Source organism: Artemia franciscana, unplaced genomic scaffold, assembly GCF_032884065.1.
Source record: "Artemia franciscana unplaced genomic scaffold, ASM3288406v1 PGA_scaffold_97, whole genome shotgun sequence".
Classification (NCBI taxonomy): domain Eukaryota; kingdom Metazoa; phylum Arthropoda; class Branchiopoda; order Anostraca; family Artemiidae; genus Artemia; species Artemia franciscana.
In genome coordinates this window covers 343,906-484,845 of record NW_027062720.1, presented here as the reverse complement: position 1 = coordinate 484,845, position 140,940 = coordinate 343,906, and the positions used below count along the sequence as shown (strand labels likewise).

At 33.6% G+C, this 140,940-nt stretch overlaps 1 protein-coding gene across 2 annotated transcripts; it reads right to left on the bottom strand.

Moving 5' to 3' along the window:
* Positions 1-20,919: 20,919 nt before the first annotated feature.
* LOC136042266 (eukaryotic translation initiation factor 4 gamma 1-like) lies at positions 20,920-80,445 on the bottom strand. Of its 2 annotated transcripts, none has more exons than XM_065727217.1 (9): positions 80,411-80,445; positions 63,350-63,607; positions 54,757-55,101; positions 40,862-40,954; positions 38,277-38,414; positions 34,206-34,489; positions 30,455-30,614; positions 26,185-26,522; positions 20,920-22,951 (listed from the first exon to the last, which is right to left on the bottom strand). In XM_065727217.1, coding segments are annotated over exons 2-9 (1,605 nt in total). In that variant the 5' UTR covers positions 63,596-63,607; positions 80,411-80,445; the 3' UTR covers positions 20,920-22,950. The 2 variants fall into 2 exon arrangements, with proteins under 2 accessions (XP_065583289.1, XP_065583290.1); XM_065727218.1 differs by lacking the exon at positions 80,411-80,445 and adding an exon at positions 80,224-80,360.
* Positions 80,446-140,940: the final 60,495 nt, after the last annotated feature.

The window sequence follows — 140,940 nt, the reverse complement described above, 5'->3', positions numbered from 1 at the left end:
AAATCTATTTATTTAGACAGTGAAAAAACACATTGAAAAGGTAATCGTCATCAGTAGAATTAGTAAAATAATATAGTTGATTCTAGCATAGATAAGATAAGATTTATAGCAAAAAGCCTTTGGGCCATAGCAACACAGAATATATTCTACAAATGAAGCTCAGGAACAAAATACAACCTTAGAAAAAAACACACCAAAGTTCAACATATTAAAGAGCAAACAACAAACACCGAGCTTGCGCAACCAATTAGTTTAACCACTACCGTGTATAGGTGAATTGTTATAGCAGCGACGTCAGAATCTTTTAATTAGAGATTTTAGCAGGAAACGCAGACAAAAAGTGCTAACTGAATTTTCCTGACAAATCTAGAGGTTTTGTTTGAAGTTGGGAGGGGGCGTGCGAATACGAAAAGAAGCTCCCCTTGTGATAATACTTGTTGACTTTGTTTGCCCCAGAGCTATGCAAGTGGGCATTTGCTCAGTTTCAAAACTACTAACTTTAGCCGTGTAAAATAACGCGAGTGATAAGTATTAAAGACGATGGTTGTAATTATGAGGTTACCTGTTGTGGTAGTGACGAAGTTAAGATCGTGACGTCAGAGAATATTTGGCGTTACGCAACAAAGCATGCTGACACTTTAATGGATGGGCAGAAACATGTTCAGAGGGCTATTAAGCTGTGCTTGGAGGATTCGGATGGTTTATCTAATGATTTATCGAACTCAGTTTTTTCACTGCAAAGCGATCTGTTGGCTTTGAGAGAGGGAATTGAACATGAGATCCGAACAGGTAGAAAATGAGTTGGCGAAGTTAGACACTGTGTCTCCACAGAACTTTATAAATGAATTTTTGACAGTATTGCACAGGCTGTGTATAAAGCTATAGAAATGCAGTTCCAGTCTAAGTTCGATCAAATGGAGAAAGGTCTTACCAATTTGAAGTACAAAATCGTTCAGAATGGTGCTAAAATTCAAAAACTGGAGGTAAATTCTATGATCTTGACCAGACTTCTCTTCTTAACAAGATCATTGTTTTTGGTATTGAAAAAAACCGATCGGGACCTACCTACTCTGCGTAACAAAGTCTTAGATCGTCTGAATACACAGATGGGACTCCATTTTAATAATAGTATTTTCAAGACTGTAAGGAGGTTAGGGTCTTTTGACCAGTCTCAGGTGCCAATTGAAATTACTTTTGTATCTGAAGTGACATCTGTTGAAATTCTGCGTAATCGAAAAAAGCTCAAAGGTTTGCTTGTTTTTGTCAACGAGGCCCTCACCAAAGAAAGGCAGGAAGTTTTCAAACTAGCGCGCGACAAATTCGACGAGAAGAATGTGTGGACCACGAGAAGAGTTATTTATGTGAAAAGTGGCTTGTAAAATATTCTGTGTAAATCGATTAGTGATGTAGTTGAAATGCATGATCTCTCTAACGAGCCATCTATAGCATAAATAAATGGTGGTTTCTAGTCTTCCTTGTGACTGTGAAGTATGTACCGCTTCAAGATTTTCGCGGATTCTCGTTTAAAATTAGATGCAATTTTGAATACGTCTATTCGTGGTGATAAAGATGTACCTTATGCTAAAAATTTACCAGACTCTGATTTTCCTTCAGAAGGCACTTTAGAGTGTGAGCCTGACATATGTAAATTACCGGTCAGAGTGTTTCATGTTAATGCTCAAGGTTTAGAGAGTGCTTATAATGAAACTCAAGTTTTTGCTATCATCTAGTCCAAAAGATATTGTGGCCATATGTGAAATATTTTTGTCTCATTCTTCATGTATGTCTATGTTTGAGGTTGCCATGATGGAAAGTGTGTCTTGCAGTAGGAATTTGAATGCACGAGATGGTCAGATGATCTGTATTTGCCAAGATGTTTCTTTTAGTGTAAAAGAGGATATAACAATTTGGATGAGGGTTTATGTGAAACGCTATTTGTGGAAATTTACCCAACGAGTGGTGATTCATTTATATTTAGTTGAGAATATACACCTCCATCGAGTAATCTGAAAAGTTTTTTTCGAGGTTTTTGAGACGGTTCTTTTAGAAATAAGCGAGTCAAATAAACTAGTTATTATACCAGGGGACTTCCATTTTGATTTGCTGAATTTAGATATTAATACTCATAAAGAATTTTTAAATATCATGTTGCGTGCTAGTTTTCTTCCAAGCATTTCTCTCCCAACTAGAGTTACAAATACTACAGCTACACTGATTGATAATATTGTTTTTTTCTGTTAATTCAGTTAAAGCACTGAAAGCCTCTGTAATTTTATCTTATGTGTCGGACCATTTCTCGGTGAGTGTTCTTCTGGATTTAGGGAGAGTTAATACACGTTCTTGTGATGCTAGAGATAATACTAGACATAAACGATATGAGTTGATTGATTTCAAGCTACTACGTGAACTAATTAATAATAATGATTAGAGTCTAGTTTATGGTTCAACCAATGTTAATGATACATTTTCTAAATTTATTTCTGATATGACACGGCTCAGGGAGGAGCCTACTACAACTAAGTTCATATATGGGAAATATTCAAAAAAAAATTGATCCTTGGATTACCGATGGAATTTTGATTTCAATTAAGAATAAGAATATAAAATATAAGAGGTATTTAAAAATTCCAATTTATGCCTCTTTTGAAGAATATATAGGATATAGGAATAAGTTAGATTCAATTGTTAGATATGCAAAGAGAACATATTATAAGGATAAGTTTATTCAGTATAAGTCAGATATGAAAAAAATTTGGCAGTTGATTAATGAAAGAATTTGACCTAGCCATAAATCTAGATGTAATGATGATTGCCTAGAATTTGATGGAAGGAAAGTAACTGTCCGAAAAGAAATCATGGATATTTTGGGAGATTATTTTCATTCTGTAGGAAATAAAGCTTACATCAGATTTTTTATCTCCACTCTTAAATAACCCTACCATTTCTATCGATAATGATCATTGAACTGAAAACCCTCTTGATTTTTCTGAAACAACGCCCCAACATGTGAAAAAAACTATCATGAAGCTTAAAAAAAGTTCTTCAACTGATGAATTTGGTTTTTCTACTCGAACAGTAAAACAGGTAGCTACTGATGTTGCCCTATTACTTGCACACATATATAATTTGTCGTTAGTATAGGGAGTTATTCTCGATTTGTTCAAGAAAGCTAATGTTATTGCACTACATAAAGGCATAATTTCTAGTGATCCTTCAAATTATAGAGGTATATCACTTTTACCAGTGTTTAGTATACTTTTGGAAAAGACAGATAACCATCAGTTCCATAATCATTTAATTAGCGAAAAAATTTTCATCCTTCTCAGTTCGGTTTCATTAAAGGGAAATCAACGGAGTAGGCGATTAATCAGCTTCTGCTTGAGATAATCGATGCAATCGACAGTGATCAGTATGGTTTGGCGGTATTTCTTGATTTTTCCAAAGCCTTTGGCACAGTTGACCATCGTCTGTTGTTAATGAAACTCCAAAAAATAGTTTTGCTTCAAAATCCTTAAATTCCTTAAAACTTATCTTACAGGTAAAAAACTTGAATTTCATGATAGAATTAATGGTATCCGTTCAAAAAGTTTTTTGACATGTTGTGAGGTCCCTCAGGGGTCTGTCCTTGGACCGACCTTATTCCTTCTATTTATAAATGACTTGCAAGAGGTATTACCGCTATATAAAATTGTAATGTTTGCAGATGTTGTTGTTCTCTTGCATCCCATGCTGATTTATCCATACTTTTTCATAATCCTAATAACATGCTTTGATCTGCAGGGGTTAGGAAAGCCAGAAATTTATTTTCGTTGAATGAGAAGAAATGTTAATATGTGCTGTTTTCTCGATCCGGTGCTCGGAAATCAGAAGAGTTTCTCTTTATCTGAATGATAGGGTACTAAAACGTGTTGATCAATTTAAATATCTTGGAATTATTTTGGATAAAAATCCGTCTTTCCATGAACATTTGAAAACAATGTCTCTAAAAATCTCGTGAAATATCGGCATTCTTTCTCTTTTACGCCAATTTTTCCCAGGGGATATTATGAAAACAGTATATTTTTCTTTTGAAATCCATATTTTCTTCATTGTGTCTCAGTTTGGGCATAAAATTTCCCTTCAACGTTTAAACCTCTTCAAATTCTATAAAATAAAGCCCTTACATTAATTTTTAATATTAACAATAGATCCTCAGTTAGCCATCCTTATGGATTTTCTGGTTTCTTCTCCGTTCATCAACATCATTTTATTGCCATTTCTAATATTCATTACAATTATGTTTTAGGACAACTTTCACTAAATTTCCCAAGATTATTCTCGACAAATTCACAATTCCACAATTACCCAGCATTTCATAGTTCTAATTTTTCTTTTCGAATTAGGCGAACAGTGCGAGTGGCATTTAGTTTGCGTCATACTGGTCCAAAAGTTTGGAATTTAAGCCCAATAGCTATGAGAAATAGTAATGATAGAAACCAATTTCTTAAGTTGTTAAGAAATCATGTTGCTGATCTCCCATAATATTTTCCGTTGTGAGTGTTTAAGTTTGGATTCCGTAAGAAGTACACTTTAGTTTTAGCTGAAGTGATGACGCTTTTTATTTGGTGATATACCACGCGCTTAAACATGCCATTAGGCATATGAGCTGTTTGTTTATATGGTTTAATTCTTGTTGTAAATAAACATGCATCTATCTATAAAAACCGTAACAAGCTATCCCCTCAAGCATGATTCTCTGTGTTTAATCCCTAAGCGAAGAAACTTGCACAACTATTTAATAGCACATGTGTTCCTCTCAGCCATCTGCTCAATTAACCAGCATTCACTTCCAAACACTCATCCGAAACATTCATTCCACAACTCAGACAGCTCTTCATACTTGAATACAAAATGAAATAAATTTTTCATTCAAATATCCACATAAAGGGCAAATGTAGGGGTCAGCCGCAAGTTTAAACTTTCTCAAATTTTCCTTCTCTCACCAAAATCCAGACTATCCCCTCTTATCAACAACAAACTCTCCGAATCCTCTTTATTCAACCAAAATTAAAAAAAAAACCTTCCCCAACAGTCTTTTTCTTGGGCGTAAAACCTCAAAAACATAGATTGTTCCTTAAGAACTTGCCATTCTTGGATTTCTTGGTCTTTCGGGGTTCGCTGGACTTCCTTCCATAATGACACGCTTTCACCCGTTGGGCCTTTTCTTTCATTCCACATCTCCGAAAGGCCACAAAGGTCCAGTATTTTCTCGACCGTATTTATGCACACAAAAATAAATAACTTTTTGTGTCTTTCCCAAAATAATGATCTTCCAGATTACTCACTAGATTGTTTTCACTATATTAACTAGATTAGTTTAAGGTGTTATGTCGAAAATACGTCGTATACATGGGGAAATGAGACCATCCAAGTGAACAGCTATAAACTTAACATTTCGTTTGCATTGGGAAGACACAGAAGGCTTTGCCACTTGCATTTGAAATTGTTTTACTTTTGGGCAAGATTGAAGAAGGAAATTTACATCAAGACTTATAATGAGCTTTGCCTATGTACTCCCTCTGAAAATAATCTAGTGAACAATCAGGAAGTTCATTATTTTCTGTATATTCATTATTACTGTCTCTATCAAACATGATCCACAAAGCTATTTATTTCTTGTGTATAAAAATGGTAGTTTCAATAACATTATTTTGGTAATAATACTGATGACGGTCGCTGTATTTGTAATCAAAGTATCTCAACTTTTGTACCTGTTTTTTTTTTTCACTGTCTAAATAAATGGATTTATCTCATTTGAAAATTTATTTGTTTGCGCTATAAGAGAAAACCCGCATTTCAATTAAAATACGAATTGCCCCATGGCATAACTTAAATTTATCCATGGCCAAAAATACAAGGGTTCACGAAAACGATAGGGTAAAGAAAAATCAGGTAAAAATCTGAACGTACTTTCAACCACTTTTTTCTGAATACCATCCCCTGGGATAATGTGTGAAGAACAAACGTCGATGTAAGATGAAACTTGGATATATCCCTCTGGGAATCAGGTTTGGAGAAAATGAGTGTTGATTCCGATACAGGGTACGAATAACGAATGGGCCTACTATGTAAAGATTTTGAGGAAATAAGTGGTGATTGGTAATGGGAGAGAATATCTTACAAGGAATCTAGTTTGGAAAAGCAACACCTCGGGAAAGGGATCACAACTAGCCCAGAATTTGCGAGTTGAGGGATCTGGCAATCCTTCATGACTTCCCACAGAGAGTCCTCCCCTCGATGGTCCTATTCGAGGAGACGCTTTACCCTTAAATGAGGTTGAACTCACTACCACCCGACTTTTCTAAAACCCCTTATAAGGCATTTAATCATTTTTTTGCTATTTCTGACTATTCCCAATCGGTCCAAGAGCTTTTCCTCCCTCCAAAGCTCTTTTGCCTCAGCAAAAAGCTGCAATTTTCCTATTATATTACTTTCCATTATCGCAGACTGAATTTGTAAATCTTATTTATTTTTTGTATCTCCTGTCTCTTTTTTACTTTCCTCCAATTTTTTTGTTTTGTGAAATAAATCATCTTCAACTTTTAATTTGACTCAAGTGTCAGTTAATTATCAGTTTTTTGGGTTGAATCAGACACCATTCAACGCAAAGAATTGTTAATTTTTTCTTCTCATCTTAATCATGTTGCAGGAACATTCAATAAACGGATTAGTTCACAAAGGTTTAAGTTCACAAATAATTTATTAAACAAATTTACTATAAATCACACACCACCTTCGACTGCAGGAAAGCCCAAATGGGCTATGAATTCTGTCATCTAACACCCTTAAAGGATTATAAAATTCCTTTCTCTTTTACTTTACAGTATCAATTTAAAGGTCAAATGTCTTACTGTAGAGCTGTGTTTACAGTCAGTGACTAATATTAGTAAATATTAAGAAAAATAGGGAGAAACAAGAGCTAAGAGCTTATATGGCACTTGTGACGAGGTCGGAAGAGCAAAGAGCCAAGAACTCATATGGTATGAGCTCTGGCAAAATTCTAAGAGTAAATAAATTGTTCTAAAAAGAAAATCAGAAGCTTAATGCCGGTCGGGATGTAAAATAAGAGCTCTGAGTCACGAGGTCCTTCAAAATAACAAATTTCATTAAGATCCGATCACCCACTCGTAAGTTAAAATTACTCGATTTTTCTAATTTTTCCTCTCCCTTCAGTTCCCACATGGTCTAATCGGGGAAAACGACTTTTTCAAGTCAATTTGTGCAGCTCCCTGACACGCCTACCAATTTTCATCGTCCTAGCATGTCCAGAAGCACCAAACTCGCCAAAGCACTTAACCTTACCCCCTTACACCCCCAAAGAGAGCATATCCAGTCCGGTCACTGCAATCACGTATCTACGACATTTATAAGCGTTTTCCAAGATTTCCAGTTTCCCCCTCCAACTCCCTCTAATTTCAACAGATCTGATCGGGATTTGACATAAGAGCTCTGAGACATGAGTTCTTTCTAAATATCAAATTTCATTAAGATATGGTCACCCATTCTTAAGTTAATATACCTCAGTTTTTCTAATGTTTCCAAATTAACAGCCCCCAGCTCCCCTAAAGAGAACAGATCCGTTCCAATAATGTCAATCACATATCTATAACTTGTGCTTATTCTTCCCAATCAAATTTCATCCCGATCTCTCCACTCCCCTCAATGTCACCAGATCCGGTCGGGATTTAAAATGAGAGTTCTAAATCACAAGATCCTTCTAAAGATAAAATTTCATGAAGATCTGATCACCCGTTCGTAAGTTACAAAAACTTTATTTTTTATAAATTATCTGAATTACTCCCCCCGCCCCAACTCCACCAAAGAGAGCGGATCCGGTCCGGTTATTTTTGTCATATATTTTGGACTTGTGCTTATTCTTCCAACCAAGTTTCATCCGGATCTCTCCGCTTTAAGCATTTTCAAAGACTTCCGCCCCCTCCTCCCAAATGTGACTGGATCTGGTCGACATTTAAAGTTTGAGATCTGAGTTACACGGTCCTTCTAAATATGGAATTTCATTAAGATCCGATCACTCCTTCGTAAGTTAAAAATACCTAATTTTTTCTAGATAACTTCGAAGACCACACTGCCCTTCCATGACGAAAGTATAACAGTTCAAAATAGGGATGAAACCTTTCTATTGACAATGAACAGATATAAAATTGAACTGGATATTTCGAACACATATATAGTGTTCATCATCAGCACTGTATATGTGTTCGAAATATCCAGTTAAATTTTATATCTGTTCACTGTCAATAAAAAGGTTAAATTTCAAGTCTCCTTTCGGCCTTCTTTCGGCTTCATAAAAAAATTTTGCTGGTTTATTTCTTTCTAAAGTTCAAATTCTTCTTTCCAATTACATTCTCACTTCACCAAACTGATGCAGGCTCCAGTGTCATCTCAACTATGCTAAACTATGTCATTCCATCTTAGAAAACGAATAGTATCCCGGAATAGTACTCTTTTCTTATGTCCTGGCAGCTTGATGTTAAGTAGCTCACTTGTGACTGGATTTATTTTCAACCTTGAAAAAATACTTCTTATTTTATTTGCCGACTTTGCGATACTATTGCAGCTATAGATGAGGCGTTGTGAGGTCTCAGGGACTAAAGAAGATAATCTGAAAATTAGGAATGTCTAGCAATATCAGCTTATTAGATATGAATAAACTGGAATATAGCATAGAAATGCATTAAACAGCATCTCAGAAAAAAAAACTGGAATTTTTTTTGTTTTGTAGCTAGTTTAGAAAGGAAAAATTGCACCAAGATTACCTCATTTCTGTACCAGGTCTTATCCTTCATCTTATTTTATTCATTTTCTTATTACGAAACTTTGGAAGTGGCAACGATGACAATAGTCAGGCATAGTTCTGAAACGTGGGTACTTTACAAGATCGATGAAGATTTTTCAAATGTTTTTCAGAAGAATCGTCTACCCAAAGTTTCGGACACCCGTTTGATTGACTGAATATATTAAACCAAAAATATAATGCTTTACAAAAATATACTATCGGAGCTCTGTTGGCTTCTGGACGCTAAGCACTGCACTGAGTATCAAGAAGAAGTAAATACATTCGAATTTACACTTTTTATTTATTTTTGGTATCCTTGGAGACGATAGATAGACTTTTGTCACAGTCCTTTTGAGCGGGCACCCTTCACATATAGGCCAACTTCAAAACTTCTTCAAAGAGTCTAAACATGAAAAAAAAGAGCTAAAACCTGAAGCTCATATGCAAGAAAACACACGTTTTAAGCACTTTGAAATTTCTGTGGAATCTGGTCCCAAAGGCTCTCCAGTATGTGTAAAACAAAACAAAAGAAAAACTAAAGAAAAACAAAAGAATGCAATCAAGAATCCTTGATACTCATTAATCCACAGTATCTTGAATCCAACTATCCACTAGAAGTCAAAATCACACATTCTTTTTTAACTCAACCTGATTTTCCGCTCATAGATTACATATTTTTAAAATACAGACCAAAATAGACTGTTTAAAACCAAAAGACTGTTTAGACTGTTTAAAAAAGTACTCCTCAACATCACATAGAAAAAAAAGGTAATTCTTGCTCAGAATCGGCTCTAGCCATGGAAAGGGGTCTTGACTTAGAATCAACATTTACACATTTGATATTAAACGCATTCATCCTTAAAGATATTCCACTATGTAAGTAACTTGTAATATGTAAGTTGTTGGAGGTGCAGAGATGATAAGTAAATTTATAAAAGACAAAAGACATACTTCTAAACAGGAAAGCAAAGAGATTGTCTTGCAAGAGCAAAAAATTGAAAGAGGCAATCAAAAGAAAATAAGGAGATTTTAAATCTAACAAGGGTGTAAATGAAGAGTGGTTAGATTCCCGAATAATAATTTATGTTTAATCATAAAGTCTCAAAAGTGGCTCCAATAAGGAGGGAAATTTTGACATCCAGAATGACAGGACATTCTGAAACAAAGGACTGACTACGACTGAAAGAGAAAATTCTTAGAAACAACCATAGAAATATGCCTTTTAGCTTTCTAAGGATTCTGAGACTCCCGAAAAATTTCATTCTGATCAGTTCAATATGATTCTTAAATCCAAAATTGAAGCAAACAAGATACCGGGAAATAGAGCATAATGTTCCTTACCTTTTGTTGAGCCTCTGGGCATAGTCATCACATAAGTGCCCTTTTAATATTTTATTATTGATTCCCCTCTCAACTTATTTTTTTCAACCCAGGACCTCACTATTGATTAATTATCTTTTATTCCTTTGGTTTTAACTCACTTTAAACATTTTCCTTTATTGGCTGAGGTCTCTGAGAAATCAGCTAATTATTCATTATCTAAAACCCCAAGCTGATGATGAATCACCACACTGGCTAAACAGAGAATTTTCACCTTGGGAGAGGTTGGGGTAGCTGGGAAAAATAGCCTTTGAATAGATTGGCAGAATATCTCGCGCTTACCAAACAGCGTCGGTAAGCAGTCAGAATCCCATGGACAGTCTAATTGTGTAAATATTCAGATATTTTCTGTTTTGTAACCACTTCCAATTCTTTCTTTCAAGAGGAAATATAAAGGTTTTTACAACTTACAGGCACCTATATTTTATATTCTAGCCTAGTTCTAATATTTGGAAAGTTTGGTACAATTTTATCATAGGAGGGCTACTCTTCTGTATGATTGAGATACCTTCTAAGAGAGACGATATTTGAAAGTAAGGTTCACAAAAAGTGAGCCAGTTTAGGAATATTTTCTCCCCAGTTTACCACCGAGTGCGTCCATCTTAAGTGAAACATGAATAGACAAGCTAAAAGGATATTTCCAATAGATATTCAAATTTTATCTTTTGAGACACGATTCAGCAGGTTATAAGGACATAACTGTACGTGCCGTAGTTTAATTAGGTAGTTTTACATTGGCTCGGGAAAGTGCACCTCAGTATTGCTGTGGCTTCCTCCTTCACAACTAAAAAACTCAACAAAATATTTTCTGTTTATTATTATTCTATGACGGTCTAATTGTGTAAATATTCAGATACTTTCTGTTTTGTAACAACTTCCAATTTTTTCTTTCAAGAGGCAATAGAAAGGTTCTTACTGCTTACAGGCACCTATATTTTACATTCTGCCTATTTCATAGGTTTGGAAAGTTTGGTACAATCTTATCTTAGAAGGGCTACTCTTCCATATGATTGGAATAGCTTCTAAGAGAGACGATATTTGAAAGCGTTTTTCTCAAGAGTTAACCAGTTTTTAAGTATTTTCTGCCCAGCCTATTATCGAATACGTCGGTCTTAAGTGACACATGAATAAACGTGCCAAAAGAATATTTCCAAGAGATATTCAAATTTTATCTTTTGAGAGAAGTATCAGTAGGTTATGAGGACAAAACTGTACGAGGCGTAATTTATTCAGTATTGTTCTGGTTTCCTCCTTTGCAACTAGAAAACTCTGCTTAAGAGTCTCTTGATATGTTTATTTCATTGAAGCTAGAGATTAAGTCATGGTTCAAAACGTTAAAGTCTTTTAAGTCCTTATTTTAGTTTTAACATTCTTGTCATAGTCGTTTCTTATTTTTTCAAATGCTTATTCCTGTTCTCCCTTAACCATGGTCCTTGGGTTTTATTCGTTAAAAAAAAACTATTTTGATGAAACATATCATATTCCTAGAATATATTGAAGAACTATCTAAAATTATTATTTTTTCTATTATTAGTTAATACTGAAACCTTTTACACTTCATTTATCTTTTAAGCTACTTTTTTACTTTGGTCCACTTTTCTTTTTTTTTCTTTTTTTATATAACATGGTTATTTCTAAATCTGACTTGGAAACATTAATAGAGAATAAGAGTCAAAATACTGACTAGTTTCATATTTGAACACAAAAAATATCCCTTTATTCTCTCCTAAAGAAATTACCAAAGTATGACAGGATTCTATGAAAAATTTGACAGCTTTATGCCATTATTCTCCCCAGAAATAAATATCTGTAGGCTGCCAAATATAACCTGAAATTACGTTAGATTGCAGCTTGGAACAACCTGATATTTTTTCTTGTGAAGCTCCAGAGTCGATGAATTAAGTTGTGTTCATTGTTATTTAGTGAATACTGTTTTGTTTTTTGAAAAGGACAATGATGGAAAAAAAACTGTAGAATGTTAAAAATAATAGAAAAAACAAAGGAGGATAATCTTTAGCTAGTGAGGGAAACACCAAGAATATAGTAAATATTTTAACCAAGACCTCCACTATGCCACCCTCAATACTAAAAAAGGATAATATATACAACTATATATACATGTATATGCTATAAAAGGAAAACCAAGCTTTTGAATTAACCAGAGTGGTCCAAAAATGTAGTTGGAAGGATGAAAATTAAAACTCAAGCTGACTTTTACTGACTTTAGGTACAGGGCCATCTATACTAAAACTAAAGCATTCTAAATTAAATAAGGGATGGTGATCAAGCATCTTGTTGCAGAAACATGTCATATTTAGTGTTTCACTTTAAATGATACAGATATGAGATGATACAACATACGCAGTGAAAACATTGCTTATTTTTAAAATGTTAGATTCCAAAATATCAATAATCCAATCGATTTTCTAAATGGGTATATTAAATATTTAGATGATCTTGATCCATTTTCAGCTTTTGGCTAGTACTGTATTGGCTGGATTGTATTGATGACACAATTTGTTGGTGAAATTTTGAGCATTATTTGAGACTTTCAGGTTTGAAAGCATTTTATTCCTTAAGTACATTGAAAATCAGGACTGGACAAATCTTTTATAGGATGGGGCATGATGCACTTAGAAATCGAACAATGTTTCAAAACGAAGTTCACTAGCGAAAACGTAGGAAAAAGAGAGGTAGTATTTTTTAGATGTTACCCTTTCCTTCTCCCCCCCCCTCCTCTAACAAAAATGTAACAAATTTAATGATTCCGCCAACTTTTACCTGACTTTTATATAATCTGCCTGATTTGACAGATATACCTCTTCCCCTGCTCCAAACTATCTTCCAAATAAATTATGGTATTTATAGATGCAAACTGGAAGCCAAGTCCACAAGCAAACGTGGTACCATACTTATTTACGTGTACATTTTTTGTATTCAGAGGGTTCTATCCCTTATCACCTTATCTAAATAAATCCCTAGAAAACAGAGTTAATCTTCTAATTTACCTTGTTGATTATTCTCCCATTGCTATGACCATTCATATCAATATCCAACAAATCTGATTCCTTTAGCTGGTGTTCATTTGAGCTCTGTTCTTGATTGGCCACCCATGAAAGTGCATCAAAAGACTTACTAGAAGAAGATGATGATGGTTTATCTGATGCTAGTTCCTTGTTTTTATGATGTTCAGTCAACAAATCATCTACATCAGCTTGTTTAAGATCTATGTCAACAAAAGATGAAATATCACCATCAGCTGATGAAGCCATAGTACCACCCGACGAAACAATTCCATTGCTGATTGGATCTGTTATTTCTTTTGTCGATGAATGAAGCCATATATTAAACGATGTTTCTCTAAGATGAGCAGGAAAAACATTTATTCGCATTGTCTCATTTGTTGACAAAACACATTCAGGAGCAGTCTAAAAAAAACAGATCTTCCCTGATGAAAACTTAATAATTATAGTAAATAAGCTAATAAAAAACATATATCAAATATTATCCAATATTATAATAATAAAATATTATAAGGAAAAAATATATAACAAATAGCTTATATATAAACAATACCATCAAACTTTAACGTATATAATTTTAATTAATAGAAAAAATATTCTTTTGATCATACTACTAAATTACAAAATTTTTCGTACTTTTTTCGTATAATTTTCAAATTTTTTCGTTTTTTCAGTTTTTAATCGTCCCCCTGAAACGTATATATTCTTGTTTGATAAACTAGCAAGTGCCTTAAATCTTTTCATGTTTATTGTACCTATTCAGCTAAAATGTAGTATTTTTGGGCATGACAAAGAAAATACAGAATTTCCGAGGGAGGGTCAAGTCTAGAATTTCTAGCGGATCAAGAAATATTGAATATGAATTCTTGAATTGAGAACGCATCAACTTTTCCTTTGAGACAGAGGAGAAAGTCTCCAGTCTTCATAAAACAGGATATGCAGGGTTTTTTTTCACATGCATTGTTTGACTGGCTCAAATAAGGTAAACAGCGGAAAAGCTGGTAGAATTGCCAAAGGAATTACTCTAAAACAATATTAAAAAGTAATAAATTGGAAAAAAATTTATAATTTGACAATTTTTAAAAAGGATCCGCAAAAGTAGTAATTGGCTTGAAAAGTAGCCTACCTCTAAACTTTTTTCTCTGTTACGAACTTCAAGAAAAATGGATGTTTCATCTTCTGAAGGTTGATTTCAAATTGGTCTATCCATCCTTAACTGTAAGAAGATAAATAAATTGTAAAAAAAATGACACAATGAACATATTGAGCCACTAGAAAAGAACTCTGAAAGTTGAAGAAATAATTAAAACAAGATAAAAAAAATAAAAGTAATACTATTTATGCAGAAAAAAAGCAATGTTTATGGAAATGAATCAAATTTAAAAGATGAAATACCCAAAGCAGAAGCAAGCTTAAGTTAGGAATACTGCAAACACTGCTGAATAAGTGAGCATTCTTATCTTAAAAATAGCAAAGATTTGGAAATTAAAATAAATCTGGAGCCTAAGAAAGGGTTTTTAAATTCTTGATTAACCAAGAAAACACTAGCTTGGTAGAAAAAATCTTAGTAAAAAACTGAAAATATGGGCATGTTTAGCTGGGCTGCTCAAGAGTTGGCTAAGTTAAAAATTGTAGCAATCATTCCCAGGAATAAAGGGATTGTAATTTTTCACAGAATAGGGACGAAAGCTATAGAGGACCCAATAAAAAGGCAACAACAGAGCCTTTCAGTTACTGGTTTGAAACTTACACCCACAAGTCCCACGGTTCACAGATATGTTGAAGTAGAAAAACCATTAAGGCATAATTTGTCTTGGCTATCTATTTGCCTAATTTATTTTTCAACCATTGTTCGACCTCTTCCACTTTGTTCATAAGTGACCGGACATTTGACACTAGTATTTTTGAAAATGAATAGGGATGAATTATGGGCTTCACACTGTGGTTTTTACTTTGCTTCTCAGCACACTGAATCGGTTCCAAGTTGGAAACTCGGGAAACATGGTTTGAATGGTGGGTGAATCTTTGATTTCTTTAAAATTCCAACTCAGTCGGTGGGTTGGACCTGATAGATTGTCGAAAGACTGGCTAATGTTGGTCCTTGCATGTTTTTCCAGAGTTCCAAGAGGGGAGGCTGGTATGATGGAGAAGGATGTGCAGAGGGACTGTATCAATGGCGGCGCAGGTCGCATGCATGCGGTGTCGGCATTGATGACAATCAAACAAGGGGCTATCTTTAGTCGTTCTGACACATATGAGACAAACCAGGTCAGAACCTGGAAAGTTTTTTCTTTCCACCGTTACATTTTTTTATGCAGTCACAAGTCTCGGTGCTGCGCCAGGAGCCGCTAGTGATTTTGTCAACACGTTTTCCGTCTGGAAAATGATATTACTTTTAAATTGATCATGATTCTTCTCGTTATTATTTGGCTGTCTTGGACTGTAATTTTTTACTTCAATTTAGTCATGATACAGTTCTTTGGAAAACCTTTTTGCGCTCGATTTACGCATACAAAGGGCTTCTTCAAGTCATTTGACAGCTTAATTTTTCCACAGCTAAAATGAGACCATTTATTGCATTTGTTACACTGCACGTCACCTGTTCGGATGGTTATTATTTTCGAGCAGATGCCGCAATATTCTCGATCCATAATACATACTAATACTATACACAAGGGGTTCAGTCCAGTTCAATCCTCTAAGCTAATTAAATCTCTTAGTCCAATTCTCCGCAGTCATTAAATCGCTAAATCCCGAGGGAATTTTTAATAAGTAGCAAAAATGTCAATAGCCAGTAAATAAAATAATCTGATCATAAATATCTCAGAAGAAATCACACAGGTTGAACCTTACTTCATTAAAAGGTTATTTTTTTTTGAAATGAAAGAATAGTAAAACTAAAGGACACAAATCAAACAGCCCCAAACGTAGAATATCAAATTAAAACAATCAAATCATGGGAACGTGGCTGGTCAAAATATATGGCAGTACTTCAAACTTTTAGGAAACATTTTTTTAGAGTCTTTTATTTTTCTGTTGTTTTAATTTAACGTTTTTATACTGGGTTAGGGAAATTCTACACATTTTAGCATGTTTACTTCAATTTAAAACCTTAAATTTTGTAATGAAAATATCTTCCTGAAAGAAGAAACATGATTTGAAAAAACTAAACTTAACGTAGATATTTCCTTTGACTCCTTTCTTTCAGCCAGAAAATTCTGCTTCATCTCTCAACAATAGGTTTTCACATGTAGACACAAGAAAACCACTTGTTTTGGCCTCAAAGAGCATCAGCAAAATATTTTCAAAGCAAAATGTACTATTTATCAGTCTAGCCTGAAGTCCATACTTTCTGTGTAAAACTGACAAAGGCTAGACTCCACTTTTTCTTTTGATAAACTGGAATTGTCATGAAAAAAGAGAGCTGAAAGCCAAAACATTGCTTCCTTAATATTATTACATAAAAAAAACAGTTTTTTTAACTGAAAGTAAGGAGCGACATTAAAACTTAAAACGAACAGAAATTACTTCGTATATGAAAGAGGCTGCTTCCTCATCAACGCCCCGCTCTTTACGCTAAAGTTTTTGTACTGTTTTAAAAAGAAGAATTGAGAGAAAGAGTCAAACTTTAGCGTATAGAGCGGGGTGTTGATGAGGAAGCAGCCTCTTTCATATACGAAGTAATTTCTGTTCGTTTTAAGTTTTAATGTCGCTCCTTACTTTCAGTTAAAAAAAATAGTTTTTTTTTATGTAATTTCTGAACGTTTTTGAATTAATGCATGTTTGATTTTGGCTCTCCACACATAAATTATTAAAATGAAATTTGCATATTAATTCTTTTTTTGCTAAATGGCTTTCTCTTAGTTTTGATCACGATTTTGAGAAATAAGGGATGGGGAAGGAGGCCTAGTTACCATGCAATTTTTCGGTTACATAAAAAGGCAACCTATATTTTAATTTTTAACGAATTTTTTTATTAGTAAAAAATATACGTAACTTAAGAAGTAACTTACGTAACAAACTTTTATATTCTTTAATTTGTATTATGCATATGAGGGGGTTTATACCCTCGTTAATACCTCGTCCTTTACACTAAATCGTAAGTTTTCTTCCAATTCTTTAAGAATGACCCCTGAATCAGAAAGGCCGTAGAATAAATAGTTGAAATTACTAAAAATACTATAGCATAAAGAACGAGGTATTTATCTCCTCCTAAATACCTCGCTCTTTATGCTAAAGTATTTCTAGAACCCCTCATATGCGTAATAATCTCTGTTCGTTTTAAGTTTAAATGCTACTTCTTCCTTTCATTTGAAAAAACGTTTTCATGTTTATTTTTCATTGTTTTCTTATAGTAATGCTAGAGAATCCTGCGCCCTTTTCATTAAATTTTTCTTCCCCCATGACCGATTCCTCCAAGGAAAGATCCTCCAACAGAGCCCCCTCTCCTCAGCCCCATCCCCAAACAAAATAAAATCCCCTGAAAACGTCTGTACACTTCCCAATAACCATTACTATATGTAAACACTGGTCAAAGTTTGTAACTTGCAGCCCCTCCCCCAGGAATTGTGGGGGAGTAAGTCATCCCCAAAGACATAGTTTTTATGATTTTCGACTATGCTGAACAAAATGGCTATCTCAAAATTTTGATCCGTTGATTTTGGGAAAAACATGAGCGTGGGAGGGGGCCTAGATGCCCTCCAATTTTTTTGGTCACTTAAAAAGGGCACTATAACTTTTCATTTCCGTTAGAATGAGCCCTCATGCCACATTCTAGGACCACTTGGTTGATACGATGACCCCTGGGGAAAAAAAACAAAAAAACAAATGAACACGCACCCGTGATTTTTCTTCTTGCAAAAAATACAAAATTCCACAATTTTGTAGATAGGAGCTTGAAACTTCTACAGTAGGGTTCTCTGATACGCTGAATCTGATGGTGTCATTTTTGTTAAGATCCTGCGACTTTTAGGGGGTGTTACCCCCTATTTTCTTAAATAAGGCAAATTTTCTCAGGCTCGTAACTTTTGATGGGTATGACTAAACTTGATGAAACTTATATATTTAAAATCAGCATTAAAATGCGATTCTTTTGATGTAGCTATTGATATCAAAATTCAATTTTTAGAGTTTTGGTTACTATTGAGCCGGGTCGCTCCTCACTACAGTTCGTTACCACGAACTGTTTGACTAAATAGGTCCTTGATTCTCATTGCATTAAGTTAAAAAACATTTTATAATGTTAAATTTTTAATACTTAACATGGTAGGTTGATACTTTTAAAGAATGATACAAGTATAAAAGGATAAGGGAAATATTTCCTCTTGCAAATTTTTGTTTTAGTTTTTACGTTCTAACGTTGTCTATTTCATCTATTTGGTAAAAACCCAGTTTTTTAGTTTTGTTTCGTTTCTTGTATCAAATTAAGGTTTACCCCAAATTGGATATGGGATGCTTTTCCCTTAGTATATTTATTTTCAACGCCAATGTTTACATAACAATGTCTTGAGAATTATAATTATCCGTTGAAGGTTTGCCACTCAATAGAAACTTTCCTTGTGTCTGTTTACGTGTATGAGCAAGGGTTCTAAAATGTCACGAATACATTTTTTTTCTCATTATTCGTGCTTCTATAGGAGGGGTTCTATTACTACATTTTGTCCATACAGCACGCTCCTGTTCTGGGCTGTTTATTGTGCTCTTGTTCCCGTCTCCTGTTCCCATTCTTTGCTAATTAGCACATGAAAAGGATATTTCCATTTATAATTAAAACGTTTTTATAATAACTAAGAAGCTACCATAACTCAGTACCGATATTTTATATATATATTAATCAACATTAGTATATAGCAATTTAATATATGTATATATATATATATATTGATTTTATCCGATACTTTAATAAATTAATAATTTAATGACTTACCATACTTTCCTTTTGTCCTAATCTGATCCATCAGTAAAAAGTTTTGTAAAAACCCTTCTTCTTTTCCACCAGGCTTCTGCTTCTTTGACTAATATTTGAGCTACATTTTCATCTTACCTCCCTAAGAAGTTACAGCACAAACTAGCTTCCCCAATCTGATTTCATGCATCTTTTACATTGTCAGATTTAGAACTAATATCCATATCTAACTAATCCTGGAAAGTTCCTCTGAAATTTAAACCCTGTAGTCTGTCAATGCCAAAACTTCGACAGCAACAACTTCCTAAATGATTAGTGTTTTTAAACATTCAAAATCAGAAATTTAATCCAATCAAAATTGTAAATATTTCAAAATATTAGTTTGCTTTCAGTTTTAGTACTTCCAAAAAACCTAGTTCCCACAGTTTATATCGTAAGATGCTGAAAAGCTATAGAAAATCAAAATTCATTAGGAAAGAATAATGATCAGCCCTATGTTGGATGATGAGTTCGAATCAGGGGCGTATCAGCTCCACAAGGAAGGTGACATTGACAATTTCAGGGCACCTCAAAAGGGAGGGGGGAGAGGATCTAAACCCAAAAAATCACTAAGTTGAAGTTATCAACTTAATTGACCTAAAATCTTTGTTTCTCTTCAGTGGTGCCTAAAGTGCCACGTGGCCGATTATTTTCAATGTCCTGATTCCTTTGATTCAAACAACTCCATCTTTCTGACGGTTGAAAATCTTTTCGCACTAAGAATAGAGAAAACTTACGAAAGGAATACGTAATTCGAGTTCTGATATATTTCAGAGATTGATTTTCCCTTTGGATGTGTCCGAAGAAAATTTAAAAGATTAATACGGTTTTATCTATTCTTACAACTTTGTTTCTTTCAGAACCACTGACATTTGGCCTTTCAGTCCAACACAGAGCGACAATTGCAGCAAATTATTGTCCTTGTCACCATTTTTCCATTGTGTTGACTTCGACTGTTTGGGTCTATTGTATCTATCGCTCAAAAAAACGAAGAACCGTACTTGAAGAAATGCTGCCACCGGGTCTGAAGCTCCTTTACCTGATTTTGCGATACTCTACCCAGAAATTCCTTATTCCTTATGTCTTTTATTAAATATGTCTAATGTAATGCTAGTGGTGTTGGTAGTGTTTTTACATTAACCATTGTTAGTGGCGCAACACCATTAGTGTTCAGGTACCAACTACATTAATGTAAAACGATTTTCACCCTGGAACCCAGATAATAAAAATTTTTGCCTTAAGGTATAATAATGTGCTTATATTCATATAGTATAGAAGGCTCGTATCTGCAAAAGAAACACCTGGAAAATGTGTTCAGATCTATTCTAATAGAAATTGAAACAAGACAAAACTGCACATGATCAAGTGCAATTTTCAAACTTTCCCCAGTTTCTTGTTTTTGTTCTGAGAACACCAAAAGATCAGCAACCAAGTTTCCTCTAGTTTTAAACAATCTTCTTTTTTTGTTTTATTTTATTACTTCATTCTCAATAGCTTCGATCATAGATATTATTGTTTTAATTATCTCAAGTGTTTTATGAATTTATGTATTTTAATTCTCAACAAAACTACGTATATCAGGTAATAATTATTTAAAGCTTCATAAAGCATGAGGCACGTTGCCAGCGAAGTTCTGGCACAAAATAAATCATTAAGAACATTTCAAGCAGTACAGCAGAAATTGAACCTAAGCTATAAGTGCGTCTTAAGCCTAAAAACAATTTTGGATTTGTCATTGATAAATCGTTTATTATTAATTTAAAAATCCGAATACAGTCATTTGTAAATCACTTTAAGATAGCGTGTCACCAATCAATGTGGATAGCACAAAGAACAACATTGGACGTGAAAAAAAAGCATATTGAAAAAAAAATCACTTTCAAATAACAAGCTTCAACTAACTGAGAGCAGCCTAGCTTAAAATTAAATAGTAGAAGTCACGTAAGGGTGGAAAACCATTTTAATAGCAACAAGGAAATGATTTTATCAGGAAGTAGCCAATTCCCTGATACAAATCAATTGTTGACAAAAACCCCAGTCATCTATAAATCATTTGTAGATAGCGTGTTGTCTATCACTGTGGATAGCAATGCAAACAAGAATGGATACGAAAAGAAAAAATCAAATTAGAAGACAGAATTAAAATAAAACTTTAAATAATAAGCCCAAAACTGAATGAATGCATACTAACTTAACATTAAAATAAAAAGATCTTATATACTAGCGGAAAACGGCTTTGATTTCTGTAGGAACAAGGGAATGAATTTCCCAGGAAGCAATCCGTTCCCCGGGATTTATGTATATTTATAACAACCTTATCATTCGAGTCTCTAAAGTCTAAAGGATATACTATACATTTAACACTATTAAATTCTAACCGATCAGTCAAAAATCACATTTACTTAAAATATGTTTTCCCTATTCAACACCTATTTTGACCGATTCCTTTTAGCCAATGTTCTAATCGATATGATGTTAATATATGATTTTGCATTGATTACAACTGAGCCGTTTCGCACTAGAAAAAAATCGTATCAACACTGAACTACATTATTTGTGGTACCACTAAGCTAATACAGCCCCATTTAAGTTTTACCAAAGTAAATAATTTGGAAAAATCAGGGTTGCAGTGGTAGAAGACGCCTAGTAAGAGATTACACAGAAGGTTGAACACGTATATGATTAATACGTAATCCACAGCCACTTTTTTATTTAGGCTACTTTTTTACGACTGAAAGAGTTGGCTAAGTTCAAATTCTATTGTTAAATTCCATTCATATAAACTAAAACAGAGCTTTTTCTCTTGAGTATTATAGTAGGTTAATATATAAATCCAAGACTAAAACATGTGTCTATATATTCTGAAAACTTACCCACAGTAAATGATCTATGAATTTAGCCTACAATTTTTAAACTAAAGTAATTTAGTTTGGCTTCTTGATTTGTATTTTTGTTATTTTTGTATTATTTTTTTCTATCATGTTCCATATTCTCAGTTATATACTTTAGAGGATATTCTGTTCGATTGCTAAACTTTATGTGAAGATAATTCTTCTTTTTCAAGTTTGTAATTTATTCGTTACTTTTTAAATAGTTATGAAAACAGAATTAAGAAAAGTGAATGTGAATCCTTTAATTAAGTATACAAAAACAGGACGCAGTAGCTGTTTTAAAAGAGTTGTATCGATCATTTTATTTCTCAGTTTTACTTTTTTGGTGATTTTGGACAATGTTATTTTTTGTACTTGCAACCCTTTTTGGAACAGCCTGTTTTGATAAATGAACAATCTAGAACATTAAATAAAAGCTTTAGGATGACAAAATTGTTTTATATATCGTGGAACATCCTTAGAGTAAGATCAAGGTTCATATCAAAGAAAGGTGTCGGACAGTTCTATCAATAGCCAATTTGGCTGAACACTCAATCTATTAATGAAAATTCAGTCCTTTTATTACATGAACTCTTCATATTCTATATAAACTATCAAGAAAATTAAATAAAAAAACATAGGATGGAATAAGGAAAATAAGGAAAAGACTTTCATCTAAAAAGAAAACTTTCATTTCTAAAAAAAATGTTTCACTTCAAAGAAAAAAATTGAAGTTTTCTATCAAGATTTCCCAGTTTCCCTGTAAATAAAGAAAATAATAGAGTTACACAGAAAAAAAGTTCAAGTTAGCTACATTTGAATTTCTTTTGACACATCTTCACCCTGGTCAAACACTCATATCACTATAATATCGGCTGATTCAAGCCAATTCTGAATCCTGAAAAATAAACGGCTTCAATTAATTACTTTATCTTTTTCTAAAAGAAAGACAATTTATGCATTATATTAAGATTCTATGACTTTTAGGGGATGTTTCCCCCTATTTTCTAAAATGAGGCAAATTTTTTAAGGCTCGTAGCTTTTGATTGGTAGGACTAAACTTGATGAAACTTATATATTAAAAATCGGCACTAAAATGCAATTCTTTTGATGTAACTATTGGTATAAAAAATTCCGTGTTTTTTGGGTTTTGGTTACTTTTGAGCCGGGTCACTCCTTACTGCAGTTCGTTTCCACGAACTGTTTGATAATACCTTGAGGTTGTTCTTCAATCGTTAGCGTTATTTCGTTATCGTTTCCTCTAGTCTATTTTTTTTATGCTGGAATCAAACTGATTTTTGATATTTTTTATTGACAACAGGTTTTGCGTAATTATTTTTGAAGTTTTGTATTTTGGCAAAACTTGGGTGTTTTGATGAGGTTTTTTTTTTTTTTTTAAGAACAATATCTTTAATTGTCAAGAATTGAATCGCTTTCTTTTCTACTGGAACTTCCAGTGATTTAGCCAAACTGTTCAGCCAAACAAGTCAAAAAATGTTTTGTGTTTTTGAAAAAACGTATCTTCTTGCCCTAAATAGGATGAATCAAAAACTGCTAACAAAGTTGAATATTACCAGCCCCTAAATTTCCCAAAATATTCCAATGATCTAAAAAAAACCGAAGAGGACAAAGTGATCTATGCTTGTATAAAGGTTAAATAAGATCACTAAGAAAGGTGAAGTATCCTTTGTTAATAGGATTGCTGAAGAGTGGAAAAGTCTTTCTGCAGAGTTGGTAGAGTTACCCACTCTAAAATATGCAAGCATTTAAGAAATTTATTTAAACTCATCCATTTTATAGAAATAAGTTTACTACCTAGTAGGCTGTAAAATATGTTCACTCATTTTTTTTTTATTTATTTATTCTGTGCTATTTTTTTGCATTATTTCCTGTATCGTGATCTGTGATATGTGTTTGCGGCATGCCGTCTTATTTTATACGACACACTTGACGTCGTTTATACTAATAGATTGGACGAATAAGAATAATAAATCAACAAATACAATTTTTAAATTCACATAAATAAATTTCTAAAAACCTAAAATATATATAGTTATTTGATATAAATAAAATCAGTTATTTATATAAACAAAATAAATGGTAGTCATAAAATAGAATTTTCAAATTGCCAAAGGACAGCATTAGAATAAAAGACTGCATTAAAAATTAAATCAATAACAAGCTGAAGAGAATGGAAAATGTGGAACTAGTGTCTGATAATTTCCAAGTTATTATCAGTGTTGATGTTCCAGGGAGTTGCTCTGCCTTATCGCTTACTTTGCCAAGACAGGATGGCTCTTGGAGCCAATCTGTCGCAATTTTCCTGAAGTACCTTGTTTCCATTTGAGGCGGAAGTGTGTCAAAAATTGACTATGCAACAATTTCTTTCTTTTTATGTTCTTTTTTTAAGGTAAAGTAACCTTCTAAGGTAAAGTAACTCTGTTTATTTGCAAAATTGTAATTAATTGGATTTTTTTTTACCAAACCATGATCATCAAAAATGACCAGCCAGCTGCTAAAATGGACTAAACTTTAGATTCATAATTTAAGTATATGCGGTCAAACCGGCACTCCAACACCCTCTAAATTCAATTCAAGGGCCACATGGAACTGGGAAAACGGTCACTTCTGCTACGATTGTCTACCATTTGGACAAGAATGGCAACAGCGCTGTGCTTGTATATGAACCGTCCAACATTGCTGCCGATCAGTTGACTGAGAAAATAAACAAAACTGGATTGAAAGTGTTTAATAATGAAAGTAGAAAGTGTTTGACCTGGATTGAAAGTGTTTAACTGGATTGAAAGTGTTTAAATAAAAGGATGCAATCGATTCGCCTGTGTTATTTTTAGCTTTACATAACCAAGAAGCAAATCCAGAAGTTAGCTTCTTTGATTTTTATCCTAGTACTCTTTTAATATGTTGTACTGCATTAAGCTACTGAATTATAATAATCGTTTAGGAACTTAGTTCTGAAAAATTAATGTGGAAAATGCTAGATACTAAAGTTTTGTTAATTGTGCTTTAATTATCTTTGTAAAATAAAAAAAAAATAGTTTGAAGTTGCTATTGGAAACGAGCTGCAGAACGTCAACTACTAGAAGCCGCTGATGTTGTTTGTTGCACCTGTTTTGGCGCTGGTGATCCTTGTCTGTCATATTTGAAATTTTCTTCGATTCTCATTGATGAATCTATGCACGCTACTGAACCAGAATGTATGGTCTCCGTTATCCTTGGGGCGAGACAAGTATGTTTCTTTGTTTTCAAACTCTATTGAATTTACCAAAAAAAGACTAGACGATGAAATTTGGCTTCAAATGTCTGTCACCTCAAACTCACCGTGACATTGTCCGTAAATATGTGTCAGATTTATGACGAAGGCCTGTACCGGAAGGGCTGGCCCTTTCGTTTGGCCTTCAAAATCTAAGCCTTTCACTTGTTAATTTGACTGACCAATATTTGTCTTCATTTGAACTTTACTTTTTGCAGAATTTTAATTCCTGGGCTTTTTTTAATACCATATTTTTATGCTATCATGAAGATTAAAGTTCTCTATTTTAACCATTTTTAAATATCTGATAGATTGGTGCTAACATGTCTGAAGCATGGTACTTGTAACTTATTGCGCGTTGTTGTTTCCTCCTTTTTTATGCTTTAATTTGGATTGTAATCGAAAAAAATGTGGTTCTTTTGCAGGCCTTTTTGCAGTTTATTGTCTAACGTTTAAACATGGAAAAAAGATAACAAACTTAAGCGACACAACTTAAACAGGTGGTAGTGGATTTTTGCAGTTTATTGTCTAATGTTTAAACATGGAAAAAAAGATAACAAACTTAAGCGACACAACTTAAACAGGTGGTAGTGGATGCAAGACTGAAATTACGAGACCAAGCACGAAAATCGACAAAAGCAACAGTATCGAAAATACAGTTATAAAATATCCCAAAGATTTTTTTATATTCTGAAAATTCTATGAACGATAAAGTCCCTCCCATTAAGCCTGCTCTGACTTACCAGGCAAAATTAAGCAGAAATGCGGGCAACTAAGGAATTTAATTTTTTTGAGGCAGTATTCTACATCTTGTAGCTCGAACATAGAACCTGAACCAAAACACAATTTCAAAGACGTACTAGATTTCATCGCTTCGTCCCCCATCTCGTCTTTGTGAAGGATATCCCATCTGAGGCTGTTTGATAATATCTTCTTGCAAAGATAATTCTTTTTCCAGCCTTTCTTTTTCCAATTCACCACGAATTTCATCGATTGTCTTTGGTTTTTCTCCTTCTCGGCGTGGCACCCACCGATTTTGCTTCAAGTCAAGAACGTCCATTAACATAAATCGAATGTGAGATGATAAATCTTCGCTCTGGCTTAATTTCTTCATTTCGTCAAGATAAACATCGAGCTTCGTCAGCTGAATCTGCAATTGCTTTCCCGAACTTTTAGATTCAGCAACTGCTCTTTGGTACTAAATATAAAATAAAGGTGGTTATTACTCTTTGTTGATTACTTTATGAATACATAAAAATTAGGGGCAGAGCACACTCTCCATTATGATTCGAACGATGAATCATAAAAAAAAAAAACACTTCACTGGTATTCCTTATTTCCATTTCGTTGAAAATCTTAGATCCTAAGATTGGAACAAAACTTTCCCTAGTTCCTCTCTTTCTATGCATAGACTCTAAGTCAAAATAAAGCATAGGTCATATTTCATTGTTTAATTCCCTCCCTCATTAGATGTATTTTGCTCAAAACATATTTTTCAGAAATGCAAAGGGGATTAAAGAACAAATATATATAACATAAAAAAGCTCTTTCGTATTTTTATCCTACTTTTTGAAAAATAAAACCATATCAGTATTAAGAGTACAGTACCAGAATAGTAATAGTAAAAAAAACACCCACTAGAATGAAAAGAATTTCAGGCATTAGCCTAAATAGAAGCATTTTAATGTAATCGTTTTAAAAATGAAAATTCCAAATTCTTTAATGATTGTGAACTACAGCCATATGAAAAGTAACGAAGTTAGAAATCACAAAAATCATTACAAAAATTTCGATATCATAGAAGAGAAAACCCTATAAAACAGAAATAAAGTTACGTGGAATTAACTCTTTCAGAATTTAGAAAGTATTAATCATAAGTCCTAATATTCATAGCGCTCTCAGACGACCAAGACATCTAGGCATTCTAGGGATTAGACTAAATAGAAAAAGTTGGATGAAATCGACTGATAAAAATTAAAAAAAAATGTTATTCTTTAATTAGTGTAAACCACAGCAAATGGAAAAAAGCTTAGATAAAAATAATAAGACAAGAAAATCAACAAAGAATTACACATAGCTTAAAACGTTTTATACTATATCACTACAAACGACAAGCTCAATTTCGGTAGTTAATACATTAAATCTTTTATTCTCTAGAGCAATAGTTCTCAAGTGAGGCACGCGTACCCCTTGGGGAAACACAAATTATTGGGGGGTACGCGGTCGGCCAATAACAACAAAAAAATCAAACAGCCCTTTAACTTTAGGACTGGCAATTTTATTTATATTTAGCTGTAGTTTCTATACCAAGCTTCAGGCAACCAAAATTATGAGTACAGTCCCTCCATTGACAAATACTCAATGGACAGTAAGTCGAGTCCGAAAAGCGACCATCCACATATATTTTTTAGAAGTTAATGAGTTTTTTAAAAAGTTTGTAAGCTCAGCATCAGTATTGTTATTTGATATTTTTCAGGCAAAGCACAAGAAAACAGATAAAAGTATAATAGCTAACTCAATCAACGAAAAGTTAGTAAAAATTAAAGGTAAAAAAGATATTAAATTAGATCTACGTTGCATGCGCAACGTGAGGTATTGCGGCAACCTTTGTCCGGCTTTGTCAAGTAAAGTATTGCGAGAGCAACACTTTAATATTGTTTCCTCGCTTTTTAAACGCTGAAGCTGATAATCTGTAAGGATCTTAAAATAAATTAGGTACACCAACTCACAAAAGTTTCAAACCCCTCATTTCTGAAGATAATTGTAACCTAACAGCCGATTATTACTTACAAGTCCCTACATGTCTTACCACTTGAACCAAATTGGTCTTACCATCAAATACACCGGAAACAAATAATAGGTACACCAGCTAGCAATAGTTGGGAACCCCTCACATCCAAAGACGATTATGAGCTAACAGCCGACTGTTGCTTAGAACTCCCCTATATGTCTCACAATTGGTAGCGGCCTATTTTTGGTTTCAGTGTGTACCTTCTTACTGAAGTTGTCAACCCCTTTAAACATTCAAACTGGTATATCTCATGAAGGAATTTTTCTACCAAAAAATGGATGACATAAACTTTGATCAGCTCATCAAGAACTATCGACTGCCGTCGAAAAAAATCTATCTGAGTTAGTTCAAAAGTTGACTTTTGCCGTTGGCCAAGTTTCTAACGTTATAACTTAGAAAGGAGTCAAAGGTTAAACTCTAATTTCTTTAGCAGTGAGACAACTTTTAAAGTTTAAGAGAAACATCTGATACCATTTCTCTACCACAATCCCAAGTGAAAAAAAAACAAATGATGTCACTGAAATCACGAACAGAAATGGGTAGAAACAATAGATTTTTGGCCCCAGGCAAAAGTTCTATGAAGATTTCCAAAATGGAGTTTTATTCATCAATCCGGCCTAAGCTCCACAATTTCCGTAAAAACCGCAGAGGTTAGACCAGTGGGTCTCAACCTTTTTTCCCCTCTTTTTATCTTGGTGGACCCCTTCATAGCTATTGGACATAAGAACAATTTTCTATTCTTCGCTAATATAGATTTTAAGGTTTTAATTATCAAACAAATAGCATACAATTAAGCTTTATTTTTAAATGAAAACTAATTTAATACAAATAAAACATTCTAATATAATAATAATAATTATTATTATTATTACTATTATTGTGATAATAACTACAATATTACAAGTTTCTACAAATTTCTTCGATTGGCAAGCAACTAAAGCTCATGGAGAGTAGAGCTCCTCAGGAAGTTTAATTCACTCCAACATTATTTATGTAAACTGGATAAAAAATAGCAGTTGAAATTAAGTGTGTGATTAAAAAAAGGAAAAGGCATGATTATTCAACGAGATCCCTGTGGTTGATGCTTCTCGAAAAAGTTTTTTTTATATTTAGTTCTATCGATGTTAATGATAGTCGAAGATCACCCCTTTTCACAATGTCAAGTCTATTGCGAGCTTTTGATAAAATTTGAGAAACACGACTAAATCCCGCTTCAACAAGATAAGATATAGGAAAAGCAATAACGTAGAACTGCGCTTTATCCCAGAACAAAGGGTATTTTGTAGCAACATCGTTTGTTTTCCATATATTGTTCTTTCCATCTTTGAATTTTGCACGCATTATTTCATCACTTTGTAATTCGATGAGGGGCTCTTGCAAAGATAATTCTGTTTCGGCAACATTAACTTCAAAAGGAATTGAAACCCAAATCGGTATATCCATTCCGAGTAGGTCACTAAACCCATTCAAAATAATGTAAACTACAGTAGAAATTGAATTCTTAAAAATAAAGAGCGTTCTGAGTTGGTTTTCTTCATGGACCCCCAATTTGTTGTGTTTTGCCTGTGGACCCCCGGAAATATTACATGGACCCCTAGGGTCCATGTGGACCCGGTTGAGAACCACTGGGTTAGACCCTTACCATCTTCTAGGGATAATCTGAAATCGGGATGCAAGAAAAAAAAAAAAAAAACACGGCAAAGCCAAAGTGTTGCTCTGAAGCGACATATACGCTGAAGCGACAAAACTAGAACTGGTCATTTTTAGACAGGAGAGTACAACTTAAATAAATGCAATAGTAATCTAAAGAGTTGAATTCTGTTAAATAAATAGGTTTTATTAAATCAATTTCTTCTAGTCTCTCCAAACTTAGGGAGTGGCTATAAAACAATTTTTTTTTATTAAATAATTGACTTAAAAAAGAATAATTTGTAAATAAATTTCTTTAATGTTCGGCCATTTTTTTCAGTGAATCTTTATAGAAAAAAACTATTTAATTGCTTTAACGACTTTTAAAATTTATCATAGATTTTCTCGTTTTTTATTTCAATATTCAGCATTGACTTCATTCTTTCTTACCAATTTAGTTTTTAGTTCCTACGATTTGAGTTTAGAATTTTAATTTTTTTTGTTCTTATTTGACTAAAATAAAATCGAAAATAGAGAAATGCAAGTTTAGCAATGTTTGCTGGTAAAGTTAGTTTTCAAAATAAAACCATTACATCTTTTATCTTCTCTTTGAGGGAGGGAGTAACTCTGCCACTACATTTATATATTTAGAAGAAAACAATAAATAAATTTAATAAGCGAGTTATCTCGCACAAAGAACGGTAACTTACTTTGGCATCATATTCTTCTTCATAAGTTTTGCCAATTGTGGAAATCAATATGCAAAGACATTCCAGCTGCTCCTCCTCACGAGATTTAAGGAGCTTCGAAATACAAAAATTCATAATTTTAATTGTCAGCATACGTAATTTAAATAATTCACCAATAAATCTGGAAAAAATTTACATTAAAAATACCTTCTAAAGACAGGAGCTAGAGAACTACCAAACTTCAAAGAAGTCTCTATCTCTTTTTTTTTCTTCTTTTTTTTCCTAGAACATCTGATTAAGCAAAGAAGCTTAAGGAAATTATGGAAATGAAAATTCCGATTAAGGTAAGGAAATTTCCTTAAATTTTGATTTCCTGACTAAGCAAAAAAAGGAAAAGAAACCCTAAAAGATCCTTAAGACGATTGAGGATTTTATAATTTCTTAGCAGGATTTACCTTTTAAACTTTACTTGGTAATTAGACTTAAAATACATTCTAAGACCACACTTTTTGAAACTAAAGGAGTGTGATTTTCAGAAGGAGATAAAATATAAATACAACAAAAACCAACAATCTTGAAGGTTTGCCTCTCCCTCATCTTTCCCCTAAAAAAAAACATACTTATTTAAGAGGAAACTTTCCCCTTTTTTTCCGATTTAAGAAATAAAAGGAAAGGAAACCTTAAAAGATTCTAAAAGGATCAAAGCTAAAAATTCTCTAAAAGGATCAATGAAAAAAAAGCAAAACCTTTAAAATTTGTAATTGTAAACCTTTGGCTTTGTAATTGTAAACCTTTGGTAATTTGGTTTAAATAGGTTCTAAGACCATACTGTCTTTCTTTACACGAAGTTCAACAAAAAACGAAGAATAAGAAGAAAACATATACATAAATAATCAAGAAACCTTGAACGAGGGTGATTTTTAGCTACAAAAAAAAACAACAAAAAGACAAAGAAAATATTTTGACAAAGTAGATCTCCACCGTCCTCATCGATCAAAGACGGAGGGAAAGAAGTTTATATAAAACGAAAACTGAGAGCCTTAAAAGGTCAGTTTTTGTTTTGTATAAACCTTGTTTTTTCTTCCTTTTTTTGAGCACTGAATACGTCTAGGTGGAGATTAACCAGCTGTCTTTTCGTTGTTTTTCTTCTTTACTAACACTTATTGAAAGAGTAAGTGCAAGAATTTGCTATTATAAACTGATGATTACTTTCCATTGGAAAAACCTTGGTCAGCTGGCCCCATCCTACCATTATCAACTTCCACCACCAGACGTATAATCGAGTATATCCTTTTCCTGAGGAAGGACATAAGTAAATGTTTTACTCATGCAGAAATTTCTAACATAATCCCTATCGGAGTAAAGGGGTGAGAGCAACTCGTTGCAACCTTGCTTGCATTGACTACCTTCAAAAGCTTCACCCAGAAGTCAGTTATCACGTTGAACAATATTCCATCAAAAGCGTACCCGCACAAGAAAGTCATCTCTAGAATAATAACTTCTCTAGACAACAGCTTGAAGCTGATAGTCTATTTTCCAATACTACAAGTATGGCAACTTCAAATGGTACCACGAATCTTGCGCAGTCACGTACACATACTTTGTTTTGTTAAGGGGGGAGGGCGATTATAAATAATATTTATAATAATATTATAAATAATATTAGAAACAACCTGTCATCTATACAAATACTACCCCACAATTACTGAGCTTCCTACAACAAGAGGCTCCATAAGTCCCCCCCCCCGAATATATATATATATATATATGTGCGATTCCTGGGAGTTCTTTTGGATGAAAATTTATCGTTTAAGTGGCATGTTCAAATAGTAAGAGTGAAAATTTCCCGTGGATTTGGAATCATCCGAAAATTAAAGTGTGTATTTCCTTTTTCTATCCTTCGTCTTTTATACTTCTCTCTCATTTACCCTTATATATGTTACTGTTGGTCTGTGTGGATGTCCATATTTCCCTCAGTACTTGCTCCAATTCACCATCTTCATGAAAAAGCGGCAATAATTCTCCAGTCGGCTACACACACTCCTGTTGACCTCCTTAAGATTAAAGATATTTATGTTTTATCTCCATCTTCGTTGGCATATCGATACTTCCACGGAGATCTCCCATGTTGTTTTTCGGGACTGTTCAAACTAGTAGGGGAAGTAAATTTGTATATAGTTCGAAACTGTATTGTATATAGTTCGAGGATGTGATGATTCCAGCTACTCCCTCAGTTTATTCAGACTTTGGTCTGGCCATGGCTGTCGGGCGTGCTTGGAACTTGGTTCCCGCTGAGATCCAGCAGTCACAAACACTTGGCTCCTTTAAGAGACAGATGAAATTTTTTTTGTTTTTTTTCTTTTTTTTTTTTTTTTTTTTTTTTTTTTTTTTTTTTTTTTTTTTTTGGCGTTGGATCCTCGATGTTAATTTACATTTTATTTTCGGGTGATGTGAGGGTTGCTGTGTCGTAGAGACTGCCGGTGAGCTGATTTCTTTTCCTTATAGATTTATATTTAGATGTTGTTTAGTATGTTTATGCCAGGTTTTATCATTCTTTACTTATTGTATGTCGTTTCCCAAATATCGGGCCATTGAGCCCTTTGGGATTATGTTTTTGTTATTTTTATTTTATGGAAATAAATAGAATTTGAACTTGAATTAATAATCTTTCTACAGAAAATACGGGTCTTAAAGCCTTATTAGAGGTTATATTGTCGCAATCAAACTTCAACATTTTGGTTAATGTGATTCATTGAGAGTGTATCGGCATTGTGGAGCATAAGCCCAAACGTTCTAAGGCGCACAAACTCAATAATTCCAAGTTTAATACTACAATTCCTAGGGCTGAGCTAAGGAGGCAAATACACCACACACCACTCTATTCTAAATGTAAATTATTCAGTGGTATTCGCTTCATCTCAAATCTTATAAAATCCACCAGGATGTTTCAATCAAGACTAAATAGTTGAACTAAACGCAATAAGATACAATATTGAATTTACGAGTTATTCAAAACATAAGAAATTATATGCAATATAGACATTTCTAAAAGGGTTCTTAGCTCTAACACCCCCAGGATATAACCCCACCTCTGAATCCAGGACATGACCCATTTTGGTTAATGTGATTCATTAAGAGTGTATCAGGATTGTGGCACATGAACGCATTGTGGCGCATAAGCCCAAACGTTCTAAGGCGCACAAACTCAATGATTCCAAGTTTGAATACTACAATTCCTAGTGCTGAGCTAAGGAGGCAAACACACCACACACCACTCTATTCTAAATGTAAGTTATCCAGTGGTATTTGTTTCATTTTGTATTTAACTCAATATAAGCTTTGAAAAATTATTTAATGTTTACAAGAGAAACCACAAACCATTACTAAGAACAGACACGTGCACAGAAGAAGGAGCGTGGCTCAAGGTCTGAACATTCTGATATCTCTTAATTGGCTAAAACCTTAATCATAATATCCTATATTTTCTGAAGTTATAGCATCTCTGATATACCTCATCCTTACCCCACCTCTTCCCCAAAAAGGATTAATTTTAACATGTAAAGAGTAACAACTTTTTTTACGAACAAACGTGTTATTTTCCAAGAGCTGAATGTCAAATCATAACTGTAATGAGCATAGCACTTGAATTCACAACATTTCTTCACATTAATTAAACAAAGGAATAGTTTACATTATACTAAATATGTTATTTATAATAAACATGTAAATATATAATGTAGTTTTCAGGTCAACAAGTTATTTGATAATTTACCTGATGTTCCCTAACATAATACGTTTTGTTTTAGCTATCCTCTCGTCCAATTCCATTTGTAATTCTTTCCTTTTTTCTTCTGTATCAGCTTCTTCTAAGGCTTTCTGTTTCGATAAAATTTCTTCTTCGTCCTTTTTCTCCTTTTCGAAAGTCGCCTGACATCTGCCGAGAAGAAGTTTTCGGAAACTGACCTTCCCAGTTCCACTAGCCGAGGGCACTTCTTTCTCAAACATCAATTTACACAGTTCAGCGTATTTGGGAGCATAAATTGGCTCATCAACGACCTAAATAAAACAATATGTGTACATCTGTACAAATATGTAAAATGTTTAAATAATGTATAACACGTATAAAACAGAAAGAAATAAGGATTCTGCAAGCCCAGCAAAATTATTTTACTTGCTGTAATGGAATTAATATATTTGCTTTATTAAACTCAATCATATTATAAACAAGACAAATTTTCCTAGCCTTTCTTTTCACTTTAGGGAGGATGAGATGTTTGTTTCAAGAAACTACTATCACAAGCCCCGGAGGGCCAAAGTCGTATCTCGGGTAAATAAATAAAACAGGACATACAAAAAGTATAAATAACAACGAAAACAAAAAAAAAACGCCAAAATTAAAATTATCAGAATTAAAATCCACTCATTAGTCATTAATTAAACGGATGACAAAATCAAAAAATAATAAATATAAATATTTTTTTTAAGGGACATTAAAAAAAGAAGGAGAAAAGGCACACATACAAAACGAGGGCAGCGTCTGTATCAATTAAATGAAAAAAAACATTTTTTTAAATGAAAGTAGGGAGCGACATTAAGACTTAAAACGAACAGAAATTACTCCGTATATGAAAGGGGCTTTTCCTCCTCAACGCCTCGCTCTTTACGCTAAAGTTTGACTCTTTCTCTTAACTCTACATTTTAAAACAGTAAAAAACTTTAGCGTAAAGAGCGGGGCGTTGAGAAGGAAAAGCCTATTTCATATACGGAGAAATTTCTGTTCATTTTAAGTTTTAATGTCGCTCCTTACTTTCAGTTAAAAAAACTTGTTTTTTCATTTAATTTCTGAACGTTTTTGAATCAATGCATGTTTTGATTTTGGCTCTCCGCAGAGGAATAATTAAAACGAAATTTGTATTTTTTTTTTTTTTTTTTTTTTTTTTTTTTTTTTTTTTTTTTTTTTTTTTTTGCTCTCTTCAGAGGAATAATTAAAACGAAATTTTATTTTATTTTTTTTTTTTTTTTTTTGTATATTCTTCTGGCAAAAATGTGAAATTCCACATTTTTGTAGATAGGAGCTTGAAGCTTCTACAATAAGGTTTTCTGATACGCTGAATCTGACGGTGTGATTTTCTTTAAGATTGTATGACTTTTAGGGGTGTTTTCCCCTATTTTCTAAAATGAGGCAAATTTTCTCAGGCTCGTAACTTTTGATTAGTAATGCTCATCTTGATGAAAGTTATATATTTAAAATCAGCATTAAAATGCGATTTTTTTTTATGTAACTATTGGTATCAAAATTCCATTTTTTTTAGAGTTTCGGTTACTATTGAGCCGGGTCACTCCTTACTACAGATCGTTACCACGAACTGTTTGATTAGTAAGAAGAGGGAAATTAGCGGATTGTTTTGCTTATTTTTATTCTTGTTATTGATGGCTATTTTTTTGTAGCCACCCTCTGTTAGCCTTAGACAATAAGTTCGGTAAAAACTCTAATTAGAAGTCTTTTCCATCACTCAATAAAGTTTTGGAGTCACCTGCACAAGAGTTAAATATAAAAAAAAAATAACTCACATGAGAACAGGAAACAAAAAAACTGTCGGCTAGATTTATTTTTCAGTAGTCCTTTTAAGAATGGTTCTTTTTAAGACTATTATGCCAAATTAAGACCCTTGTGATTCTACGTGGGAACAATGACAAAAGGAGTAGAAACCCCATGGAGGAAGTGAGTAGATATAAGAGTGGAAGAAAGCCCTGGGATTACTGATCTCAGGAAAGGCATGAATTCCAAGGAAATATTAACTTTTTTAAGAATCGACTACTATGAAGCATAATAATAAACAAGAGCCAAGAGCTCATATGGCACTTATGACGAGATCGGAAGAGCCAAGAGCTCCTTCCCACCAAGTTTAATTACGATGTCTCCGCTCTAAGCGTTTGCCAAAATTTCCAGTTTCCCCCTCCAACTCCCCCCAATGTGACCGGATCTGGTCGGGATCTAAAATAAGAGCTCTGAGACACGAGGTCCTTCTAAATATCAGATTTCATTAAGATCGAATAACCCGTTCGTAAGTTAAAAATACCTCATTTTTCTAGTTTTTCTGAATTAACCGTCCTTCCACTCGCCCCCAGATGGTCGAATCGGAGAAGCGAGTATTTCTACTTTAATCTGGTCGGGTCCCTGATACGCCTGCCAACTTTCAGCGATCGCTATATTGATCATGTTTCGGATCTTCTTCCGAAAGATCTAGTTTAGAACTAGATCTTCTTAGGAGATCTAGTTTCAGATCTTCATCATGTAAAAATTGGGGTGGTCAGAGATTCGAACCCGAGACCTCTCGCAACCTAAGGGAGAATCATACCCCTAGACCACTAGCCATACTTAAAAAGAACAATCATTTGTTTTATCAGCAAATAAAATTATTCTCGACTATCTTGTTCGATTGCAACCCCCCCCCCCCCCAGATGGTCAAATCGGGGAAGAGACTATTTCTAATTTAATATCGTCTGGTCCCTGATACGCCTGACAACTTTCATGGTCCTAGCTTATCTGGAAGTGCCCAAACTAGCAAAAGCGGGACCGACAGAAATTGTAATCACTATATGTCACTTGATAAAAACCAAGTGCCATAAAAATGGAAAAAAGCGAGTAAGAGCGTAATAAAAGGCAAAGTCGAACTAGAATTCTTAAAGATATATATATATATATATATATATATATATATATATATATATATATATATATATATATATATATATATATATATATATATATATATATATATATATATATATATATATATATATATATATATATATATATATATATATATACCTGACATATTGTATCGACTACCAGTACCAAATCTGTAAAGTGAAGATGCTAGTACCTAACAGTTTTGCAAGCCATTGTTACTTACGAGAAAGATTAAATAAGTTTTATCGAATATAAATTATGGAGATAAATGTTATAATCCAAGCTTAGTCCAAAAAGACCATTAATTAAGTCCGACTGTCTCGACATCACTGATATCACCTCCGACATCGATAATTCCAATAACTAGCTACGAACTAGGAATAGTTTAAACTTGGCTAATGAGAAAACTTTATTAAAGTTTTATCGAATATATGGAACTAAATATTATAATCTGAGCTTAGCCCAAAAAGACAATTATTTAAGTCCGAATGTCTCAACGTCACTGATACCTCATCCGATATCGATAATTCCCAAAACCAGCTACAAACTAGGAATAGTTTAAACTTGGCTAATGAGAAAAATTTAATAAAGTTTTATCGAATATATGGAAATAAATGTTATAATTCTAGCTTAGGCCAAAAAGACAATTAATTAAGTCCGACTATCTTGACGTCACTGATACCACCTCCAATATCGATATCTCCAATAACAAGCAAAGAACTAGGAATAGTTTAAACTTGGCTAAAAAAAAAAATGAATCCAGAGATATATTCTTAATTTCAAGATTCATAGAATAAAAAGAAGATAAAAAAAGCTTCAGTTAAAGTTTGGTGTGAATATTAACCATGTTATTGTAATTTGCCTTTTAATATAATCAAATAGGCCAATAGTTCCCACAAAATTTATTTTTCTTTGGGTGTGTGTATTTGTGTAACACAAGGACATGATTTGAAAACATGTGGTTTATGCTCAAGTTGGGGCTTCCTCTGCTTTTTCTTTCGTTGCATAACTTCAAAAGTAGACAATAAGGTATAACATCTGAGGGCCAATGCTTTACTCAATACACAAATAATTCCAACATATTTTAACTTCATCCAAATCACAAAGAAAAAAAAACATTCGTTATTCATTCTATCTTACAATATTTACCTTGTCAAAGATGATTTGAACCATAGCACTTAATCTTTCCTCTGTATCAACCTCCATTTCCAAAATGTTCTTGGAAATTTTATCGTAATTTTCAGGCGTCAGCTTATTTAGTCTACCTCTGATAGCTTTCTTTAGATCCTGCGCAAAAGAAACCGTCATTAGATACAATAGTTTAGAATAAAATGAACACTCTAAAAAATTAAACAAAATCAGTCCTGTTGAGCAAAAACCACCATCGTATTGGTCTGGTCATAAATGTTAGTTTTCATCATATTAGTGACAAAACGCTGATAACTGAGTAAAACGAAACTGAAAACATTCCATTGATATAAAAAGTTCTATTACAGAATTTATATTTATAAATCCATATATCCATATATTGACTAATAGCTTTCTTTAGATCCTGCGCAAAAGAAACCGTCATTAAATACAATTGTTTAAAATAAAATGAACACTATAAACAATTAAATAAAATCAGCCCTGTTGAGCAAAACCAGCATCGTATTGGTCTGGTCATAAGTGTTAATTTTCATCATTTCAGCGATAAAATAACTGAGTCAAACGAAGCTTAAAACAGTCCATTGATATAAAAAGTTATATTACAGAATTTATAGTTATAAATTCATATATGGGGGGAGGAGAAGGATAGCAAGCATTCGTACAGCACATGTAGTCTGAAGAGGGGGATGCTTAAAAATGTTAGAAGACCAGTTTCAACAATTATATAAAAATTTCAACCCTGCATAATCCAACAAGTTTCAAGTGGTATTTTTGAACATTATAGTGTGTAAGGCTAAAAAAGACTTAAGTTTGATAATAATAAATTCAACCCAAATACTTAAGGCCACATTACTCACGTAAAGTCTATAGGCTAATATTATTTATTCTGGATTTGTTTTTTTATATATTTGATTCTAAAAAATATATTACCGCATATAATTACAATCTTCAATTTAACTCAAAAACAAAATTATGAAAATGCGACATACGACTTTGGTTCATGATCACGGCTTTGGTTTAGGATCAAAAGTTTTATGATCATTTTGTCGAATATTTAAGCAGAGGCTGACAAAAAAAAATTAAGATTTTAAAGATGATAATCTTTGGCATACTAATGCCTTTACTAGAGCTAATGGCTTTAACTGAGATTAAATTTAAAAAAAAGTTTTTTTAACTGCAAGTAAGGAGCGACATTAAAACTTAAAATGAACAGAAATTATTCCGTATAAGAAAGGGGTTGTCCCCTCCACAACGCCTCGCTCTTTACGCAAAGTAGAGTTGTGAAATTACTCCGTATATGTCAGGGGCTTTTCCTCTTTACGCTAAAGTTTGACTCTTTGTTACAACTCTACTTTTTAAAACAATAAAAAACAATAGCGTAAAGAGCGAGGCGTTGCGGAGGGGACAACCCTTTTCATATGCGGAATAATTTCTGTCCGTACAACGAAACAGTAATTTTTATACTAGGTCTGTTGGAAGAAAAAAGCGATATTTAACACATTTCCATAAAAGAAAAACAACATGACGGCAAGCTATATATTTTTATCTGATATCTAAGTTTCTTTTAAGAAAAATCTACGTGAAGAGTGAAGGCAAAGAGATACCAATACATCAAATATAAAACATAAAGACCAAAGAACGCCATCTAGCGTCTGGCGAAATTTGGCATTTTTAAAGCCTAATTAATTAGCTATGATTTGTCCTCATCAAAGCTAGGCTTACTAATATGTACTACACCTAATTATATTACCAAGAAAATTAGGCATAACCCTTTGCCTTCATAGACAAATAGGCTAGGCCTTATATTTGTCTTTTAAACAGTAGGTTAGACTACCTTAAACAGCCAAATACTTGATTTATACGACTTACACAGAGACTTCACCTTTAAGTGATATTAATATACAGATCAGGCCCAAAGAGCATGGGGAACTATGAGTTTTCAATACTATTTGGTTAGGCCTTTAGTAATTATCTAGTTCGACTTGAATTTTTCTATTCATTTAAAGACATTTAATGATTTCGCCAACCACTACGCTGCGGCTGACACTAGTAGTTTTCAACTCCTATCTTTCCATGTAAAATCACCGATAATATTAATTTACTGCCCCACTATGCTTTATAAATATTACACAGAAAAACATTGAAGATTAATGTGCAAAATACTTTAAACTTAAATTTAATAGAGCGACATGGCTAAACCCGTGCTAAAAGCAAAATAAAACCATATGGCTAAAGCAACATCGTGCATGTAAAATTGGAGAACTAAGCTGGGAAATTGTGAGAAAAGCAAGAAACATAAAACTGACAAAAAAAACAGAAAATACGATATAGAAAAGAAGCACATTAATCTTCAATGTTTTTCCGTGTAATATTTATAAAGCATAGTGGGGCAAAATACTTTAAACTTAAATTTAATAGAGCGACATGGCTAAACCCGTGCTAAAAGCAAAATAAAACCATATGGCTAAAGCAAAATCGTGCATGTAAAATTGGAGAACTAAGCTAGGAAATTGTGAGAAAAGCAAGAAACATAAGACTGACAAAAAAAAACAGAAAATACGATATAGAAAAGAAGCACAACATACTTGAGCCTGTGCAATGGCGTCGTCCCTACTTGATTCCTTGAATATCCTATAAAGGCGACTTCCGGGTGAATCCCTCGTGAAATCCAAATTTTTCTTAGAAAAGAGATGTAATACAATTATTCAATGCTTAAAAAAAAAATCTCAAAACCAAACAAAGAAATGAGGAGTGAGGATAAATGAGGATCTTACTTGACAAATACAAGAGAGGTTTGATCAAAGCACTATACGAACTGCATTTGTTTCAAGCTAAATTGATTTTTGAAAATTTCTCTGGAGCATACTAGAGGATTGGCTTGGGTTGCATTAAAGCTTGTGAGCTTTGGTTTTTAATTAGTTAAAAACAAACCAATTTTAGCCAATGGCCTCAGTTCAAATTTCGAAGGGCTTTAAAAATCTACAGCAATGTTCACATTACACTTCCAGTATTATGTTTCAACTGAAAATGAAGAAACACTCAGTTTATCATTTTCATCAGAGATAGACCGATTGTTCTACTGCCTACTAACAGCTGTTTATTATTCTACAGTCTGTTTCCAGTCTCATTAAATCAGTAAACTGTTTAACTAACTGTTTAACTGTTAAGACAATCGGAATTACAAATTTCTGAAATTTTGCATTCATCAGAGTCTGGCTTCACCTTCCATGCCCAACTGTTTTTCTAATGACATTAACTACCATTGGGTTCCAGTGAGTTTCAAAATTGTGGAACTGTCTTAAAATATTAAACAAGAGCTAAGAGCTCATATGGCACTTGTGACGAGGCCGGAAGAGCCAAGAGCTCATATGGCATGAGTTCTAGCAAAATTTTAAGAGTCAATAAATTGATTTAAAAGGAAAATCAGAGGCTTAATACCGGTCGGGATTTAAAATAAGACCTCTGAGAGACGAGGTCCTTCTAAATTTCAAAATTCATTAAGATCCGATCACCCTCTCGTAAGTTAAAAATACCTCATTTTTTCAAATTTTTCCTCTCCCTTCAGCCCCCCCCCCCGCAGATGTTCAAATCAGGGAAAACGATTTTATCAAGTCAATTTGTGCAGGCTCTGACACACCTACCAATTTTCATCGTCCTAGCACGTCCAGAAGCATCAAACTCACCAAAGCACTGGACCCCTCCTAACTCCCCCAAAGAGAGCGGATCCAATCCGGATACGTCAATCACGTATCTACGACATTTGCTTGTTCTACCCACCAAGTTTCATCCCGATCTCTCCACTCTTAGCGTTTTCCAAGATTTCCGGTTTCCCCTGCCAACTCCCTCCAATGTCACCAGCTCTGGTCGGAATTTAAACTAAGAGTTTTGAGACATGACTTCCTTTTAAATATTGAATTTCATTAAGATCTGGTCACCCGTTCTTAAGTTAAAAATACCTCAATTTTTCTATTTTTTTCCAAATCAACACCCCCCCCCTCCAACTCCCCTAAAGAGAGCGGATACGTTTCAGTTATGTCAATCACGCATCTAGAACTTGTGCTTATTCTTCCCATCAAGTTTCATCCCGATCTCTCCACTCTAAGCGTTTTCCAAGATTTCTGTTTCCCCCCTCCAACTTTCTATGTCCCTGGATCAGATTCCAATTGAAAATGGAGCATCTGAGGCATAAAATCTTTCTATATATCAAGTTTCATTAAGATCCGATCACCGATTCGTAATATAAAGATAGCTAAATTTTCACGTTTTCCAAGATTTCCGGTTTCCTCCTCCAACTCCCCCCAATGTTTAGCATAAGAGTTCTGAAGCACAAGATACTTCTAAATATCAAATTTCATAAAGATCTAGTCACCCGTTCGTAAGTTACAAATACCTCATTTTTGTAATTTTTCCGAATTAACCCCCCCCCCTAAATCCCCCAAAGAGAGAGGATCCGGTCCAATTATGTCAGCCACGTATCTTGGACTTGTGATTATTCTTCCCACCACGTTTCATCCTGATATCTCCACTCTAAGCTTTTTCCAAGATTTCCAGTTCCCTCCGCCCCAACTCCCCCCAATGACAATGACTCCCCCCAAAACAAGAGATCTGAGTTACGAGGTTCTTCTAAATATGAAATTTCATTAAGATCCGATCACCCGTTCGTAAGTTAAAAATACCTCATTTTTTCTAACTTTTCCGAATTAACCGTTCCCCCACTCCCTCCCCCTCCCCAGATGGTCGAAAAAAGGAAACGACTGTTTATAATTTAATCTGGTCTGGTCCCAGATACGCCTGCCAAATGTCATTGTCCTAGCTTATCTGGAAGTGCCTCAAGTAGCAAAACCGGGACAGACCGACAGACTGTGAGAATTTGCCATCACTATTTGTCAATTGGTTAATACCAAGCAAAAACGACAATTAACAAATAAAAGAATTACGACACGAAATACGACAAATAAAGACAAAATACGTAAAAAGACGAAACACGACAAATAAAGACGAAATACGACAAATAACGACAAAATAAAGACGAAAAGACGAACGAAATAAAATACGAAATACAAACAAATACAAAAATACGACGAAATACGAAAAATAAAAGAAATGACGCGAACTACCATTGGGTTCCAGTGAGTTTCAAAGCAGTGAAACTGTCTTAAAATATTAAAAAACGACAATTCACAAATAAAAAAATACAGCTATTTACCGTTTGGAATTCAGGTTTTAACGTGTACTTACCCTTCAAGTAAAACTTTATTTCTAATGTGGAGCGGCTGGGGATCTTTGATAAATTTAGAGAAAATTTAGCCTTAAAATACACATTTTTTGTGTATTTTTATGATTCTTCTTCTATCGAAAATAAAAACATAGTGAGCCAACGATTACATTATTATTATTCCCCGAAATCTCAGTATCGTATGTAGACTCAAGTTTACTATTTAAATGGACTACATACAGAGAGGAGAGGGGAAACTTTAAAGTGGCAAGACAAGTAAATGATTTGTCTATTGTGACTCAAAAGGAGTTATCTTGCATACTACATAGTCAATATTTTTATTTAACATAGAAGGAGAAAAAAAGTAAAGTGTCTTGGGAAAGTTGACTATTGTTAGGGAGAAGCTGTTAGTGAAATGAAGGTTTTTTTCGGCAGTCAAAATATAAAACGTAAAATTTAGCTGTCAAAGGCTGCATTTTTGACCCTTCTGGGAAAGAGAATAGAAGATTCATCGCATTAAAAAAAAAAAAATCAAATTCAGAAGCTTCATTAATTTTGAAGATAGGGCTAGCTGAGCTTAAAACGTTGGATTGTAAGCCTAAGTTGTAAGTTAAAGTAAGTCATAAGTCAGCTTAAGTTTGAAAAAATGATTTATCCAAATGGATCTTGAGTCATCTCAGCCGAATTAATACTAACTTGTAATAAGAGGTACAGTACCATTCAGGCGAAAACTGAAAACAATAATACCAAGAATTCGGCTTCAAAACTAAAGGTAATAACTTTATTAAAATATTTTTTCCTGCAATGCTACTTATTTATAACTCTAATAAGACTCTAATAATTTTATTATAATTACTATAATAATTTCTATCATGCTTCACCTTTACTAATTTCAATCGCCGATCTTCACTCTGAGTAGTAAAAAATAAAATTGTACATTTAAAAAATCGAACAAAGACATACTCACTATATTACACAAGATGGAAGATTGGAATTGTGCTGAAATATATATCTAAGGAAAAGCATGATTACAGTGATCTGAGCAATATGAAACCCAAGGTAATGTGTGCAGTCTATATCAAATTACTCAACACATTTCCATAAAAGAAAAACAACATGACGGCAAGCTATATATTTTTATCTGATATCTGACCTTCTTTTAAGAAAAATCTACGTGAAGCGTGAAGGCACAGAGATACCAATACATCAGATATAAAACATAAAGACGGTAAAAATAATATACAAAAAGAGAAGATACTTTCAAGAAAAAAATAATAAAGCAAAATAAAAATGCAAATAATATTAATTTACTGCCCCACTATGCTTTATCAATATTATTTGGAAAAACATTAGAAATTACTGTGCAAAATACTTTGAACTGAAATTTAACAGAGCCACATGGCTAAAGCCATGCTAAAAGTAAAATAAACCCACATGGCTAAAGCAAAATCATACATGTAAAATTGGAGAACTAGGTTGGAAAATTGTAAGAAAAGGAAGAAACATTAAACTGACGAAAACACAGAAATTAAGATATAGAGCAGAAGCCCAACATAATTGAGCCTCTTCAATTGCGTTGTCCCTACTTGATTCCTTAAATATCCTATAGAGTTGATTTCTAGATTCAGACGAAAAATTTTTACTAGAATTGTCTTTTCGTTCAGGATGTGATCCTAGGTGGCTTCCGGCTGAATTTCTCCAGAAAACCAAATTTTTCTTAGAAAAGAGATGTAATACAATTATTCAATACTTAGAAAAATCTTAAAACCAAACAAAGAAATGAGGGGAATCACACTTGACAAATATAAAGGAGGTTTGATCAAAGCACTATTTGGTTCAAGGTAAATTGATGTTTGAAAATTTCTCTGGGGCATGCTAGGGGATTGGCTTGGGTTGTATTAAAGCTTGTGAGATTTGGTTCTTCAATTAGTTAAGAACACACCGATTATAGCCAATGAAGTCAGTTCAAATTTTGAAAGGCTTATACAATCTACAGCAATGTTCACATTACACTTCCAGTATTATGTTTCTACAGAAAATGAAGAAATACTCAGTTTATCATTTTTGATAAACACCGATTGTTCTCCTGCCTACTAACAGCTGTTTATTATTCTGCAGTCTGTTTCCAGTCTCATTAAAAACAGTAAACTGTTTAACTGTTAAGACTATCGGAATTACAAATTTCTGAAATTTCGCATTCATCAGAGTCCGGCTTCACCTTCCATGTCCAACTGTTTTTCTAATGACATTAACTACCCTTGGGTTCTAGTGAGTTTCAAAGCTGTGGAACTGTCTTAAAATATTAAGAAACGTCAATTAGCAAATAAAAGAAATACAGCTATTTAACGTTTCGAGTTCAGGTTTTTACGAGTCATTACCCTTCAAGTAAAACTTCATTTCAAATGTGGGACGACTGGGGATTGTTTCTTAATTAGTATTCTCGGGCATTGCCCATGCACGAGTTCAAAGAAAATCTCGGATAAATTAAGAGAAAAATTAGCTTTAAAATAAACATTTTTTGTGTTTTTTAGATTAATCAAGTAGTATAGTTTAGAGAGGGCTATGCATTGGGGAAACACTGAAGAAAATTCCGCAAACAGTTTTTTCTTCTTCTATTGAAAAAAAAAACACCCTGAGCCAACGATTGCATTATAATGATTCCCTGAAATCCCAGTATGATATGTAGAGTTAAGTTTCTATTTCAATTGATTACACATAGAGGGGAGAGGGGACACTTTAAAGTTGCAAGAAAAGTAAACGATTTGTCTATTGTAACTCAAGAGGTGTTATGTTACATATTACATAGTCAACATTTTTATTTAACAGGGAAAGAGAAAAGTAAAGTGTCTTGGGCAAGTTGACTATTGTTAGGGATCAGCTACCCATCAAAAGTAACGAGCCTGATAAAATTTGCCTTATTTTCGAAAATAGGTGAAAACTTCCCCTAAGAGTCATAGAATCTTAACGAAAATCACACTATCAGATTCAGCGTATCAGATAATCCTACTGTAGAAGTTTCAAGCTCCTATCTACAAAAATGTGGAATTTTTGTATTTTTTTGCCAAAATACAGATCACGGATGCTTGTTTATTTGTTTGTTTGTTTGTTGTTGTTTTTTTTTTGTTTTTTTTCAGGGGTAATCGTATCGACCCACTGGTCCTAGAATGTCGCAAGAGGGCTCATTCTAACGGAAATTTAAAGTTTTAGTGTCCTTTTTAAGCAACCAAAAATTGTAGGGTACCTAGTCCCCCCTCCCACGCACACTTTTTCCCTAAAGTCACGGGGTCAAAATTTTGAGATAGCCATTTGGTTCAGCTTAGTCGAAAACCTTATAACTATGTCTTTGGGGACGACTTAATCCCGCAGAGTCCCCAGAGGAGGGGCTGCAAGTTACAAACTTTGACCATTGTTTACACATAGTAATGGTTGTTATGAAGTGTACAGACGTTTTCAGGGAGACATTTCCGTGTTGGGGGGGGGGGGGTCAAGGGGAGCTTGTTAAGTGGGAAGATCTTTCTATGGAGGAATTTATCATGAGGGAAGAGAATTTCCATGAAGGGGGCACAGGATTTTCTAGAATTATTTAAAGAAAAACAATGAGAAAATAAACAAAAAAGTTTTGTCAACTGGAAGTAATGAGCAGCATTCAAACTTTAAACGAACATAAAATATTACGTAAATAAGAGAGTTCGTCTCCTTCACAATACCTTACTCTTTAGGAGAAAGTAATTCTACAGCATTTGTGATTCAGGGGTCATTCTTAAAGATTTGGGTAAAATTTAAACTTTAGTGTAAAGAGCGAGGTATTGACGAGGGGGCAATTCCTTCATATACTTAATGAAAATACACAAATATAGAAGTTCGGTACGTAAGTTAATTCGTAAGGCACGTATGTTTATTACTAACAAAAACATTCGTAAAAAAAAAAATCTAGTTGCATTTGTAAGTAACTAAAAATTGGAGGGCAACTAGGCCTTCTCCCCCTCCCCCTTTTTTTTATCAAAATCGTCCGATCAAAACTATAACAAGGCCATTTAGCAAAAAATAATAATTAATATGCAAATTTCGTTTTAATTAGTCATGTGCGGTGAGCCAAAATCAAAACATGCGTTAATTCAATAACGTTCAGAAATGAAATAAAAAAACATGTTTTTTAACTGCAAGTAAGGAGCGACATTAAAACTTAAAACGAACAAAAATTATGCCGTATATGAAAGGGTTTGTCCCCTCCTCAACACCTCGCTCTTTACGCTAAGGGTTTTTATCGTTTTGAAAAGTAGAGTTGTGACAAAGAGTCAAACTTTAGCTCAATCCCTGAAAATTCCCACCCCACATAAAATTATCACCGTGGAAAATCCCCCAAGTAAAAATTACCCCCCCCCCAAAAAAAAAAAATGATTATACTTCCCAATAGCAAATCCTATATGTAAACAATGGGTAAGTTTCTTGACTTACAGACCTTTCTGTTATTAGATCTTTCAACTATGGTGAACAAGTGGCTATCTCAAAATTTTGATTGGACGACCCTGGGAAAAAGAGGCGTGGGAGAGGGTGTCGTTCCATCCAATATTTTTGGTCAATCAAAAAGGGTATTAGAACCTTTGATTTCCAATCAAATGAGCCCCATCCGACCTTCTAGTATCTCTGGTTTGATTCATACACCCGTGAGAAAAAAAAGCATCAAAATACAAAATTCTGTATTTTAGTATATAACAGCTTGACACCACTACAATAGCAATTTCTGATATGCTGAATCTGATGGAATGATTTTCATTTAACGTCGCTTGACGTTTAGGGGGTGTTTTTCTCTTTTTCAAAATTAGGCAAATTTTATCTGGTTCGGAATTTTTTAAAGGTAACATTAAACTTAAACAACTTTATATATCTTGAATCAGAATCAAATTTGATTCATTTGATGTATCTATTGTTATCAAAATTCTGTTTTTAAGAGTTTTTGCTACAACAGAGCCGCGTCACTCCTTACTTACCACAAACTTACCACGAACTGCTTAATATAGACAACTGATCTTGGCTTAAAAATTGGAAATTCAATGATTGCAATTCCTTATTGAACGTCAAACATAATAAAATGTTGTTTATTATTTTAATTAAGTGCTATTGAATGCAAGGCAAGGTTGGAAATATAGGAAATATCACAGCAGTTAGATTAAAAATTATTCAGATTACCTAAGAACAGATTTAACGGCGTTCACATAAATACTACCGTGAAGTTTTTGCTGCAATGCTGCTGTTCAGACGAGAACTTAATCTTATTGACTTTACGGAAATTTCCCATAGTATTTGTTTCTAAATTCTCGTGCTACAGTTCTTTCCAAGCTTATAAGATTGGATTATTATATACTATTTTTATTTACACTAATATATATATATATATATATGTATATATATATATATATATATATATATATATATATATATATATATATATATATATATATATATATATATATATATATATATATATATATATATATATATATATATATATATATATATATATATATATATATATATATATATATATATATATATATGATATAATATACATATCTTTTTATTCAGTTATTTTGGTAATATTAGATGTAATTATATATATATATATATATATATATATATATATATATATATATATATATATATATATATATATATATATATATATATATATATATAGTTACTGGTTAGAGTAATTAGTCATATTTGACAGTTTGACAATATCATAGGCAGCGCAATAGAGCCACCTAAGTGAAGAACAATGTTAGCACAACGCATTATTTTTATTTTATTTTTTTTTTTTTTAGTTTGTTGAGACCAGGGCACTGCGTATAGAAGAATTGGTCGTATAAACTTCGAAAGGGACTTATTTGATGGGAAATTGAGAGGGCTAGCGCTCTTTTTAATAATTAAAAGTGATTGGAGGACAAATAGCCTCCCCCCCCCCGCCTATCATTTCCACAAACACGTCCAATCAAAAATTTTCCGATAGCCATTTTGTTCAGCGTAGTTGAAAGATATGGAAATTATGTCTTTAAGGATGACGCCCCCCTAGCCCTCACTGCAAGTGTTGTAAGTTATGCCCTGGGGGCATATAAAGTTTATTATAGAAAAGATAGTCGTATAAACTTCGGAAAGGGCTCATTGGATAATAAATCAGAAGTTCTAGTGTCCTTTGTAAGAGTCAAAGTCACCAGAGGGCAGCTACCGTCCCTCCAACGTCGTATTTACCTAATAGAAATTTTGAGACAGCATTTTATTCCAAATTTAATCTAAAGATCGCATAACAAGGCTTTGGGGTTGATACGAACAATCAAAGCCTGGGGCCAAAGGTTGTAAGCTATGCCCCGGGGGTATTTAAAGTTTTTAGGAAAGGGATAGTTGTATAGACTTTAGAGGTGGCTCATTTGGTTGAAAATCGGAAGTTCTAGTTCCCTTTTAAGAGTCAATAGGGATGGAGGGCAACTAGCCCTCCCATTTACACCTCCTTATACCAAATACATCTGATTGAAATTGTGAGATAGCCATTTTGTTCGAAATAGTAAAAAAAAAATAACAACACCTCCAATTATGATACAAGTCCCCAGAGCCCTGGGGCAAGGACTGTCAGGTACGCCCTGGGGGCATGTAAGGCTTTTATAGAATAAGTGGTTATATAAACTTCAGAGGGGGGTCGTTTGATTTAAAATTGGAAGTTATAGTGCCCTTTTGAAGAGCCAAAAGTGATTTGAGAGCAACCAGCCCTCCTTTCTCTGAAGACCTCAGGGCAAGGGCTGTAGGTTAGGCAATTGGTTCATTGTTTACATATAGTATATGTTATTGAAAAAAGGTAGGCATTAAGCTGTGTCTTTCAGAGTATGTAAAGGGGAGCGTTGAATTATATCAAAAAGTGTTATGTGTATATGGGTTGTCAAAGGGGGTAACCCAGGAATGACGGAGTATTTATTACCTTGGGACTTTCAGGAAATGATAAGAGAGATTATCTGTTGACCGAAACGGCAATATTTACAGGCTACCACTACTACAGCTACCGCTGCTCCTACTGATACCGCATCTACTACTACCACTGCTATAACTAAAGCTACTACTTCTATAGCAAGTACTACTGAGGTTGTAGATATTGAAATAAACATCAGAAGAAACGTTGAAGGGAAAGTTGAACTAAATAAAAAAAAAATAATATGTGCATACCGATTGCTGATACAGGCGTATCAGTAACATTATCGGAACTGCTTATCGTATCAAGAGGAAACTTTGGGGGTATCATGAATTGAATGTTCAGTTGACCAAAAGGCAAAATGCACCTGCTACTACTACTAATAATAATACACTATTACTGCTACTACTGTTCCTACTAATACCACTACTACTTTGATACTAGTACAATTAATGCTACAATTATGAAGGTGAAAATGGGGAGGAAAAACGCTCCTGGACTTAAGATTATGCTGATGATTTAAGCATATTAGATGAAAGTGTGAGCAAAATGAATGAATTTTTAGAGGTTTTGCGAGTTCAGGGTGCTAAAATAGGCTTGAAAATTAATGTGAAGAAGAGTAAGTCACTAAGGCTAGGAATAAGTGAAGATGAAAAGGTGACGTTGGGTAACTAAAAGATTGATCAGGATGGCAGCTTCACTTACCTTGGTAGTATTATTAGTAAAGACGGTGGGAGCAGTGAAACTGTTATAAGTAGAATAGCTAAGGCTCAGGGTGTTTTTCACAGTTAAAAAAAGTTTGGAAGAATATAAAGATAAGTCTGCAAACCAAAATTAGAATATTGGAACCTATAGTGATGACAGTGGTCAAATATGACTCTGAAGCATGGAAGCTCCGAAAAGCAGATGAAAATTTACTAGTTGTTTTCAAGAGAAATTGCCTACAGATTGTTCTTGGTACCCGGCTGACTGACCTCATTTCAAACAGTAGGTTGTACGAAAAATGTGGTTCAATCCCGCTTTCTAGGGCTATAATGAAAGAAAGGTTGAGATGGCTAGGCCACGTTCTGCGGATGAAGGATGACAGATTACCGAAGATTGTCCTTTTTGGCCAACCATCTGGGGCTACACGGAAAGCAGGTCGTTCTTGTCTGGGTTGGGAGGATGTCATAAACAAAGATTTAAAGGAAATGGGAACTTCCTGGGAGGGTGTGAAGAGGGAGGCCTTGAATAGATTAGGTTAGAGGAGGAGCGTGCGTAGTGGTGTTGGTATCAGGCGGCTTGGTGCTACAGTGAGTTATAACTAGTAGTAGTAGTAGTATGAAGGTGAAAATTTAATAGAATATTGAGGGGGAATTTGAACTAAATTAAAACACACTTCTTGCATGCAGATTGTCAAAAGGCAGTATTTCAAGCATGGAATTGGGTATTAAGTTGGAGCTTTCAGAGAATACTTAAAGGGGAAGATCAATTGACAAAAAGGTAATATATGCTTGTCAATACTAACACTACAACCACTACTATTTTTACTAACCCTACTACTGCTACTAAACTACAACTTCAATTGCAGCAACTAAGATGGAAAGGATGTAAAACGGGTTTCAAAAGTACACCTCAACAATATTTTGGGAGCGGCTTACCTGTTATCAAGGTAAAACTTCCAGGGCATCATGAAAGAGATGTTCAACTGACCAAAAGGCAAGATATACATGCTGCTACCGCTATTAATGCTGCTGCTACTACTGTTACTACTACAACTAACACAACAGCAACTACTTCTCCCTTTACCACAGCAACTACTGTAATACCAATACTATTAAAGCTAAGTCTATGGAGGTAAACTTCGAGAGTATATTGATGGCAAATTCGAACTCACAAAAGACACTATGTGGATATAGATTGTCAAGAGAGCGGATCTTAAGAATTGATCTGTGTAGTAAGTTGGAATTCTCAGAGAATTCTTAAAGGGGAAGAGCAATTGACCAAGAGGCAATATGTGCACACTACTACTACTCCTGCTACATTTACTAGTTCTATTACTACTATTACTATTGTTCCAACTACTTCTTCTGTTGAGACTACTTGTAAGGCTAAGAGAATTAAGATGAAAATTTTACGAAGTACATGTATGTGAATATAGAGGTTATCAAAGGGACATATCGACGATGTCATAGCAATGGCTAAAAGTTGAGTAAAATACTATTGACGTGACTACTGTTACAACTAGACCTAAGGGTCTGCAGGTGCAATTATAGGCGGAAGGTAAACTGAGTCACAGCACGTCATTCGTATATAGGGAATCTAGAAGAGCATATCAGCAATATCTTAGAAAAATTTTTGTGTGTGAAATTAATTTTAAAAGGCGTTTTGTGGGGGATGTTGAACAAACCAACAGACAATATCTGACTCATAATACTACTGCTTCTACTCCTACAACTACTATGACTACTATTATTGTTGTTACCCCTTCTACTACTACTGGTACTAAAGCTGATACCTCTACCACAAATTCTACTGCTACTGCTATAACTACTGGTGCTGGTACTACTGCTACTAAAGCTAAGAGTACTGAGGTGAGAATTTTGGGCAATATTGAAACTGTATTGAAAAATATCGAAATATATTACGCCCACATAGGTTGTCAAGACGACGAATAAGCAATGCTTCAGGATCGGTTAATGGTATTAAGTTGAAACTTTCATCGAGTGTTGAAGGAGGATATTTGCATAATGATACTAATGCTGCAACTACTACTAAAACTATTGCTAATACACAAGCTAAGGATATTAAGGTGCAGCTTTCAAGGAATATTTAGGCGGATATTCAAGTTGCTAAACTAAATAAAAACAAACTATGATCATGTAGATCGTCAAAAGGGTGACAAAGGAATATCACAATAACGGCACAAGTTAGACCTTTCAGGGTAAGTTGTGGCAGATTTTGAACTAGCCAGAAGACACTAGCCTATGTGTTTAAAACGGAAATTAATTAAAAAAACTTTTTTCACAAAATACATTTTTCAAAAAAAAAGTAAAGAATTGCATTAAACCAAAAATGAGCTAAAATAAAATCAAATTATCTATCAAGCGTAGACATTCCACAGATCAGCCTCAATAAACAAATAAAACCCAAAACAAAAAGAAATTATAATAAATAACCGAGTCAGCCCCAAAACAAGCAGGAAGTAACATTAGTATGGCTCACAACCCTTATGTCTTCTCAAGGCCAGAACATAATTTGCACTTTACTAAAAAAAAAATACAAATCAATTACTCATTAAAATCTCAAGCATTTTTCATTTATTTAAGTTATAAAACTGAAAACATTAAAAAAAAAAATTCAGTTTTATTTTCTTTCCCTGCATACAGGGTAAGGCAGCCATCGGTACTTTCTAGAAGAAATATGTGTTCCTCAAGTTTTAAATTGTGGTTCAGTGGGGTGTTGCGGTGTGGAAGTAATAAGGTGAGAGAAATGTAACTCCCATTTTCTTCCATATATACTATTGACTTCCGTTTTTGGCGTAAGGATTTTGGCAAATACTGACCCTACTATATCCCTGTACAAACAGGGGAACTTTTATATGATCTGCATTACTTTGCTGGTTCTTTTAACCAAACTAATAACTGACATCTCGGTGTTAGATATCTCTAAATTTCTTGCGACCTGAAAACAAGAAGTTGTTGCCCCGACTTTATATCCAAAGAGACCCCACCCACATACCGAAGAGCCGAACTTAGTCTTACCGTCAAACTCTATCTTGAATAAATCAGTCTTGATAATACACGTTTTGAGAAAAAACAGGAAAAACTTTGAAAAAGAGACCCAACCTACATGCCGAAGAGCCAACGGTTTGTCTCTCCGTCAAACTCTGTCTTGAATAATCAGTGTTAATAATACAGGTCTTGAGAAAGAACAGGAAAAACATTTTAAAAGGAATTTACTCATTAAGATTTACGTTGTTTTCAAGCTTCTAATCGATTGGAACAACAGTAATTGTAAATGTTGATATACTTTCCATAAATTTGGGTTAAGTTTGATTATTTTAATAAACCTATGTTAAAAGTGAAAAAATAGACTATAACATAGTACTTATAATTCAGATACATTGCTTAGTTGCCCTCTATCCCTTTGTGGGTAATAAATGCACCATTCCTAGTAGATATAGAACACTTACGATCTATTAAATTGTACAATGTTAAAAATTGATGTTGCTTAGGCTAAACCTTATTTCTTAATATTTACCCCCCCCCCTCTAGAAAAATTTCTACAAATGTAGTTCAATGGAATTTTGATAATAACAAAGTAGGAATTACCTCCTCTAGCTGTTTTACTAATTCCTCCACTTTTTCAGCCCTCTCTTTTTCTAGAAGTTTCTGTGCATCCTCAAACTGTTTTTGACGCTTAATCAATTCTTTAGCATTGATTAAGCACCATTTCTCCTGTAGTAGTTTCTTTTCCTGTTCATATTTTCTTTCAGCCTCTCTTTTTAATTCCAAATTTTCTTGTTCGAATTTACGTATTTCCTCTTTAAATACTTCAAGTTCTTTTTCAAGACGTAATTGTTCTCCACGAAGGTGCTCCTTTTCCACTTCCAGCGTTTCATTTCTTTTCCTTTCCTCATGCAGTTGCTTTTCAATATCTTGCTTTCTTTTATACATCTTAAAAACATAATGTGATTGAGTGAAGTTCAACTGACAGAAAGACCAACGAAGTAGAAGAAGAAAGATAAAAAAAAGATTGTATTTTCTATCGATAATACCTCATGTATAGTACGAAGTATTGAAGACAAGTATAAAATTACGTAATAATAAACAATATAAAAATGGTATATCAGACAGTGTGACAAATAACTAAGAGTAAAAAATTGACCCCGGAATAGTAGCAAAACTCTAAAAAACGGGAAATTTTATAGCAACATATGTACCGAAAGACTAAACTTTTTATGACTATTCAAAAATTTCTACTTTATATATATATATATATATATATATATATATATATATATATATATATATATATATATATATATATATATATATATACAGATTTAGATATCTAAGATTTATAAATACTCATTTATAAATATGATTATTAGCTTATAATTTATAAATTCGTAGCTACAAATATTTAAAGATATGTAAACTCGAAAAATTTACTTCCTGCTTTCAAAACCTCAATTTCAAAAATATGACTTTTACTCGCCACCCTTTGAAAAAACATGCTTAACACCAAGACAAACGGACATGAATGTTTTTTTTTTTTTTCACAGTAAAAAAAAGTGTATCAACACGCATTTAATTAAAACAGTAAAATTTTCAATTCGACTCCTTCGAAAGGCAATTGGTAAATAAAGCACATGCGATTTACAACTGGCTATATTTGTTTTATTCAAAAACGACATCTGAAAAACACAAATAAAACTTAAGTTAAATGTTAGGTGGAATCCACCCTTATATGAAGGATAACTTCTATTCGTTTCAAGTGTTAATTTTGATCTCTGATTTAATCAAACATTTCGTTTTATATATTTAATGCCATTATAAAAGAAAAACGAAAACTGCCAGTTTCAGGTACGTAAACAGAGGAAAGAGAGCTACCATGTTTGAGCCCCCCCTCCCCCCTACAAAAAACAACATCTGACATAATATTGGTCGCATGAATGCAACTAAAAACACTATTTGTTCTAAAAAAAAGAAAAAATTACATTTTGTCGACCTGTGAATTAGTCTTAAATATGCAAATGAAAAGCTTTTTGACCTTTGTGTACTTATTAAGCGAGGAGAGGGGAGGGGGAGGATGATCTGAAATATCAAAAATGAATTATAGGTCTATTATTTCCAATTTTTCTTATGAAAAGCTTTTCGGACAAGGTTATTTGCTTATAAAGAGTTACCCCATGAATAATTGCATGGGAGAGGGGAATGAAAATTCAAAGGTCAGTAAAAGCAAAGCTACTGGTAGCATTTATCCCTTTAAAAGTTTTTTGGCTGTACTCTTGATGCTCCCAGACCCACCCCTCTAGGTTTTGGCCGATCAAACAGTTCGTGGTAGCGAACTGTAAAGAGCGACCAGGCTCAATAGCATTCGTAACTCTAAAAAATGGAATTTTGACACCAATATACACATCAAAAGAATCGAAATTTTACGCTGATTTGAAATATACAAGTTGCATCAAGTTTGATATTACTATTCAAGAGTTACGAGTCTGCAAAAATTGGCCTTATTTATCAAAAAAAGGGAGAAACACCCCCCTAAATGTCATATAATCTTAATGAAAATTACACCATCAAATTCAGCGTATCAAAAAACCATACAGTAGTGGTTTCAAGCTCCTATCTGCAAAAATGTGTAATTTTGTTTTGTTTTTTGCCAAAAGAGAGATCACGGATGCGTGTTTATTTGTTTTTTAATTTCCAGAAATGATCGTATCGACACAGTGGTCCTAGAATGTCACCAGAGGTCTCATTTTAACGGAGATTAAAAGTTCTAGGGCCCTTTTTGAGTTACCAAAAAATTGGAAGGCAGCTAGGCCCCCTCCAACTCTCATTTTTCTCAAAGTCACCTGACAAAAATTTTGAGATAGCCATTCTGTTCAGTATAGTCAAAACATATAATAACTATGTCTTTGAGGACGACTTAATCCCCTACAATCCCAGGGGGAGTGCTGTGTGTTATGAACTTTGCCCACTGTTTACACATAGTACTGGTTATTGGGAAGTATACTGACGTTTTCAGGGGGATTTTTTTCTGGTGGTGGAGAGGGGGTTGCGTGAGAGGATCTTTCCATGGACGAATTAATTATGAGGGAGGATAATTTCTATGAAGGGGGTACTGGATTTTCCAGCGTTATTTGAAAAAAACGAGAAATAGAGTAAAAAAACACGTTTTTACATTAAAGTAATGAGCAATATTAAAACTTAAAACGTACATAAATTATTACGTATATGAGGGGGTTCGTTCCCTCCTCAATACATCGCTCTTTACACTAAAGTATTTTTAGTACTTTCAAAAGAGCTATTTATTCTAATTAAACGGCCTTTGTGATTCAGGGGTCATTCTTAAGGGATTCGAACAAAATTCAAACTTTAGCGTAAAGAACGAGGTATTGACGAGGGGACGAACCCCCTTATATAAGTAATAAAAATATACGAATATAGAAGTTCGTCACGTAAGTTAATTTGTAAGTTACTAGCGACTATCACTAATAAAAACGTTCGTAAATAAAATTAAAAGTGCCAGTGGCCTTGTTAAGTATCTGAAAAAATTGGAGGGCACCTAGGCCTCCTCTACCGCAACTTTTTTCTCAAAATCGTCCAATCAAAACTTTGAAAAGGCCATTTAGCTAAATAATTAAAATTAATATTCAATTTCTGTTTTAATTATTCATGTACGTTGGGTCGAAATCAAAACGCATTATTTAAAAATCCTTCAGAAATTAAAAAAAAAACAAGTTTTTTTAACTGAAAGTAAGCAGTGACATTAAAACTTAAAACGAACATAAATTAATCTGTATATGAGAGGGACTGTCCCCTCCTAAACGCCCCGCTCTATACGCTAAAGATTGCCTCTTTCTCAGAACTCTACTTTTTAAAACAATAAAAAACTTTACCGTAAAGGTGGGGCGTTGAGGAGGGGACAGCCCATTATGAATACGGAATAATTTCGGTTCGCTTTAGTTTTTAATGTCGCCCATTATTTTCAGTTTAAAAAAACTTGTTTTTTTTTATTTAATAAGCAAAAGAATTCAGTCGTTTATGTTACAGAGAACAAAAAAGAAGTTTTCAGCAACAAGAGGAGCAATCACCCCTCCGCAAAGCCCCTATTACACGCTTGCACAAAAAAAAAATGCGGAAATTCTAAAAACCTAAGACACGCAAAAGAAACTTATGTAATAATTCAAACGCAAGACGAACAGAAATCACTACAAATAAATAAATAAAACCCAAAACGAACCAAAATTAAAAAGTATAATCACACAAACAAGAGTATAAAAGATACTGTTATGAACTTAAACAATCTCCTTCTTTGTAAACAATCTTCTTTATAAGAATTTTTGTTAATATATTAATTTTTTTGTTGATAGTCTGACAAACCAAACCATGCCGTTTAAAATAGATATCTTCATAAAAAGACAAGGAATAAGAAAAAGGAAAAGTCACATCATAAAAGAAGAAGGAGAACATCAACTTTAAAGAAAGAAAATTTAAAAAACATTGACTTTTCTGTCCATAATACCTGTGGTTTGAGGAACCACATTTTGAAAATAGTATTTTAACCTCATGTCAGAAGTGGCCATCTGAGACGTTTGTTGTATGAGAAAACTTGCATATTCAAAATCAGTGGCATAAATTTACAAAAACTTAGGGGTGAGAGAGTATATTTTCAATATCTAGGGGGTTGAGCCAAGTTTGTCATTTTTCCTATTTTTCAGTGAACACAGCAAAAAAGAAAGTTCAACGGAAATGCCGCCAAAAAAAGACATTTTTGAGAATAAAGGGCTTGGCCACTAAAATCTAGGGGGTAAAGTCCTCCTGACCCTCTAATTGACAACAATGCTCAAGATGGTGACATAATTTTTTCTTGTCTTTCTAACATCATGTACTGTTTTTTTTTAATTAAATTTTGCTGTTGTTGTGGTTTCAAAAAAGATTTTTTTTTTTTTCATTCTAATTTTTTTTTAAACTAGTTTAAATTCGAAGAAAATGTAGAGTGATTTATCCTTATTTATACTCAAACCACCAGCACTGAAATATTTTGGTATATTGTTTATACATTAAAACCAACTGAACCTGGTTGTACAGTGAAGAATTACTTCAGGTACTTGTCAGAACCCCCAAATGATTTTTTCTAGATTAGTTACTAGTCGGAGTGATTGATTGACACCACCACTTATATAGGTAGATGAGTTTTTTTTTGGCCTTATATAATTTTCACTTTAGATTTATGCGACCACATTTAATTTTATGTTTTTTTATTTGATTTTTTTATTTTATATGAAATTCATTTTTGTTTTGAACACTTGAAATACAAATTTAGCCCATCGGGGCATATGATAGTCCATTTTGCGAAAAATCTTATCTTATCGTCATGTTATATCTCTAGTACCAATCATAAATCATCAATGCCTACGCCATGTTGTGTCATTAATACCTAAGGTATGATGCTAAGGGATTCTGAACTTCATGCATTTACATCAGTGGTAACCAAACTGGCCCCAACGAACCCGAAGGAATCTTTAGGATCACTCAGGTAGTCCTTGGAAAATTAAAATCAATTTGAGGTTCCTTGAATGATGTTACGGGGCCCACACAAGATTTAATATAGAGAAAAAAATCGTATAATATTGTTATTTATATGAAAGGTAAAATGATAACAATCAAAAATTATTAGCGATTTTTTACGTCTCAAGTAATGTATGCACAAAGATAGGTGAATAAAATTCAAGTAATACCGGCGATATTAGGTGAATATTTTTTTTTTCATGTGTGTTATTCTCTGCTTTGATCTTTAAGTTTGTGATCTATTAAAGCACGGAACATATGCTACCTTTGGATGTTCTCTTAGTAGAACTTTCCTTTAGAAGGGAAGGGATTATGATTTCTGTTTCCAATTATCTCCTTTATATGTTGGAATTAAGCTAATAATAGGATTTATTATTAATCTGGGAGTGATGGTCTTATAACGTAAATATTGAAATTAGTATTTAAGTAATAATACCGTAAATACTAATTTACTAATATTCAATATACAGTATATAAATACAATCTGATGTATTGAATACTAAGTGAAAGCATGTTAATACTAAAAGAGACCCTTAAACTGGAGACCAATTTCGATGTTGCCTTTATTCTCAAAACTAAATGACAATATTATGAATAAAAGATTCTATAATCCCCCAAGCCTGTAGGGATTTTTTGAGTAGGCGCGGTTCGGATTCAGGAAACACCCTTCTACTATTCGCGCAGTCTAGCATGTTTATGAACCCCGCGCTGGAACATGGTGAATAACCTTAAATTTCCCTAGATTTTAGAGGTTTTTAATATTTTCTTCTTAAGATTTGATTGAGAAGGGTAAGTTGCTTAGGGGTTAAAGATATATTTTGGTACTGGTTTGACTATTATCCTAATGCTTAGAGTGAGTCTTGATGGTTTCTGGCGCATTTCTGGTTAACTTCTGCTGCACTATTCCATAAATTTTAATGCGTACTGTACCTGACTTGTGTGAATAGCATTTATTTTACATCCCTGGGGATTACTTACGTCAGTCATTGATGATGACGTGTTTATAGTTTCACCATCTAGTGTAATTCTTTTCCCTGAAAAGGCTAATGAACACCTGGATGAATTGGCAAGTTATTCTAATTGTAGTTTTCTTTTATCCATGAATGCTTCTAAGATAAATTAGTAGATCTGATATTCCTTATGTCGTAGAAAACAAAATGGGTCTGAATTGTACATTCTAAACTTTTAAGTTTCAATTATTCAGGTTTTATTTTGATTGTATGTTAAGCTGGAAACTGCATTTTTATTTTGTAAGATTTATTTTGTAAATTTGGTGAGAGGTTTGTGTCTTCTATTATTGAGCTCTGGGGTTTCTAATGGTTTAGTGCCATTTTATTATTGGCCTGTATTAGTCTAATAGATGTTTCCAGTCAACTAGTTCTTTTGTCGGAAGCGTCGGATGATTTGCCCCCAACCCCTCGTTGGACTCTAGGCTGAGGGAAGTAAATCAGGGTGTCAGTACCCCCGCCACATGAACCCTTGGTCAGCATGGGAAAAGCTTTTTTATGCTTTTACAAATTTAGTTGTCTTAGGTGATCACGGTAATTCTCTCATCACATTAGGTGATTATCTTGTTTGTTTGTAATTTAGGTGAAAACGCAAGGTTTGAAAATAATACTCAATTTTTGTTTATTAATGTTAAATCGATGTTCGTCAGAAGCTTTTGGGAAACATTTTGGTTCAAATCATTTTCTCATTGCGATGAAAACCGAAATTATTTAGGAATACTGTCAAAAGCTTGGAGTACTCAATGAGCATCTTGTTTTAGTGTTTTCCAAAACAACAGGTGTGGAATTGTCAACCTTTAGCCAAAGGAAGGCAGAAAATGTTAACCAGTTCAAGAGTTGACTGAAACATTATTTTCTAGGAAGCTAATAATGATTCATTCTAGGTTTTCTTTTTGCTTATATTTAAAACTTTGAATGTATATCAGGTTGTAAGGATATTAAGGCCACGATAAACAATCCAATGGGCTTTTCTGATAGTTGTTGAAAGACGCTATGAATACGCTTTTGTTACTAATATTTTCTCATCTAATTAAATTCGTACAATATTTAAAAAAATATTATATTTTTCAGGTAAAACAATATTATAATTTTGGAATTGGATTACATCCGAGTCCTGGGATGAGGTAGCAATTTTAGAGTTCTCCAATGAGAAAGCTAAATTTCTGCAAGATAAATTAAGAAACAAATATGAAGAATGCTTCCCTGAGAAAACTTCCAAGCGGTGCAACACAGATCGTCCTTACATAACCCAAGAAATTAAAGATTTGATTCGGTATAAAATTCAACAAAAAAAAAAAGGGAGAATAGGAAATGCTAATATACTCCGTAACAAAATACGTAAAATGATAAGAAAAACTGCAGCTGAGTATTACCACAAAAAAATTGATAACCTTTTTGAATCAAAGCCTAGCATATGGTATAAGGAAATAAGGAAATACGGTAACAGAAAGAATACATCAACATCCCATTATCTAGTCAATCTTTAACATTTTATTTTTAAGCATGTTGATGAGCCTGGTAAATGGCTAAACTTAATAACAATTGATTTTAAAAAGGGTTTCGATCTGATTGATCATAACATTTTAATGTCTAAGATTTTAATTGATTTTAGAGTGAACCCAGCTGTTGTGAAAATTATTCAGAGTTTTTTAATAAATAGGCTCCAAATTTTAAAATATAAGAAGTCTTTCTCTGAACCTGAGCCAGTTTTTTGTGGTGTACCTCAAGGTACCATCCTGGGTCCTATTCTTTTTCTAGTTATGATTAATAATATTGCGAATGATTGTGAAGTCCGTTGGAAATATGTTGATGACCTTACCCTTGGAGAAATTTGTGAAGCAAATGAATGTAGCAAAGCTCAAATTTTAATTGAGAATGTGAAGACTAAAGCTTTCGTTTCAAATATGACAGTAAATGACAGTAAATCTTCTATTTTAACTATTTCTTTTTTAAATTCTTCTGAACCTAATTTCCTACCAACTATCTCTGATTCTCTTAAAGACATTAAGGTTAAACTCTTTGGAGTTATTATAACCAGTGATTTAAAATGGGAAGCAAACACAACTAGTCTAGTAAAAAGGGGTAATACTGGGCTGCAGATGCTCAAGCTTATGTCGAAACATAGTGCCCCTCCAGACCAAATGTTGTATGAAGAGCTGCTGACAAAGTTTAAAATACAGACTCGGGAAAAAAGAAGAGAGAAACTCTGCATAGATTTCGGACGAAAATTTTTGATCTACCCAATCCACAAAACCCTTCCCCTCCCCCCTCAATCCACAACGAAACGAACCCCGCGCAGGGTTGCAGTTCCTGTTGACAAACTTCAGCCGGTACGCTCTGCCCATCAGCAGTTAGCAAAGAGTTTTATACCTAGTTTTGTAAAAATGTATAACGAAAATCGGGAGGATTGATAACTGTTTTGTTTTCTTTGTTTTTTGTTGTTGTTTTTTTAGCGTCGCTTTTTAATGTGACTATACCAAAAAAATTTGGCAGTACCATGAAAACTTTGGTGAAAATAAAATTGTATCTATCTATCTATCTCTCTACCTTTCTTCATCTTAAGACTTCTTTGGATATCCTTGGATAAAATTATTATCATAACAAAACATTAAAATAACCTCCTCCATTTGTTTTTCCACCTCCTTTGCTTTTCGAGCCCTCTCTTTTTCAAGCAGATGCTTTTCTTCAGCACATTTTCTTTGAGCTTCTTCTTTCAATTTTCTTTTTTCCTTTTCGAATTTCCTTCTCTCCTCTTCAAATAGTGTACGTTCCTCTTCAAGGCGTACTTGTTGACGTTGCTCTTCCTGCCTTTGGCCTTCCATCTTGTCCCTTTCTTCTCTTAATTGTTCTCCAGTATTTCGCATTCTTTCCTCCTACTGAAAAGGTAGTATGAAGGAGTTAGATGATGAAAAGACAGAATTACCAAAGAAAGGGGAGCTTCAAAATAGAAATCATTTAATGTAACATTTTATCCGAGACCATGAAAAGGACATGCAATTTATATTCCAAATAGTATTGCCTCAAAATGGTGGAAACTTTAGTGTGCATTTTCAGCCAAAAAACACATTTTTGGCAACTTTGGCAAGCACTTCTGGGTCTCTGAAATATTGCATTTTTCAACATTATCACTTCCAATCTCAAAACCCACTGGTCAAATACCAGTCACATACTGTGGAAGCATTGAACCACAAAATACAACGATATATCCACAATTTTAAAGCGGAAAAATTTGAATACTATTTTTATATCATCTGTGTCCACTACAATTTGCTGAGCCTAAAGCGTCTATTTTTCGTGGTCTATCGCGATTTAAAAATTATTTGGACATATTTAGCATAAATAAAATTATTGAGTTTCAAACGCATCAGTTATTTATATAATATATTGTCTGATGGAAAGCCCAAAAAACCAAAATTTGCAGTTGCAGTTACTATAAATGATGATTCTTTGGAACCAACACCTGAACTATCAAACCTGATAAGATGTGAAAATCGACAAACCGGACCACCAATTGCAACAACACCAATACGGACAGCTAAAGCAAAGGCCATTGCTAAATTGTCTGAAGTACTCAAAATAAAAAAAAATCTCAAAAATGAAAATGAAGAGCAAAGATACGAGCGGTTAGAGGATATACAAAACGACAGTTAGAGCATGCCAAAAATGAAAATGAAGAGCAAGGACACACACGGTTAGAAGACATGCGGCACCAAGCATGCGAACAAGTCAAAAATGAAAATGAAGAGTAAATATACACGCGGTTGGAAAATAAGTGATGGCATGTCAATAATGAAATGAAGAGCAAAGACGAACACGGTTAGATGAGCATGTGAGCGAGTCAATGAAAATCAACCTGGAGGGCGAGAATCAAAACGTGTCAAAATTGAAAATGATAGCGATGATGATTGAGTTTGGGATTTTGACATGGATAAGGTCATCAATCACAACCATACCATTGCTAAAAGAAAAAAAAAATGTTTTGTGATATGTATTCCATAATGACAAGACAAGGCGAGGAAAAATGAGCCAAACAAATTGAAAATGATAGCTTGGGTTTCATAATAATATGGGTTTCTGAATTTTAACATGGATAAGGTCATCAATGCTTATCATAATTTTGAAAACCAAAAACCTAGGAAATTCGTTAGAAGAAAAAATAGTTTTAGTCCCACCACCTGAACAATTAGAAGAAAAAAAAGTTCATTAATACGTATTTCATAATAATAAATGATAAACTAAGGCAAAAGTTAAAGGTCCAATAAAAAAAAAATTTACAAAGGCAATTCTTCTAATTTCAGGTCCTTTTTGTCGTCATGACATCAAGAAAAGGCTTAAATCGTCTGCGTTTTGAAGAAAAACGACAATAAGGATCCATATATAGAAGCCTACCGCATGCCGAGTGCCTGGGCCCAGTAATATATATATATATATATATATATATATATATATATATATATATATATATATATATATATATATATATATATATATATATATATATATATATATATATATATATATATATATATATATATATATATATATATACATATATATATATATATATATATATATATATATATATATATATATACATATACATATATATATATATATACATATACATATATATATATATATATATATATATATATATATATATATATATATATATATATATATATATATATATATATATATATATATATATATATATATATATATATATATATATATATATATATATATATATATATATATATATATATATATATATATATATATATATATATATATATATATATATATGTATATATATATATATATATATATATATATATATATATATATATATATATATATATATATATATATATATATACCCACTTCACAAAACAGAGGTTAAGTGGAGTAAAATACAAAAGAAAAACAGCAAAATTAATCCGAAAGAAACAAATTTAATCACATAAAGAAAAAAGACGGATAAGGTGATGAAAACATCCTAGCCCATACAGCGCTTCAATAGCTAGCTTCGCAGATAATTTTTCGGAAGCACCAGTAATATCTGTCGCACAATACTTTTTAACCAGTTTTGTATTCCGGTAAGAACGAGGTAGATATAAAAGAAAATTGCAGTACCGGTAATAATTTATGTGAATACGTTTTAGATCACCAGTCAACAGAAGTGGCCTAATACCAGAACAGAAGAGCACAGAATGATCGCAAAAATTTGAGTAAAGCCGAGTTAGCGCTCTTCTCCTATAGTGTCCACGATTTGCTACAATCTTAGAGTAACCCACCCTCAGCTTATCACTAATATCTTTGACAGCACGAGACCGGAGAGCATTCATAGAATCGCAAACTGTTATACCAAGCCAACGAAACGATTTAACACGAGGTATACTAAAACCACCGCAGTATAGTGATTCTGAACAATTATTAAACACTAATTTAAAATACTAATTTACAAGATTTAAAACACTAATCCCATCAATATCAAAATATTTTGATTTTAAACCCTTAATACCATTAACAATAGCCCACTTTTCAGCTGGAATTACATGTCTCTAACATAAACGTGACGGCAAATTTTTTTCGAGCAAACATGAGAAACGCTTATGCACTACATAATTAACTTCCGAAAATATTTTTGAATAATGTTCGGTCCAAGATAGACGAGATATAATATCACTAGAACTTGCATCCGGAAACTTAACAGAATTTATCACTTTTCGCCACTTACTATTACTTTTCAGAAAAGTTTCACTGGAGTAACGAACGGCACGAGGATGGCGTTTATATTCGAGTTTCGTCTTTTGTTTTAGATCAAACACAGTACCCCAAGAAGGTCGACCACAAGCAGACCAGATTCTTCACCAGAATTTGGCCTTATTCTTGACTTTTCAAACAGTTCGTGGTAACGAACTGTAGTAAGGAGCGACCCGGCTCAATAGTAAACGAAACTCTAAAAAACGGAATTTTGATGCTAAAAGATACATCAAAAGAATCGAATTTTCATGCTGATTCTAAATATATAAGTTTCATCAAACTTAATCTTTGTCATCAAAAGTTACGAGCCTGAGAAAATTTGCTCTATTGTGGAAAATAGGGGGAAACACCCCCTAAAAGTCAAAGAATCTTAACGAAAATCACACCATCGCATTCAGCGTATCAGAGAACCCTATAGCAAAAATTTCAAGCTCCTATCTACAAAAATGTGGAATTTCGTATTTTTTGCCAGTGTAAGAATCTTGTTATTGTTTGCCAGGGATTAATCTCTTCTTGGTATAGCCTTGGAAGTGTTTGTTTGTAAGAATTGATTCTTGCTAAATAACATGTGCGAATTGAAAAACAGGGGTTTTTATAGAAGGACAGGAGGATTTTGGAGAGAGTTAGTTGGTTTTGGTACTTTGGCGAGTGTGGGTAGCTTTGCTTAGATGTGAGTAGAATAATTTGTTCCTTCTTAATCTCACAATGTTAATTTACTACTTTCCACAGCATGACATGAGTCTCGCTGATATAATTTAAATATCTTGGAACATTTTGTTCGTTCACATATTAGTTAGTAGTTGGTTTATTTTAATATCTTAAACTTCTTATTTCAGTACGAAGACTAAGCAAGATTGCACTTATATTAAAAGTTATAAAACTTTTTGATTTTCTTGATTATCTTTTTAAAACGAGACTATTAAAAACCAAAAACCAAACTTTTTTTAAAAATAAAACCTTTGCTCTTTTTTAACTCTTGTGTTGTGTTAACTTTATCTCAAGTATTAGGTACGGGTTATTTCTAGCATTTCTTATATATTTATTAACCGGCAGAGTTTGATGCCTCCACGCTACTCGAACAATTACTAATTCTCCAGACTCTGTTTAAACCGGTTACACCAGAAGACAGATCACAGGTGCGTGTTTATTTGTTTTATTTTTTTGTTGTTTTTTTTCAGGGGTCATCGTATGGACCAAGTAGTCCTAGAATCTCGCAAGAGGGCTCATTCTAACAGAAATGAAGAGTTCTAGTGCCCTTTTTAAGTGACCAAAAAAATTGGAGGGCACCTAGGCCCCCTACCACACTCATTTTTTTCCCAAAGTCAACGAATCCAAATTTTGAGATAGCCATTTTGTTCCGCATAGTCGAAAACCATATCAACTATGTCTTTATAAACGACTCACTGCCCCACAGTCCTTAGGGGAGGGGCTGCAAGTTACAAACTTTGTCCAGTGTTTATATACAGTAATGGTTATTGGGAAGTGTAGAGACGTTTTCAGGGGGATTTTTTTTGGTTTGGGTTGGGGTCGAGGGGAGGGGGCTATGTGGGAGGATTTTCGCTTGGAGGAATATGTCATGGGGGAAGAAAAATTGAATGCAAAGGGCGCGGGATTTTCTAACATTAATATAAAAAAAACAATGAAAAAATAAACACGACAAAGTTTTTTCTACTGAAAGTAAGGAGTAGCATTACAACTTAAAACGAACAGAGATTTTTAAGCATATGAGGGGTTCTAAAAATACTTTAGCATAAAGAGCGAGATATTTAGGAGGAGATAAATAACTTGCTCTTTATGGCAAAGTATTTTTAGTAATTTCAACTATTTATTCTACGGCCTTTCTGATTCAGGAGTCATTCTTAAAGAATTGGGACAAGACTTAAGATTTAGTGTAAAAGGCGAGGTATTAACGGGGGGACAAACCCCCTCATATACATAATAAAAAATATAAGAATATAAAAGTTTGTTACGTAAGTTAATTCTTAAGTTACGTATATTTTTTACTAATAAAGCGTTCGTTAAAAATTAAAAGTTCTAGTTGCCTTTTTAAGTAACCGAAAAATTGGAGGGCAACTAGGCCTCCTTCCCCACTCCTTATTTCTGAAAATCGTCTGATCAAAACTAAGAGAAAGCCGTTTAGCCAAAAAAAATTAATATACAAATTTCATTTTAAAAATTTATGTGCGGAGAGCCAAAATCAAAAATACATTGATTCAAAAACGTTCAGAAATTAAATAAAAAAAATAGTTTTTTAAACTGAAAGTAAGGAGCGATATTAAAACCTAAAACGAACAGAAACTACTCCGTATATGAAATGGGTTTCCCCTCCGCAATCCCTCGCTCTTTACGCTAAAGTTTGACTCTTTGCCACAATTCTACTTTTTAAAACAATTAAAAACTTTAAAACAATATATATATATATATATATATATATATATATATATATATATATATATATATATATATATATATATATATATATATATATATAACCAGGCCATAAGGGACAATCTAAGTCCCAATTTGCAAATTATCATCTAATTTAAAAACACCTCAATTTTTTTAGAGTTCTTGAAAATATTATTGTATGTTTGATACAGGATTACTTCAAGCAAAATAAGTTATGACATCCATCGCAACATGGTTTCAGAAAAAATAGGTCATGCAATACACAGTTGCTAGAAGCTATAAAGGATTTCCAAAATATGGCTGATTTTGGTTTAAAGTTTGATTGCTTGTACATTGAGTTCAGTAAAACATTTGACGAAATTTCAGTTAGTTTGAAAATGTGAAATGCATGAGCTAGGCAGTAGAACATTATATGGATTGCAGATTATTTATCAGGCCATTCCCGGCAAGTTATAGTCAGCATTGCACTTTTAAGTGAGAGTTTGATTTTGAATGGTGGCAGTTGGCAGCTGGAAGGCAGTTGTTTGGGCGCAGTGCTATTTTGTTTGTGCCTGAAGTAATTCATCAGACAATGTCTCATCAGACAATTAAAACCGTATAAAAGGGTCAGCTCTCCCTGTAGATGTTGCCCTTATACAAGAGGATCTGAATGCCCTAAATAATTGGTGTAAATTGAACTCAATGTTTGTAAAATATCAAAAATGTTTTGTACCTCATTACTTTTCAAAAAGCTCAACTCATCATTAATTTCATGATTATACACCTGTTTCATATGCAGATTCAGTAAGGGATTTAGGTATTCAGTTTGATAACCAGTTGAATTTTACAACCATGTTAAGATAAGATAAATTTTATTTTAAAAATGTATACAAAACACTTTGCAGCACCTGCTAAGAAAGCCCTAAAGGGTTTGTTGGCAGCAGGTGGCAGTCTTCTCTACCCTACATAGTATTACATAGAAACATATAAACTACATACATATACATACAAACATACTATTCTTTAGCAAGGAAAAATCTCTCAACTGTAGCCTTCAAGGACCCCATATTACTCAAATTTCTTAATTCAATTGGAATAATATCCCATACAGAGGGGCAAAATGTCTAATTACAAAAAAAAACTAACCGTATTTCTAAATGGGTGTGCCAGATTTGATGCCCCTCATGTATCAAGGCTATGGAGATCACTATTAATGGAAAACGAATTTCAAAAGAAGAGGGAAGGATATTATTGATAAATTTACATGTGAAAATAGTAACTTGGTAATCTCTTGTTTCTGAAATGTTAAAAAGTTGATTTTTAGTGTAAAGTTCATTAATATTATGAGTAAACAAAGTTTTAGGTGACAAAAGTTTAACAGCTTTCTGTTGGATTTTTCTATAACAAATGTATGGGTAAAAAATATCGAAATAAAGCAATCTAAAGAATTTTCTGGGATACTAGGTTTTTAACTCAGCAAAGCACACCCAGAGATCTGGACAACTTTGAAACTTTAATATTTGAATGTGTTTTCCATGATAGATTTTCATCAATCATAAAACCCAAATATTTTGTTACTTTTACTCTTTTTATTTGATTTCTGTTTATTATTAATTCTAAATTAGTTTCAATACTAGATATCCAAGAGAATAAAATGTATTTAAAAAAGCATTATAACAACCTCTGACAAATAATACAATTTGCAAATTAAATTAAAAATTGAAGAGGACCTAGTACAGACCTGGGGTATTCTGCAAGTTATAACACTAGCTGCAGAAGTAAAATACCCATTCACTGCAATTTGCTTCTAGTTACTTAAATAAGATTCAAACCAAGACAAACTCTTTCCAGTCGCACTGACTTTTTCCAGCTCAAGTAATAAATATTTATGGTAAAGCGTGTCAAAAGCCTTCTTCAAATCCAGGAATAAAGCAGCTGGAATCAGTCCTGCTTCAAACAACATATTTTTCCAGTCAACAAGTTTAATAGTTGCCATTTCTGTGGACATTTTTTTTTTAACCAAATTGGGTAGTTATAAGAATTTTATTATTTTCAATGTAATCAGTTAGCCTGGATCCTGTCACAGATGTTTCACTTTGGTTTATTTTATACAATTAATTTTTCCGAATTATAGAACTTAGAATACCCTGCATAATCCATTGTTTCTTTGGGAATTTTGTTCTGCCTTTTTTAAGTCTTCAAAGAAAGACATGTCCCATTCAATATCTTTGTAAACATTCCAACAAAATATCATACACAACCAACAGGTTATCTTCTTCAAAAACTGGAGTGAAATCCAAATCACCCATTTCTTTCTCAATTTTTTTTAATTTATCTTTTCTTAATTCACAAAAAAATATTTTATTTATTTGACAACCTTACATGTAGTTCTGTAAGATTTTTTATTTTACTAAGAAGAAAGAGATGATTGGATCCATCTGTAAAAAAAAAACAAAAAAAAAAACATCAGCATATGAACTTTCAAGCAGCTTTCTGTCCACAAATATATTATCAATCACCATTACAGACTTTTCATTTACTTGTGTAGGAATAGTTACCAGGGGGTATTGGAATGGTGAAATTATTGAATTAAGAAATTTAGATGGCTTGTACTTTTAAGAGGGTCAATATTGAAATCACCCACTACTACTTTATATTTATGATCATTATTAAATTTCTCCATCAAATGCTCCATCTCCTCAATATAGACATCTTCATTAAATTATGATGTCTAATAGACTAAACCAACAACTACATTTTCATCAGATTTATAATCTATTTCAATAATAAGAGTATCAAGCCTTCCTTCACGCCACAGCAAGAAATCTTCCCTCACCCAATACAAAACTCCTTCCTTTATCAACAAACCCAGACCAACTTGATCCATAGCATGTTGTTCATTTCTTACAAAAATATATGCTGGAAATTGGAAATCCTACACAGAAATTATCCCTATATAACACAAACATCTCACACAGTCCTATTACTAATGGTGTTTCTTGTATATCACTTAATATGTTACTGAGTGTTGGGTATGCAGTCATTAGGCCTTGGCAACTCTAAAATGCAAAAAAAATATCCTCTTTGACAGACCGTTTCTTCAGCAACTGATTATCCACAAAATTACTAGCTTTCTTTTCTTGCATATTATTTCCTTCACTTAAATCATCATTTGCAATAGGGGTGGATAATAATGGTCAACAGACAGCTAACTCCTTTCTAAATCTAAAAGCCTGCTTGTCATACTATTCATGATAATACTCCAGGACACTCAATAGTGAGAACTCTTTGATATCTCAATTAACAAAACAAACAAAAATATTTTTGATACAAAATTAACAAAACAGACAATCACAAATAAACAAAAGAACTGAGGATGGACTCAATGTGTCAGTATTGATCACTGAGTGACCTAACTTTCAAGATGGCTGAACTGTTTTCCAGTTTGGCTAGTACATGGCCACCATCAGTCCAGACATTCATAACTCCCTATTTGTCATGTATCAGATTCAGCAATTGCTTGCCATTTGGGGTCAAATACTTGGATATAAATACTTTCAATCTGTCCAGCTTCATTTTGTTCATGAACAAGTGCTTTGCATAATCTGAAGAATAAAAGGGACAAGAATGGGCAGGAGAACATTCTCTGCTGAACTAACTCAAGCATAAAAGCATTCAGTTGACTTGATGTCACTAGCAAGCACCTTAGTATTGAATAACTCTAGGATGCTATTGGGCAGTGTTTCTCCACCTATCTGAGACAGTCCATGGATTAGAAGAATGTTCAATCTTCTATCCTGTTCCAAACTTTTGTTGTAGTATTCAAGTAAAATATACAAATAATAATCCTTTGTGAAACATTGGCTAAATATACACTGGTTTTGACCTTAACAGGTCAAACGCAGATGAAAGACTGGGTATCATCATTAAGTGTCAATAATTTTGCAAAATGTTAATTATAGTCTGCTTCAGATTAAGAGAAGTTTCAGGAAATTTAACCTTCAAACTTTTACAACACTATATAGGATAATAGTATGCCTGGTGGTAGAACATTAGGGCCATATTTGAGTCATTTACCATATCAGCATCAACTGCAATGTTTGGGATTCTTTTCCTAGCAGTTTGGAGAGAATTGACCTGATCGGTACATTCTGTATTATGAAGGGTGTTGATAATGCAGACTGGGCTGATTTCTTCAAGCTTAGTCATTACTCAGCCACTTGACAAAACTTGTATAAACTGTATCAGCTGCCAGTGTACAAGAAAAAAGGTAATTGTAGCTATATTGACAACACAACAAAACTTTGCAATAGTTTACCTGATACCATAGTTTCTGCATAAACAGTGCAAACATTTAAGAGTTTTCTCATAAAAAAACAGTTTCTGTAATATAGTTAGTTGTATAGTTGTTTTTACTGAGGGTATTTTTTTCAATTTTTTTGTTCTGTGTTTTGCAGTGAGCTGTCATTTCCTGTATTTGTATTGCAACAAGCCTATGGCTTTCTCTTCCTTTGAACAAAATAATAAATAAATAATTCATTGCATCTTGTGGCACTCTGTGCCAATAGGCTTGGGCCCAGTGCACCAATTTGTAAATTCTGGCCTGGCTATCTCAGAAGTTTGAACCTGTGGCAACTTGGTCTACATTGTGACCTTATTTAATCTTGTTGTCACAAAATGGAAAAAAAAACACTACTTCCCCATGACAAAATATTTTAACACTTAAAAACAACACTAGAACTTTTGGTTTCTATTCAAATAAGCCATTGACTCATCTTCAAGGACCAATGATTTAAACTAGCTAAACAATTGAGTGTTCCCTAAATTATAGCTTAAGGTCTAAATAGAATCCATATAAATACTGTAGCCTATTAGTGATTAAACATTTGCCTAATCGACAAAAAATAATTACCTTAAATTACCTTAAATCGCACTGGCCGGCGAATAAGGTTGGGTGAACATCCTGTAGATTCGCCGGTTGAGTGATGGAGGTGGAAGTGCGTTGTCTAGTTCCGTTGAGTAGATCCACTGGCCTCCCAGTGTAGTTTCCACTCCATCGCTGCCCAGTCTCGGTCAATTGCTTTTTTGAAGTTGTCAACAGTTTTGGACTGAACTGTTTCTTCACTAAGGGAATTCCACAGTGGAACAGCACGAGTTGAGAAGAAGTTGGAACGTTCTCTCCGTGAGCTTCTTTGTTGCTGGAGCTTCTTGGTGTGGCCCCGGGTGTGGCTAGAGAGCGACTTATTAAAAAGCCCTGGTGTGACACCATTCTCCAGCAGCTTGTGGGTCAGGATTGCATCTCCGCGTTTCCTCCTGTACGTCAGGGTTGGGAGCTTGAGTTTCTTGAGGCGTTCAGGGTACGAGAGGTTCTTACATTTGGTTGGTAGTTTTGTAGCCCTCCGCTGAACGCTCTCAAGGATCATCTTGTCCACGACATAGTGGGGAACGGCAAGAGAGACTCCGTACTCAAGTTGCGGTCTGACCAGTCCTGTATATAGCTTCCTGATTGTCCTGGGAGATCTACTGGTGATATTACGTCTGATGAGACCAAGGGACCTGTTGCCTTTTGCAGCTAGGTATTTGCTGTGACTATGGAATTTCATTTTGTCATCAACAATGACCCCAAGGTCTCTTTCTTCGGTGACAGTTTCCAAAGTTATGAGCTTCCCAGTACGATCTGTCATTGTATATGTCATTCCTGGGTTCTTAGGGCCAAGATGTAGGACTTTGCACTTTTCAGCATTAAACTCGAGGGACCAGGAAGAGGACCAGTTGTTGAGGGTGTGCAGATCTGCCTGCAGAGCTGCGCACTGTTGGTTGTTTGCGACTGGGCCAAACAATTTCGAGTCGTCTGCAAACAGTTTAAGGTCATTTTGCACTGACTGGGCTGAGTCATTGATGAACATGTTGAAGAGGGTAGGTCCCAGTTTAGTTCCTTGCGGAACTCCGCTGAGCACTGGAGTTGGGTTTGACATGATTTGATTCCCCTCCTCATCATACATCATCACCCTCTGTATTCTATCCTTGAGAAACTGGATAATCCATTCCCTTACATCTTGGTGGAGTTGATAGAACTCTAGTTTCCTTTCCAGGTACGAGTGTACTACCTTCTCGAAAGCTTTGGCTTGGTCCAGCAAGAGTACGTCAACTGGAAGGCCTTCCTCAATCATCTTGGTGATTATGTCATATGATTGAATTAGGTTTGTCTCCACAGAGCGACCCTTCCTGAAACCATGTTGTCCATCGTATAACAGGCTGTTAGTTTCCAGATGTGCAACGATTGCATCATTTAAGACGCCTTCCATGACTTTTGATGGGACAGAAGTCAGGCTGATGGGTCTGTAATTCTGTGGTTTATCTTTCTGTCCTTTTTTGAAAACTGGCATGACATTTGCTGTTTTCCAGTCAGAGGGAATAGTTTTGGAAGCTATTGACATCTGGAATATTCTTGTCAGGGGTTCCGCTATTTCAGCTGCGGTCTCCTTCAGCAACCTAGGATGGATGCCATCGGGTCCCTTTGCCTTGGATGGGTCCAAAGTTTTTAGGCGCTTGTAAGTATCACAAGCTGTGAACTGGATCGGTGGCATAGGGTGTTTGATGTGGGTGGTTGGCATATCCGGTGGGGGGCATCCAGGGTCTTTAGAGAAATTTGACGAGAAGCATTGATTGAGGGTATCTGCCATTACCAATGGGTCGGTTATTTTGGTTCCATCGCTGGAGGTAAAATGATGGATCGACCTGCGGCTTGGGTTGTTTGAAGTGACATATCTCCAAAACTTTTTTGGATTGGTTTTTGCCTCTAGTGCTATCGACTCCTCATATCTTATGGTTGCTTTTCTGGTCGCATTTCTCAGTTTGTTCCTGGCCTTTTTGTACTGCTCTAGATGGGCTGCACTCTCACAATTTTTATACTTTTTCCAAGCTTTCTTTTTCTTATTAATGACTTTTTTTAGCTGTGGTGACATATACGGAAGGGTTCTGGGACGTTCTGAGAAGTAAGTTTTCGTATGCTTCAACTCAAGACTCAGTAGTATGTCCTTGAAAAGCTCCCAGGATGCTTCAGTGTCTTGTTGCAAGGAGTTTTCCCATTCAATCTCTTGTAGGTCCTGGCGTATTTTCTTGTAATCAACAAACGTTCGTTTGATTTTGTTGGTTGGTATCTGATTCAAGATTATTGCACTCAGGATACAAAGATGGTCGCTTGCTCCAAGGGGGGGTAAGTTTGCTGTTGACATAATTTTTTCGGGGTTGTTTGACAGAACGAGATCAAGGAGAGATGGAGTTTGATGATCTCTATGTCTGGTAGGGAACTCAACTGTCTGGACCAGCAGGTTATCAGCAAAGGCTTCAAGAGTTGGATTGGTATAGTTGTTTTGAAGAGTAAAGCCTAAACCATCGACCCACCTGGTGTCCGGCATGTTAAAGTCTCCTGTGATGATGACATTTTTGGGGTTACATATTGTCATTTCATTTATAATATTTGCCACATACTGAAATGATTCTTCGGAGCTGGGGGGGGAAGGGCTACGGTAAATCACACCAATTCTAAACTTTTCAGACCCTACTGTCAATTCAACCAGGATAGACTCTACCCAAAAATAATTGGCACTTGTGAAAAGGTCAAAGTTATTTACCTTCAAGGCTGACTTGATGTATATGGCAACTCCTCTCCTCACATTGGGTCTGTCCAGATTCGAAATGACTGTGTATCCTGGTATCTGAATATGGCTATCCTCCAGTCTATTTTGAGAGTTTTTTGGGCAAATTTCACTTAAGCACACAACGTCTATATCTTCGTGAGCCAGCAACACTTTTAGCTCATTCAGCTTGTTTGGCAAGGAGTCAATGTTTGTTGACAACACTTTCATCACTTGTTTCTGTCTGCTTCTTCTTCTTCCTGAGCCCGCTGGAACTAGCACGTCATCGTTGGATGACGGACTTTCGTCTGCTTCGCTAGATGCTGCGTCAGTTGAATAAGAATCTGGCGAGTTGTATTCCGATTCAACAGAAAGAACGCAGCTAGTGTCAGATTTGGCAGTTTCAAAACTGCATTCCGATGAATGTTCTTGAGCTGATATGGAACTACTATATAATACACTGTTAAATGACACTAAACTACTATTTACATGTCTTTCGTCTGGCTGTGCATCTAGTGCTCCATCGCTCCCAATGCTGGGGGTGGAGCTCACTGACCGTTTTTTGAAACGACTTTGCCGTTCCGTACTCCGAGGTCAGTCTCACCATTTGCAATCCGTCTTTTAAGTTCCTCTGTAGCGCTCTTACGTTTAGCTCTGTCCTCTCGGGACTCATCGCTGTGGAACTGTATGTCTGCTTTCAGCTCGACGGATTTTTTCAAGATCTTTACCTTGGTGGCAATGTCTGTAACACTAAAAAGAATCGGGGGAGGGCGGTCTGGGACTTGCTGGGTGGGTGGTTTGTTTGCACCGAGTCTTTTCAGGTTCAGAATTTTGACGCCGGGGAGACTATAATCTGAGGCTAGGTGCTGGATCACAAAGTTTGTATCATCGTCTGTAGGTGAGACACCGTAAGCGATGAGGTTCAGTTTCCTGCGTTGTCTGTCCCTATCCTGCCTCATCACTTTTAGGACTTGGTCCTCTAGGTCAGTACCAACTTTTCCCTCCGCGACTAGTTTAGAGATTCTGCTATCGACATCAGCAACAGAACACTTAGATGCCATGTCTCTTTCAATGTTGGAGATCCGATCACTGAGTGGGTTTACTGCCTCGCTTATTTCTTTTGTGATACTGTCCTTAAATAAGTCAAACGAATCATCAAACTTTTTTGTGATTCGATCTTCAAACTCGGAAAGGAGGGTTTTTACTTGGTTACCAATGTTACTTTGATTGGACGACTGCGGTGCCCTGAGTTTGCACACTGGGCATACCCACTGGCAACCAATTCGCCTTGTCATCTTTGTGAAAAGATTGTACTCAGCTAGGGGCATCTCCAAACACTTTATACATAGCCAATTTTCACAAGAATCACATTCAAGGGCAGATGAGTTAAGGTCTAATGCTACCGCGCACGCTGAGCATTTGTCTTGGCCTTTAATCGGACTGTCTTTCTTCCGCTTAGATGACTGCGATGCCATCTGTGGTTCTTTCTCGAAAAGTCTGTAATTAGTTCGTACTCGTAGGTGGCAGCACTTTTATTCACAACCGCGGGTCTGGAAGTCTAACACTGGTCCATATTACACAGGAAAAGTTCTTTTTTTCTGGTTCTACAGTTTTGGTTTAGTATATTTGCCAATTTTGTTCTTTGGTTAGTGTTCTATGTTCGCCACAATTCACTATTATTCACAGAGCAAAAAACAGCTGGTGTTGCCATATTGCATCACCATCATCATTTAATGATTGCATCACCAAATATTTATTTAAATGATTACAAAACAACATTTAGCCTACCCTAATATTCAGTTATTGGTTTCTTTTCCTCTGGTTTTAGTTCTTAAAATGTAATTCCTGTTATTTCAGTAGAATTTTCAGCCATATCAATGAGTTGTTTTTTTTCATTGGGTCCTATTTGAAAATCTTTGAAACCTCATAAATTGGGATTGAGCAAAGCTGTGAAGTTGGAAACAGTTGTTGTACATAATTTAAGAAGATTATCCATTTTTTAAGGTTACACTTTTATAAGACAAGGATTTTAAAGGTCATCAAAGCTCATGGCCCTCTAAAGGGAGAAGGAGTGGAAGTGGGTACTTCAAATACCTTCTGAGGACATACTCTGGTAAAATTCTAGTTAATTGACTTCTTGCTATATTGGAAAGGGTTTAGGTTAGGAAAATGAAACTTTCAGGGATGGGTCTACAGGCTAAAGTATGTCCTGGGAAGGTATTTTAAAGTACCTACCTCTACTCCTCTCTCTAGAGGGCCCTGACCTTTGATGACCTTTAAAAATATGTGTGTTATAAAAGTGAAACCTTGCAAAATAGATCTTCTGCTTAATTGAACTACAACAAAATTGTTTTCAGCTTCATAACTTTGCTCAATCCTATTTTATAAGGTTTTAAAGCTATGCAAATACACTTCCTAAATTTTGAAAAAAAAGCATTGATATAGCTCAAAATTCTACTTAAATAACAGGAATTGCATTTTCAAAACTAAAGGCAGAGAATAGGCAACTAGTAACTGAAAATTAAGGTAAAATGTTGTTTTGTCAAAATTTCAATGGGTATAGACCTGTCATGTAGGCAAATTTCAGGGCCCTCTAGAGGGAGAAAGAGTGGAGATGGGTACTTTAGAATACCTTCCTGGGATATACTTTAGCCTGTAGACCTATCCCTGAAAGTTTCAATTTTCTAACCTAACCTTTTTCTAGTAGCCTATAGCAAACAGCTACTAAACTCAAATTTTATCTTGACTATAATAGCTTAATTGATAACAGGGCTAGAATACAATAAGTCCTAGCCAACATTAAATTACTATTTCAAGTTATTAGCCTGAAGATTGGTATGCTTGGCTAAACTAGGCCTAAAATTTGGAATTAACCTAAGTTTCAGTAAAATTCTAGTTAATTGACTTCTTGCTATCTTGGAAAGGGTTTAGGTTAAAAAAATGAAACTTTCATGGATTGGTCTACAGGCTAAAGTATTTCCTTAAAGTACCCACCTCCACTCCTTTTCTGTCTAGAGGGCCCTGAAATTTGCCTACATGACAGGTCATACCTATTGAAATTTTGACAAAACAACATTTTACTTTAATTTTCAGTTACTAATTGCTTTTTCTCTGCCTTTAGTTCTGAAAAACACAATTCCTGTCATTTAAGTAGAATTTTGAGCCATTTCAATGTTTTCTTTCAAAATTTAGGAAATGTATTTGTATATCTTTAAAACCTTATAAAATGGAATTGAGCAAAGTTATGGAGCTGAAAACAATTTTGTTGTACTTCAATTAAGCAGAAGATCTATTTTGCAAGGTTTCACTTTTTATAACACACATATATTTAAAGGTCATCAAAGGTCAGGGGCCCCTAGAGGGAGAAGAAGTGGAGGTAGTTGCTTCCAAATACCTTCCCAGGACATACTTTGGTCTGTAGATTCATTCCTGAAAGTTTCATTTTACTAACCTAAACCCTTTCTGAGATAGCAAGAAGTCAATTAACTAGAATTTTACCCTAAGTTTCTAACTTAAATTATGTAGAATGGGCTATCTACAAACCTTAGATACAGAACTATTTATCACAGAATAGCCTAAAATTAAAACATATAGGCCTATAGGAATATTATATTGGCAGCATAGCTGAAAAAAAACCTAGACAATCCTATCAGTTCAACTTGGCAGAAAAATTTATTTAACAATTGTGATTTTCTAACCTAGTATTTCTTATAGCCAACATTGGAATTCTGCAGGGAAAACAAGCCTGATAAGGTTAGTAGGTTGGCTATAGATAACATTTGTAGGCTATATTGCTTTTCTTAAGATAATCACATAATTTTGAAAAGTTTCCATAAAAACAGGAATCAATGTAGGATAGGCCTAAAAACTTTAAATTTTGTTTACATCGGGCAGGCTTTTCAAAATTTCAAGAAATATCGTACCCATTGTTGCCAATAGAACGACATCATAAAGCAGTGTCAGGAAAGTAAAGGTGATGTCTTGTGGGTATCCTTCCTAACAAAATAGGGTAAACAATTTTGTGAAATGTCTCGTAAACAAAGTTTGTTTTTTTTTCACAGTGACAGATTTTACATTGAAGAATGCACAAAAAAAGTGAAAATGGCAGGAGAAAATAAAGCCTGACCCAAACAATTATAAAGGGAAAATACAGTCGCTAATACTAAATTTAAGATTTCTTTACCATTTTTCGGAATCTTCATCAGTTTTTGGTTACTAATAGCTTGTCCAGGCTACTTGTTTTTTGGACAACTGGGACTGAAAATACATAAAAAAAGTTAAAATGGCAGGGAAAAATAGAGCCTAACCCAAAACATTACAAGGGGAAAATACAATCGCTAACACTAAATTTTGGATTTTCTTACCGTTTTTCAGAATCTTCATCAGTTTTTAATCATTAATTGCTTGTCCAGGCTATCTTGTTCTTTGGACAACTTGGACTGAAACTAAAAAGTAGTTATATATAGTCTTTATTTGTGCAAAGCCACATTAGAAATTTATTGGTAACTTTTAGTTTTCTTTTCTTGACACTTTTTTTTTAACCAGTGCATGCGACCATTTTTCTCAATTTTTTTTTTATTTTCTGGCCTTCTGGGATCTTATTGGGATTGAAAAATAAAGATCCGAAAGATATTTGACACTCCCAGCAATTTGTTACATTTTCAAAGGAAGCTGGTAATCTGCATATGTTTTAAAAGTTCTAGATCTTTGTCACCTCAGCAATTATGAAAAATGACATCCCACACTAATGATTTTTTTTTAGCTTTAGGCCCTCTATATCACAACAGTAGCTTTAACCAAAGCTGAAAATAGTTTGATTTTTAATAACAGTTCACCTTCTCCCTTCTCCAAAAGAAAGTGATTAGTGAAGCCTTTGTCTTCGGTAATAATTACCGGATTTTTACCTAGTTTAAGCTTAAGCTTAATTATGTTTCATTATGGATGCCCCCTTTTTTTTTCTTTTAAAGCCTAATCCTACAACTCGGTTTTCTTAGTAAAATAACTAAGGCCCGTATCAAAACCAAATATTGAAGATGTTTGATGACATGAGGATTATACTTGAAAAGAAGCATCTGGTTCCATGTACAACCGTTTTTTTATTAGTCCATGGGTTATTTCTTCATATCAAATATCTGTTTTTCACATTTATTGAGATAATGTGCACAAAGGCCCTGAGATAGGATATTGTCTGGAAAAAGAGATGGAAAATGAAAAGGAAACAAATGGTAAAATACCATTAATATGAACATGAATAAATTATAATTCAAATTATCATATTAAAGTCAATGAAAGTGTATCAGATAACCGTTCACATGAGCTGACAAAGGTTGGCTTAAAAGTTCTGTATAGACTTGTGAAAATATACTACTCCCTGTCCTGGACAAGCTTTTCCTGGGACTACCAAGTGCAGTATCTTGGTCACAATTGATTATACCCCTGTATAATAGACTGAAAACAATTTAATTACAAATATCTTCTTTTATATTTACAACAAAAAACGTAAAAAAATTTTCTAGTAACTTTCAAGTCTTTGATAATACGATGTTAGATTTTGATAATATCAGAGACGATTTTCATTGTGTCTAATCAGATGCTGATAGTAATAGACACATTTTAGCTGAATCATACCATATTTTGGTAATGCAACGCAAGTTATTTGGTAATATCAGAGAAGATTTTGACAATTCCAATAAAATTATAGTAATAGGTGATGAGATTTTAATAGAACCATTCTAGATTTTATTAATATCCGACAAGTTTTAATCTTTCCGAAAAATATGTTTTTAATTACAAATAACATTTTTTTAATTCCACGCAAGATTTTGTTAATAACTTGTAAGATTTTGACAATAAAACGTAAAATCTTAATAATTCCAGAGAGGATCCTTATTATGCCTGACAAGATTTGGTAATAATTGACACTATGTAGATACAAAAGTAAAAGTGAGGAAGAAAGAAATATTATGTTAGAAGAACAATGCCATCATGATCTTCAACGCCAAAAAAACGTAGCACGAAATCCAGAACAAACAGGAAAAAGTGTTATTCACTGATGGAAATAGTGGTTCCGGTAAAACATTTGCTTATAAAACCTTGTAGCACTTTCTATGTGGAATAAAAATCACAAAAAAAATTTATGGCTTATATAGGAATAGCAACAACGTTTTTGCCATTTGGACTAACAGCACACAAGACCTAAATAACTTCGAAGACCACACTGCCAACCATGACGAAAGTAAAACAGTTCAAAATAGGGATGAAACCTTTTAATTGACAGTAAACAGATATAACGTTATTTAACTGGATATTTCGAACACATATACAGTGTTCATCATCAGCAGTAAAACTAAAAGACATGAATAAAAATAAATAAAAATTTAACGTAATAAACTAATTACATATAGTTTATTGCTCTTATTTTGTTCAATGCAACAGCGGAAGGAAATCTCTTTGACTTTTTCGGTTCCGGTTCATTAGATTTATCTGACATATTACGTGGACAGAGGTCAGAGCTCTCAAGTGAGGTGATATTTGCTTTATTTGACCTCAGTAAATTATCATAAATTGAGTTCAATCCAAATTCACCTGTATCTCTGTTTATGGAATTATTCTTGAATTTTTATTTTTTTTATTTCGATTATTTCTCTAAAAACTTGCTTTAAACCTTGGTTCCTAGAAATCAAAGAAACATTCTCAAACAAAATAAAATGATTTGGATAATTATAGATATTTTCTAAAAGGGCCGACGTGAAGTCTTCAGGTTTGGTATTTTGCTTTAAAGCCAATGAAATAGAATTATGATGTTATAGCAATCTCATTTTTAAATTCTGGTTAGTACGTCCCACATAAGAGCTTCCAATAGTACATGGGATTTTATAAGCCATATTTTGTTGCACTAAGGAAGTTCGATCCTCTCCAGAATTTAAAGAAACTAGCCAAAGCATTACTAACTCTTAAAGCTACCTTTAAGCCAATATTTTGTAAAAGTTTTGTAAGTTTTTCACTCAACCCTGGAACATATGGTAGAGAACAAAAAATACGTTTCTTTTCTGTTATTTCCAGAATATTGTCAGAAAACTCTGGAAACATTTTCCTTCTTTTCGAAAAAGTCTGGTCAATTAAACAACCCGGATAATGGTTACTTATTAAAATCTCTTTTAACAACAATAATTCCTCCTCTTTGAATTTTGGTGAGCAAATTCTAAAAGTGCGGTCAGTTAAGGATATGATTAAACCAATTTTTACTTGGTGAGCATGACCGGAGAAAAACGACAAAAATCTGTTATTCTTAGTAGGTTTTCTGTAAATCTTAAAATCCAGACTATTTTCATTTTTTAAAAGAAGAACATCCAGAAAAGGAAGTTTATTATCCTGTTCTAATTCTATTGTAAATTTTAAATCACCTCCCCAAAAATTAAGATGTTCTAAAAAACCTTTTAATTCCTCCACCCCACAATTCCATATTGAAATTATGTCATCCATATATCTTCCCCAAAATTTATGTTTTAAAAAGTATGAATCTAACGCTATTGTTTCAATATTTTCTACTGAGATATATGGCTGACATAATTTCAGTATGGAATTATGGGATGGAGGAATTAAAAAGTTTTTTAGAATATCTTAATTTTTGGGGAGGTGATTTAAAATTCACAATAGAATTAGAAGAGGATAATAAACTTCCTTTTCTGGATGTTCTTCTTTTAAAAAAATGAAAATAGTCTGAATTTTAAGATTTACCGAAAACCTACTAATAATATCGGGTTTTGTCGTTTTTCTCCGGTCATGCTCGCCAAGTAAAAATTGGTTTAATCATATCCTTAACTGACCGCATTTTTAGAATTTGCTCTCCAAAATTCATTGAGGAGGAATTATTGTTGTAAAAAGGGATTTCAAAAAATAAACATTATCCGGGTTGGTTAATTGATCAGACTTTTTCGAAAAGAAGGAAAAAATTGATAAAATTTTCTGATGATATTCTGGAAATAACAGAAAAGAAAGATATTTTTTGTTCTCTACCATATGTTCCAGGGTTGAGTGAAAAACTTAAAAGAATTTCACAAAATAATGGTTTAAAGGTAGAATTAAGAGGTGGTAATACTTTGGCTAGTATTTAAAATTCTGGAAAGGATCGAAGTTCCGTAGAGCAACAAAGTGGGGTTCATAAGATTCCATCTACTTGTGGAAGCTCTTATGTGGGACGTACTAACCAGAATTTAAAAATGAGATTGCTACAACATCATAATTCTATTTCATCGTCTTTAAAGCAAAATACCAAACCTGAAGACTTCACGTCGGCCCTTTCGGAAAATATCTATAATTATCCAAATCATTTTATTTTGTTTGAAAAGGTTTCTTTGATTTCTAGGGACCAAGGTTTAAAGCAAATTATCAGGGAAACAATCGAAATTAAAAAAAAAATATTCAAGAATAATTCCATAAACAGAGATACAGGTGAATTTGGATTGAACTCAATTTATGATAACTTACTGAGGTCAAATAAAGCAAATATCACCTCACCTGAGAGCTATGACCTCTGTCCACGTAATATGTCAGATAAATCTAATGAACCGTAACCGAAAAAGTCAAAGAGATTTGCTTCCGCTGTTGCATCGAAAAAAATCAGAGCAATAAACTCTATGTAAATAGTTTATTAGGTTAAAATTTTGTTTATTTTTATTCTTGTCTTTTAGTTTTACTGCTGATGATGAACGCTGCATATGTGTTCGAAATATCCAGTTAAATAATTTTATATCTGTTCACTGTCAATTAAAAGGTTTCATCCCTATTTTGAACTGTTTTACTTTTGTCAGGGAAAGGCAATGTGGTCTTCAAAGTTATCTACGTCGAGTATATGGTGATAATATGACGAAGGAGGTGTCTAAATATATTAACACCCATAAGAGACACACAAATGTTATAAATCAACGAGATTTTCTTCATCAATGTAAGAAGGAAATGATTTTGCCACCTTCAAAGAAAATTCAATTTATATTTAGACACTTTTAAAGGATAACAGTTTGAACGGGGTCTACAATTCAAGACTTTAAATCATCTGATTAAAGATAAAAAGAGAAAATGAGCTTTATTAGTGAAAGATAAACTTTTCCTGGAAAATATTATATAAAAAAAGATGAGTGTAAGTGATTTTTGTTTTATTCAACAAACAGCAAGAAACCATTTCAATCATGACTTTCGCCTTTCCAGAGAAAGATTACTTAAAAAGTTTTCAAAATTATCTGAAAATAAGGCCGTAATACCTTCGTCAACTCTTGAACCAGGTGTAATTAATTTTTCATCAAGGACCTTAACGTTTCAAGAAAAGTCCGTATTAGAAAAAGGTCTAATTTTTTTTTAAACTAATAAAGTCCCAGTAGAATAAATTATCTCTTCAATCTTTACATAGAATATGTAATTATCTATCACATCTTTACATAGAAACCCTATCCTAATCAAAGATGTTAGCCTAGTAAGAGCTTCTACAGTTAAAACCCTGTCAGAGTTTGCTTAAAAACCAGAAATCCCTAACAATTCTATCAATGACATAAGGATTCTTAATAATTTAAGAAGGGATGAATCTATTATTATTACAAAAGCAGACAAGGGTAACACTTTAGTGGTAATGGACAACAAGGATTACGATTCAAAATTAAATGCTTTACTGAAAGATGAAAAAACGTACAAAAAACTTTCTTTTGACTCGACAGACTCATATACAAAGAAGTTTAAGAACGAGTTAAAGAGTTTGAAGGGAGAAGGGAAGATTACACCTCAACTTTTCTACAAATTGTTACCAAGAAGTTCTTTGTACCCTAAATTATATGGCTTTCCAAAGATACATAAGCCAAATCTGCCATCACGATCGATTGTTGCGAATTTTAAGTCACCAACAAGTGCTCTGAGTAGGTTGTTAGTGTCATTATGTAAACCACTCATGTCTACACAAATATCTTATATTAAGAATTCGTCAGAACTTTTACAAAAACTAAAAGAAGTGGAGATTTCTTCAAATTCTATAATTTCAAGTTTCAACATAGTGTCAATGTATACGAGTATTGATGTAAAAGTCGCAGAAATTCTTCTTGAAAGAAAGATGCTAAGAAATTTGGACTTAATTAGTGGTAAAACAGTTTTGGAAGTCGGTTTAATTATAAATTTGGTTAGGTTGTGCCACAATTTCTCTTATTTTTTTCAATTCAGAGGGTTTTTTATTCGAAAAAGTAAATGGTTTACCCATGGGGGCCCCTTTAAGAACTTTATTAGCAAATCTTTTTGTAGAAAATATTGAAACAATAGCGTTAGATTCATACTTTTTGAAACATAAATTTTGGGGGAGATATATGTATGACATAATTTCAGTATGGAATTATGAAGTGGAGGAATTAAAAAGTTTTTAGAACATCTTAATTTTTGGGGAAGTAATTTAAAATTTACAATAGAATTAGAACAGGATAATACACTTCCTTTTCTGGATGTTCTTCTTTTGAAAATTAAAAATTGTCTGGATTATAAGATTTACAGAAAACCCACTAACAATAACAGATTTTTGTCGTTTATCTCTGGTCATGCTCGCCAAGTAAAAGTTGGATTAATCATATCCTTAACTGACTGCATTTTTAGAATTTACCCTCCAAAATTCATTGAGGAGGAATTATTGTTGTTAAAAGAGATTTTAATAAGTAACCATTATCCGGGTTGGCTAATTGACCAGACTTTTTCGAAAAGAAGGAAAAAAGTTCTAGAATTTTTTGACGATATTCTGGGAACAACAGAAAAGATAGATATGTTTTGTTCTCTACCATATATTCCAGGGCTGAGTAAAAAACTTAAAAGAATTTTACAAAATAATGGCTTAAAGGTAGCTTTAAGAGGTAGTAATACTTTGGCTAGTTTTTTAAATTCTGGAAAGGATCGAACTTCCGTAGAGCAGCAAAGTGGGGTTTTTAAAATCCAATGTACTTGTGGAAGCTCTTAAGTGGGACGTACTAACCAGAATTTAAAATTGAGATTGCTACAACATCATAATTCTATTTCATCGTCTTTAAAGCAAAATACCAAACCTGAAGATTTCACGTCAGCCCATTCGGAAAATATCTATAATTATCCAAATCATTTTATTTTGTTTGAAAATGTTTCTTTGATTTCTAGGGACCAAAGTTTAAAGCAAATTTTCAGGGAAACAATCGAAATAAAAAGAAAATATTCAAGAATATTTCCATAAACAGAGATACTGGTGAATTTGGATTGAACTCAATTTATGATAATTTACTGAGGTCAAAATAAAGTAAATATCACCTCACCTAAGAGCTGTGACCTCCGTTCACTTAATATGCCAGATAAATCTAATGACCAGAACCGAAAAAGTCAAAGAGATTTGATTCCTCTGCTGTATTGAAAAAAATAAGAGCAATAAACTATATGTAACTAGTTTACTAGGTATAAATTTTTTTTACTTTTATTCATGTCGTTTGGTTTTACTGCTGATAATGAACACTGTATATGTGTTCAAAATATCCAGTTAAATAATTTTATATCTGTCCACTGTCAATTAAAAGGTTTCATCCCTATTTTGAACTGTTTTACTTTCGTCACACAAGACCTTTGTCTTGAAAGTCCTACTTTCATCAAATTCAATTTCCAGCATAAGACCTTGTTCAAACAAATATTTAGCATTAGCTCAAATAGAAGTTTCCCTACTCGAAGAAGGGCCCGGGCTTCCCACGAATGACTCACAAAATATGGATATTGCAATACATATTTTGTGATCTATTGAAAATCTAAACTTGCCCTTTGACGAGGAAATTCTAGTTGCTGGAAGTGATTTCCGATAGTGTTTACAGGTTCAACCCCGAAGCAACTGCACTGAAACAATCGATTTGTCCATAAAAAAACATCTTTGGGAGTATTTCAAACATATTTCCTTTGAAAAAAATATAGGGCTCGATCCTAAGTAGGAAGTAGTTGCAAAATACATCTTCGAACTGGGGAATGGAAATTTTTCTAAAAATTACTTTAATGAAATTGAATTGCGGGAAGACGTAATTTCCATTGGCAATTTAATTGAGACAATATTTGGAGAATGTTTGTCTAAACAAAGTTTCAATTTATTGAAGGATCGACTTATTTCTAGCTTCAATCAACAAAGAAGTTAGTAATGTAAGTCGAAAATTGTCAATAGCCTCCCAGGAGAGTACAGATCGTATAAGAGTTACAATTCTGTAAAACATTAAGAAAAAGGAGGAATTGAATTTACTCCAATATTCTTCAATTCAATTGAAACTGCTGGTTTACCACCACTTGATATAAACATCAAGAAAAATACTAGTTATTCTTTTGCGTAACTTAGATACTTCAGAAGGGATGTGCAATGGCACCTGTCTTATTATACTGAAATATGTAACAACATAATTAAGCCAAATTTAATTACTGGAGAAAAATCAAGAAACAAGGTTTACATTTCTCGAGTTACAATCGACTCTAGTAAAGATGAAGTTGGATGTACTGTTCAATGAAATCGACTTCCACTTCGACCCGCATATGCCACAACTATACATAAGTCGCGAAGCCAAACTTTTGAATTTAGAGGCGTCGACCTTAGTTCTCCTGTTTTTAATCATAGTATACGTGGCATTTTCTCGTGTTAAAAGACAATGTAGCTCAAAACTTCCGCTACGACCTGAAAACACTTAAAAATGCCAACAAAATTTCTTATTACTAGATTTATATTTCTTTTTTTTTAATTAATTAAACGATTGATAAATGTATGTGTTTATCAATTTTTCCTCAAAACTGGTTACATCATTGACATTTCAAGTCACAAAAATGATCTAAATAGGTCATAACTTTAAACAAGAATTTGTATTTTCCCAAGGGTTGTCTTACCAAACTTATGGTGACACCATGAGATCCAAAAGAGACTGCCAATAGAAGACAAGCGACAATGAGAATCCCTATATAGAAGCCTGCCAAGTTTTGAGTGTCGGGGCCCAGTAGCGAAGCCGCCGTACTCATGGTACTATTAATATATGTATAATAAACTGTCAATCCATTTTCCTTTTTTTAAGTAAATTGCAATTTTTTGTGTTCTTCAAAAGGCACTAGGGATGGCAGCCCTATACTCTTACTTTTGTAGCTCTTTAATTTTCTTTAAAATGCTTATTTTGTAGAAAAAGTCTTTTAAAATATTTTTGGTTGTTTGTTTAACTTTTTTATGAAAAAAGAAATGAGAAGAGAAGAGAATCAAAGATAACCTGTAAAATATTGTCTACAATTTGAGGCTGTTTTCATTGCAGAATCCGATACATACTATCTCCAGTAGTAGTTGATGCAGTAGAATTTAGTAGTTCCAAGTTTTGGTAATTTGGTAATTTTAGTAATTCCAAGTTTGGTTAACTTGGATGTAATAATATGATAAGCACGCTTTCCGTCAGGATCTTTAGATAAATTAATTCGTCACGTATGCCCAATGAAATCCTTTTCGAACGGATTTTTGAATCTTTCCCAAAGAACTTTTGGATCAGCAGGATTTCTAAAAACAAGAATCTGTACAATTAGTATTCGAATTACAAAAGGCATTATGGACAGTGCCCATTCTGCAAGGGTATTCAACAACTGTTTATCGTCGAGTTCAAGTCCATTAACCAGGTATCTTTTTTATATGTGGAACAAAGATGTTTTTTATATGGAATAATACCCTTATCATTATTAGTTACAGCAATCGTAATGATTGTATTCATGGTATACATTAATGCCTTGAGGTTAGATCAAGATTTGCCACAGCTACCCATGAAAGATCCAACTTACTAATGGTAAGTCGTTCCTGAGATATTGTTGTGTCACTCTTTCGACATTTTATTTGATTTAACCGAAACTTGCTTTAACTTGGAAACGAAATCAGCGGAATTGTGAGTATAGGATTTTCAAGTATCCACCGATGGCAGTTCATATTTGTTTGGATTTTGTGCAAATCGCGGATATTGGCAAATAACTCACTTTGTTGTTGTTAGGTATTTGATGTGAATTCTGATAATTTTTGGTCTTTTATTGAGTTTTATTTATCTTATACCCTTTGACAACTTGCTTGCATACGGCGTGTTGTGATTCAGTTCGATTCTTCCCTCAATCTGTTGAAAATTTGTCTTGAAAATTTCACTTTGATACCCATAGGCATTGTCATAATAGAAGTTATTGCAGTAGTAGCTGTAATAATACTTGAAGGAATAATAGAATTATTAACCATAATAATACTAGTATTAGTAGGAGTAGTAGTATTAACTTGTTAGCTTTTGGTAAGTTAAATATCCTTCTCAACAAGCCCTGGAAGTTTCACTTTAATACTCTTAGCCGTTCATAGGGCATTGCCGATGTGTCCTTTTGATAACCACTATATTCATAGTTCTAATGTAGTTCAACTTCTGCCTAAGCACTTCCTGAGATTTTCATCTTAATACTTTTAGCCTTACAAGAAGCTGCAAAAAAATACTAGTTGGGGTAATAGTAGTAGTAGTACAAGTTTCAATGATGGTATAATTAGTAGTAGCGTGCAAATATTCCCTTTTGGTCAATTGATCATCCCCTTTAAGCATTCTTTGAGAATTCCAAGCTATTACCCAAATCCATTCTTCCGATATGCCCTTTTGACAATCTGTATGCATATAGTGTCTCTTGATTAAGTTCAAATGTTTCCTCAATATTATCTCAAATTTTCACGTGTGTATGCTTTACCACATTAGTACCAGTATCATAGTAGTAATGGTAGTAGTAGCATTGGTAGAGTTGTATTAGTAGTACGAGCAACAGTAGTGGTAGTAGTATTAATAGCAGTAGTATTGTGAGCATGTTAAGTTTTGCTCAGGTGAATAACCCCCTCATGATACCCCGTAAATTTCATCTTGATACGATAAGCAATTTCAAAAGTACTGCTTTTGTTTTAGTACAGTGTATTTTAGTACTTATATTTTAGTACATACAATAAGCATATTTATTTTAGTCTATTTTAGTACATGACTTCATTTGCAAAAGCAAAAATTAAGGCTCTTGACAAATTTTCTCAGACTTTTGACCTATCAGGATCATTTTTATGAGATAATATCCCAAGATAACAATTTTTGTTTATCTCACGGCAAACATATATATATATATATATATATATATATATATATATATATATATATATATATATATATATATATATATATATATATATATATATATATATATATATATATATATATATATATATATTTATATATATATATATATATATATATATATATATATATATATATATATATATATATATATATTTTATATATATATATATATATATATATATATATATATATATATATATATATATATATATATTAATATATATATATATATATATATATATATATATATATATATATATATATATATATATATATATATATATATATATATATATATATATATATACTAGCTGTTGGGGTGGCGCTTCGTGCCACCCCAACACCTAGTTGGTGGGGGCGCTTCGCGCCCCCCCCCCCAAGCCCCCCCGCGCGCGTAAGTCGTTACGCGCCATATTAGTTACGCGCCATTGTAGTTGTGTCCCTATGTCCAACCTGTGAATATATATATATATATATATATATATATATATATATATATATATATATATATATATATATATATATATATATATATATATATATATATATATATATATATATATATATATATATATATATAACTACGTAAAACTTGCGAATATACAACATTCTTTGCTGTCCCATTGTCTGTGCATATAAATAGAATGTCAGGTTTAACGACTCTTGAACATGCAACATATAATGATCCATGGGAAAACAATCCGTATTCAGATCTATACCTCATGACTCTAATGATTGCCCTTGAGCTTTGTTGATGGTATTGGCTAATCGACGATTCCCTGTGTCGCCATCGTCATTTATATATCCCCCTGAGCCCCCCGGCGTCCCTGTTCTAGTTGTGTCCCTGTGTCCCGGTCGTCATGTCCCGGTGTCCCGGTCGTCATTTGTGTCCCGGTCTGTACATAGATTCGTTTTTGAATTGGTCTGTTTTAGGTTTTAGTTTTTTACCTTTTTTTAGTTTTTTTTCTTTTTTTTAGTTTTGTTTTTCTCCTTTATTTTTCATTTTTTTTCCTTTTTCATTTTATTTTCTTTTTTAGTTTTTTTTAGCTTTTTAGATTTTTAGTTTTTTATTAGTTTTTAGTTTTTTTTCTTTTTAGTTTTTTTGTAGTTTTTACCATTTTTTTAGTTTTTAATTTTTTTTTACTTATGTCCTGGTCGTCATTTATACTCCCTGTGTCCCGGTCGTCATTTGTGTCCCGGTGCTTTGTTGATGGTGATTGCTAATCAAACATTCCTTGTGTCCCGGTCGTCATTTATATTCCCTATGTGCCGGTGTCCCGGTCGTTATTTGTGTCCCGATGTCCCGGTCTGTAATTTCGTCAGTCGAAAACATGACGTCAGTCGACACAGAAACATGACGTCAACTGACAGATCCACGTCCACAGACAGACAACTTATTTTTATATATATAGATATATTCGCAAGAAACTTGCGAATATGCAACATTCTTCGCTGTCCCATTGTCTGTACATATAAATACATTGTCAGGTTTACCGACTCTTGAACATGCAACATATAATTGTCCATAGGAAAAACAATCCGTATTCAGATCTATACCTCATTATTCTAATGATTGCCCTTGAGCTTTGTTGATGGTGATTGCTGCTAAAACATTCCCTGTGTCCCCATCGTCATTTGTGTATCCCCCTGTGCCCCCCGGGGTCCTCGTTTTAGTTGTGTCCCAGTGTCCCAGTCGTCATTTATAGTCGACAAACATGACGTCAGTCGACATGATGACAAACATCATGTCAGTCGATACATAAACATGACGTCAGTCGACACACACGTCCCAGTCGTCATTTTTGTCCCGGTATCCCAGTCTGTAGTTTCTCTTTGAGTGTCCTGGTCGTCATTTATATTCCATGTGTCCCGGTCTGTATATACATTCGTTTTTGAATTGGTATATAATGAAATATTTTTGTTTCCTTTTTAGTTTTTTTTGGTTTTTACCGTTTTTTAGCTTGTTTGGTTTTTTTCTTTTTTCTTTTTAGTTTTTTTTGTAGTTTTTACCTTTTTTAGTTTTTTTATTTTATTTTTTTTAGTTTTCTTTTTCTCCTTTTTTTTCAGTTTTTTCTTTTTTTCTTTTTTTTTTCTTTTTCAGTTTTTAGTTTTTTTTTAGTTTTTTTTAGTCTTTTTATTAGTTTTTAGTTTTTTTTTCTTTTTAGTTTTTTTTGTAGTTTTTACTTTTTTTTAGTGATTTTAGTTTTTTTCTTTTTAGTTTTTAGTTTTTTGGCTTTTTTTAGTTTTTTAGCTTTTTTAGTTTTTTTTTAGTTTTTTTAGTTTTTTTTGTAGTTTTTACCTTTTTTAGTTTTTTCTTCTTTTGTATTAATGCTAAAGCCAAGGTTCGAACCTAGAGCCTCTCGGACCTAGAATCTGGAACATAATGTTTTACCAACTCAGCTACTTCGGCTTGAATACATTTATCTTTTCTAGTTTTTTTATTTTTAATTTTATTTTTTTAGTTTGCTTTTGCTACTTTGCTTTTCAGTTTTTTCCTTTTTTTAGTTTTTTTTTCTTTTTCAGTTTTTTATTTTTTAGTTTTTTTAGTATTTTCTTTTTAATTTTTTTTTATTCCCTCTGTCCCGGTCTGTATATACATTCGTTTTTGAATTGGCATATGATGAAATAGATTTTTTGTTTTTTTCGTTTTTTTTTGTTTTTAGTTTTTTTTTGGTTTTTACCTTTTTTTTTTAGCTTTTTTGTTTTTTTTTTTATTTCTTTTTAGGTTTTTTGTAGTCTTTACCTTTTTTTAGTTTTTTTTATTTTTTTTTAGGTTTTTTTCCTCCTTTATTTTTAAGTTTTTTTCCTTTTTTTAGTTTTTTTCTTTTTCAGTTTTTATTTTTTTTTTAGTTTTTTTAGCTTTTTATTAGTTTTTAGTTTTTTCTTTTTATTTTTTTTGTATTTTTTGCCTTTTTTTTTCTTTTTTAATTTTTAGTTTTTTACCTTTTTTTAGTTTTTTTAGTTTTTTAGTTTTTATAGTAACTTCTTTTTAGTTTTTTTCTTCTTTTGTATTAATGCTAAGCCCAAGGTTTGAACCTGGAACCTCTCGGACCTAGAACCTGGAACATAACGCTTTACCAACTCAGCTACTTCGGCTTGAATACATTCGCTTTGATTTGGTATATGATGAAATAATTCAGACGTCATATGCGAACAGACAGACAGACACTATATCTATATATATAAAAATAAGTTTTCTGTGTGTGTGTGTGTGTCTGTCGAGTGACGTCATGTTCGTGTGTCGACTGACGTCATGTTTTCGACTGACGAAATTACAGACCGGGACATCGGGAGACAAATGACGACCAGGACACAGGGAGTATAAATGACGACCAGGACATAAGTAAAAAAAAAAAACTAAAAAAAACAAAAAAAGGTAAAAACTATAAAAAATAAAAAGAAAAAAAAATAAAAACTAATAAAAAAGCTAAAAAACTAAAAAAACTAAAAAAGAAAAAAAAAGAAAAAGAGGAAAAAAAACTGAAAAATAAAGGAGAAAACCAAAACTAAAAAAAAATAAAAAAATAAAAACTAAAAAGGAAAAAACTACAAAAAAATAAAAAGAAAAAAGAAAAAAAAAACTAAAAAAAACTAAAAAAAAAGTAAAAACCAAAAAAAACTAAAAAGAAAAAAAAGGGAAAAACACAAAAATTTATTTCATCATATACCAATCCAAAAACGAATGTTTATACAGACCGGGACACCAGGACACAAATGACGACTGGGACACAGGGAATATGAATGACGACCGGGACACAGGTCGTCATACTTCGACTTACTTCGCGCCACCACCAACTAGGTGTTGGGGTGGCGCGAAAATGTCATCAATGCCTACCAGATTTTAGTTAAAAAATAAAGGTTCGGCGATATGTATTTCATAGTGACGCTGAAAAATAAAGATAAAAAAGAAAACTGAAAAAAGAAAAAATGTAAAAAATTAAAAAAAAACTAAAAAGAAAAAACACTCAAAGGGAAATTACAGATCGGGACACAAATGACGACCGGGACAGAGGGAATGTAAATGAAAACCTGACAATCTATTTATATGGACAGACAATGTGACAGCAAAGAATGTTGTATATTCGCAAGTTTTACGTAGTTAAAAATCTATATATATACATATATAAATAAGTTGTTTGTTTGTGTGTCTGTCTGTCGACTGACGTTGTGTTTGTCCGCATATGACGTCTGAATTATTTCATCATATACCAATTCAAAAACGAATGTATTCAAGCCGAAGTAGCTGAGTTGGTAAAGCGTTATGTTCCAGGTTCTAGGTCCGAGAGGTTCCAGGTTCGAACCTTGGCTTTAGCATTAATACAAAAGAAGAAAAAAAACAAAAAATGGTAAAAACTACAAAAAAAACTAAAAGAAAAAAAAAACTAAAAAGAAAAAAACAAAAAAAAACTAAAAATTGAAAAAGAAAAAAAACTAAAAAAAGGAAAAAAACATGAAAAAGAAAAAAGAAAAAGAAAACTAAAAAAAATAAAAATAAAAATAAAAAAAGTTAAAAAAGGTAAAAACTACAAAAAAAACTAAAAAGAAAAAAGAAAAAAACTAAAAAAGCTAAGAAAAAAGGTAAAAACCAATAAAAAACTAAAAAGAAAAAAAGAAAAAAAAACAAAAAATTTATTTCATCATATACCAATTCAAAAACGAATGTATATACAGATAGGGACACAGGGAATATAAATGAAGACCGGGACACTCAAAGAGAAATTACAGACTGGGATACCGGGACACAAATGACGACTGGGACGTGTGTGTCGACTGACGTCATGTTTGTGTGTCGACTGACGTCATGTTTGTCGACTGACGTCTTTATAAGGATTGAGCTGTATGTCGTCATGAAGTTGTTTGTCGACTGGACAATTATATGCTGCATGTTCAAGAGTCGGTAAACCTGACAATCTATTTATATGTACAGACAATGGGACAGCGAAGAATGCTGTAGATTTGCAAGTTTTACGTAGTTAAAAACATATATATATATATATATATATATATATATATATATATATATATATATATATATATATATATATATATATATATATATATATATATATATATATATATATATATATAAATAAGTTGTCTGTGTGTGTGTGTGTCTGTCGAGTGATGTCATGTTTGTTTGTCGACTGACGTCATGTTTTCGACTGACGAAATTACAGACCGGGATATCGGGACACAAATGACGACCGGGACACCGGCACATAGGGAATATAAATGACGACACTCAAAGAGAAAGCGACCGGGACACAAGGAATGTTCGATTAGCAATCACCATCAACAAAGTACCGGGACACAAATGACGACCGGGACACAGGGAGAATAAATGACGACCAGGACATAAGTAAAAAAAAACTAAAACAAAACTAAAAAAAAACGGTAAAAACTACAAAAAAACTAAAAAAAAAACAACTAAAAACTAATAAAAAAAACTAAAAAAGCTAAAAAACTAAAAAAAAACTAAAAGAGAAAAAAAAATAAAAAAGGAAAAAAAATGAAAAATAAAGGAGAAAAACAAAACTAAAAAAACGAATGTATATACAGACCGGGAAACCGGGATACAAATGAAGACCGGGACACAGGGACACAACTACAACGGAGACGCCGGGGGGCACAGGGAGATAAATAAATGACAACGGGGACACAGGGAATGTTCGATTAGCAATCACCATCAACAAAGCTCAAGGGCAATCATTAGAATCATGAGGTATAACTAAAAAAACTAAAAAAGGTAAAAAACTAAAAACTAAAAAAAAGACCAATTCAAAAACGAATGTATATACAGACCGGGACACCGGGACACAAATGACGACCGGGACACAAGGAATATAAATGACGCCCGGGACACTCAAAGAGAAATCACAGACTGGGACACCGGGACACAAATGACGACCGGGACACAGGGAATATAAATGACGACCGTGACACAGGGACACAACTACAAAGGGGACGCCGGGGGGCACGGGGGATAAATAAATGACGACGGCGACACAGGGAATGGTCAATTAGCAATCACCATCAACAAAGCTCAAGGGCAATCATTAGAATCATGAGGTATAGATCTGAATACGGATTGTTTTCCCATGGACCATTATATGTTGCATGTTCAAGAGCCGGCAGACCTGACAATCTATTTATATGCACAGACAATGGGACAGCAAAGAATGTTGTATATTCGCAAGTTTTACGTAGTGAAAAACATATATATTATATATATATATATATATATATATATATATATATATATATATATATATATATATATATATATATATATATATATATATATATATATATATATATATATATATATATATATATATATATATATATATATGTATATGTATATATATATATATATATATATATATATATATATATATATATATATATATATATATATATATATATATATATATATATATATATATATATATATATATATATATATATATATATATATATACATATACATATATATTATATATATATATATATATATATATATATATATATATATATATATATATATATATATATATATATATATATATATATATGTATATATATATAATATATATATATATATATATATATATATATATATATATATATATATATATATATATATATATATATATCTATATTCACAGGTGGGACATAGGGACACAACTACAATGGCGCGTAACTAATATAGCGCGTAACGACGTACGCACGCGGGGGGGCTTGGGGGGCGTGAAGCACCCCCACCAACTAGGTGTTGGGGTGGCGCGAAGCGCCACCCCAACAGCTAGTATATATATATAAATGAGTTGTCTGTCAGTTTCTCTGTCTGTCTATCTGTCGAGTGACGTCATGTCATCATGTCGTCATGTCGTCATGAAGTTAGCTGTCGTCATGTTTATTATGACGATGACGTCATTAAAAGTATTTAAGAAAATCTTTCAAAGACAAATTTTTAATTGTAAGAAGATCGTGGACGGAAAAATGTTTAATTGTAAAATGACTGAAGAACCTACAATGGCAACAGCCGAGGAAGCTGCTCAAAGAGTCTATGCCAAAAAACTTGCGGCCGATAGAGAAAATAAGAAAAGAACGCGTGCCGAGGAATCACAAGAACAGCAAGAAAACAGGCTTGCGGCTGATAGAAAAAGTAAGAAAAGAAAGCGTGCCGAGGAATCACAAGAACAGCAAGAAAACAGGCTTGCGACTGATAGAGAAAGTAAGAAAAGAAAGCGTGCCGAGGAACCAAAACAACAGTGTGAAAACAAGCCTGCGGCTGATAGAGAAAGTAAGAAAAGAAATCGTGCCGAGGAATCACAAGAACAGCAGGAAAACAGGCTTGCGGCTGATAGAGAAAGTAAGAACAGAAAGCGAGCCGAGGAATCACAAGAACAGCATAAAAACAGGTTTGCGGCTGATAGAGAAAGTAAGAAAAGACAGCGTGCCGAGGAACCACAACAGCAGTGTGAAAACAGGCTTGCGGCTGATAGAGAAAGTAAGAAAAAAGCGTGCCGAGGAATCACAAGAACAGCAAGAAAACAGGCTCGCGGCTGATAGAGAAATCAAGAAAAGAAAGCGTGCCGAGGAATCACAAGAACAACCTGAAAATTATCGCCTGGCATTCAGGTAAAGCCCAGTCGATGATTATAGCTTGAGTAGATGTGTTCAAATCGGGACTATTTCTAAAATTTGTCCCTACTGCAAGGCCTTGAAATTCAATGGTGAAACAATGGGAACGTGTTGCGCCTCCAGAAAAGTTAAACTTCCTCTACTGGCTGAACCACCAGAGCCATTGAAGACTTTGCTTACTGGAAATAAGTCAAAATCTAAGCGTTTTTTTTATCATAGATCAGAAAATATAACTCATGTTTCCAAATGACGTCGTTTGGTGCCCAAATCGAAAATCGAGATCAGTTTATGCCTACTTTCAAAGTAAAAGGGCAAATTTATCATCGAGCAGGGTCCCTTCTACCATTCTCAGGTGAGAATCATAAATTTTTACAATTGTACCTCATCAGTGATAGAAATTCTGAATTGAATGCACATTGCGAAATTTCTCGTTGAAAGGAAAATCGTTTCCCATTCGCAACATCTTTTCCACGAAAATAATAATTTAGTGCGTCTGTTCAAAACAGCCATCGATTTGATGTCTACTGATACGCATAAAATTGTTATTCCCGCTGACAAAACGCCTCCTGGCCAACATGTGCGTAGATACAATGTTCCAACTCTCGACGAAGTAGCAATCGTTATGGTCGGTGATCAGTTTTTACCTCGAGATATTATTCTTCATAAGCAAAACGCTCAGTTGGTGAGAATTGCTGAAACTCATCGAATGTACGATGTCCTACATTATCCTATCATTTTTTGGGATGGAGCCGACGGCTATCACTTTAATATTAAATTGATAAATCCAGCCACTAACAAAGAAATGAATAAGAAATGCAGTGCAATGCATTATTATTCCTATAGACTAATGATTTGGTAGGATGAAGACAATTATATTTTAAAATGCCGTCAATTGTTTCACCAATACATCGTTGTATTGGTGTATTGGTTGTATTGGTTGTATTGCAATTATATTTCAAAACGCCGTCAATTTTTTCACCAATACATCGTTGTATATGTATGCAGAAATTGAATCAGAACGTTTGCTCTTTATCCGTCTGAATCAGACCAAGCTCCGCTCTGAACAATACATTCATTTGCGAGATGCAGTTGTAAATGACGGTAATACCACAAACGTTGGAAGATTAACGATTTTACCTTCTTTATATGCTGGCAGTCCCCGTCATATGCATGAATATGCTCAAGATGCTATTGCATATGTTCGTCTCTATGGTCGTCCAGATTTATTTATTACATTTAAATGTAATCAATCTTGGGACGAGATAAAGCAGCTTTTACTTCAAGGACAATCGGTGGTTCATAGACATGACATTACGGCCCGTGTCTTCCGGCAAAAGTTGAAATCACTGATAAACTACATAGTAAAACTTGAAGTGTTTGGGTCAGTGCGATGATGGATGTACTCAGTGGAAAGGCAAAAACGAGGATTGCCACACACACATAAACTAATCTGCCTACATTATAAAATTACTCCTAATGAAATGGATGATGTGCTTTCCGCTGAAATACCTGATGAAAATGTCGATAAGAGGTTATATGATATTGTTGTAAAAAATATGATACATGGACCTTGCGGTGCACTGAACGAAAATTCACCATGCATGGCCAAAGGAAGGTGCACAAAGCAATATCCTCGACTTTTAGTACCAGACACAATTACTGGCAATGATGGTTACCCACAATATAGAAGAAGATCTACTGAAGATGGTGGTAAAACAGCAATAATACAGAAGCGTGATGGTACCACCATCGAAGTAGATTACCAGTGGATTGTTCCATATTGCCCTTTATTATCAAAAACATTTAATGCACACATAAACGTTGAATACTGTAACTCCGTAAAGGCCATCAAATACATTTGTAAATACGTCAACAAAGGCAGTGACATAGTAGTTTTTGGTTTGCAAACCGAAATCAGTGATATCGAAGAAATCGTACAATATCAGGCTGGAAGATACATAAGCAGTAATGAAGCTGTTTGGCAAATTCTTTCATTTCCGATACATGAACGTAGTCCAGCTGTTGTTCACTTAGCGGTACATTTACAGAATGGTCAACGTGTTTATTTTTCGGAATCCAACGTGCAACAAAGAGCACTGAATCCGCCGGATACAACGTTAACTGCTTTCAATTCGCTATGCAAAAATTATTCTTTTGCAAAAAAACTGTTTTATACTGAAGTGCCTTCGTATTAAACGTCGAATACTAAAAATAAAGTATTTGAACGTCGAAAACAGGGTAAGTCAGTCGACGACCAACCTACTACCATCTTCAAGGATACCACGATAGGAAGACTCTACACCGTTCACCCCAATCAACATGAATGCTTCTTTCTACGCCTGCTTTTGGTGTCCGAAGATATATTCTATCGATAACTGTTAGAGACGTCAGATATGACTTTGATTTTACATCAGAAATTTATAACTACACTTTAGTTATTATTGAAGATTTGTGCGTATGTATGGCAAACAAACCTCTTCAGGATTTGGGAATGTCTTCACCTAATCGTACCGCTGCTGTTTCGACATGTGTAGAATTGGATCGTTAACAAAGTTACAGCACGAGTGATCTATTGTCGTATGTACAGAATAACATTTCTAAGTTAACGTCGGAGCAAAAAGACATTTATGATACGATAATGCATTGTGTCGATAACAACGTTGGAGAAATTTTCTTTTTGGATGCGCCAGGAGGTACTCGTAAAACGTTTGTGATAAAACTTATTCTGGCATCAATTCGATTCCAAAATGATATAGCGTTGGCAATTGCGTCGTCCGGAATAGTTGCAACGTTGCTGCCTGGTGGAAAAACTGCTCATTCCGCTTTGAAATTGCCTCTGAATTTGCATTCTACAGAAACTCCCACGTGCAATATTTCCAAATCATCTGGGATAGGTAAAAGTATTGCAGCAAGGCAAACTTATTATTTGGGACGAGTGCACAATGGCACACAAAAAATCGCTCGAGGCTCTGGATCAATCTTTGAAAGATTTGCGAGGGAATTCGAAACCCTTTGGCAGCACATTAATATTGCTTGCGGGATATTTCAGGCAAAAATTAATGCCTAGATCAAACCCTGCAGACGAAATGAATGCTTGCCTGAAAAATTATAATTTATGGGCACATATAAAGACATTAAAATTAACTACAAATATGCGTGTCCAATTGCAAAACGATGACTCTGGTCAAACATTTTCAGATCAATTGCTGGCAATTGGAAACGGAAAGCTCTCAGTAGACTCAATTTCAGGACGTATACAACTACCTGCTGAATTCTGTAATTTACTGACGTCCAAAAATGAATTGATTGAAAAAGTATTTCCGAATATTCTAACCAAATATAAAAAGTAAATGGCTAAGTGAACGAGCGATTCTTGAACCCAAAAATATAGACGTCCACGAAATCAACAATATTGTTTTGACCAAGATTCGAGACCAGGCAGTCCTTTACCAGTCAGTCGACACAGTTGTGGAACCAAATGAAGCGGTTAATTATCCATCTGAATTTTAAAATTCCCTGGATCTCCCAAAGTTTCCATCACACGTGCTACAACTAAAAATAGGCGTACCAATAACATTGTTACGAAACATAAATCCTCCAAAGCTTTACAATGGCACGCGACTTGCCGTAAAAAACAACAATGGAAAACGTAATAGAGGCAACAATCTTGACAGGGCCTTTTGAGGGTGAGGCTGTTCTTATTCCTCGCATTCCCATGATTCCAACGGATCTGCCTTTTCAATTTAAAAGATTGAAATTCCCAATTCAATTAGCATTTGCAATCACCATCAACAAAGCTAAAGGTCAATCATTAGAAAAATATGGTATAGATCTTAATACTGATTGTTTTTCCCATGGACAATTGTACGTTGCATGTCCGAGGGTCGGTAAACCTGACAATCTATTTATGTGCAGCGACAATTGGACAGCGAAGAATGTTGTATATTCGCAAGTTTTACGCAGTTAATTTGTATTGTATCTATCTATCTATCTATCTATATAAAAACGAGTTGTGTGTATGTATGTTTGTGTGTTTGTAAAAAGAGCGTTTGCATATGACGTCATTATAAGTACATAAGGCTTTGTATATGCACAGGCAATGGGAAAGCCAAGAATGTTGCATATTCGCAAGTTTTACATAGTTCAAAACACATACATAAATCTATCTATATTCATAGGTGGTACACAGGGACACAACTACAATGTCACGTAACTAATATGGCACGTAACGACTTACGCGCACGGGGGGCTTGGGGGGGTGCAAAGTGCCACCACCAACTAGGTGTTGGGGTGGCGCGAAGCGCCACCCCAACAGCAAGTATATATATATATATATATATATATATATATATATATATATATATATATATATATATATATATATATATATATATATATATATATATATATATATATATATATATATATATATATATATATATATATATACATATATATATATATATATATATATATGTATATATATATATATATATATATATATATATATATATATATATATATATATATATATATATATATATATATATATATATATATATATATATATATATATATACTATCTGTTGGGATGGCGCTTCGCGCCACCCCACCAAGCCCCCCCGCGCGCGTAAGTCGTTACGCGCCATATTAGTTACGCGCCATTGTAGTTGTGTCCCTATGTCCCACCTGTGAATATATATGTATATATATATATATATATATATATATATATATATATATATATATATATATATATATATATATATATATATATATATATATATATATATATATATATATATATATATATATATATATATATATATATATATGTATATATATATATATATATATATATATATATATATATATATATATATATATATATATATATATATATATACATATATATATATATATAGATATATATATATACTAGCTGTTGGGGTGGCGCTTCGCGCCACCCCAACACCTAGTTGGTGGGGGCGCTTCGCGACCCCCCCAAGCCCCCCCGCGCGCGTAAGTCGTTACGCGCCATAATAGTTACGCGCCATTGTAGTTGTGTCCCTATGTCCCACCTGTGAATATAGATATATATATATATATATATATATATATATATATATATATATATATATATATATATATATATATATATATATATATACTAGCTGTTGGGGTGGCGCTTCGCGCCACCCCAACACCTAGTTGGTGGGGGCGCTTCGCGCCCCCCCCAAGCCCCCCCGCGCGCGTAAGTCGTTACGCGCCATAATAGTTACGCGCCATTGTAGTTGTGTCCCTATGTCCCACCTGTGAATATAGATAGATATATATATATGGTTTTAACTACGTAAATATATATATATATATATATATATATATATATATATATATATATATATATATATATATATATATATATATATATATATATATATATATATATATATATATATATATATATATATATATATATATATATATGTGTGTGTTTTTAACTACGTAAAACTTGCGAATATACAACATTCTTTGCTGTCCCATTGTCTTTGCATATAAATAGATTGTCAGGTTTATCGACTCTTGAACATGCAACATATAATGGTCCATGGGAAAACAATCTGTATTCAGATCTATACCTCATGATTCTAATGATTGCCCTTGAGCTTTGTTGATGGTGATTGCTAATCGACCATTCCCTGTCCCGGTGTCCCGGTCGTCATTTACATCCCCCTGTTTCCCCCGGTGTCCCCGTTGTAGTTGTGTCCCTGTGTCCCGGTCGTCATTTATATTCCCTGTGTCCCGGTCGTCATTTGTATCCCGGTGTCCCGGTCTGTATATACATTCGTTTTTTAGTTTTGTTTTTCTCCTTTATTTTTTTCCTTTTTTTTTCTTTTTTAGCTTATTTAGATTTTTAGACCGGTCTGTATATACATTCGTTTTTTAGTTTTGTTTTTCTCCTTTATTTTTTTCCTTTTTTTTTCTTTTTTAGTTTATTTAGATTTTTTGATTTTTTAGTTTTTTTATTAGTTTTTAGTTTTTTTTTCTTTTTAGTTTTTTTTGTAGTTTTTACCTTCTTTTTAGTTTTGTAGTTTTTTTAGTTTTTTAGCTTTTTTATTTTTTTTATTAGTTTTTAGTTTTTTTTGTAGTTTTTGCCTTTTTTTTAGTTTTTTAGTTTTTTAGCTTTTTTATTAGTTTTTAGTTTTTTTTTGTAGTTTTTGCCTTTTTTTAGTTTTTTTAGTTTTTTAGCTTTTTTATTTTTTTTATTAGTTTTTAGTTTTTTTTGTAGTTTTTGCCTTTTTTTAGTTTTTTCAGTTTTGACGTCACCTGATCTAGTTTTTTCAGGTGACGTCACCTGATCCACGATCCACAGATCCACAGACAACTTATTTTTATATATATAGATAGTTTTTTTTTTTACTTATGTCCTGGTTGTCATTTATACTCCCTGTGTCCCGGTGCTTTGTTGATTGCTAATCGAACATTCCTTTTGTCCTGGTCGCTTTCTCTTTGAGTGTCGTCATTTATTAGTTTTTTCCTTTTTTTCTTTTTAGTTTTTTATTGGTTTTTACCTTTATTTTAGCTTATTTTTCAGTTTTTTCCTTTTTTTTAGTTTTTTTTTATTTTTTATTTTTTTTAGTTTTTTACCTTTTTTTAGTTTTTTTAGTTTTTTTAGTTTTTTAGCTTTTTACTTTTTTTATTAGTTTTTAGTTTTTTTTTGTAGTTTTTGCCTTTTTTTAGTTTTTTCAGTTTTTTTTTTAGTTTTTTATTGGTTTTTACCTTTATAGTTTTTTTAGTTTTTTAGATTTTTTATTTTTTTTATTAGTTTTTAGTTTTTTTTGTAGTTTTTGCCTTTTTTTAGTTTTTTCAGTTTTGACGTCACCTGATCCAGTTTTTTCAGGTGACGTCACCTGATCCATCCACAGACAGACAACTTATTTTTATATATATAGATATATATATATGGTTTTAACTACGTAAAACTTGCGAATATACAACATTCTTTGCTGTCCCATTGTCTTTGCATATAAATAGATTGTCAGGTTTACCGACTCTTGAACATGCAACATATAATGGTCCATGGGAAAACAATCTGTATTCAGATCTATACCTCATGATTCTAATGATTGCCCTTGAGCTTTGTTGATGGTGATTGCTAATCGACCATTCCCTGTCCCGGTGTCCTGGTCGTCATTTATATTCCCTGTGTCCCGGTCGTCATTTGTGTCCCGGTATCCCAGTCTGTAATTTCTCTTTGAGTGTCCCGGTCGTTATTTATATTCCCTCTGTCCCGGTCGTCATTTGTGTCCCGGTCTGTAATTTCTCTTTGAGTGTTTTTTCTTTTTAGTATTTTTTAGTTTTTTACATTTTTTCTTTTTTCAGTTTTCTTTTTCTTCTTTATTTTTCAGCTTCACTATGAAATACATATCGCCGAACCTTTGTTTTTTTAACTAAAATCTGGTAGGCATTGATGACCTTATCCAAGTCAAAATCCCAAACCCAATCATCATCGCTATCATTTTCAGTTTTGATATGTTTTGACTCTCGCTGTCCAGGTGGATCTTCATCTAACTGCGCGGTTTTGCGTTCTTTAGCCTCAAGCCTGTTTCCTTGCTGTTCTTTTGATTCCTCGGCACGATTTCTTTTCTGACTCTCTCTATCAGCAGCAAGGTTTTTTGGCATAGACTCTTTGAGCATCTTCATCGGCTTTTGCCATTGTAAGTTCATCAGTCATTTTAAACTTAAACATTAATAGATTTCTACGTGAACATATATGTCTTAAATATCTTTAATGACGTCACCGTCATAGCAAAAATGACGACAACTAACTTCATGACGTCAGTCGACACAGAAACATGACGTCACCTGATCCACAGACAGACACACAGACAGACAACTTATTTATATATATATATATATATATAGAATATAGATAGATATATAAGTTGTTTGTCTGTCTGTCGACAGACGTCATCATAAGAATTGAGCTTTATGTTGTCATGAAGTTAGTTATCGTCATGTTTGTTATGACGATGTTTAGTATATGATGTCATTATAAGTAATTAAGAAAATCGTTCAAAGACAAATATTTAATTGTGAGAAGATCGTTGAAAGAGAAATTTTTAATTGTAAAATGACTGAAGAACCTACAATGGCAACAGCCGAGGAAGCTGCTCAAAGAGTCTATGCAAAAAGACTTGTGGCCGATAGAGAAAGTTAGAAAAGAAAGCGTGCCGAGGAATCACAAGAACAGCATGAAAACAGGCTTGCGGCTGATATATACTATATATATATAGTGGCTGATATATATATATATATATATATATATATAGTATATATATATATATATATATATCTATATATATAAAAATAAGTTGTTTGTATGTCTGTCGACTGACGTCATGTTTGTGTGTCGACTGACGTCATGTTTGTCGACTGACGTCATTGTAAGGATTGAGCTGTATGTCGTCATGAAGTTGTTTGTCGTCTGACGTCATGTTTGTCGACTAACGAAACTACAGACCGGGACACCGGGACACAAATGACGTGTTATGTCTGTTATAACGTAATAGAGGCAACAATCTTGACAGGGCCTTTTGAGGGTGAGGCTTTTCTTATTCCACGCATTCTCATGATTCCAATGGATCTGCCTTTTCAACCTAAAAGATTGCAATTCCCAATTTGATTAGCATATTTAGTTTTCAGTCCAGAACCACTAAAGCTATTATGTAAATATCAAAAATATTTATGTTGTCTGAGCAATAATTTTTAGTTTTTATTTCAAAATAGAAAATTACCTGACAATTTTAGAATTATATCTATCTATATATATAAAAATAAGTTGTCAGTCTGTGGATCAGGTGACGTCATGTTTCTGTGTCGACTGCCGTCATGAAGTTAGTTGTCGTCATTTTTGCTATGACGGTGACGTCATTAAAGATGTTTAAGACCAACACCTAGTTGGTGGGGGCGCTTCGCGCCCCCCCAAGCCCCCCCGCGCGCGTAAGTCGTTACGCGCCATATTAGTTACGCGCCATTGTAGTTGTGTCCCTATGTCCCACCTGTGAATATAGATAGATATATATATATATATATGTTTTTAACTACGTAAAACTTGCGAATATACAACATTCTTTGCTGTCCCATTGTCTGTGCATATAAATAGATTGTCAGGTTTACCGACTCTTGAACATGCAACATATAATGGTCCATGGGAAAACAATCCGTATTCAGATCTATACCTCATGATTCTAATGATTGCCCTTGAGCTTTGTTGATGGTGATTGCTAATCGACCATTCCCTGAGTCGCCATCGTCATTTATATATCCCCCTGTGCACCCCGGCGTCCCCTTTGTAGTTATGTCCCTGTGTCCCGGTCGTCGTCATTTATACTCCCCTTGCCCCGGTGCTTTGTTGATTGCTAATCGAAAATTCCTTTTGTCCCGGTCGCTTTCTCTTTGAGTGTCGTCATTTATTTAGATTGTCAGGTTTACCGACTCTTGAACATGCAACATATAATTGTCCATGGGAAAAACAATCCATATTCAGATCTATACCTCATGATTCTAATGATTGCCCTTGAGCTTTGTTGATGGTGATTGCTAATTGAACATTCCCTGTGTCCCGGTCGTCATTTATATTCCCAGTATTCCGGTCGTCATTTGTGTCCCAGTGTTCCCCTTTTAGTTTTTTTATTGGTTTTGACCTTTTTTTAGGTTTTGTAGGTTTTTTCTTTTTTCTTTTTAGTTTTTTTTGAAGTTTTTATATTTTTTTATTTTATTGTATTTATTGTATTTTTTTTATTATATTTATTTTATTTTTTTATTTTATGTTTTTTTATTTTATTTATATTTTTTCAGTTTTCTTTTTCTCCTTTATTTTTCAGTTTTCTTCCTTTTTTTAGTTTTTTTTTATTTTTTAGTTCTTTTAGTTTTTACCTTTTTTAGTTTTTTTTTAGTTTTTTAGATGAAAATTTTTTTAGTTTTTTTCTTTTTAGTTTTTTATTGGTTTTTACCTTTTTTTTTAGCTTTTTTAGTTTTTTTTCGTTTTTTCTTTTTACTTTTTTTTTAGTTTTTATCTTTTTTATTTTTTTTTATTTTTATTCTTAATTTTATTAGTTTTCTTTTTCTCTTCTATTTTTCAGTTTTTCCCTTTTTTTAAGTTTTTTTTTAGTTTTTAGTTTTTTTAATTTTTTAGTTTTTTCAGTTTTTTTTTAGTTTTTAGTATTTTACCTTTTTTAGCCTAACCAGGATTTGAACCTGGGACCTTCATTCTCCGTTCTGACACCCTCTCTCACCGAGTGACTACTCCAGCATGTTCATTTTGGTGTTTTAAATGGTATATTATTAACCAAATTAATGTGTTTTACAATATACTAAGCATCGTCAAAGCAAAAATGACGACAACTAATTTCATGACGTCAGCCGACACAGAAACATGACGTCACCTGATCCACAGATCCACAGACAGACAACTTATTTATATATATATATATATATATATATATATATATATATATATATATGTATATATATATATATATATATATATATATATATATATATATATATATATATATATATATATATATATATATATATATATATATATATATATATATATATATATATATATATATATATATATTCACAGGTGGGACATAGGGACACAACTACAATGGCGCGTAACTAATATGGCGCGTAACGACTTACGCGCGCGGGGGGGGCTTGGGGGTGTTGGGGTGGCGCGAAGTGCCACCCCAACAGCTAGTATATATATAAATAAGTTGTTTGTCTGTCTGTCGACAGACGTCATTATAAGGATTGAGCTGTATGTCGTCATGAAGTTAGTTGTCGTCATGTTTGTTATGACGAAGCTTAGTATATGACGTATACTCATATTAGTATATTATATATATATAAATAAGCTGTTTGTCTGTCTGTCGACTGACGTCATTATAAGGATTGAGCTGTATGTCGTCATGAAGTTAGTTGTCGTCATGTTTGTTATGACGAAGCTTAGTATATGACGTCATTATAAGTATTTAAGAAAATGTTTAAAAAACAAATTTTTAACTGTAAGAAGATCGTTGAAAGAGAAATTTTTAATTGTAAAATGACTGAAGAACCTACAATGGCAACAGCCGAGGAAGAAAGTGTGCCGAGGAATCACAACAGCAGCGTAAAATTAGGCTTGCGTCTCAAAGAGAAATCACCAAAAGAAAGTGTGGCGAGGAAGCACAAGAGCAACCTGAAAATTATCGCCTGAAATTCAATGGTGAAACAATGGGATGTGTTGCACCTCAGGAAAAGTTAAACTTCCTCTACTGGCTGCACCACCAGAGCCATTGAAGACTTTACTTACTGGAACTACGTCAGAATCTAAGCGTTTTTTTATCACAGATCAGAAAATATAACTCATGTTTCCAAATGACATCGTTTGGTGCCCAAATCGAAAATCCAGATCAATTTATGCCTACTTTCAAAGTAAAAGGGCAAATTTATCATAAAGCAGGATCCCTTCTACCATTTTCAGCCGAGAATCATAAATTTTTACAACTGTACTTCATCAGTGATAGAAATTTCGAATTGAATGCACGTTGCAAAATTTCGCCCGACGTTGAAAGGACAATCGTTTTCCAATTGCAGCATCTTTTCCACGAAAATAATAATTTAGTGCGTCTGTTCAAAACAGCCATCGATTTGATGCCTACATCAGTAGGCACACATCAGTTCAGCAATTCTTACCAAATGAGCGTTTAGCTTATGAAGAATAATATCTCGAGGTAAAAACTGATCACCGACCATAACGATTGCCACTTCGTCGATAGTTGGAGTATTGTATCTACGCACATGTTGGCCAGGAAGCATTTTGTCAGCGGAAATAATAATTTTATGCGTTGATACGCATAAAATTATTATTTCAAATATATCCATTATAAATTCAGCCACTAACAAAGAAATGAATAAAAAAGCAGCGCAATGCTTTATTATTCCTATAGACTAATGATTCGGCAGGATAAAGACAAATATATTTTAAAATGCCGTCATTAGTTTCACCAATACATCACTGATATGTATGCAAAAATTGAATCAGAACGTTTGCTATTTATCCGTCTGAATCAGACCAAGCTCCACTCTGAACAATACACTCATTTGCGAGATGCAGTTGTAAATGACGGTAATACCACAAACGTTGGAAGATTAACGATTTTACCCTCGTCATATGCTAGCAAACCCCGTCATATGCATGAATATGCTCAAGATACTATTGCGTATGTTCGTCTCTACGGTCGTCCAGATTTATAAAAGAAGTTTTTATTTCAAAGTTCAAAGACTGAGAGAAGATAGTTCAAAGGTGCTTCGTTTTTCCAAAAATTGAACTTATTTTTTCAGGAGCTTATTCCATCAGACCAAATGAGTTTACCTGGCTTTGTTAGGGACGTTTTTACAGTTATAACTGACATTTGTTTACAAGGTATGTTTTCTCTTTACTTTTTGTTCTATTATAAAGAGGGAACTTGATTACGCGATATATGCTATTTTATGCCAGGGCCAAAAAGATTGTGCGAAAATTAGTTTTAGATATGCAGCTAAATCTTAAGTTTGAAAAGGTTGATTGTCTCATTATCTGACTTTTCAAATGTGAGTTTAAGTAGAAATAAAGAACATATGAATAAAGAACATAATGCCATAATGAAAAAAGAACGTTTGATGTACCAGTGCTATCATTAATCTTTAGAGGTTTTTCCCTTTAAACTGTTTGGCTGAGTCGTTGCGGATATCATCAATACTGTTCCCACAGACGGTTTTATGGTTTTGCCTTTTGTATACCGTCAGCTGATCTCTGTTGGAAGTGATGTTTTCCCTATAATGACTAATTAAGTACGAAGAATTTGATGGTTTAATTTAAGCTGTCCGAGAGTATATTTTGTAGTCTACTAATTTCAATTTAGGCTCAAATTGACAACTAATAATAAAACAAGTGCGTTGATGTCTTCCTTTAAAAATTCAGTCTCTGTTGACGATTGAGGAAAATGGAACGGACATCGGTAATACGGCCCCAAAAAGGAGCTTTGAAGACATGAATACTTTGACGTTTATGTCCAGTATCTGGCCCTTGTTTACTTCTCTTGGACTTCAATCCACCCTTCCTTCATTAGTTTTTATTTTGTAAAATTAGTCAAATAATGTCTGTGAGTTCGGCCGAATTTATTGGATTTTTGTCATTGATAGGGACCGTATATATATAGAAAGTTTAATCGTGTTTTTTTTTTCTCAACAATAGATTGGGTGGGGGCTTGGACACACCTTGACGGGACAGATGATCGCCTGTTCCGTGTCTGCTCAAGCGAGTCTGCTCACTTTTTTTTGCCAAGGCATATAAGCAGGCATGCCACTTCTTGGTTCTTCTTAGGTTATAAACAGGACGTGACTAGTGTTTTTTCTTCTTTTTTTATTCAATTCGCTTTTCATTATAGATAATTCTAATTTTAAATGATAGTTGGGCTATATTTTCTATATGTTGAAGGAAATAAAAACATGGAATAGGTATTATTTATACGAAAACGTTTCAAGATATACCACTTCATTTTAAGCCAACCATCATTCATATCTTATTTTTAAAGAGGAAGAGATTAAGGAGGCTAGTACTGCCTATTCTTCCAAACATGAAGGCACCCAGGATTTACAGCGGTCCCATAACTCTTCAATGTCATCATTGACAACATTGTGACAAAGACTGCTACTCGTTTCAGATCTTGGTTCAAGTTTGGGAATCATTTTATCTCAGACATTCACTTTTTTGTCGATTTGGCTGTTCTGGCGGATTCCTGGGATCAACTGTTGGAAGTGTTCCTAATTCTACAACACGGAAGCAGAAAAAGTTGAATTTCAGATAAATAGGAATAACACAACAATTGGGACCTTTAACCCGTCTTCTCTAGTTGCTGACTCTTCAGACAACCTGGACAACACCACTAACATTGAAGTTGTTCCAATAGCCACCTACTGTGGAAAAAGAGGTCATTCAAGGCCTCTTCTGGTATGGACCGGCTTAACCGTTACTTGTGGTGAAAATCAAACATCGGCCATTCAGCAAAACTGCAGACTTTCAGCGTCCTCGTCTTCTCTGCAGTGCTTCATGAGCTTAGACATGCAATTGTCAACCGCAATTCTCTTGTACATGGAGATTTTAGTCAAAGAGCCAAAGATGGATTAGTGATTTGGCTTACTTGGCAATTAAAGGTAGCTCCAATTGCCCAATGAATCTCGGTTTTGTACCCAAATAACAGAGTGAACCTTCCGTTGGTTTGAAAACCTGCTTGGAATGTCCCCACACCTACCCTCAAATACCATCTACGAGTTTCCAAAGCTAGTTGGAAATGACCTCGCGGCCGACCAAGAAAGGGCTGGTTCGAAAGCCTGTCCAATTTTCTTGCGCTAATTAACATCCACCTTGATAAAGTACATGTGCCCGCAATGAACCGAAGCAGATGGAAGAGGCTTATATCACTTTAAGCCGAGGAACGTACGGCAGGAGACGCAAGTCAATATGTTGGATTTGACAGGACTTGGTTAAGATATCAAACTCTTCTTGGTGACGAACAGTTCATACAGAGCGAATCGGCCCAATAGTAATTGAAACTCTAAAGAGAGGAATTTTGCTAGAAATTATTATATCTCAAAAATTGTCTATTCATTGGATACCAAATATATAAGGCTCAAGAAGGGTTTTCCGAAATGATACACGGGTGGAGGATGGTTTCCTGATATGATTTGAAAGATCGTCAGAAATTAAACAAAGAAAAAAAAACAGGCGTATTCGACTGGGTAATATTTAACTTAAAACGAACAGAAATCACTACGAATTTGGGGGGGTTACCCTTTCCTCATCCCTAGCTCTACGCTAAAGTTTGATCTTTTGTCTCCATTCTTTAAGAACGGCTTTTGAAACACAAGAGCCGTTGAATTTCAATGAGCAGTTTATTTTACAGAAGACTAAAGAGCGAGGAATAATGTTTTGTCAATTAAAAAAAAATAGGTTAGGTCATGCGTAAAGAGGTAATCATGCAGAGAAAGGTAGTTGAGCTCTCATAGCAAAAGAAGATACTATAAAGAGAAATGTAATTAATAGAGAAAAATATTCTATGCATACAAGAGTTGTCGGGAAAGGATTTTATTGATTAGTTGTTCAGATAAAAACCCCTTCCTGGAAGATTCGTTTTCCGCAATTAATCATTAGAATCGTGATGTCATGACATTGATTGTTCTCTTTTCTGTTGAGGGCAAAATTTACCTATATTCAAACTGATTACACTTTTAAGACTAGCAATTTCTTCCCCGAGCCCATATTTCCTGTTCTGAAACCTGTGACGCCCTTGTAATTTAGACCCTATGCTGATCCTCTAAATGAATACTTGTGCCAACACCCTTGTGTGGGCCGTGTTATTGGCCATACTAAATAAGTTATTTCATTATAGGTGATAGTCAACACAAGGAAATCAACAAGACTGAGTTCCTTGAATGGACTGAATTTATATCAAAGTTAATTAGTAACAGCCAGGAATTAGAATTACAAGCGTTATATGCTGTTCAAAGTATTGACAACAAATTGGCCCACCCCAAAGGTAAGATGTTCCTTTTCAGTTTATGTTAACAATTTAACTTGTAGAATCATATTTAAAGCGTCTCTCTCTCTCTCTCTCTCTCTCTCTCTCTCTCTCTCTCTCTCTCTCTCTCTCTCTCTCTCTCTCTCTCTCTCTCTCTCTCTCTCTCTCTCTCTCTCTCTCTCTCTCTCTCTCTCTCTCTCTCTTCAGTTTCCCTCTAGTAGCTATATTAGCAGCTTTTTATGTGTTATCAAAAATTAATATTTGTGTTAAAATCAGAAACATATATTTTCTTTGTCATAATCTATTGTTAATAATATAATTTATATATTATTATTAATAATTTGTCATAATCTGTTTTTAATACTATTTCAATGGGATTTAGCTTCCCTTTCGTTGCTACTGAGAGGAGTCTGTTTTGACTGGCTTAACTAGTTTCTGTCCTTCATTCTGGTTTGAATTTAATTTGACTGAATCTTTAATTTGACTGAAAATTAAGCTAGCTTAATTTAAAAGATGTTGGGTGAATTTGTCTAATTTTTTCTTACTCTAGTCATTTGAAAACCTTGTATATAAATCTGTATATATGAAAAAAAACATGAACTCTAGAATGTTTTTATGAATTTAAAAATCAGGTTAAATGAGTCTATCATTCTCTTATCCCCTGTAAACTTATGTTCTTTTTATCGTTATTGAGTTTCTTTTTTTTAATGCGTTTAAAGTTAGTTGTACAAAGGTTTTCTTTTGTGGCTAATTATTAAGTTGTTTCTTTGTTCTCGCATATACATTTTTTTTCTTTTGTTTTCCAATAGGTTGGAACGTGTCTTGTATTTTGTCGCGTTGAATGCAATACGACAATGTGTAGGGAAAAGTGGCGAAACTTTATGTATAAATACTTAATAAAATGAGAAAATCGTTTTCCCTCTTTTAATTTTTTGAGATTTGATAGTAGGTCGTGTGGCTTCTAACTGCATAATAAAGTTTCTTTGGAAATATAGGCTATTCCCAGACAATGGTAAAGGGACAGCGATCGCGCTTGATAACCAAAGTAAACAAAAGTGGCAGTCTTCTCTTTATCTAACAATTTCCTAGTTCTAGAAAACAAAGCCTTTGTCTTCCTCCCCCTCCCCTTTCACCCTTTATAAGCTTGTCTAATCATCCCTTTCTCCGCTTAAGGATATATCAAAAGTCCCTCCGCCAAATTAGTCATCAGATGATAAGAATGGTGTCAAACTCAGATGCCTTGGAAGAATCAGAACCATCTAGTTTGTCAAACTCAGATGTCAAAACCATCTAGTTTGTCAAACCATCTAGTTTTTCAAGCCTAGTGGCTTTATTACACTAGTTTGACTAGTTTGTCAAACCATCTCATTGTCAAACTCAGATGCCATTAATTGCCTTGGAAGTATGTAATAAAGCCATGTTGTCTGCTGAACATTTTAATATGATGGTTTTTATTGAGATTATGTTCGAGACACAGATTTGAACAAAAAAAATATTCAGATTACATGATAAGAACATTTTTTTCATTAACCAGAAGAGGCTTTACACAAAGATGCAATTCAAAAAATGACCTTGAAAGTTGTTATTTTTTTTTCATAAAGGTTGTCAATTTCTAACGCTTATCACCTGCATGAATATTCCTCTTTTATAAAGGTTATTTCCTTGGTGTTTCCGCTGACTATGGTGATGCCATTGAAATTGAAAATAATTGAATTGAGTGTATCAAAACTGTGGTTGTTTATAGATTAAGTGATTCTCTATCTTGGCATTCTTGTTTTAAATTATTTTTGGTGAGATTGTTACTCTTAAACTTAATGATTCAAATCAGTGGCCAAATCTCAACGTTCTAGAGTTCTCATGGTCTCTGCCAATCCTATTTGTTGCAATTCTAAATGAGCACCATATAAACTGATAGAAGTCCATTTTTGAGGGGGTGGGAGTTCAATTGTTTTTTGGGATGTCTTGTAGATTGTGAAAATTGATGCACTGATCATATATTGTTATTCTTTTTGGCATACGTGAAGTGGTACCAGGCATTACTAGCACAAGAGGTACGATTTATGGATATAGGTGCTGGAAATTGAGTGGTGGCGGTGAATAGCTGACTTTTAGGGAAGAGTGACGCGCTGCCGATAAATTTCGGCACCCTGCTGCCTTTGGAATTCCTACATTCGAATAACAAACAATACAACCGAATAACAAACGTATATTCAAGGGGAATGTACACAAGCAGCAACAGTCTCTAGGATCGAGATTCTTTTTTTTACATTTTAATCTCTCGTTCTTCAATGAACATTAGCTTTCCCTTCCATCCTTTTCAGTGTTTTCATAATACCTATCCCTTTACTAGTTGAAAATCCGTTTTCAGTTGCCCATGTGTGACGCACAATGGAACCTATTCATCTTTTGTTTTGAGGATGTAGTTTTGAGAAGAAGACTAAGGTTTTATAGCTTTCTGAAAATTTCAAAGGAAAGGGGTCACTATGGATGAAGAAAATCTCATCAGGACCTTTGTTTTGTTTTTTAAGTTTTTTAAACTCACTATTACGTTTTTTCTGGGAACATTTTTTGTTTACGCCTTTATTACGAAAGAAAATAGTAAAATTACTTTCTAAAATATGCATATTTTATTCTGTATAGATGGCTAGCTTCCGCCTCAACCCCCTCCCCTCGGTCGTAAAAACTTTGGAGGATGGTCATTTACTTGGAAATTGATAAGGCTAGTTTTTTTGTTTTTTTATTTATTTAGAAGTATTCGGGGAGCAGCCAACCCTTTTTGACATCTCACCCACATTTTAAGGTAGGCTAACCATTTTGTTCCAGATGGTTGGCAGTATAGAAATTTGCATCCAAGGATAACATAGCCTCCAGACCCCTTGCATAAGAGTCGTAAATTCTTTATAAATATGTATTTTAGCAGAAAAATATGGGGGGGGGGGTATGTCTAATCTTCGAAGTCCGGTGATATGAAACCTTCTGGGACTATTTTCCTGGTCAAAAGAGCTCGATCAAAATTTTTTTCTAATTAATATGCAATTTACATAATGCCATTGGCCAGTGAGATTAATGTACAGAAATGATTCAGGGGGTTAGTCCCTTGGAAGGTCCATCCTCTAACAGAGGGCTCAAAAATAGTCTTAACTTTTTCAATTGGCCAGAAACTTATTTAAAACTTTAGTCTAAGGGATCTCCAATGCAAAAAGAAAATAAAACGAAATATTGAGTCCCCTCAAAATTCCATCCAAAAAAAGTCATAAAAAGGCCAAAAATTACCCACCCACTTTAAATGGAAAGGGTGATTTCGAAACTTAGGAGGGGAATCATTCAGAAAATTTAAAATTCTTTTAAAAGATCGAAAGCTACTGGAATGCAATCAGTCTTTCGGTTTCTTTTCTGATACGCGGCCATTCTCTAGCCCATATGATATATCAAATTTGAGGCATCTGTTTCGTTTAGAAACTTCGAAATATCTGACAAGTTTGCTTTTGGGGTCGATAGACCCCGAAAGACACCACAGTCCCAATGTTAAACATATCTTACCCTGTTATGAAAACTCAACCCCAGAAACACTAAAAAGAATTAAAATAAATTCTATAGGGTATGCTGAATGACATATTTTGCGTTTAAAACGATTTCTATGGTCAAACGCTTCTCGAATTTTACAAGTTTCATGCAAGATGAAACAAAGATATAAAAAAATAAAAATATATTTCATATCTCTATGACGTAACGGTACAACCTAAAGACAAGAAATATAGATTAAGATCACAAATATATGATTGAAGACTATACATAAAAAACCCTATTTCACTGAAGAGCTACAATTTCTGTCCGAGAGATGGAAATTTCCAATTCAGGCTGTTCACCTCTGTTTAAAAAAGGGTTGGAACCGAGGTTTTATTATTTCCAATTTTGGTATGTTTTAAGTAAAATGTCACTTTATGTTATGGTCCTAAAAGCATCAAATTTTTCATACGTTTTATTGAATTTACGTTACAGTTACGTTACTCTTTTGAATAATGAATACCTTGCATATTTTCTGAGTAATTAATTTTTTCCGTGAAAAAATTCCGCTGTTCCCAGTTAAATTACACTGATATGAGTATCGACATTCTTTCACGTTGTGGTCATTTAATATTATCACTTACTTATTAGGATTAGAAAAGATCGTGACATAATGGAAAATTTTCAAGTATACTTGTGTCAACCAGCGTGTGCTCCCCGCGGAGATCCTCCAACAGGTGGACTCTAGTTTGGCATTGTGGAGTGACATGAGAGGTGTACCATAAGTGGGAGATGGTAACGTTGGCAATGAAGTTTCATTGGAAACAAAAGGAATGAATTAATGCCAAGTTTCCCTTTTCGCTCAATTGGACTATCTTTCTTGGCTTTTTCTACAATTAGTCATGACTTGAGTAGCCTCACAAGTATTCCATTTTAGTTAAAAACTTACTTACTTATTAGGATTTTTTGTTAGGATTATTGCTAAACGTAGATAAATGTGAATTTCTAATATTTAATGGGATTAGTTCATCTCATCCTTTGGATTGCAGTTTTTTTTTTTCGAACCAAAAGTCACTTCTTTTCGATGGCTTGGGATTTCTGTTTTCAATTCTCTAAGTTATTTCGTTTTCAGACAAGTTGGGATATTAAATTTAAGTTTAAACTTGAACGGATAATGTTCTCTCAGTGGAAAAACTAAGTTCGAAATTAAGGCCGTGATGAAGTGAACTTTAAAATCTCAAGTTCAAATCGAAGTTAGGCCTTCTGTCTCTCTCTAGAGACCATCGGTTGTAAAAAAAAAAACACCTTAAAATAGCACTTATTCATTGGCGGAAATAGCAGGTTAGTTAAACCAGCTTGTCAATCTGGTCTCTAAGGGTGTTATTGGCGATCTGAAACGATTCTTTCTGGCAACCGACTTGCAGGTAGCTGAAAATATTCTATGGGACTGTTCGAAAACAGGAAAATATATCGAAAGATGGTTGCAATCATCTTACAGGCTATTGTCTTCTGCTCCTGCTAGTACCGATTTTGTTCTAAAAGCAATATCCTTCATAGAGTACACTTGTGAAAAAGAGCTAAATATTTTTCAAGATTTCTAAGCAATTTGAGGAAATAGAGCAAAATCCTAGTAAACATTTTGTAGCATCTTCAAGAAGCTACAGCCTGATATAAAAGCGGTACCTTTCCACCAATGAATAATTGATTATTTTTTAAATAAAAATTATCGGTTTTAACAAGGGATTTTTGAGTTCCATCGGTTCACTTAATCATGACCTTAATTAATGAAGAACCAATTTGTCTTGGTCCTAATAATCATCTTGTTCACCTCTTGTGCTAAATTATAATTTCTTTTTCTTACATTTGTTTTTTGTGTTATTTTTTGTGTGTCATTTGTAGTTCTTTATTTTTTCTACTTATACTCCACTGTGTCCATCGATGCGATCAATCCTGGGAAAAAAACCCAAATAAACACGAATCCGTGATCTGTCTTCTGGCCAAAAACACAAAATTCCACGTTTTTGTAGATAAGAGCTTGAAAATTTTAAAGTTTGGTTCTCTGATACGCTGAATCTGATGGTGTGATTTTCGTTAAAATTCCATGACCTTTAGGGGGTGTTTCCCCCATTTTCTAAAGTAAGGCAAATTTTCTCAGGCTCGTAACTGTTGATGGACTAGACTAAACTTGATGAAACTTGTATATTTAAAATAAGCATTAAAATATAAGTATTTTGATATAACTAATGGTATATAAATTTCGTTATTTAGACTTTCTTATTACTATTGAGCCGGGTCGCTCCTTCTACAGTTACCACGAACTGTTTGATGGTCATAGTTTTCAACTTGCAGCCCCTCTCTTGGGAACTGTGGGGATTAAGTCTTCCCGAAAGACGTGATCATTAGGTTTTTCGAATATGCTGAACAAAATGACTAACTCAAAATGTTGACCTGGTGACTATAGGAAAATGATGAGCGTGGAAAGGGCCAAGGTCCCCTCCAATTTTTTTGGTCGCTTAGAAAAGACACTAGAACTTTTAATTTTATTTAGAATGAGCCCTTTCGCAACTTTCTTGGACCACTGGGTCGATAAGGTCACCCCTGGGAAAAAAATAAACACGCTTCAGGAAATAAGAAGGGGGCGATTTCAACCAGGACTAGAGTTTTGACAATATTAAATGGGCGAATTTTTTACTTTCATGTATTGATACATTGTTATCTGACAATTTGATCTTAGAAATTTGACATTTTCACGATCAATGACTCAAAACTGTACGCCGAGTTTCCATAGCAAGACCTGACATTTTTTTTCAGATATGGGGACAAGCGCTAAACCATCTTTGTTCAAATTTTTCAAATATACGATGTTCATGACTGGTCCTAAGGGAGGTGGTGATTTACAAGGAGCATTGGAATAGCAAGTAAAACATATGATTATTAAATATGACTCAGGAGCAAAAACACATAAAACAGAGACTTCACTTGTAAAAATGTTGTAATGCAATAATTCTCGCATAGCGCTATTATGTTTGGTTGAATCTTCTTTAAAGCTTGATATTTTCTGAATAAATATTCAGAGAAAAGAGCTAATCACGGCTTACCTTAATTTTTACTAGTTAAAAATTTTTACAAAGCAGATTCTTTGGCTTCCCAGTCCGAAATTGACTCAAGAAAAAATATGATTGCCTCGTAAAAATAAGTCGACAAAAGAAACAAACTCTTGTCAAGACATTGTTTCCAAATGTTTTACTATTTAATGTTATACAGTTAATTCTAACTCAAGTTTATCGGTTTTTTAAATTTAAAATTCCTTAAGTCCATCGAGTTTGTACTGGACTCTCAAAAAATAGCATATTTCTGCTATCCTAGTAAAGAGGGCTTTTAAGATATACTGATTTTATTGGAAAATGGCTAAGTTCTTAGAGCAAACCTTTAATGTATATTTAAGAGAGACATTATAAATATTTAAGAGACAAAATTAAATAAGAATTAGATTGAAATGAAATAAACTAAGAAATGAACTAGAAATGATTCAAGAATTAGTCCCTTGGAAAGTCCTTACTCTAACAGAGAGGGCTCAAAAATAGTCTAACTTTTTCAATTGGCCAGAAACTTATTTAGAACTTCAGGCTAAGGGATTTTCAATGCAAAAATAAAATAAAATTAAATATTGTGTCCCCTCAAAATTCCGTCCGAAAAAGGTCATAAAAATGCCACAAACTACCCACCCCCTTTAAATTAAAAAAGTGATTTTGAAACTCAGGAGGGGAATCATCGGGGAAATTGAAAATTCTTTAAAAAAATCGAAAGCTACTGGAATGCAATTAGTCTTTTGGTTTCTTTTCTGATACACGGCCATACTCTAGCCCCTATGATATCATATTAAATTTGAGGTATCTGTTTCGTTTAAAAACTTCGAAATATCTGACAAGTTTGCTTTCGGGGTCGATAGAACCACCACAATCCCAATGATAAACATATCTTATTCTGCTATGAAAACTCAACCCCAGAAACACTAAAAAGAATTAAAATAAATACTATAGGACATTCTGAAGGACATATTTTGCGTTTAACACGATTTCTGTGGTGAAAGACTTCTCAAATTTGACAAGTTTCGTGCAACATGGAACAAAGATGTTATAAAATAAAAAAACATTTTCTATCTCTATGACGTAACGGCGCAACCTAAAGACAAAAAAATATTAGATTAAATTCACATATATTAATCAAAATTTGTTAATTTTTTTGAATTTACGTTACTGTTACGTTACTCTTTTGAATAATGAATAACTTGCATATTTTCTGGGTAATCCATTTTTTTTCCGTGAAAAAATTCCGCTGTTCCCAGTTAAATTACACAGACATGAGCATCGACCTTCTTTCACGTTGTGGTCATTTAATATTATCACTTACTTATTAGGATTAGAAAAAATCGTGACACAATGGATCTATTTCCCTTACTTGCATAGCTTATACCGACGACTTACTTCTTATTAGTCGAACTGAGGCCGGTTTAGCTCATTCTGTCTGATCCATCGTTGACGCAATTGCAAAAATTGGATCATTGCTAAATGTAGATAAATGTGAATTTCTTTTACTGAGTGGGGTTAGTTCATCTCATCCTTTTAATTGTAGTTATTTTTCTGTACCAAAACTGGCCTCTTTTCGATGGCTTGGGATTTCTATTTGTAATTCTCTAAGTTCTTTTCGTTTTCAGAAAATTCGTAATATTCAGTTTAAGTTGAAACTGGGACATTCTAAACATTTCCGTTGACAAGCACTTGCCCCTTTTTAAGTACCGCTCAGTTACGTTTGTAAGAGTCTGGACGTTACGAAAATTTTTGATCAGTGTTGGCAGCCCTGGTCTAAATATCAGGCAACGGATATTGTTCTCTTAGTGGAAAAACTAAGTTCAAAATTAATTGATGAAGCGCCAATCTGTCTTGGTCCTAACAATCATCTTATCCGCCTCTTTTTCTAAATTGTTATTTCTTGTTCTTGCATTTGTGTTTTTGTATTATTTGTTTTTTCTCCTTGTAACCCCCTTTTTCCTTTTTGTAAGTGGGAAAGAATTAACGAAAAAATAATTCAAGAAAAACGGGTTTAATTTTTATAAAGCAGTGAACAAAATAAAATATAAACTACACTTTAGCTAACAAAAATAAAAATACTCCGAAAATTTCGGCCCCACGTCTGGGAGCCTTTCTCAGCGGAAAAAAAGAAAAAAATTACACACCAACAATTTAAGACTTTTTTTAAGACATTGTAAAAATGCCACGACAACTAAAACAGCCAAAAAAATATATAAATAATAAAATAAATAAGAAACAAAACTCAAATTATAAAACAAACACTCCCGCACTGTCTATAACTTTAGAAAAACTAAAGTAATTGTATATATTGACAATTTCCTCTGCCACAATCGGTGTATAAATGGGAATCTATTAAAAATAAAAATTATAAACTACTTGCAACAATACGAAAAGCGGTCACCCAACCCCAAATCCAATCAAAATCTTACAGGTTAATGAAACAAAATTATGAATTATAAATTGAATGGATTTTTTTATTTGCTATTTTAGCTTCCGTCCGTTGACTTCTTACAGCATTGACCATGCTTTGACTTTCGTTCGCAAGATTATTACTTGTTTTAGGACAATTATGCAAATCAATACTCGTTGAAGTTTTTGACTGGTCTTTAATTAAACTATTGTAAATTGAATTTTTTTAAATTCCCCCTCACTTCTATTGATACTAATACCCCCATAGATAATCTGTTTTATTTCTATAATTTCTCTGAAACTTTGTAAAAGTCCTACAGACTTATCAACAATTTTTGTCTGATCAAATAAAACACTATGATGAGGAAAATTATACTTGTGTTCCGCTATAGCGGATTCAAAAGTTTCCGGTTTTTCATTCTGTCTTAGCGAGCAATCTATCGCATTTTGTTGTTGCTGTAGCCTATCTTTTAAATTCTGCTGTGTTCTACCTACGTAAAATTTACCACAAGAACATGGAATTTTGTATACCCCATGTTGTATATTTCTTGGAACTTTTTCTTTTCCGTTATTTAGCCATGAGCGTATATTTTGTCCTGATTTAAAAGCTGTTTTTATATTATTTTTTTTTTTTATTATCTCCTTAATTTGTGTGACAACCTTGGGATATAAGGCAAAGCTATGTAATTTGGTTTTTATTTTATCATATTATATTATATTTTGTTCACTGCTTTATAAAAATTAAACCCGTTTTTCTTCAATTATATTTTCGTAAATAGAAAAGCAGTGTGGTCTAAGAAATTATTTGGGTAAGAATTAAATTATTATTATTATAGTAAGTTAGAGTGACATTCTCTTTCATGAGATTATCATTTACAATGACGTGAGAATACTGAGAAAGTAACCAGACTTTGAACCATCTTATCAATAGTCACCGACATGGATCAGTTAAATTTGAATCGTGTTAAGTCTACATACATATTGAAATTATATTGAGAAGGAGCAAGCTGAAGTCCAGAAAAAATGATAGTAATACCAGAGGTAAATACTAAGAGAGGTTCATTTACTTCTAGTTTATTTTTGGTACTTATCGGTTAGCCAGTACATGCTCAAGAATTTGGATGTATAAAATCAGACAATAAGCGGGCTATTGCTGTTTGTATACGGAAGCAATTAGCTTCGGTTCGGTGTAAAACAAAATTGTAGGTATATTTTAATAAATATTTAGATAATATTTTGGTTAGGTTAGATTACATTTTGCGTACAGCCCCGCTATACTCAACCCCCAACACTCCCCCCCTCAAGAATTGGGAAGTATAAAATCAGACACTAAGCAGGCTATTGCTGTTTGTATACAATTAGCTTCGTTTCAGTGTATAACAAATACACCGTTTCGGTGTTCGTTTCGGTTGTTTTGGTGTTCGGTGTATTTTTTTCTTGCGAAGAGAGCAAAGTGTCATTCAAAATTGATCTTGAGAAAAGGCCGAATTGCCTCTAAATTAACTCTATTTCTTGGAATGAATGGCTGTTTATGCTGCAAAAGAAAGGAAGAGTTCCAATTCATTGATATATAGAAAGAGGGTTTTTTAATTAACGTAAAAAAAAGGTACCTTTTAAAGTATTAAGGGTGATTTTTTCAATATGACTATATAAAAAAATCTTTTCAAAATATGCAGGCAACAACCCCCCCTCTAAAAGCCACTCAATTACGTTTGTGAGAGTCTGGACGATACAAAAGTTCTTCCGATCACTAATATTAATAGGTACTAAAATTAATAATAAAATTACATTATATAAATAAACTTAACTATAATTAATGGGGACTAATATTCAAGCTAACAAGCTCTAAAAAATTGATTTTTTGGATGAGTGTGTACCTTTCAAAGATCAATATTAAATTGAATTTACTTGTAACGCCTGTTGTACGAGTTTTGTTTTTCCAGTGGTACAAGCGGTGTGCGATCTATGTGTTCAACCCTGTCTTAAACCCCTTTTTGAAATTGTCATAAATCATATCATAAAACTCATTGTCTCAATTCATGTACTCGTAAGTAAAATCAACATAAATTACTGAGTAGAAAAGAACCGGAATTCCTTTTTTTTCAAGGACTAACATCCTATCTATTCTAGCTTACTAGGTACAAATAACACTTTTTCAAGGTAAGACTTGGCTAGAGCAGGCAACTAGGCTCTGTGCAATTATTCTGATGAGACAAGAACGGGCTGTTTAGGGTGGAGACCTGGCCTATCTCCAAGATTTTGTAATTCATGTGTTCTAAAGTAATATGCAATTTCCGTGGTATTAAGCAAGCATTCCCCTTTCCTGATTAATTCCTGTGTACCTGTAAGTGTTGAAAATTTGGCCAATAATTAAACAATACACACTTTTAAGAGATTTCTAATTTTACTTGACGCGAGACGAACCTATTGAACTCTAATGAAATATTTAGTTTGGTACCAAAAAATATCGAAAAGTAAGCCTCCTTCCCATGAAGATTATTTCTCTCCTTTGAAAGTATTGCAAATAGAATAAAATGGACATGTCAGATAAAATAGAAACGGTTAACGTGGGTTTGCCTCACAAAATAAAAAAAAAACAACAACAAAGCAGCAGCAGAAATTTTATTCAACGAATATGCCAGTAATAAGTCGTTCATTAAAATTGTAAATTAAATGCTGTATCAAAAGATTGCAAAATTTTCCCGTGCTAAGTATAGTTTTTTTACTGTAGAACTAGCATCCTGCTTGCAGTCGAAATAGTCAATTTTGAGACAAGCTTGCAGCTGCAACTTTCACCATTTTTGCCAGGGTTCTTGCAGAATTTATACTTATATCTTTTTGGTTTATTAGGTTTAGTACCATTTTTGCCAGGGTACTTGTAGAACTCACAGATTCTAGAATTCACTTGTACATTCATTACAGGGTACTTGTATGCATATATTTCTCTTTTATTGGTTCCACACTCAAATACTGTTGCCCTGTATGGCATATTGGGCTGACTAAGGAACAGTCGGACCAGATTGAGATGGTGCAATACCGTACCCTCCTAGTAATCTCAAAAGCCCCAAAAGTACCGTACATATCCATCCTTAATCAGTTTCAATTTCAAACCCTTCAATCTCGTCGCTTAAAACTTGCCCTATCCTTTGGTAATAAAATCCTGTCCAGCCCTATACACCAAAATATCCTCCCACCCCAACATCAACCGGCACGGGTAAGGCCACTCAGGACCGTTGCAGAGCCTGTGCCGAAACTTAAACCTGTGACTGTGTCACATGCTCTTTATGAGCTTAGTTTTGTCCCCTCGTTCGTTAAGTTGTTTAATGCTGGGTCGACTTTCTAATCCGGATTATTGTTGCTAATTGTATATATTAAAATTTTGTGTATACTTGTCGATTTATTTTCGTGCGTACGTGATAATTATTGTTGTTAATTGTATATATTATAATTTTGTGAATGTTAGTTTTGACTTGTCGACGGATTTTTGTGTGTGCTTGACAATAAAAACTAATATTTGGCTCTGTCCGTCGCATGTTTTTTAAATAAAGTTAATTTGAATTTGAACATTCATATATCCTTTTGGTTTATTAGGTTTAGATATATCCATTCACCAACCCAGGATTATGATACCTAGACATTTTTTAAGATGAGGATCTAAACTTAATTGAAAATGAAGAATAACTGTCATTTTTCAATAATACTTATCCAATCTTTAGCGTATTTTCAATTAGTAAAGAAAAATATATAAGAAGAAGGAAAGTATGCGTTTAAGTTATTTTGTACAGAGCAGAAATTTATTTTGTACTCCGTTTTTGTGTTTCCCATATGATTTTTTTTTTTTTTTGGCAACTCTTATTTTGTATACACAAGTTTTTCGCATGCTGACTTTTTTTGTTTGCGTGGCGCATGTATCGCTCTTCTAATTCAATGCCTTTGGCCGGGAATACAATGCTTGGTTGGGGACAAATCATCCGACGATTCCCGTGTCCCCTCCCCAGATTTCCTCAGGTTCCTATTTAGAGTTGGTTCGCTCTGGCTGAGCTTACAGAGTCACACCATGGATCTCCTTACCAAACCAAAGAATCAGTTATACCAGAACTCGAACCCCTGACCTCAGGTTTTCAAGCTCGGAGCACTAACCAATCGGCTATAACCACTCGTACAAAAAACCGTAGGAAATAACAAGAGTTCCATAAGGAGTTTCCCTATGCAATCAACAAATTGCATTGGGAAACAAATGTTAATCGTTTTGGCTTTTATCGTTAGAAGCCAGGACCAACTATACCTCGTCGCAAATGTCAAAATTTCTAACAGTGTTTCTATAAAAGTTACATTTTTTAATATAATTTTTCTATTTCCGGAGCCTTTTATTTATCATACCCCACCTCCCACTTAGAAACAAATACATTTTCTTCACAATACTTATACCAGAAAATATCGAAAAAATTCCTCAGCTTTCAATTAGCATCATCAATGCTAATTTGGGTTTTGGGCCCTCCCTCTTGGGAGAATGGACTGATGCTATTCTAGAGGAACTAGCTCAGAAATAACTCGATGCTTATTAAACATTTACTTCAACAATATCTTCTGATAAATAAAGTTACTCAAGTCTCATCCATTCCACGGATTGTTTTTGGGACCTCGCCATTCGAGATCTAATAGACCAGATATGCTGCTTATGATAAATGAATGTCAATTTTATATTGGGTATTAAAAGATCAGTCTTTGAACATGTCATGTGATGCTCGTTTTATGAAAGCAGCATGTTTTGTCTTGTGTATTTCATTTCTTTCTTTTTTATTAGTATTTTGTCTAATATTTCATCTAATATTATTTTTTTTTAGTAGTTTATCTAATAGACCAGATATGCTGCTCATGATGGATAAAGTGTCAAATTTTTATTGGGTATTAAAAGTTAAGTCTTTGAACATGTCATGTGATGCTCGTTTTATGACAGCAGCATGTTTTGTCTTGTGTGTTTCATTTCTTTCTTTTTTATTAGTATTTTGTCTAATATTTTATCTAATATTAATTTTTTTTTAGTAGTTTATCTAATAGACCAGATATGCTGCTCATGATAGATAAAGTGTCAAATTTTTATTGGGTATTGAAAGATAAGTCTTTGAACATGTCATGTGATGCTCGTTTTATGACAGCAGCATGTTTTGTCTTGTGTATTTCATTTCTTTCTTTTTTATTAGTATTTTGTCTAATATTTTATCTAATATTAATTTTTTTTAGTAGTTTATCTAATAGACCAGATATGCTGCTCATGATAGATAAAGTGTCAAATTTTTATTGGGTATTGAAAGATAAGTCTTTGAACATGTCATGTGATGCTCGTTTTATGACAGCAGCATGTTTTGTCTTGTGTATTTTATTTCTTTCTTTTTTATTAGTATTTTGTCTAATATTTTATCTAATATTAATTGTTTTTTAGTAGTTTATCTAATAGACCAGATATGCTGCTCATGATAGATAAAGTGTCAAATTTTTATTGGGTATTGAAAGATAAGTCTTTGAACATGTCATGTGATGCTCGTTTTATGACAGCAGCATGTTTTGTCTTGTGTATTTCATTTCTTTCTTTTTTATTTGTATTTTGTCTAATATTTTATCTAATATTAATTTTTTTTTAGTAGTTTATCTAATAGACCAAATATGCTGTATTTCATTTCTTTCTTTTTTATTAGTATTTTGTCTAATATTTTATCTAATATTAATTTTTTTTAGTAGTTTATCTAATAGACCAGATATGCTGCTTATGATAGATAAAGTGTCAAATTTTATATTGGGTATTAAAAGATCAGTCTTTGAACATGTCATGTGAGGCTCGTTTTATGAAAGCAGCATATTTTGTCTTGTGTATTTCATTTCTTTCTTTTTTATTAGTATTTTGTCTAATATTTTATCTAATGTTAATTTTTTTTAGTAGTTTATCTAATAGACCAGATATGCTGCTTATGATAGATAAAGTGTCAAATTTTTATTGGGTATTGAAAGATAAGTCTTTGAACATGTCATGTGATGAAAGCAGAGTGTTTTGTCTTGTGGATTTTATTTTTATCTTGTTGTTTTAGTAAGCCCTTCAATGGGTTCTCCCTATCAGCAAAATGCGTATCAACGACAATCACCTGGGAATCCGCCCTTCCTGGGCCACGCAATGTCTTTTTAAACAGGACTCCCGATTGACCAAGCACAGGCTCAGTTAATACTGTTAATAATATTATCTGTACTGTAATATGTACAGTGCAAGAAACCAATGTAATTTGTATGGTAAACAGTGCCGGGCACAGACGTATATTTGGCAAGGGAAATAAACATAATCTGAAAATGACAAATAAGGAAATTGATAGAGAAATCGTAAATCTGTACATATTTTAATGAGGGAGGGGGGATTAAGACCCAAAGGACCCGGCTAGTGACGGTTAAAGGTAGTTATAAATAATAGAACCTGGGCATACGGGTCTCACCCGGAAATTTTGAAATTGTTTGATTACTCTTTTTTGTATAATTCGCCTATTTCGGAGTCTATTCAAAGGTCTGTCCCCTCCACAAACACAAAACACCTGAAAGAAGTGACAACCCTTTTTAAACTTTTTGTTTCACATGGGTGGTTGGCTAAACTATTTTGCTTTCAAGTTAGATTGAGGAAGACTTCGAATATTTTTGTATTTAAAAGTACCATTTGATGCTAATCATTTTTTATATATAGTCTTAGAATTCATATTGAAATTAATATTTGAATCAAGTCTTTGCTCAAGTCAGAATTGCAAAATTGAAACAGGTGGGATGGAGTAAAATTATAAGGTTTTGCTTAAACCTGAATTGAAAAACTGAAACAAGTGGGAGGAAAACCTTGACTCTCTAGGATTGCTTCTACCTTGATATATTTTTAAATATGTTGGCAAGTATTACAATGGAATTACATTGGTATTTTTTTAATTTGTTTTTCACGCTCATAGTTTTTCTGTTTTCTATTAGACATTCATTAATTTTCAGCTCATCACCTTGGAATTTTCTAAGCTATAAGACAGTTTTAACCCTGAACAAACCTAATGTAATTTAATCCTGAACAAACCTAAACCTGAACAAACCTTCAGATAGGAATTCCTTTTTCTTACTTTTTTTCAAATCATATTGTTCAGTCACTGATTGTCCATGGCAACAAATATTTTAATTCACTTGATAACTATGACGGAGATTTTTTGTAAAATGTCACGTGTTTCGTTGCCAAGAGAGAAACAAAAGGGGATTATGGTCTATGGGATGTCTCTTCGGTACTTAAACATCTTTCTAAAACGCATATTGTTGTGGGTGCTTACACACCTTGTGCTTGGAAGACTAGCGGTATTTCTTTCAATATGTCATAACATTGGTATTACGCCTAAAGGTATTCATCTCCAAATACACCAAATAGTAAAAACTAAGGCTGTCTTGTTACGCGGGAAAAAGGAGATTTTCCAGTACTAGGTAAGTACCAAGGCTAAACACTTCTATGGCTAAGTATAAAGGACAGTGTAGATTAAGTCAAATAATTTACATTAAGTTAGTTGAAACCTAACCAATCGGTGGTATGAACTAGGTGGAGGGTGTTAACCCACCCTTGTTTAATTTTGAAAAGTATCTTGGCAATTTTATCGAAGACAACAAAAATGTTCGGAAAATTTTAGAGTTGGAAAGTAACTGCCAAAAACCTTTTGCTGACAGTTATTACTTCTGACATGTGAAAGTGTCAGAAACAACCTTTTTCCATGCCTAGGACAACTACTTTAACTACACACCGTAGACAACCTTGACATTTTACTTTTTATGTGGGGGGAGGGGAGCAATTTGAACCGCACCAATGCTGTCATGAAGGAAATAAATTCTAAATTTTTTTGCTTTCTCAAAGAAATTAAGAAAAACATGTCATTCATCAATTAAAAAGACAACCCAAAATTTTAAAACTATTCATTAAAACATCTGCTGTACTTCTTCTGAATGATTTGTATTTAAAAATTATCGATGTTTATGTTGGCTTATATGTGAACATTTTTGAGGAGCAATAGGGGAAAAATTTGTTATGCTCTTAGTTTTGTCTTTTCCCCTAAAGCTTATATTTTTGCCGTCCCCCTCCCTCAATACACTCAACTCTGGGGCAAAAAAAAACCCTGGCAGCACTTATTGAAAAGAATTTTGTTGCTTCTTTTATTATAATTACTACTTCTAACTTATTGCAGTAACAAGCTGCTTTAGGCCAACCTGGATGCACCCACTCCTTCCCTAACCCAATCTTTTGGAAGCGTTACTATTTACCCTCTCATATGAAGCTCTAATTTCCCTTTCTAGTCCATTGGCGGACGTTGAGCTATAAAAATTGGTCTTTAATCTAGGTGGAAACAAAAATATTATAATAGATTACACCAAGGACATGGCTACACTTCAAATTTTACCTGTGAGCTCTGATTCCCCCTCTCCTCTCCATGTGTGGAGGGCAAAAGTTATCGTATGTTTTTATGGTTATCGTATCTTTTTATAGCAAGTTATCATATGTTTTTAGCGCAAGTTATCGTATGTTTTATCCTCTCCTCTTCATGTGTGGAGGGTACAAGTTATCGTAGGTTTTTATGGGACAGTTTTGCTACTTTAGGAACTTCCAGGTAAGCTAGGACGATGAAATTTGGCAGGCATATCGGGGATTCTACCATGTTAAATTAGAAACAGTTGTTTTCCTGATTTGACCATCTGAGGGGGGGGCGGCTAATTCGAAAATAATAGAAAAAGTGAAATATTTTTAACTTACGAACGAGTGATGGGATCTTAACAAAATTTGATATTTGGAAGGATATCGTGTCTCAGAACTCTTATTATAAATCCTGACCAGATCTGGTGACATTTGGGAGAGTTGGAGGGAGAGCCAAAAATCTTGGAAAACGCTTAGAGTGGAGAGATCGGGATGAAACTTGGTGGTGAAAATAAGCAGAAGTCCTAGATACGTGATTTTTACAATTGGAATGGATCTGCTCTGTTTGGGGGAGTTGGGGGGAGGTTTAATTATGAAAAATTAGAAAACGAGGTATTTTTAACTTGCAAAGGAGTAATCGGATGTTAATGAATTTTCATATTTAGAAGTAAATCGTAATTCAGATCTCTTACTTTCAATCCCTACCGGATCCAGAGTTATTATGGGGGAGAGGGGTCAGGGGAGGAACAGAATTCTTGGAAAACACCTAAAGCAGAGAGATCAAGATGAAACTTAGTGGGAAGAATCAAAACAAGTCCAAGATACGTGACTGACATAACAGGAACGGATCTGCTCTGGATTCGGTGACATATGGGGGAGTTGGGGGGACTTGGAAAACGCTTAAACTTGGAAAACTTGGAAAATCTTGGAAAATGCTTAGAGTGGAGGGACTGGGATGGAACATGGTGGGGAAAATAAGTAGAATTCAGATAAGTGATTGACATAACCGTAATGGATGCACTCTATTTGGGGGAGTTTGGGGGGGGTAATGTTTAAAAATTAGAAAAATTGAGTTATTTTTTACTTACGAAGGAGTGATCGTATCTTAATGAAATTTCATATTTAGAAGGACCAGACGTCAGTCCAGTCAGTCCAGTGGAGGGACTGGGATGGAACATGGTGGGAAAAATAAGTAGAAGTCAGATAAGTGATTGACATAACCGTAATGGATGCACTCTATTTGGGGGAGTTTGGGGGGGGGGGGTAATGTTTAAAAATTAGAAAAATTGAGTTATTTTTTACTTACGAAGGAGTGATCGTATCTTAATGAAATTTCATATTTAGAAGGACCTCGTAACTCATATCTTTCATTTTAAATCCTGACTGGATCCAGTATTATTTTTGGAGGGACCGAAAATCTTAAAAAACACTTGAAGTAGAGAGATTTGGATGAAAATTGGTGGGAGGAATAAAAACATGTCCAAGATGCGCGACTGACATAACCAGACTGGATCCACCGTATTTGGTGCAGTTGGAGGGGAGGGAAAAAATGAGGTATTTGTAACTTACGAGTGGGTGATCAGATCTTAATGAAATTTGATATTTAGAAGGATCTTGTGTTTTAGAGCTCTTATTTTAAATCCCGACCAGATCCTATGACATTAGAGGGAGTTGGATGGGGAAACCAGAATTCTTGGAAAACGTGAAAATTGAGGTATCTTTATCGTACGAATGGGCGATTGGATCTTAATGAAACTTAACATATAGAAGAATATTATGTCTCAGATCCTCTATTTTCAATTCGAATTGGATCCGGGGACATAGGGGGCTGGAGGGGGAAATTAAATCTTGGAAAACGCTTAGAGTGGAGAAATCGGGATGATACTTGATGGGAAGAATGAGTACAAGTTATACATATTTGATATTTTCTTTTTTAAATCCTTTTCTAAATATCTCTGTGATTTTGTCCTTATTTTTCTTTTCAAAAAAGAGGAAAAAAAGCTATGAGTTTTCTATTTCAAAGCTGTAATTACAGTCAGACGAGATCTAGTGCTCTCTTATAAAGTACCATTCTGATTTTCACTGCATCAGTCTGGTCGTCAATTGGAGAAACAATAAACTCGAATTTGGTTGTGGCGATTAGTCGTCTGGTTTGGCATAGTCACCTCAATCAGAATTCGGACACAGCTTGATTGGCTGGTTTGTTACTTTTTTTAAAAATTCATCAGTAAATATTCGTCCTTGATACAAATCCAGATTTACTTTCATTAAATGTCGTCTACTGATATCAGATTAATCCTTTTAGTGTGACGGATTCCAGTCCGTAGTTCCACTTTTTTCTTCTTTTTAAAGGCTAGATGTTTTTTTTATGTGGGTTATTTTTAGTAATTATTTTTTTAGACTTTAATTTCTATAGTTTGCAAAACATTTGGTTTAAATTATTCAAATATCGGTGCTCTTTTTTCAGTCTGGAATTTATTCCCCTCTCCCAAATTGAGCACGCTGGATCGCTGAATTCAATCCATTTTCTATTTTTCAAAAGCATTTATAAACTATTACGCATGTTATATCTAATTTTTGCTTTCAAAAATGGTTGGATAGGGACTTGTATCCTTGGGAGAAAGCCTTTTTTAACCAGCACATTCCCCATCATCAATACTATTTTCTAGTCACTAACTTATGGTCATAATCTTAATTTTAAAATATGGGGGATTTGCCAAAACAAGGTATTAACTGCTTAAAGTAGAGATTAATATGGATGCTTCCCAGTCTTGTTATCAGCGTAATTTCTTTTTTATGTTTTCCAAACTATAATTTACGTCATGAAAGTAAACTGTAACGCCTGTAAAATTAGGATTCTTTCTTAGATAATCAGGAATAATTATGAATTAAAATGAATATTTTCATTGTTTTTCTTTTTCAGAGAGGTTGACATTACAACCTTCAAGCTAATCAATTTTAGTGTCCTTTTCTGCTTAGGCATACACTGTTTAGAAACATAGGCTTAAAAAGCACAGCTTTTAAGAGGTTTCGGAAGTCATGTGCTTCCTCTACTAAAACACTTGTTCATGCCCTTCCTGCTCATTGTAGTTCTCATATGATTCTTACTTTCCTTCTTCTTTTATTCTTCTTTTACTATATTACTTTCAAGTTTCATAGTTACATCCCTCTCCTCAAAAATAAGAAAAGTAAAAAAAATAGTGGATGGATAAAAATCAAAGACTTAAATGAACCCCCTCAACCTCTCGCAGTTTACATTTATGTTCTGCTTGTTTCTATATAATTCAAGAATGACTTTTGAAATAAAATTGGGAAAACCAAGAGGATGAAGTGGAGAAATATATTACGAAAAACAACAATTAAAAAAAAAACAGGTTTAAATGGCGTTTAAAATAGACAATTGACGAGTTACTTCAACATACTTGAAGCTTGTTTTTGTGAGATTACTCAAATCTCAAACAAAATTTCCCCTCCCCTCAAAAATCCTCCTTTAGAATTCATATATAGTCTTCATTAGAGTATTTGGTAAAATTCTAGTTAATTGACTTCTTGCTATCTCAGAAAGGGTTTAGGTTAGGAAAATGAAACTTTCAGGGATGAATCTACAGACTAAAGTATGTCCCGGGAAGGTATTTTGAAGCAACTGCCTTCACTCCTTTGCCCTCTAGAGAGCCCTGACCTTTGAAGACCTTTAAAAGTATGTGTGTTATAAAAGGGAAACCTAACAAAATAGATCTTCTGCTTAATTGAAGTACAACAAAATTGTTTTCAGCTTCATAACTTTGCTCAATTCCATTTCAAAGGTTTTAAATATATGCAAATACATTTCCTAAATTTTGAAAAAATCATTGATATGGCTCAAAATGTTACTCAAATAAAATGAATTGCATTTTCGGAAAAGGCAAAGAAAAAGAATGTTGTAACTGAAAATTAAGGCAAAATGTTGTTTTGTCAAAATTTCAATAGTTATAGACCTATCGTGCATGCAAATTTCAGGGCCCTCTAGAAGGAGAAGGAGTGGAAGGGGTTACGTAAAATACCTTCCCAGTATATACTTTAGCCTGTAGACATATCCCTGAAAATTTCATTTTTTCTAACCTAACCCCTTTCTGGTAGCTTATAGCAAACAGTTGCTAAACTAGAATTTTATTGTGACTGTACGGTAAAATTATAATATAACATATTATACATATACATATACGTCTTTCCATCCCATTACAGTCGCCACATCTTTATGTAAACTATTCGAGCTTCTATTCATTAATGAACTGAAAACTAAATGCTACACCCGCCACGTCAATTTGGATTTAAGCGCCTCACTGGTTGTGCCGATGCCTTGACGGCTGTAGTGAGAGTGCTACTCGATGCGGATTTTTTCTGGAGAGAGAATAGCCTTAGCTAGTCATGACATCAGCCGTCCATCCGATTCACTCATACACGCTGCAATGTTATTAAAAGCTTCAAAACTAGGTCTGAATCCCTGCATAGTCCGATCCCTACGTGATATGTACTCAAGGCTGTCCATTTGCCTAAAGCTTCCTCCCGACAAAAATTTGCCACCCCGGCATCATGAAAAATTGATCCCCGTTTGGAAAGGTGCCCGCCAGGGAGCAGTCTCCTCCCCTCATTTGTTCAATAATTATGTTCTTCAAGCACAAGATAAATGTCGAACCTCATGCATTCTTTCCTCTATAGACACCTTCTTAGAATGTTACGCCGACGACGTCTTGAACTTAAGTAGAACATTGTAAAAAGCTTCTGACATTTTTGAAACGCTTAAAACCGCATATCTAAAACTTGGCCTCAGTTTTAACACTGAGTAAACCGAGATAGTTCTCTTCAATTGGCAAAAAACACCACACGTGCCTTCACTGCTTTTTGGTGAAAATCTCGTGAATACTGCTGACCACATAAATTACCTCGGAGTCCTTATTGGCTCGTCTCTAAGGCATACACGTCTTCTACTGATCAAACACCTCAATCGATAAATCTCCGGCTCGTATGCTTCCATAGTCTCTGCTAAACTCCATTTTAGCCTCCCCCTCCTTGCCAGCCTATACAACGCTACTGTTTAACCTCATATTCTGTACCTGGCACCATTTTGGAAACTATTCTCGATGGCTGAACTGTCTTAAAATCCGTGCGCTTTTCTTCCGTTTTGCTAAATACCTCCTATGTTTTCCTCCCTGGTACAGAAACTCAATCCTCATTAAAAAGTATCACATAACCTACCCCCATATTGCAGTTGAAAAATTTAATCAAAAGACACAATATTAAAATAGTAGATCATGATTGGTATAATCTTCTTTTACAATAGATCTGATTTCGTTTTATTCATTTCAGTGCTATTTTGTTTGCCCTTTTATTAGTTGAGTCTTTTTCTAGCTATGTCTCTTCTGATATGTTCTTATATATTTTCTTATATTTATATGTTCGTGCTCCGTCTTTTTCATTTTGTATGATTGACGGGTTTTCAAATAAATAAATATATTATATACAAATTATAATATAAATTAAAACTGGGCTAGAATACAATAAGGCCAAATTTTTGTCAAAATAGGCAAATTTCAGGGCCCTCTGGAGGGAGAAGGAGTGGAGGTGGGCACTTTGAAATAACTTTCCGGGACATACTTTAGCCTGTAGACCCATCCCTGAAAGTTTCATTTTCCTAAGCTAAACCTTTTCCGAGATAGAAACATGTCAATTAACTAGAATCATTAACTAGTACAGTTATTTCGCATATCTGTACCTGACAATAATTGTTATATCGCTGATGACCAGCCTATGTCAACCATCAATGATCCGGTTTTCAACAGCCGTTCATTGCTCAGAAGGGGTTTTTAAGAATCTATTTTGGTAGAATTGACAAAAAAAAATGTTAAGAGTTAAGCTTTTAAGAAATTATAAATTGTTTTCTTTTAATGAAAAGTTTTTGTGGTAATTCTGTTCATGGTGCAGTAGGTACAGTTTCTAAACCAGACATGGGGTGTGGCTCTGACAAGAGTTACACATACAATGTGTTTATGAGACTTAATACATATGTAGTCACCCTGGGTATATTTTGCGTATATTTACAACCTAGGGTTACTAAATTAATACTTATCCTTAGCATTTCTTGCTCTCTTATTAAAATTTGAGTGTTTGACTTGACAAAACTCAATCAATTAATTGTAAATCTAGAAATGATGCTTATTTCTAGTGGTTAGGCCTAGCACTTTTTTCTTTAAATATCCAGGTTTTATAAGTAGCCTATATTAAAGTGTCTCGTATGCTAACCATTGAGAAATTATTTGTCTCTAATTATTTAGAAGATGGCATGTGAATTCTTTTCGAAAAGATTAAATCTCTTTTCCTGTCAACAATCCAGGGAAGTTATTAACCAATGATTATGGGGAAGAAGATGAGGTGGGGGGGGGGTAAAATAATAGGCTAATCACTTACGCCAAAGCACTGAAACATAATGTGGTGTAAATATGTTTAACCTAGAATTAAAATAATTAAAACAAAATCTTGTTTGGTCGTCAAGATTATAGGAAGATTACATTTTTTAACAAATATTCTATATCTTCTTTAATTAAATATAATAATTTGAATTCGTAGCTTTTGTACGAGGATCGCGTTTTTATTGTCCTGAAGCCCAGATAAAAACTTTTAAACTATAATCCGATAATAATAATCGAAAACAAAACATATTTTCTTAAACAACTTACCCCATTTGGATTTTCATCATTGATATTCACATCGGCATAATTTTAGGCTTTTGTATAATCAGAAGTCTGTACTGCCGTGCATTAATTTATTATTTTTTTTCTTTTTTACTACAAAATTTCCTGTTGTTGTCTGTTCTATTTGTATTTCGGTAACTGATATCAAGAAGGTTGTATCTGAGATTTTGAGAAAAACAATTGAAAGAAATGATTGTTGTGGAGCTGAATGTATGGTGGACAGAAAAACGAATTAAACACCTATTTAAAGCAGCTAGTCCGAGAGACTGGTAGAATTTCAGTCCTGTGGGATGAAATTTACTAGGGAAAAGATCAAACAAAACTAGATACGTCACTTTTGTCCTTCCTTTCTGCTATTAAATAAAAAAACAAGTTTTTAAATGAAAGTAAGGAGCGAAATTAAAACTTAAAACGAACAGAAATTACTTCGCATATGAAAGGGACTGCTTCCTCATCAACGCCCCACTCTTTACGCTAAACTCTTCTTTTTAAACAGTAAAAAAATTTAGCGTAAAGAGCCGGGCGCTGATGAGGGAGCAGCCCCTTTCATATACGAAGTAATTTCTGTTCTTTTTAAGTTTTAATGTCGCTCCTTACTTTTAGTAAAAAAACTTGTTGTGTATTTAATTTTTGAACATTTTTGAATCAATACGTATTTTGACTTTGGCTCTCAGCAGAGGAAAAATTAAAACGAAATTTGCATTTTTTTATTTTTTTTTCTTTGGCTAAATGGCTTTCTCATAGTTTTGATTGAATGATTTTGAGAAAAAAAAGGAGCGGGGAAGGAAGCCTAGATGCCCTTTGATCTTTGGGCTATTTAAAAAGGCAATTAGAGCTTTTAGTTTTTTACGAATGTCTGTAATAGCGAAAGATATACGTAACTTATAAATTAGCTTACGTAACGAACTTTTGTATTCTCATGTTTTTATTACATACATAAGGGGTTCATCCCTCGTCAGTACCTCGCTCTTTACACTAAAGCTTAAATTTTGCCCCAATTCATTAAGAATGACCCCTGAATCACAAAAGCCGTAGAATAAATAGTTGAAATTACTAAAAATACCTTAGCGTAAACAGCGACGCATTAGGAGGAAGTGAGCCCCTCATGTACGTAATAATTTCTGTTCGTTTTAAGTTTTAATGCTGCTCCTTACTTCCAGTTGAAAAAGCTCTTTCATGCTTATTTTTTCATTGTTTTTTTTTAATAATGCTAGAAAATCCTGTTCTCTCTTCAGGGAAATTTTCTTCCCCCATGGCGAATTCCTCGATGGAAATTTCCTCCAAAATATCCCCCTCTTCTCGACCCTCCCCCTTCCAAAAAATTCCCCTGATAATGTCTGTACACTTCCCAATAACCATTACTATATGTAAGCACTGGTCAAAGTTAGTAACAAGTAGTCCGTCCCACGGGGACTGTGGGGGAGTAAGTCGTCCCCAAAGACATAGTTATAAGTTTTTTCGACTACGCTGACTAAAATGGCTATCTCAGAATTTTGATCTGTTGACTTTTGGAAAAAATTAGCGTGGTAGGGGGCCTAGGTGCCCTCCAATTTTTTGGTCACTTAAAAAGGGCACTAGAACTTTTCATTTCCGTTAGAATGAGCCCTCTTGCAACCTTCTAGGGCTACTTGGTCGATACGATCACCCCCAGGAAAAAAACAAATAAACACGCATCCGTGATCTGCCTCTTGGCAAAAAATACAAAATTTTACATTTTGTAGATACGAGCTTGAAACTTCTACAAAAGGGCTCTATGATATGCTGAATCTGATGGTTTCTGTTCTATGATACACATAAATCCGACCAAGTAATAATCTTAAAAACCGCCGGGATAA

What these genes read in the sequence shown, in the direction of transcription:
- LOC136042266 (XM_065727217.1), bottom strand. Translation starts at nt 63,595, where the DNA reads ATGCGAAATACTGGAGAACAATTAAGAGAAGAAAGGGACAAGATGGAA. An exon ending in TAGTAAAACAGCTAGAGGAG is followed by an intron (nt 40,955 to 54,756) that starts GTAATTCCTACT and finishes CTCTTTTCTAAG; the next exon opens with AAAAATTTGGATTTCACGAG. An exon ending in ACGCCATTGCACAGGCTCAA is followed by an intron (nt 38,415 to 40,861) that starts GTATGTTGTGCT and finishes TCTTTTGCGCAG; the next exon opens with GATCTAAAGAAAGCTATCAG.